This window comes from Carassius auratus, chromosome 14 (assembly GCF_003368295.1).
Source record: "Carassius auratus strain Wakin chromosome 14, ASM336829v1, whole genome shotgun sequence".
Classification (NCBI taxonomy): Eukaryota; Metazoa; Chordata; class Actinopteri; order Cypriniformes; family Cyprinidae; genus Carassius; species Carassius auratus.
Window position 1 is genome coordinate 15,474,623 of NC_039256.1, and position 128,395 is coordinate 15,603,017.

At 37.0% G+C, this 128,395-nt stretch overlaps 6 protein-coding genes and 2 pseudogenes across 10 annotated transcripts; 6 read left to right on the forward strand and 2 right to left on the reverse strand.

Moving 5' to 3' along the window:
* Positions 1–6,377: 6,377 nt before the first annotated feature.
* On the forward strand, positions 6,378–16,213 carry LOC113113783 (translation factor Guf1, mitochondrial-like). The gene is made up of 17 exons (XM_026280265.1): positions 6,378–6,572; positions 6,764–6,875; positions 6,980–7,128; positions 7,210–7,290; positions 7,849–7,926; positions 8,425–8,508; positions 8,615–8,679; positions 9,811–10,014; positions 11,179–11,318; positions 11,423–11,546; positions 11,646–11,778; positions 12,136–12,279; positions 13,032–13,165; positions 13,440–13,541; positions 13,743–13,862; positions 14,636–14,672; positions 14,757–16,213. The coding sequence occupies exons 1-17, from the start codon at positions 6,378–6,380 to the stop codon at positions 14,883–14,885; spliced, it is 2,031 nt and encodes a 676-aa protein (XP_026136050.1). The 3' UTR covers positions 14,886–16,213.
* Positions 15,623–21,155, reverse strand: LOC113113784 (glucosamine-6-phosphate isomerase 2). Its single transcript, XM_026280266.1, has 7 exons — positions 21,026–21,155; positions 20,545–20,707; positions 20,295–20,396; positions 19,727–19,909; positions 18,870–19,054; positions 17,839–18,013; positions 15,623–16,781 (listed from the first exon to the last, which is right to left on the reverse strand). Exons 2-7 carry the CDS (start codon positions 20,666–20,668, stop codon positions 16,717–16,719), a joined length of 834 nt encoding a protein of 277 aa, XP_026136051.1. The 5' UTR covers positions 20,669–20,707; positions 21,026–21,155; the 3' UTR covers positions 15,623–16,716.
* A 2,320-nt stretch (positions 21,156–23,475) lies between these two features.
* Positions 23,476–60,057, forward strand: LOC113113785 (uncharacterized). Of its 2 annotated transcripts, XM_026280267.1 has the most exons (17): positions 23,476–23,708; positions 33,050–33,188; positions 40,310–40,417; positions 42,188–42,348; positions 44,433–44,535; positions 44,654–44,699; positions 46,300–46,404; positions 46,518–46,613; positions 47,098–47,223; positions 49,552–49,671; positions 50,036–50,172; positions 50,254–50,380; positions 51,785–51,877; positions 52,296–52,478; positions 52,640–52,784; positions 53,600–54,604; positions 55,440–60,057. In XM_026280267.1, exons 3-17 carry the CDS (start codon positions 40,314–40,316, stop codon positions 57,890–57,892), a joined length of 5,004 nt encoding a protein of 1,667 aa, XP_026136052.1. In that variant the 5' UTR covers positions 23,476–23,708; positions 33,050–33,188; positions 40,310–40,313; the 3' UTR covers positions 57,893–60,057. The 2 variants fall into 2 exon arrangements, with proteins under 2 accessions (XP_026136052.1, XP_026136053.1); XM_026280268.1 differs by lacking the exons at positions 23,476–23,708; positions 33,050–33,188 and adding an exon at positions 39,336–39,448.
* Positions 60,058–61,091: 1,034 nt separating this feature from the next.
* LOC113113787 (solute carrier family 25 member 51-like) lies at positions 61,092–65,320 on the reverse strand. The gene is made up of 2 exons (XM_026280269.1): positions 65,221–65,320; positions 61,092–63,143 (listed from the first exon to the last, which is right to left on the reverse strand). The coding sequence occupies exon 2, from the start codon at positions 63,070–63,072 to the stop codon at positions 62,170–62,172; it is 903 nt and encodes a 300-aa protein (XP_026136054.1). The 5' UTR covers positions 63,073–63,143; positions 65,221–65,320; the 3' UTR covers positions 61,092–62,169.
* Positions 65,321–65,900: 580 nt separating this feature from the next.
* Positions 65,901–71,043, forward strand: LOC113113304 (centromere protein U-like; annotated as a pseudogene).
* A 6,608-nt stretch (positions 71,044–77,651) lies between these two features.
* LOC113113788 (caspase-7-like) lies at positions 77,652–82,397 on the forward strand. 2 transcript variants are annotated; one of them, XM_026280271.1, is made up of 8 exons: positions 77,652–77,669; positions 78,375–78,399; positions 79,160–79,205; positions 79,663–79,799; positions 79,894–80,022; positions 80,105–80,280; positions 81,552–81,666; positions 81,757–82,397. In XM_026280271.1, the coding sequence occupies exons 3-8, from the start codon at positions 79,165–79,167 to the stop codon at positions 81,984–81,986; spliced, it is 828 nt and encodes a 275-aa protein (XP_026136056.1). In that variant the 5' UTR covers positions 77,652–77,669; positions 78,375–78,399; positions 79,160–79,164; the 3' UTR covers positions 81,987–82,397. The 2 variants fall into 2 exon arrangements, with proteins under 2 accessions (XP_026136056.1, XP_026136055.1); XM_026280270.1 differs by lacking the exon at positions 77,652–77,669 and having other exon boundaries at positions 78,101–78,399.
* A 2,190-nt stretch (positions 82,398–84,587) lies between these two features.
* LOC113113789 (interferon regulatory factor 2) lies at positions 84,588–106,855 on the forward strand. 3 transcript variants are annotated; one of them, XM_026280274.1, is made up of 10 exons: positions 84,588–84,769; positions 84,838–85,027; positions 86,421–86,513; positions 86,691–86,790; positions 91,940–92,113; positions 92,719–92,756; positions 92,878–92,983; positions 95,906–96,061; positions 101,436–101,476; positions 105,775–106,855. In XM_026280274.1, the coding sequence occupies exons 2-10, from the start codon at positions 84,998–85,000 to the stop codon at positions 106,072–106,074; spliced, it is 1,038 nt and encodes a 345-aa protein (XP_026136059.1). In that variant the 5' UTR covers positions 84,588–84,769; positions 84,838–84,997; the 3' UTR covers positions 106,075–106,855. The 3 variants fall into 3 exon arrangements, with proteins under 3 accessions (XP_026136059.1, XP_026136058.1, XP_026136060.1); XM_026280273.1 differs by having other exon boundaries at positions 84,590–84,769; positions 101,433–101,476; XM_026280275.1 differs by lacking the exon at positions 84,838–85,027 and having other exon boundaries at positions 84,590–84,769; positions 101,433–101,476.
* Positions 106,856–110,627: 3,772 nt separating this feature from the next.
* LOC113113790 (ectonucleotide pyrophosphatase/phosphodiesterase family member 6-like) lies at positions 110,628–118,669 on the forward strand (annotated as a pseudogene).
* The last annotated feature ends 9,726 nt before the right edge of the window (positions 118,670–128,395 follow it).

The window sequence follows — 128,395 nt, forward strand, 5'->3', positions numbered from 1 at the left end:
CGACATTCAATCAGTCAGCTAAAACAAAATGTACTGCAGTAATCAAAGAGCATGGGCTGTGTTTGTGCAACATCGGCTGATTACCTCAAGACATGGAAATTCTCTTTAAAAAAGAGAGAAAAAGCTTGTGTCAATGCAAGTTTTGACGCATGCACTTTTTATTTATGTGTGCATGTGTGTCCATCATGCATGCATTACTTTTGTGTGTGCATGTGGATGTGCATGAGGATGTAAGTACTTTCTGGAGATGTGGCCCGAGGCAGACAGACCACTTTGCATCCCATTACTCATGCTGTGGAATGCTGCTCAGGTAATTGGGAGTAAAAGCAGAGAAAAAAGCAAAGCCTTTTTAAGACAACGAGCACCTTTTTAAATTGACTGATTTGATTGCAAATTCAATATGACAAAGCCCCACTTCCCTGGCTTGTTTTGTAATTGCCCCAGGGAACTGCTCCAGAAAGATGGAGGAGAGGCAACAGAAATGAACCAACCTTTAGCTTTACTTTCTTGAATGAATGAGGCAAAAAGATACATATTGGCAGGGAAAAATTTGCTGTATCATGCCGGTAGGGAAGCACATTGTGAAAAGTCGAAAAGAAGAATTGTCTAACGTTTTTAGATAATTAGTTGGCAAAGGTTGTGCAAGAGAGTTGCTTTATCATGGCAAATGAATTTACGTTTACAATTAAACTCTTGGCAGATGCATTTATTTACAAAACCATTTACTAGATGAATCAAATGGTTGCGCTAAAATCTTTTAAGCAGATGGATAAAGTTTCCAATCTGGCAAGAACCTGTTTATACAAACCCATTCAATCCATTTTACAAACTGTGTGTGCTTGGTCAGGCAAATCTTGTTTTTTAATACATAGAAATGTTAGCAGTAGGGATAAGGAATCAAGAAACAGTCCTTATTCCTTCCTGTTGTTGTTTCTTTTAATCTACAGCACAACCAGTGTAGTTCAAACCATTCATTCACAATGAGTCTGTTATTTTTAGTGACTCAAACACTAAAGATTTACTAATGAGACTTACGTAAATGGAGCTGACTGCTTGTTCATGTAGTTAAAGACACACATTATGCATTTTGTCAACTGTTGGCATTTTTTATGAAAAACGAATGAAACCACACTTTTGTGTTTGTTTATCATTATAGTTTTTTTTTTTTTTACTAAAAGTCATTAAAAGTTAATGTAAACAGACATTTTGCAAGTTTATTATTGAAATCAGACACATTCTCTCTGTTTAAATCTAGATTAAAAAAACGCATCTCTTTCGCCAAGCATTCAAATAATTTATCTTATAAATTGTGACTGAAGTTGTATCTGATCAAATGTGCGTTCTTATTCTTTAGCTTGGGTTAAGCTAATTAATTTTACTTCGTTGGAACAGCAGCTGCTAATGATGTCTCTATTTGTTTCTTTTTTTTTTTTTTTTTTTTGCCATGGGATGTACTAGGATTTCCACAAGCTCCAGTCTGGATCCAGAACACCTGAGTAGAGAAGATGCTGACCCTCAGAGGACCTCAGATGATGCTAACCCTGAATCAACAAACAGAACTAACAAATATTGCCACAAGTGTGACGTCATCATATAATAATTGCTGTTAGTAATGTTCATCATCTGGCTGACTACGTCTTGTAAAAATGTTTCTGAAAATTCTGTCATATGTGCACAAACTGACAGTCACCACTTATAAGCTACTACTAAATATTGTAGAAACATTTTTCTGTAAAGTTGCATTGTAATGATTTGTATCGTAAAAAGCGCTATACAAATAAACTTGACTTGAATTGAATTGAAATCATTTGCCAGTTGAATGTACTATTATTTTATTTATTGAGAATAATTAATAATTGAGAATCATTAAAAGGGATCAACACCAGAATAATTTTTTATCATTCATAATTCCCATTCTTCAGGCTTTTGCTGTAGGTGTTTGCAGTAACACTGTATTTTCCAAGGGATGCCTTGGCACTGTTTGCAATGGTATACTATTACAAGAATCCAATGTTACAGAAAACTTTTGACATAAACTGCCAAATGCACCACAAATTAACAGCATGTTTTCTGCAAATTAATAATTTTTGCAAGAATGATGAACAGTGCAAATGCAGTCCTCACAAAAATAAATTATTACCAAACATTGCCACAAATTAATTACACAACTTAGATACAAATAAATAGATTTTACAAGTTGTGATATCTAGGGATTTTGCAAGTTCTAGTATCCAAAAGTCTTAAGTCAGAAATAGAAAATGTGTTTTTGATTATTAGAGGCCGGTGATTCATGCTGCTCATAGCACATTTCTAATTGCTTTAATTGGTCAAGGCTTTTGTAGTGTTTTTGAAAATGCACTAAAGGGTCATTTTTGTGCCCACTGAGTGTGTGACTTGATTTAGATTTTCGAGTGGCTTATTCTGATGCACGGGTCATTACAGCATCCCAGCCTAAAATGCACAACAGAGTAACAGACAAATATCTACCAGTTACCCAAATTTGAAAAATATATTTGTTTTGCTAAGCATACCATTAAGTTAACATTTCATGAATAATCTATAAATTAGAAATATACACTTTTGTACTAATGCTTTAAGAACATTAGATAACTTTGTACATTCTATTAATGTTGCAAGAAATTTTTTTTTCATAACTTTGAGAGAACCTTGCCAGAACATTGACCTCAAAAAAGACAAGTGTGAGGATGTTGTATGAGTTGAAGTAAATGGCATTGAAATTGTATTGTTTTTGTATAAAAGGAGAGGCTGTGTTACGTACTGTGAACAGAATGTAAAATCAACACAATTCGCTCATTGGCTGATGCATTTCATGTCCTCCACTGATCACGTCACAAGCTAAATGTGTAAGGATTCATTGTGCATGACACAACAATGAGACAATCATGTGCTGAGCATTTATCTTTCACAAGTTTGCGTCTGCCGAATGTGCTGTGATTCCAAAGCTTTTGTCTGGCGTCCACCCACTCATTTCTTTACAGCCGCCCCCCAGTCTCTGTGCCAAATGCAGACGGGAGGATTGTCAGCTCCTCTTTTTCTTCACAATTACTCGCCACTGCCACAATCCCACTTTTCCTCTTTAACCTTTGTGTGGCACGATCAGATGGATACTTGAAGCTGGTTTGTATTCAGAGACTGCAGAAATGAAGTGATATTGAAACAAAGAGTTGATTTCAAATGAGGCCATTTGGCATCCAGAGAAAAAACAATTGCAACAAAATGACCTGAATTAACGCCAAAAATAAAACACATGGATTTTCAAGGTGTTTGGACCCTTGGAGCAGGAGGAATTGTTTTCTCTTGTGAAATTGACTTTGTAGAAAGGTTTCTTTTGTAGCTTATGTTTCACAGCCTGACGTTATGGTCCCAAAACAATCTTCATTTTGGCATAGACTTCCTTTTATTTTCTGTGAACTGTTGCAGGTTTCTGCACGGATATATAGATACACTGCTGTGTGCAACATGTATTTAGATTTACATGATTATAATGATCTCTCTCATTGGTTCTCAGATGGATAGAGATGCCCTCTGCATCCTAATGTGTATAATTTCCTGCAAGAGATGGATTATTGCATCCCAAATCATGCTACTATGAAAACAGCAAAAAAAAAAAAAAAAAAAAAAACATTGACTAGCAGTTAAAAGGGGATCTATTTGGATTTTGAATTATTTATGAAATATTTCATCATATTAGAGGAATTTTTTTATGTACTTTTTTCTATCAGTACATGATTTAAACCCTAAGCATATAGTAAGTACATGTAGTTAATTAATAATAATAAGTGTATGAAGTGTGCATCACCAATGATTTGCACATTTTTTATATGTAGTAGTATATATTGCATATTGGGATCCAATGGCTTCTCAAAGCACCTCTGTTTTTTAAACTTCTTATTATTCTGTTAAATCAGTGTCTCGGACGAGGATCAAAATCTCAATGAAAGTGTTCAAAAAGAAATCTCATCTCATTCACTAATTTAACACCAGATTTGGCTTGCCAGATATGATGTGAATCCTCTTTTTTCACGCATTTATTGTAATGGTGCATTTTGAAGTGGCAGCATATTGTTTTCATCTGAAATTCGTGTGTGAGGACCATCATGTGACATGTAGAGCAGCGACCCCACTGTTTGAATCAAATGTTGTGTGATATTTAAATGCTCAGCTCTCCGTGGACCAGCCTCAACAGAACAGACTGATTTCTGAGAGAAATGAGCGAGCGCTAGGCTGGACGTGGGTGGCACAATCACACTAAGGAGAATGCGTGGGTCCAGGGCTTATTCCAGGATCTGATCGGCGCGGCAGAGGAGCACGGTTTTAATGAGTGATACTTTACTAACTGCCATTACAGAGGGACACATTATCACAGGCTAGCAAAGTCATGTTGAACACAGTCATACATCATTATTATGGGGCTGAGGCCTACAGCAAACATCCATCAGGCAGTGTGAGAGGTCAACAGGAAGAGGAAACGTGTTAATGAAGGGCGACTCAACCTGTGCTGCGCTTCCATCACAGTCTGTTCGCTTCCAGCTTTTTCTCTTGTACCTTTACATTTCAAAAGGGACAATTTAGGTACTAATGTGATACCAATATGCATCTTTTAGGTTACATGAGATACAAACTTGAAAGCTTTTTGTACCTTTTTCCTGAAAGTGAAGGGAATTAAATCACACATGATGAATAAAGTGAGCAAACTGATATCCCAAGGAACGTTAAAGGAATAGTTCACACAAAAATGATCATCATTTACTCAGCTCACGTCATTCCAAACCTGTGTATATTTTCTTTCTTATGTTGAACACAAAAGAAGATATTTTGGAGAACCAAATATTTTGGTGCCCACTGACTTCCATAGTAGAGAAAGAAAGAAATACTATGGAAGTCAATGGGGATCATCAGCTGTTTGATTACCAGCATACTTTAAAATATATTTTATGTTAAACATAAGAAAGAAACTCATTTAGGTTTGGAACAACATGAGGGTGAGTAAATGATGACAAATGTTTATTTTTGGGTGAACTATCCCTTTAAATTCAGTGTTGAAATCATATATGCCTCATTTCATTAACTTGACAGAACAATATATCTAAAACAAGCAGTGTTTTTAAAGTGCATCTAAAATGCAGTTTATTTATTGTTCCGCATACTCTCGCACCAAATAAACATGCTAAATGCATAATGCATGCTTCTTACTTCATACATACATTAAACACTCCATGATTAATTCACACACGCATGTAAACACTCCAAAGTGCAATTTCACATTACTACGCTCACAGCTGCAAACACTTTTCGAAGATAACATGAGTAGTGTTCTATAAATATCCTTTATAACAGAATCTGAGCATGTCATAAAATAGCGTTGGTCTACTTTGATGTTGAGAAACTGACAAGTGCAGACTCAAAGCCACAGAAAGGCCTGACAGTGATAAACATCGACCAGTGGCCATCAGCCATCAGAACCAGAAAAACATCTCTCATTTGATTTCTTACTGAAGCAATATTCAGAGGGACCTACTCACTATGAGTGGGCTGTTATGTTGCCATGGTAATGATTTTCCTCCCACTTATTCCAGCTGCATAATACATTGTGTTTACGGTGACACCTTGTGGGCAACAAGAGCAACTACACTTAATGAACATTTTAGATAGATAGATAGATAGATAGATAGATAGATAGATAGATAGATAGATAGATAGATAGATAGATAGATAGATAGATAGATAGATAGATAGATTTATACCGTGTGAGTACATTTAATATGGTATCTAATCAAAATCTATTCTATTCCATTTTATTCTATTCTAATCTATTGTAATGGAATTCAAGTTTTATCAATCAGAAAATTGTAAGTACTTGTTTGAGCTTTCTTCCACAAATCAAATCAAATAAAACTGAATCCAATTTTATTTCATGAAGTAGTGAGAGAATTTTGGAATGACATCAGAAGAGCTAATTTATTATTTTTACGTTTTAGTATAGACCTATTAAAAATACACAATCAAACAACCTTTTATTTTGGGTAGGCTATTTAAAAAAGGTTCCTGGAACATTTGAGTGTAGCTTTTAGTATAAATTGCACTGGCAGTGAACTACATTTCCCATAATTCCAAGTTCTTGCTCCGACGATAACGCTTGATGACGTTTCAGCCAACATGGCGGCTCACAGTAGCTGTCACACTGGAGAACACAGCCTAGTGAAGACTTGACTGTTTCTAAACACTGAGTATATGCTTTCATTGAGGATATTAATCCTCAAATCTTTTTTTCCGAGGGGAGGATATGTTCGATATACAGTTTGAAGCCACAGTAATCTTTCTTTTTTCAGTAATAACATGTTAGTGAGCTGATAGAGATGATGTCTGTATTTAGATCCCACGGGCTTTTTCTGTCCTTTATCAAACGCGTTCCTGATATTAAAATCTGCCGCGTTAGACACAGATCTCAGGGCTGCATGAGCACATGTACAGTGATCAGACACAGATGGATGAAAGGCTCCTGTTGGAACATCGGTCCTGTCAGAGAAGTCAGCTCTAATGCATCTGAGAAGGTCAGTTCTATTGCTTTGACTTGTTTTTGCTGTAAGCAAAATACTATATAACCTATATATTAGCCTAATGTGATTTTACAATAGTGACTACAGCAGTTATTCATTCTCTGATTTTTATAGATAATGATGATTATAATAGTTGATGTGCTTGTTGTAGCTGGATACTGAATCTGAGTCCTTTGCTTTTTCAGGAGAGTCTCGACATGTCAAAGTTTCCAGTGGAGAGGATTCGAAATTTCAGCATTATTGCTCATATTGATCATGGCAAGAGCACTCTAGCTGACAGACTTCTGGAGATCACCGGTGATTTTCTATTTCTCTTTCCTGTGGATTATGTGAGTTTTAAAAAATTGTTGCTCGTAATCTCTTTATTTCGTTGTTTTTGTTATGTTTTTTTGTATGAGCAGGTGCCATTGCAAAGACAGCGAGTAACAAGCAGGTGCTGGATAAACTGCAGGTGGAGAGAGAACGAGGAATCACTGTTAAAGCTCAGACTGCGTCTCTCTTTTACCAGCGTGATGGACAGACATATCTGCTCAATCTCATCGACACACCTGTGAGGATAATAACATTACTGTTAGTCTACTAATGTCTATTTTTTACTATAATTTGAGAGATTGTATTATTTTATATTTAGGGCCATGTTGACTTCAGCTATGAAGTTAAACGTTCCATATCTGCTTGCCAAGGAGTTCTGCTCATTGTAGATGCAAATCAGGTGAATCGTTTCATAAATGACACATTCTGCTTATTAAATGAGTATTAACAGAGTTAAAGGGTCTTTCGTTTTTATTCTAAACCTGCTACCGTTTGTTTTTATGCACATACCAATGTTATTTTTTTGTATTATTTATATACTAATATAGTATTTATTAATATTTTACATGTTTTTAATATATGTTCAGTTTTTATTTTATTTTAGCTTAAGTTTTAGTTATTTTGGCATGTTTTTTTTCTTTTTTATTAATTTTTGCAAGTGTTCGAAGCTGTTTCTATATATATATTTTATTTTATTTTATTTATATATATCATTTTAGTAATTTTCATGCTCTCTCACCTTAAAGTTGTGCTTATTTTATTTCAGTTTCTGTCACCATTGTGACACTTCTAATTTTTAAGTTTATTGTTTAAGTTTACATTAGCTTTTTCAATAAAGAAAATAATTTATAAAAGAACATTACAGCATAAATACTCTATCATTACCAAAAACTTTAGACTTTCATAATTGCATTAAAAGAACAATAACCAATTGCAAGTTTGTTTCTATAATTCAAAGGGAATTCAAGCGCAAACAGTTGCCAATTTCTACCTGGCATTTGAGGCTCAACTCACAATCATCCCTGTGATAAACAAGGTAGATATTACAGACTGAATTTATGATCTTTCCTTTAAATGCAGTGAATTTTATATATGCAAGTTAAAACATGTTTCATCCCAGTGCTTTAAATAAATTATAGAAACGTCTTTATATCCAACTCAAGTTAAGCACAGAGGCAGGACACTGCAGAAGATTTAGGAAAACCTTTTTTTTTTTTATACCTGAATTGTTTTGATCTTGTGATCAGTCCAAATACAACTGTGTGGACCTTTATTAATTGGCTTTCATCTAAATGCTTTATTACAGTTCTCTAGTATGTTTTGAGCTTGTTGCATAACTTATTATGCTATGTTATTACATTCAACTTGATACATCATTACATTTGATCTAGGAATGATTCAATTGTCATTTTAATAGTCACTGATTGTTTTATTTATTTTCAGACTGACATTTTAACTGTTGCTCATCTGAATTGTCAACATTTGGCATTTTAATGTGTGTGTGTGTGTGTGTGTGTGTGTGTTTAATTGACAGATTGATTTGAAAAACGCTGATCCAGAGCGAGTTGAGAAACAGATTGAAAAGGTTTTTGATATTCCCAAGGAAGAGTGTATCAGGGTGAGCTGTATTTAAACATGTTTTTTGTTTGTTTGTTTGTTTGTTTGTTTTATACAGATGTTATGCCAGTTATATTTTTACCTTGGCTTGTGATTGTTTTCTGTAGATCTCTGCAAAATTGGGCACAAACGTGGACCAAGTTCTCCAAGAAGTGGTGCAAAGGATTCCTCCGTGAGTATTATAAGCTGATTCCCTTTTCTCCACAAGAGGTCACTGTGAGAGTGTAAGAGCAGCACATACTGTGTGGGTGTGCTTTGATTGATTGTATTTGACCATGTTTGCATTCATAAGATTCATTGTATCAGACAAAAGGAGGCCAGTGATCCCCAAAGCCCAGATTGCATCTTTCTAAAGAGGATTATGAATCATACGTTACAGTTCACACAATAGAGAGACATGCAGAAAATATTTCGAATCAACTGATGTGTGATGTCAGGAAGAACAGAAGGCTCTATGAGACAGATGTTATCAGAGCAAGAACAGTATTAGTTACTGCATCTCACAAAACCTGTCAAGAATTCACTACAAAAGACAAAAACAAACTTTTTGTTATATATTTGTTAAATTATATATTTGAAGTAATGGAGCCTGTTTTTGTAATATAAAATTGCATTGTGAAATTAATTGCAAAACAGTAAACAGTAATGCGTTAAATACATTTATATTTTGGGTCAGTCAATTGACAAGTCTAATGCTCCGTAATATTGTGAAATATTATTACAATTTATTATAACTTTTCTATGTAAACGTATAGTGCAATTTATTCCTGTGATGCAAAACATGTTTTCCTGCATCTCTACTCTACTCCAGTCTTTATTCACATGATCCTTCAGAAATCATTCTGATTTACTGCTCAAGAAACATTTCTTCTTATTATTAACATTGCAAACAGTTGAGCTGCTTAACATTTTTGTGGCAACTTAATTATCGTTTGAATTGAAATAATATTTGCTACTGTACTGATAAAATTACATTACATGTGAATATTTACAAACTAACTCTGCGCATGAAGATGGGAATGAATCAGGAAGTTTATTTTTGGTAAATCAACATCACCACGTGTCATCATGTGTTTTTCCAATAAACCCGCTCGTCTACATTCTTCATCATCTCACATTTCCTCCATAATGTGTTTTTTATAGCTTCTTTCATAACTTCTTCCTTTTACATACATTGTTGGCAGTGTACATGAGGGACAGTTTTCAAATGTATAAAGTGGTTTTCATTCTTTAAAAGTCTCATGAGAAATGAGTTTGTTTAAACATATTTCTGTACATCATCAGTTTTTCCTCTCTGTTTCAGTCCGACAGCGAGAGTGGAAGATTCATTTAAAGCCCTTGTCTTTGACTCCACTTTCGACCATTACAGAGGAGTAGTGGCCAACATCGCTCTGTTTGGTGGACGTGTGTCCAGAGGAGACAAGATAGTCTCTGCCCACCTGGGGAAGTCATATGAGGTCAATGAGCTGGGCCTTCTGAGACCCGACGAACACCCAACAGAAACACTGTGAGAATCTCATATACACTGTAGGCACAAACAGACCTCACAACTCGTCACGAGAAAACAAAACACAGATACATAAATCAGTTCAATACTAAAACGTTTTTGTATGAACAGACCCATTTCAAAGGCACCACAGTAATCTTAAGAAAAGAGTTTTCAGCCTTCACAACCCAGAGACTCCAGTGTAAAGATGTATTTCTTTATTATAAGTAACCTTCCAGTTGTGTTTTTGCATTTTTTAATAGAATTGTCTACATTTAATGAAATACAATGTTATAATTATTTGATGGTTATTTTGGTTGGATACAATTAATGTAAGAAAATTGTTCCTATTCCAAAACTCTGAAATTGCACTGGAATTAAAATTTTAAACCTAAAAATGATTTCATGATTTTAAAACAGATCAATGAATATTATAAATAACATCTAAAAACAAGAATTAAAAGTTAAAAAAAAGAAAAAAACGATTCATAGGTTCCTGATTAAGTCTTGTTTTCAAATTTAAGAACGTTGTTTTTAGGGGTCCAAAACTCTTAGATTGCACTGAAACTTTGGATTTAAAATGTAATATTAAAGGGGTGAATCAAGGTTTTTTTTTTTTTTTTCTAGGCTTGATTGTGTTTATGGGATGCAGTCTAATGCTTCGTAAAAAAAAAAATTCATATAATTTATCTTTATTCCACACTGCTCTGTCCATTCTCCTTAAATGCACTGATCATTTCCTGCTTTTATGAAGCCCCTCCCTCATAAATATGCAATGAGCTCGGAGTGGTTAGCTGGTCCAGTGTGTTGTGATTGGCTAAACCGCCTCCAGTGCAGTCTAAACGTCCCGCCCCTCAGCTCAGTGGCATGTGCTCCGGTTGTATTGTAAACAATGACATCGTCAATATTGCTTATCAATTTGAGTCTGATAGAGACCCAGAGAATATTAATAAACTAATTTAAGAGGATTTTAATGTGCACCCCTAGTTTTATCTTCCTCTTCTCTAAAGCAGCGCAACATGACCTTGCCCCTTTGTTGCATGTTCCCAGGTGAACTTTCATCTTCATAGCTTTGCAGATATTGTTTATGCTCAAACAGCAACATTACACACTAACTGTTTCAGACAGTCTCAGTTCCACTAATTTAACATTTGACCTTTTGCATTTTCACATTTTTGCTCTCAGGTATGCAGGGCAGGTGGGTTACGTGATCGCAGGGATGAAAGAAGTGAAGGAGGCTCAGATTGGAGACACACTTTACCTCCAAAAACAGCCTGTGGAGCCGCTGCCAGGGTTCAAACCGGCTAAAGCCATGGTCTTTGCAGGTGTGTTCCTAAAACCGTCCTGATGTTTGTGCTAAACTGTGTAAACCAAAGTTTAAGGGGTAGGTTTACAGTGCTGAAAATCTCAAATTGTGTGACACTTTCAGGCATGTATCCCATGGACCAGTCAGAATACACAGCCCTGCGCAGCGCCGTGGAGAAACTGACGCTAAACGACTCAAGTGTGACGGTTCAAAGGGACAGCAGTTTAGCTCTGGGAGCTGGATGGAGGTAAACACACACACACTGTTGTTTTAAGGTTAGTCGCCGAGTCGAGCTTGTATTCTGTCACTTTTTAAATATTTAAAAAGGTTAATTTCTTTGTCTCAGGCTGGGATTTCTGGGCTTGCTGCATATGGAGGTGTTTAACCAGCGTTTAGAGCAGGAGTACAATGCATCTGTCATAGTAACAGCTCCGACTGTACCCTACAAGGCTGTGCTAGCATCTGCCAAACTCATAAAGGTAGGACTCGTTGACAAAATGTGCTAAAAACCAACCAGAACACCTTAGCAACTATATAGCTACATGGTACTGTATATACTATATACCATAAAAACTGCATAGAAACATGCTAAAAACACCTTAGGAACTGATTAGCAACATGCTGGTATATCTTAGAAATTGCATAAGAATGTGTTAAAAACTACCCGGAATACCTTAAAAACAATATAGCAACGCATTGATTTGCACATGCACATTTTTCTTCAGTCTTGTTAACTGTGTGCAGATGGTATGTAGAGATTTATATGAATGAACATGAATGAATGGATGAATGAATGAATGAACAGCAGTTAGCGATAAGCAGTTTTTGATTTGTAGGAACACGGTGAAGAAGTGATCACCATCATCAATCCTGCTCAGTTCCCTGATAAGTCACAGGTCGTGGAGTATCTGGAACCCATGGTGATGGGAACCATCATCGCTCCGGACGACTTCACTGGGAAGATCATGACCCTGTGTCAGGTGGGATTAGATCAATCACCTTTCACATTGACTGCAGTTTAGTTTAGTTTAGTTTACTCAATATAAGTAAAAACTGAACAAAAGTAATCTTGGTTTCTCCTAAGTCGAAGAAAAAGACCAAAGTGACAACATCAGCGACAAATACTTGGGAGCCGTTTACACGACAATGGCGTTTTGGGGACTTTAAACACATATTTTGAAAACGGGTTTCAAAGTGTATGTTTTTGAAAACGGCACCATTATTGTTTCCGTGTTAACAACCAAAACAGGAATCTTTGAAGACGATGACGATTTTAAAAGCAAGCACGAACAAACATACACAACAATGGCGGAGTACATAGTACTTTTTGTTGCTGCTCAAGAGTTTGCTAACGCTTCTTTAGCAAAGTGTGGATTTACTTCACCAATATTACAACCAACAGTGGAGACGCATCATATACATATAATAATATAATCATAAACATATAATCGTCACTTCCCCACAGGTGCTGTTTACTAAAAAGGTGACATCGCCAACTACTGGCATGGCAAACGTAATACAGCGTTTTCAGCCGTTTTCGCAGATATGTTTAAACTTGAATCGTTTTGAGTAACGCTGTTTTGTATACGTGAAACTTTTTAAAAGGGCAAGGGAAAAGCTTTTCCGTTTTTGACTACATCCTTGTTCCTTGTTACATCCCAATTTCTGTGAATGCATATTTTGAGTCTTGCATTTGTAGTGACCCACAATGCAATTCTCTGCCTTTTTGAAGAGCCGCAGGGCCGTTCAGAAGAATATGTTCTACATCGATGACCATCGGGTGATGATGAAGTATACTTTCCCTCTAAATGAAATTGTAATGGACTTTTACGACCAGCTGAAATCCATGTCATCAGGATACGCCAGGTGAGCTCGTTGTGAAAGAATGAATTAGTGCTTATATTAGTAATAAGTCTTGCTTTTATATAGCACATTTCAAAAACTCAACTCTAGGTCACTTTACAAATACACAATACATAATCCATGCAGTACTAACAATACACTGGCAAAACAAATAAGTGTGAGATGTGTTAGGAAACACTAGAAAAAGACTGTAAATAAGTGAGGTATCATTTGTGTTTTGATATTTGGATATGTCACTTTGAGTTTCTGGATGAGCTTGTTTTCCTGTTGTCCATAGCTTTGATTACGAGGATGCTGGTTATGAGGCCGCTGATCTGATTAAAATGGACTTCCTCCTCAATGGGCGGCCAGTGGAAGAACTCGCCACTATCGTTCATAAGCAAGTCTTGATCTTTCATGATACAGTTACAGTTTTTCTTATATTTCAAGAGGTGTTTAGAAGTTCTTTGATAATTTAAAGGCAATTAAATACCCAAATCCCTTTAAAATGCGAATATGGCTATAAAGATATGATTTTCCGTGTTTGCGATGTGATTGCTAAAAAAAAATGACACAAGCTCTGATTCGTCCTTGTGTTCAGAGACAAAGCGTACAGTGCAGGTAAAGCCATATGTGAGAGACTGAAGGAGTCCATCCCCAGACAGATGTTTGAGATTGCAGTGCAAGCAGCCATCGGCAGCAAGATCATCGCTCGAGAAACGTAAGTGTGGACGTGGATAATAACTTCAAACATAAAGTAATATTTGAAAATTTGCTTAAAATGATGTCACCCTCAGGCCATGCAAGATGTATATGAGTTTGTTTCTTCATCAGAACAGATTTGGAGAAATACATTTCCTACTCACCAATGGATCCATTGCAGTGAATGGGTGCCGTCAGAATGAGAGGCCAAACAGCTGCTAAAAACATCACAATAACAGCAGTAATTAACATCTTGTTAAGCTTTGTATTTGTAAAAAAAAAAAACATCTAAGATATAAGTCCAAAATACTGCTTTCTCTAGTGAAAAAGCTACCTTGTCTGAATCAGGAGAGAAATCTGCAAAGATCAAGCACTTTTTATAAGCATAAACCGTTCTAAACAAAAATGTTGGTAGATTTTGAGTAACTTTTTTCACTGGAGGACACGTGATTATGAACTATGCTCTTCTTTATTTTGATAAGAAGAGATGGTTTAAAAGTGGATTTAACACATTAATAATGGATTTCTTACAAATATGCATTCTTCAAAAGAAGATAAATGATGGACTGTGGTTGTGTTGATTATTGTGATATTATTTATCAGCTGTTTGGACTCTCAATCGACGGCACCCATTCACTGCAGAGTGTCCATCGGTTAGCAAGTCATGTAATGCTAAATTTCTTCAAATCTGTTTTGATGAAGAAACAAAAATCTACATTATGAATGGCCTGAGGGTCCATTTTTGCATAAACTTCTCCTTTAATATTCCTAATCTTTGTTTCTCTCTTTTAGAATAAAAGCATATCGAAAGAATGTTCTCGCAAAATGTGTGAGTACCTCTTCTCATACTGAAAAATGTTTCTTCTACCTTTTTAATTAGCTGCTGATTCTTGGTCACATCTGTCTTTCCTAGTACGGTGGTGACATTACACGAAAAATGAAGCTGCTAAAGAAGCAGGCTGAGGGAAAGAAGAAAATGCGCCGCATTGGCAACATCGACGTCCCAAAAGACGCTTTCATCAACGTTCTTAAACGGAAGTAGTTCCCTCAGGAACATTATCATAACAGACATCAAAGCCTGGGGTTGATTTGTGAAGGGGAACATGCCAATGTACAGTATGATGATTGATTTAGAATTGCTATTAAATTTCATATAACTAAGTGATGTTGTTCTGGGAACTTAAAGCAGGTTTGATGAATTCATCTTCATCATGCTGAAACAACATCGCCGTTCTCTCAGGAGCGGATTTAGAGACTGCAAGCTAAGGGTTTTCATTGGAAACGTTTAGACTGAGTGGATGCAGAAGTATTTGGCAGCGCTGTTTTCCTTTGAACACATTTATTTCATTTCCATCACGCTGCAGTGGACGTAAGGCTGGAAGCAGTCTGGGACATTTTCTGAAACATTTTTGAGTGTTTGCAACTATAAGCAGAAATCGGGCGATTCTGACAAGACTATTGCATGTCAATGTCTTATTTCAACCCATAATTAAAAACAAGGTTTTTTACTGTGCATATAGATAACTAACCCTGTTTTTATACTGTTGAAATTAAGCACACCACCTTTCCAACTGCTGGCTTTTCAGAAAGTAAAAGAAGAAGAGTTTGAATAATAACGCTAATTTGGTGCTGCACAAGTTTTGTTCAAAGCACAGCTAGCTAGCTGGCTCAGGGGCCGTGATGTTTGTCAGCAATCACCATTAATCAAATGATTGAGATGGCCAGTCGATCAAATAAATGCGGGCTTTACAGTTCACAGAAGCCAAGTGACAAGTGTTATTTTGAAACACCAAAATCTCAACACAGATTTATTCAGAAAGCAATGAAACAAAACTGTGTTCTATAATACAAGTGAAATGTCCAGACTTGTGTTTTATCCTCTAGTTTTCAGAAATGAAACAGCCTGTATATCACAAAGAACAGTAACAAAAGAGAATACATGGGTACTACACATCATGTGTGAAATTAGTTAACTTGAAAAACATTCACACACTTCTCTACTCAGATGTGCCAATACAAGTCTTTTCGATATATGAATAAGCAAATTGGAAATACACTTTTCCAGAATTTCCCACTGGTTTTACATGCTGCAAGTAACCTGGATTCATTCAAAGGCAAGAAAATGTCAACTGAAATTGTATAAAATTACATGTGCTTAGTAGGAAATTCTGATCACAGATCAGCTTCCTGTTAACTTGTGTTTATCAGCATATAAGACACTCCAAATGATTGGGTATCATAACCCCCGGAGGGTTCATATGTATAGGAAGAGATCCTAAATTTGGAGAGTTTAGGGAAAACTATTTACGTAACATCTAAACAAAAACACCCCCCCCCCACAAAAAAAAAAAACACTTTCAATTTGCCTTGTAGTAAAAAATCCACATTCAAGTCAACTTTAAGTAGCTGTGGGTTAAAGTGTGCTAATAAAAAACTGCCCATCAGTGGAAACAGTATTTCCAGATTAAACTACAGTACAGAAGAACTGATATATTCACTTACTCAGAATGGGTTGTAACAGATGTTTTCTTTCATTAATGTTGTGAAGGAGTGTGATAGTGTTATCTAAAACAGCAAACATCAGCTGAAAGGGTTAAAGTAAGAGTGTTGCTTAGTATAATTTCCCTAAAACATTATCTTTTCTTGTTAATACTGGATGTAAGGTAGTTTGAAAGTGAATTATAAAGGCTAATACAGAGATTAAGTAGGAGTGTGTGAACATGGCACCATAGGAAAGCAGAGTTGTTTGTACAACATCTACCAGTTACACTTTATGACCATTCAGAACTGCTGTGGTCCCTGAGACCAGTTTCCACTCATTCACACTTGATTAGATTTTGAGGCCGTCTTTCCAGACGTCCCGTCTGGCGCGTTCAGTCAATGTAGTCCTTGACGCTGAGCATCGGCTCAACTAGCTGATTGTGGACGTGCATCAGCCCTGCAAGACAGAAGATCCATCAGTATGTTTAGGAAATCCAGCCCAGCCAAAAATATTAAACCCCCAGGAGAGACCAAAGCCCTTAAGACCGGACAGATCGTGTTTCTGAGAAAAGCGCTTGTGATGGACATTCCAGACGGGTTTAGATCTTGAACCTGCCGTCTTTACACAGATATTGACCTTGAGACGGGCCAAGCACTAAAACCAAGATGAGATCATGAAAAACGATGAAAAGCAAACACACAGCTGCTCTACTGGGTTCCTCAGAGGGAATAGGGATGGCTAAAATTGTGTGGTTGCTAAGATTTTTTTATTGTTTTTAAAAGATATCTCTTATTTTCTGCAAGGCTACATTTATTTGATGAAAAACACAGTTAAAGCAGCAATATTGTCAAATATTTTTACAATTTAAAATAAATGTTTTCTATTTGAATATATTTTAAAACGCAATTTATTTCTGTGATACACAACTGAATTTTTAATATCATTTCTTCAGTCTTCAGTGTCACACGGTCATTAAGAATTAATTCTAATATGCTGATTTGCGTGTTTTTTTTATTATTATCATCAATGTTGAAAAAAAACTGCTGATGTTCAAGATTTTTTGATAAACCAATTGTTCAAAGGAAGAGCATGATATAAAACAAATGTGTAACATGGTAAATATTAACGCATCCTTGCTGAATACAAATATTAATATATATATATATATATATATATATATATATATATATATATATATATATATATATATTTTTTTTTTTTTTTTTTTTTTTACAACAAATTTTGAACAATAGCTTGCATATGAAACCTGAGGCCATGAGAATGTAAAACATTTCATGAAGGAACAACAGTAAACGTCAATCAAATTCACACAGAATTTTCAAACATGAATGAACATGTTTCTTACCTTTTTAACGCTTGTTTTAATAAGTAACTATTTAGTCAATTTACCAGTTTTTTGTTCTTCAAAGAATCTGCTTCCACCGAAGAGCAACTTTCTGTCTACGTGAGTCAAAGATTTGCCCATCGGGCAGCAGAGAGCTCAGTCACGTACCTTTGAAATACTTCACAGTTTTGACCCTGAGTTCCAGTGTCGCATCTTCATCGCAAATAAAAATGGTTCGTGGATGCTGTTGGAAGGCAGATACCGTCCACATGTGGTTCACACCTTCCTCGATGGCTTTATACAGGGCAAAGGCCTTATGCGCCCCGGTGATCAGAATCATGACCTGCAGATCCAGGACAAAAAGGCAGCATTGTCTTAAAATGACCACATTCAGAATGGTAGAGACACATGTTGTTCTGAAGGCAAACATGTGTCAGAAAACTAGTTTAACTTTAGAGTAAGACACCAATGTCTATGTCTAATTAAAAAAATCCTAAAACAAAAGAAACTGCATTGCTTCATTACTGTAATAATCATTTAATTAAGTGATTTTTTTGCAGTCTACAATGCGACTTGAAGAGGTTTTAGGAGATGCACGCTGTCTGATATAATAATCTGATGAAGATGATGATAATCAGGTGACCCGAAGGACTTTTTACCCAGCATCCTGTCTGTTAAAGTATTCAGGTATGTTTATGTACTTGTTTGCAATTCTAGCACAATCAGTCTCACATTGAGACACAGACTCCTATTCAATTCAGTGCTGTAACAAAGAGAACATTTGTTACTATATAAAAGATAATTATATTTATCAATTGCAGATGACAAATGCTCCAAACAAAAATGTGTCTGACTGGGACAAAAGGAAGACACTAATATCAGGATGCTTTTGAAATAAAGGATGCTTTTGAAATAAAGGACAAAAGATGTTGTGTCCATTATACATTCAGATTCATGACTTACATTTTAAAGTATTATGACTTTATATTGATGTTGTAAGTAAAATGTTTGCATTGTGATGTTAAATTGATGCCAAACACATTCCCATTTTATTCACTGAAAATAGAATTTCTTTCTTTTTAAGGTGCTTTAAACTATGCAGCTGATCACTTCGTTTTCTTTTCTGAGCTTTATATGCCAGGTTTGTCTTTTTCAGCTGAATGATCTCCTCCTTAGTTTCCTGTATTCTTTATATTTACCTCTCTGGCGTCCATCACTGTTCCTACTCCAACAGTGAGAGTCATGGTGGGCACTTTGGAAAGATCGTTCCCAAAGAAACGAGCATTGGCTACTATGGTGTCTTTGGCCAGGGTCTTCACTCTGGTCCTGGACACAAGACTGGAGCCGGGCTCATTAAAGGCAATGTGCCCATCCGGACCAATGCCTAAAAAAAACATGGAGAAAGATTAATAACAGATGAATGGATGAAAATATGCAATGATTCTGAATATAATAGTAGTTGGGTATGAAAGTAAGTACGGCAAATGAGTGAAAAAGGGCATTAGTTGAAATGTGCAATCTACTGTGTATGTTTTCGTCATGTAACTAACAGTCTAAAGCCTATATCATTTAAACCAGATTTGTTATTGTCAACTAAAACCATAAAAAAAATGATTATATTAATTGAAATAAATCTGCAATCAAATAAAACATAAATATTAGATTAAAAAAAAAAAATTAAAGCCAAATAAAAATGTTGTTTACATTTATAAAAAAAAAGACTAAGTAAAGCAAAGATAAAAATATTAAAATAAATGCTAATTCGATATAAATCATATATAAATAATACTACAATGAAACTGAAACAAATTCTACCAATTATTGCTACAGCAAGCTTAAGAATCAATTCGGTGGCCAACAAACAGACCTTTGATTTTGGAGTTGAATGTGCAATCACCATACAAGCATTACTAAGAAAAAGCATTTGTTATTGCAGCAGTTTAACAGTTTTGTGAGTGCAGATTAAGATATGCATCACAAAGCACTGTTTCTGGTGTCTCTCGCTTTATCTGTGTCTGAAATACCAATTTATTGGGATCGGATTTATTGAATGCACCTCCCACAAACAGCTCAATTCCACCAGCAGCAGTGATCTGCTGCTCAAAGGCTTCACACTCGGCCTGCAGGTCGCTGGCGTTGCCGTCCAGTATATGAGTGTGCTGGGGCTCGATGTCGATGTGCTTAAAGAAGTTATTCCACATGTAGGAGTGATAGCTCTCGGGATGATCCCTGGGCAGACCTGAAGAGGAAGACAAATTTAGAAAGAAATTATGATGCTGCTTTTAATTATTACATTATTTTCTAACATTGCATTCAATTAATGAGAATCATCACTGAGAATAATGGAAATTACAAAAAAGTAAACCAACTAGATTCATTACGATGAGAGTTTGATGGAAAACATGCTTTTTTAGCATGTTTTGAAAATGTCAGTGCAACTATAATGTTTATTAAATGTTTTCTGAACTAGACTAGAAAGGAATGAGGATGAAGGGCTATTTATGCGTTATCCATGCGTCGATTTGCTGCATCGGCAGCTCTAGTTCTGCAGTGTTTTGAGATAGTTTGTGGAGATCTTGTGTACTCAGCACTTTTGTGAGAAGCGATCTGTGCAGTTCACTCACCCACATACTCATCCATGTTAAAGGTCTTCACGTATTTGAAGGACAGGTCTCCATTCTTGTGGTATTCGATCAGCTTTCTATAGCAGCCGAGGGGTGTGCTACCTGCAAATAATCAAATTACATAAAAATCATAATTTTCCTGATATACTGAATTTACAGATTGTGATAAATTTCTGAGAGAAATAGGATATTCGACAAGAAAGATCCTGGGTTTTATACATTGGGAAATGTTTGGTAACTTTTAGTTCACCTGTTGGGAGTCCTAAAGTGAAGTAGCGGTCAGCGGTGGGTTTGAACTGGATGATCCGGTTGCGAATGTACTTTGCAGCCCATTCGCTGGCCAGATCATAGTCGTCCAGAATCACAAGTCTCATGACTTCTCACAGATAACAGGTCACTGCAACCTTAAGACTCTAGAAATAAAGACAGATCAATACTGGATTGACCAACACTGACCAATTCTAATGACCGAGCAAAGCCCGTTCCATTGAGGGGCAAAACAACCAAGATGCACATTTGCTTTAATAAATATGATCGAATAACATCGACAGTGTATAATCATCATGGCAAATATATAACGTTAATCATAAAACTTCATATGTTTGCTTTTGAACTTATATTAATGTCATCATATCCTCTAGCTTTATTTACAACCAGTTGCGTTTTTAAGTGTCTTTGCTTGTCGAATAATGGTTATGGATATATGATGGGTAATAAAATCTTTTACTTACAGTGATAGAGCGCAGGATCTCAGCCGCGTCCGGGTGAATGGAATGGATACAAGTTTTCTTCGAAAACACTGATCATGTGATCGAGTTCCGGTCATGTGCGCTTGACGACACACTTCCGGGTTGTAGCACCTGCCCATATATGGAGACCGACTAGGCTTTTCTTTAATATGAAATAAGCAATGTACAGTATGAAAGAAATTATAATAAGCATTTTGGATATCGTTTAAATTTGAAAATATATGAATTAAGAAACATTAGTGTTTCGTATCGTACTGACGCTGTTGTTTATTTAAATGTATGTTTCATTGGTATGACAAACTGTACAATTTTAGGTAAAATAATAACAATAGTGCAAACATCTATCTATCTATCTATCTATCTATCTATCTATCTATCTATCTATCTATCTATCTATCTATCTATCTATCTATATTTTATATTTTTGTCGAATTTTCCCTACGGTCGTTTAATTTGCTTCTTTTCTACCATGCCTGACCTTGCAGGAGGACCCCACGGAGACAGACGGCTGAGAGAGAGAAGAACAGAAGGCGTGGAGGATTGAGGGATGATAGCGTGCAGAAGTCTGATTCATTCTGGCGAATCGGTTCGTTCGGACATTTCGTTTCAAAAATGGTTCCGTCGATTCGTTTGAGACCACACTGTGAAATGTTTAAAGAAACAGCGGCGGGACGTTTTTGTTTTCTTTTCTTTTTTATCTCTCTCTCTTCGTCTTTATGTGTGATTAAGTAAATATGCATTTATGTTGTTTTGACAGAGTTGTTTTACATACAGTTATATATATATATATGGACAATGACTTTCTCATATTTTCGGCTCTGTCCGCCACTACAATCCAGATGAAATTGTAGTGCTGACTTTTAGCTTTAATTTAAAGGGTTGAACAAAAACATAACATAAAATGCTTAGGAATTTCAACCATTTTTATACACAGTGCCCCCATTTTTTAGGGGCTTGAATGTAATTGGACAAATAAATATAATCATAAATAAAATGTTCATTTTTATTATTTTGTTGCGAATCCTTTGCAGGCAATAACTGCCTTACTAACTGCCTTAAATGTGGAACGCATGGACATCAAAGACTGGGTTTGCTCTTTTGTGATGTTTTGCCAGGCCTGAACTGCAGCTGACTTCAAGTTGTTGTTTGTTTGTGGGTCTTTCTGCCTTTTGTCTTCAGCGGCTGAAATGCTCAATCAGGTTGAGATCTGAAGATTGACTTTGCTGCATTTGACTGAATCTGGGCAGAGAGTATATCCCTGTGCACTTCAGAATTCATCTGGCTGCTTCTGTCTTCTGTCACTTCAACACCAGTAAACCAGTTCCACTGGAAGCCATGCATGCTCATGCCATCACACTGCTCCACCATGTTTCACAGATGATGCTGAATGCTTTAAGACATGACCTGTTCAAAGCCTTCTCCATAGTTTTTTCTTATTGTCATTCTGGTACAAGCTGATCTTTCAGCCGCCCAAAGAATGCTTCTGTGGTATGGGTTTTTTATATGTTTTTAGAAGTCTATTCAGGCCTTGTTTGCACCTTGTGGTGAACCCTCTGTATTTGCTCTCATGAATCTTCTCTTGATTGTAGACTCTGACAGTGACACGTCTACCTCCTGGAGTGTGTTCTTCTCTTGGCTGGATGTTGGGAAAGGGTTTTTCTTTACCATGAAGAGGTTTCTCCGATCATCCACCACTGTTGTCCTTTGTGAATGTCCAGGCCTTTTTCTGTTGCTGAAATCACCAGTGAATACTTTTTTTTTCTGAATGTTGGCTTCTAAACTGTTTATTTGACCACTCCTAGTTCCTGCTATCTCTCTGACAGATCAAAGTGTGCAATTTTTTTTACTCAATTTATTGTATTTAAAGTGTAATGTGTATGATATATAATAATTATTATTATTATTTATTTTATTTTTTGCTAATTGATTAAGCTACCATTTGTATAACCATAGTTTACTACAAATACCATAATTTGTGGTTACCATGGTTCAACTACAGCAAGGTTTTTTCATTTATAATAAAACCATGGTTAATTTTCGTAATGTTATCTGTTTACATTTTTCGGATTTGTTTGGTTGTCTGCATCTCTGTATATACATATTGGACACTATTAGGTTCATGCAATTTTCTTCGTTGGTGGATCCTGAAATTAAAAAGTAAAATAAATCAAATAAATAAATCGGCATATTAATTTACTTGAAAGTGCTGTTAGTTTCTTTGTGTAATTCAGTTCGATTGCAAATTATGTAATTTATTAATTAATTTTTCTATATTTCTTATTAAATATGGCTAAATATCACAAATTGTGAAATGTTCTCTTATAACAGTTGCGATTTACAAACGCGTTGCGAATCGGTTCAACTGAATCAAAATAAAGAACCATTTCAAAACAGCGATTCCTTCGCGAATCGGACCTCGCTGGAAAGGGATGAGGGAGGGGTGGAGTCAGTGGCCGAAGAGAGGCTCTCTGCGTTCAGATGGAGGATTAAGCTGGTCCCTACCCTGACAGCATCCAGCACCGATACACAGCCCAAACATCATCCTACACCTGTGTCCCGTCTGTATCTACCGGGTCCTGCTCCCTTCATCCCGTGCTGGCTCTCCATCGCCGGACCGCACCGGTCCACAGCCCCGGACCGGACCGGTGTCCTTTCAAACCACGAGGTGGGTGCAGCTGTCTCTGTTGTTCTTCTGCTTGTTCATTCACTGGACATGTGTTTGTGGAGCATGTTTAAAGGGTCAAGGGTTGTTACTTTTAGGGTTTGGATTCATTTCTTTTGTGCGCTCACTGCTGTTCGGACGGACGGAGAGCGAGATTCAAATCGGATTAAGATTAAACAGGGGAACCGATAGAAGATTCAACATTTGTTCTACGCTTTCTACATTACCACACATGACGACTTATTTCTCAAATAAATGGCATGAAATGGATTTGAAAAAGAAAAAAATCTGTTTAACACATTGAATCGAGAAAATACAAGCCAGTCTGAGAGGAGCATTGTGGGTTTCGCGTCGGACGTGAAAAATATTTATTAATTTTTCAAAACAATAATTGAATCTGCTTTTAAGTCTGATTGTCATACTAGTCTAATCATGATTGCTTAACGCAGATTAGGGGTTGTGTGTATGGGAGTGCGTTGTAGTGATTCGTAAAAGAATCATTCGTTTGAATCGGTTCCTTGTAATGAATTGGTCTGAAGCGAATCTAATTATCCGATATGGTGGTTTTAATGAATTATGACTATATTATGTAAAAGCCACAAGACACCAAATTAGTGTTTCCTTGTTTGTATGTCAGATTTTAGGCGAACTATGGCTATATTACAAAATAGCTGTCACATTTGTATTTTTAACGATCAGACTTGAGCTTGAATAAACAGCACGTTGCTTATTGAGATAAACGTTAAAAAAGCAAGCAGCTCTGTTACGCTTAATATAAAATTATGTTAAATCCTGTCACTGAATCGTTTTCAATGAACGAATAGTCAGACAGAATCGATTCGCGTTAATGACTCGGACAAGCGCTCATGTCTTTACTATTGTTCAGTGAGCGCAGGTTATTTTGGAGACGCGCTCTTGACGCGGCGCTGCTCTTGCACGCACTGTGGCTTTTGCGTTGCGTCTGGACTATATTTGTCTCAGACTGCACATATGTTGTGGAAATAAACTAAGATTTTCTGTGGAGTTGTAAATCTCGTAGACCATGTGATTATGTCTTCCAGTGGCAGAGGGAGCACTGCTGTTTCTGAATGAGTGAGGTGTGGCATAGGCACCCTCTTCTCTTTCTCTCCCTCGCCTTCTCTGGTTTTTGAGCGCTTGGGAACACCGTATACACCGCGCTAGATTTTATGCTCTATTCCTGTAATATAGCTTTATTTTGCATGCATTTACATGGGGAGTGCATTGTAATTATGTACTCACGCGACCATGTGCGCGCGCACGCCACAGCCAAATGTACTAGACAGAGGATTATGCATTGTGTCAGGAGGAAGTGTAGAGAATAAGGAACATGATTATTTAGTGTAGGAAGTGTAGAGAATAAGGAACATGATTATTTAGTGGTGTGTGTGTGTGATGTACATGCTGAATCTAGAGACAAAACTTTAACTTTAACATACATATTTGTTTTATTATAATTTTATTTTAAGATTGATATCTACTAACAGCTTTCTTATAAAACAAAGTGTTGGGACACAACTGTGAATCTTTTTTTAAATAGGTATATTTTATTATTAATGTGAACTTACATTATATTTAACATGAAGTATTGAGTCATGGTTCGTGGATAAATTAGGGGTGAAAGATACTGGCATTATTTAAATCCATTTACTTTATCTATTTAAAATTACTAAATCAAATAGGTTTGATTTTAAGAATAAATCAAATGAAACTGTACATTTATCTAAAAAACAATGCTATTTTTCATGGTTAGTAAAGTATAATTCAACAATATAACACAATGGCAGTATTGCAATCTTTGATTTGAAGTAAAAAAAAACAGATATTTGAAAATCAACGACAAAAAGACAAAAGAAAAATACATTTTGAAGTAATCAAAAAAATAATATACTACATAAAACTGTATCATTTGGCAATTAAACATGATTTAAAAAAAAGTTGAAATACAGTGACTTGTGGCATCTAGAGAAGGAAATGCCACTGTTTATCTTAAAAAGCAGGTTTCATAGCAGGTTTGTTTTAAAGTTTCACATGTAATGTCATGCAAATTAAATTGCCATTTTTGCTCCCTGAACCATGACTGCTGTTTTCTATTACGGGATATTGTTTCACATTTCAAGAATTAGCATGTGTGTGTGTTTACCTGTTTGGGTTGGAGAAGTTTTCTGCTAGGTGTGTGTGTGTGTGTGTGTGTGTGTCTACGTATTCTCAACAATTTGCGTGGCTTAAGGCTCAGCTGATGACTTGGTGATGAATGGAGAACATATGATGTAGTTCCAGTGCAGAGAAACGGCCTGCTGTACTTACACATCAGGAAATACAGGAAGCTCCTGTGACCCAAATTCACTCTTACTTCATGACACACACACACACACACACACACACACACAAACATGCACAGGTTTTTCTACCTATTATTCACCTCTTTCATGGTCTCTGGCCTTCTCTTATCAACATAATTGGATCATTTGTGTCTAAATGAACATCTAATCTGAACCACTTTTTGTGAAGTACTTACAGTGAGAGTTTGTTTTTAAAGGTTAATAGCCATTTGTGGTGTTTTAGTATCATGTTATTATATTTGTATATTATTTATATTTGTCATATGTATTAATATTGTTAATATATTGAATTTGTTTTGTTGTTGTCTTTTTATTATTATTATCATTTTTAGTTTTTTTTCTTTATATATATATATATATAAAAGCTTTAGTTGTAATTATTTTAGTACGTCAAGTGAACTAAATAAAATGTTGTTTTGAAGTTTCTACCTTAAGGTTTTTTGATATATTGTATTGTATATCCATTAAAATGTATTTTATTTCAAGTAATTGGTTTTTATGGATTTAGTTTTAGTCAATTATAATAACCTACTTTAGTTTACGTCACAGCCTGGGGAAACTATACTTTGCTACATGGCTATTGCTATCAGGAGGTGTTTGTAATTTAGAAGGAGTGGCCTTTTCATTCTAAAGATAATTTAGTTGATTGTGTGTGCATCCTGTCAAACAAGATGTTTTTCTTGCAGAAATTTAATTTAGTGTATTTTTAGCAAAAGCTATAAGACACAGACTAAAAGCAGCCTGACTTTCAGTGTATTTTTGAAATTTCAGGACCAACTTATTTTGTCCCAAGACACAGACCCCCAGAAGTCTCTACATTCTGTAATTACCAGATGCGAGTGCAAATGTCGAAAATTAATCTCCAAATGGTGCCTAGATTTACCAGCATGCTGGGAGCTGAAAGCCCTCGGTCGCCGATGGAATTGAATTGAGAGTTTGCTCAAAAGGTTCTTTCTTTTATTATGCTAATGGCCGGCTCTGACAGGCAGAACGGGGAAGAGAAGGGCGATTTAATTAGAGCTAAAGAGGAAACGTGGAATCATTTTCAACACACACAACAACCTGCTGACTGCACAGACAAAGCAAAGGAAACAGCATTATAATAGGGCTCAACCATTTATTTGGCTGTTAGTTAATGGGTAAAGGATGAAACACATCTGACCTAGTTACAGACTGAAGCTGTGAACTGCAATGTGTCTGCTGCATTTCTTTAGTCCTCAGTGGTGCAGTACCATCCCGGGACCGAACCCTCGTTTTAAAAGCATATGCCACATCTTATCACGTTATTCAGGAATGTGATGCAGCAGAGAACAGTCAATAGAGCTGGACGCGATGCATTACAATTTACTTGCATTTGCGCTATGTGAAATGTTAGAAATCTCTGTGGAATGTCTTAAATTCATTGGCGTTTAGACCTGGAGGGCCTATGGTTAATAGCTTCTTTCTTTGAGTCTCTCAGTGTGCAGAACTACTCATGCACGAACCTACTATTGGAAAGCAGTCAAGAATTATATCAATATGTCCCTCTTAAAGTCTTTTTTCTCTTTCTAAATAAGAACTTGTTTCTAAAATACATGTTTGAATAATGGTTAAATATAAGGGCTAAAAGGAATAGTCATTTACTTCCCTTCTTGTTACTCCAAACGCATTTTTTTTTTTTTTAGGAATCTCTGAACAGCTGTTTCATATACTGTGAACAAGTATATTGGAGTATGTACTCTGACAAACTCCAAAAATGGCAAATAAACCGTAAAAGTCTGAAGTTTAAGTTATCAGAACAGACTCCAAGTTACGTTTACTAAAAGTCTTGCACGTATATTTGTTTTCAGTCTCAAGTTTGAATATATGCAAAACAAATGTAATTTGAGAGCTGGGACAAAGAAAACTTTTCAAAACTACTGTATCATTTTTGCATAGAGTTTGACTGCTTTGCCAGTCGAGGCATTACCTACCTTCAACATAAAAAATGTGGTTGGAATAATATCAGTTTCTGATAAAGTTGAAAGAACATTAATACTGTAAAGGTTAACAAAATACAAGGGCCCAGATTTACTATCAGTTAGCTCCAAGAAACTACTGTCAGGATTTACTTAAGGCACACGGTGGGAAATAAGTTATTTTCGCGACTCACCTTATTAAATATGCATTTGTAAGAATTTCCCTTTCAATCTGTAAATTTATGGGAGGAGAGTATTTAAATGAATCACTTTACACGATTTACTAAGATTTGCGTTCGTCACTTCACTGGTATTTGTGGCATTATTTAACATCCAAAAAATGCATATTTTATAGAACATATCTTACTAATTTAAATTTTTGGGTGAACTAATTCTTGGTTGTAATTTGCGCTGATCTTAGTAGATTGCGCTGGTCATTATGGAAGTGAGATGTTGCGTCTATGTTCTTTTTTTGTTCCTTGTCAGTAAATCACCCACAAAATTTTCCCCTCCCATCAGCGCTTTTATGGAATTGTGCTCTTACACTAATTTGCCCTGTTTAGTAAATCTGGCCCAAGATGTGTAAAATACGTTGAAAGTGTGTGACTCTAAATACAATTCAATATAATTGATGTCATAATATTTATACAAAAAACGAAACTCTTGAAATGTCCGGCAATGGCTTGGACATTCTTTACAATCTCTCATCCTATTTTTCCATGAAATGAGCAATTGATGACAGAATTTTTATTTACATTGACCACTGTAATATTAAACCCAGACACAATACAGATGCAAGTTTAGCTCTTGCTAAGTCCCTCCCATTGTTGGCTGCTGTGGGGCGGCCCATCTTGGCCAAATCTTGCCTTGTCTTTTACTTGTCTTGTTCTCAGTTCAAATTGGATTTGAACATTCAGTGGCAGAGCCCGCAGAATCATCCTCCTGATTCCATGCAATCCTTCAATCCTGCTGAAAGAGAGCGAGGTGGTTGGTGGAGGGGAAAGACAGGACTGTGTCAGCTGAGGGGAAGATGGGTGAAAGTAAGGACAAATGCAATGAAAGAGTGTCGAGATGGACAGAGTGTTTTGGGTTCTGATATAGTTTAATGCAGTTGCAACCTGCAATGGTGTTTTGTTGCTTAGCGGGAGTTGCAGTACTCTTTCTCAAATTCTGTGGGGCTTTCAATAATCAATGCAAAATACAATTAAAGTTTCAAAAATCCAATAGAGAGCATGCATTTTTAAACCACCCAGAAACAAGTTAGCATTGTTAGCAATTCTGGTTCCTTTGTTATTTACATTTAAATCCCTGCCACCGAGATGCTCCAGTCGATTAAAGATCATGGAAAGTAGAACTTAAAACTGTCTTGAGGTGGTTGGATTTATTCACGCATGTTAAAAATATTTATTAAAAGCTTCTTTCTTTTCAGATTCTTATTTACAGCATTATCATAATAGGCTGTATATTAACTTATTGGGAGAAAACTGGTAGTTCTATGTGAAACCAGACATTGACCACCCCCATATAGCCAAAATGGTATGATCATAACACCTCAGCGAATATTCAACTGTAAGATTGGTAGTCGAATCAGGCTTCTCCTAGTCTCAGCCACAGACGTCACTCCCATGGACTGCTGGTTAAACGTCTGATGCATATGGGACACAAAAGTGGAAACACTTCAGGAGTGTCGAAGTCGTCATCGGATTGGTTTAATTTTTGGTTGAATGTCGCATTATTTATTGTTCCACCTGTAAACAAAGATACCGTGCTGCCAAACCCCCTCTCGAAAGAAGATAGTCGGCATGTTTACAACTGTAACGACGAGTGATTATCAGGATCAACTAAATGCTGTATTTTCAAAAGCATGTGAAATATTTAAAGTTCACGGCATAGAATTTTTTAACTATGTCTGAGTGTCCGTTATTGTGGCGACATTTCCATGCCTCGAAACGTGACGCTGAACGAAACGAACTGGGATTGTTTGTTGGACATGTCAGTCAAACGGCCTCATAGGTGGGCCTTGGCCAATGAAAGCTGTCATGTATTCCAGACCTTAGGTCTGAAGGTCTGGCTACGCAAGACTAGACTCCTCCTATCAAAGCAGTGAATCTTCGACTATTCAGGGTCACCCGTACTGCTCACTAGTTACTTTCACAGCCTCATTGTGTTTATAAATGCACTCTTGTATACTATTCTACCTTCAATTTTCAGGGAACAATTTGTCAACTAGCCACACAACTTTAAGTATCATGCATATCTATAAAATAATCTGTGCATTACAAAATTCATGCCAAATTGTCAATGGTTTTTGTTCATGTTCGTTTCCAGCCCTTTTCTTCGACTGCTGTAGGAGCAGTTTAATGAGAGCTGTAAAGGTCAGAGTCACAAGCAAACATCCATTTCTGTCCCAGTCAGATAGGATAGGGGACAAACTTTCCATTGCGCAGACACGATCGCTATCGATTCCCCGGGAACTGTTTGTGTCTGAGCAATCAAATGATCCTGAAGACACCAATACAGTTTGCACATTTCCACCAGTGTATTCTTGGAAAGCAAAGAGATGTTGTTTCTGTGGGGCGATTGAAAAAAGTGTTATGCTATTCAATGGGTTTAAAAATAGCATATTCTTTAGAGAGCCAGGCTGTTGAGGCAAATCTTGCAACATGGTGTTGAGGACCACATGTCAGACTCATGCCAGGTCTTTTTATTTGCCCATTTCTCACTGACTGCTTCTTGACAAATTTGTTGCTGAGCAGGAATTATTTTATTCTGTCCACGAAGAAGAAAACCGCAGATGTTGCACACATGATGGTCTCATTGATTTTTTATAGAGGTATCATTTGTTTCGTATAAAGGTCTAGATGGTCTAACTGTTAATTATTTGTTATTCAAAAGAAGGATATTTCTTCATAATTTGTCGTCTTCTGAAATAGATTTCCATTTCGCAGACATCACTTTGTGTTTTGACTTAATTTCTCCATAAATCAAGAAACATGTTTCTCATATACAGTATAGGTTGCAAATGGCAATTTGCATTAAGAAATGGAAACCTAGTCAGAGTTATTATTGTAGTTTTTTTATATATTCGAAGAAAACAATGAACACAAAATGAACAAAAAAACTGTAAAGAAGATAAAAATAGTGGTTTCATTTTAAAGTAAATAAATAAACAAGATGCAAAACTATAATAATCTTGACAAATGTAATCCAGATGTTATAGCTAATATTAAATAATAATATTTCAGTGTACTTCATGTTTCATTTCAAAATTGAAATTTACTAGCAGTTTCTTAGTGAAAAGCTTTTTGAAGCAACTTTTTCAGTGTTGGCAAATTTGAGTACCGTTTGATACATTGTACAGTAGCTGCATTATTGGAATTCATTTTTCATGAGTCCTGCAGTCGGCATACGAGCTAGTTACCCAGCAGCATGGCATGCTAAAGAGGGCAAGCATTGAAAGGCTGGACCTCAACTCCACAAGGGCTGCAGTACAGGGACATTGAGAAATGGAAATCCCATCCAGGGGTCAAAGTCCTGCAGATGCTATAAGATGAAAGAGCCCAATGTATGTGACACAAACCTAGAGAGACGCAGCCTGAGGACGGCTCTCGTGACTGTTGCATGACTGCCGCCATCGCATGATTTCATGTGCACTGAACTGAAAGTCACAGAGCTACACACTCTGAAATGTTAATAAAGCGTGCTAGATGGACAAGCATTGCACATTACCGCAGTGAGGCTCAGCACAGAAAATAGATTAATCTATCAGGATTAGTGCAGAAATGCAGATTTATTTGCTGATTCTGATGCGGGGCCAGGTGTGCAGTTACACACAGTCAAAAAGTCTGTCTTTTGTATTTCAGATAGTATAGGAGCGTGTGTCTCAATGTTTGCACTGAAATGGCCTAAATGTTGTTGTTTCTTCTTCCCCCAATCAAGAACCATGTTTTCATTTAAATGCACCAATATTACATTATACAATAATAAACAGCATTGCATATAGTTTAACTAAACCATTTTAACATGAAAAATGCCACATGGAATCATTTTGAGCAATAACGTAAATTAATTGTTCATTCAGAGTTTGGAACTGATTCATTGAAGTGTAAAGTTTTAACTGATTATTACGTAACTTTTTTTGGTCAAAAATTATACTAATCAATTTCTGAGGAAGTACATAACCAGCCAGTGTTCAAAACTACTGCCTTACTTTAGCCTGACTCACAACGGTTCGCTTATAATAACGTTTTCTATTAAGAAGAAAATTATGTTTTCTAATTTGAGCATGCTGCACGTCATAACACGTCTGTATGTGTAAACATAAAGAAGTTGTCCTGGCTAGTAGGTTATCCGCGCTGGAGCCGTGCACAACTCAAGCGGGAAAGGTAATTCTGCAAATAACTGCAATTGCAGGTTTCAAACAGAGATGGTGACAAAGAGGCAAAATTTACGGACTGCAGCTTCTCATGCCACTTATTAATCAGAGACACTAACTAACAATACTATCTTAAGTATTTGGCAAAAAAAAACCTAATTAATACATTTTTCAGTGACAGAATCATTATTATTATTCAGGGTGTTGCCCAGTTGTAATCATAATACAAGTATGAACATAAGCTAATATAGTAAGTAATATACCGTATTTTTCGGACTGTAAGTTGCACCTGAGTATAAGTCGCATCAGTACAAAAATACGTCATGACGAGGAAAAAAACATATAAGTCGCACTGGACTATAAGTCGCACTTATTTAGAACCAAGAACCAAGAGAAAACATTACCGTCTACAGCCGCGCTTTGTGTTTTCAGTGTAGGCTACAGGAGCACAGCGCCCTCTTGCGGCTGTAGACGATAATGTTTTCTCTTGGTTTTTTTCTCTCGGTTCATGTCAAATTAATTTTGATAAATAAGTCACACCTGACTATAAGTCGCAGGACCAGCCAAACTACGGAAAAAAAAGTGTGACTTATAGTCCGGAAAATACGGTATGTTACATTGTAGGACATATATTTCCGACTCTAATTATGAATATGCTTGTACCTCTATCAGATCAGTTCTCATTGGTCCTGATGGTCGTGAGGGCCCGTTTCCGCCACCTCTCAACCAGTCCACACAAGAGAGATGTGACATCCAATCACACGCTGAGATTTCTGGATTCTGGAGCTGTTCGGACACAAGCCACACCCAGGTGAGCTACATTTCTTTAAGCTAGTCTGCTGTAAAAGATGCAAGTGTAACAAATGGATGCATCCAGTTGTGACAGAAAGCATATTTTCTATTAGAAACACCCAGGGAGTTATGTATCTGAAGATACTTAGCTTCCATTCGGTCATAGATTCGAGCTGCTGTGGCTTCTATTGTGAATCTGAATGAATGAAAACCATACCTGTTTGATTTTCCGTGCACTACGAAAACAGGTAGTTCATGTTAAAGGAATACTTCATCTAAAAATGGAAAAGTCAGGTATAATTGGCTTTAATGCTTATGATGTTCACATGCTATTTTCCCTACATTGAAAGCAAGCAGGAGGTCACTTTTGCTCCTAAAAGGACATAAATGCACCATAAAAGTAGTGACTAGACTATGACTAGAGTGCTATCTGTTAGCTATGGAACTGGAAATGTAAGTTCCCTGTAAGTTCCCTTATAGCTGCCAATCTGATATAAATAACACTAGAATAACACTGCATGGGATAGGTGAAATCATTGTGACATTAAAGAAATAAGGAAAGTTGGTTGTCATCGCATCAGTTTACATTTAGGTCAGCCTCACAGTGCAGTGGGTCACAGTCACATTGCATGACTGTTGATGGCCAGTGCATTCAACCAGCAATGTGAAGCACTCAAGCAAGTATAATAAATACTAATGGAGAATGTCCTCTAGCAGATTATCATCTAGAGTCATTCCTGCATTGGTGAAGAGCCTCGGATATTTGACCTAGTGACTGAGTACACGGGTTACGGTTACATATTAAAAGTGATTCTTTCTGTAATGGATCCTGCATTTAGAACGGGATGGAGAGGAAGTGTGAGCGAGACATCAAGCGGTCTTCTTTAAGAGCGTGCATGGTGCTTATTATAGGCGTCTGCTTAAGTGCTGGAGGAGATGGGGGTTGGGACAGACATGGGAGGGAAGGAGGGAGGGTGTAGAGTTACTGTAGGCAGCATTAATAGATGCTTTGAGGTGGTTCGGAGCTGAGAGCAGCTTTCCGGTGCGATCTGGACCACACGGTCAGATGCAGTGGAGATCCTGTGGCTGTACGCCTAGTAGCTGTTAGGATGACTTATAGCTCTGATTATAGATGAATAACAGTAAGATGTTGCTTATTGTGAGCATCATGATGTGCCAAGTGCTTTGATGGACAGCGCTACAGCAATTCCAAGACTATGATTTAGCATCATCCATGTCAGTCTCTTTAGTCCAGCAATGAAGTTATAGCGACAAAAACAGATCTTGTGTCAGTTTTATAATGTAGGTTCATTTTTAATGAATGCTATGAATTTGAAAACTTTTGTATAATGCAAAATGGATGATACATGACATGAAATAATCTTTAACAAATCATTAAGGAACCAGAACCATGTCTAAATGTATTTCTGTAAATTCATTTTTGAGGGATGATCGCAAGCAGTCATCGCTTACAAAAATGAAATATTTTCTTTTTTTGTTTCAAAAGAGACATCTTGGCCCTTTTTGGTGATATATTGAAGCAAAGAGACTATCAAAAACCTGGCAACCGACGCTGCTGAAACTGCAGTCATGGGGCCAGACTGTACAAAAGTCAAGTTATGTTTATTGTCATTCTCTTCATTACAGGCCAAGTTTGAGAGAATAAAATATTGCTCTTCCTGAACCATGGCCTATAAAACAAAATAAGATGGCTGACCCTATATGTCAAAAAACAACACGTACATAAATTTTAAACCATTGTATAAAAAAAAAAAAAATAGTACACACTAGTAGTGTGCAGAATAGTGGGAAGTTATTTGAGCATAAGTTTAAAAGACTCTACACTCAATGCCATAGAAGAACCATTTATGATTTCACAAGGAGTCATTCAGTCAAATGTTCTTCAAAGAACCATCTCTTTCTTACCTTTTTATAATCTGGAGAACCTTCTTTCACCACAAAGAAACTTTTGTGAAACAGAAAGGTTCCTCAGATGTCAAAGGTTCTTTATGGAACCATTTAGACAAAAAGGTATTTTTTGTGGCATCGTGAAGCACCTTAGTAAGTGTGTAAGAGCGAGAGTGTAGTAATGCTGCATTAAGACACTATTAATTGAGTTTGAGCGCGACAGCTAGTGATTTTGACTGAACTGTGCAGTATTAGTCAGAGAATGACAGAATGAATTGGGCAGAAATCACTTAGCCTAACAGGAGTGCTGAGTGATTGTGAACGGGAGCAGCTGAGTGCGAGTGTGAGTGTCTAAATCTGAGCTTTTACTGGACCGCCGCAGGCTGATGACTGCAGTGTCATTACAGCAGCTCTCAAAGGAACCAAATGAAATACTGAAGCTGAATGTAGTGTCATAGAGCCTGTCTTCTTTCAGCATGAAGTATTGGCCGAGAAGTGTCTAGTCTTAGCTTTAGATAAACCACTCGAAGCCCTTCTGCTGATGCGTATTATACAAAAAAGTGGTAAGAACAAGTTGAAATTGCCAGTTTGAAAGGTTTGTCTATTAGATATTTGCGAGATACTCTAAAGTTTCATTCGATGCTCTTAGTGGCATGCAAATTATATTTCAAGTTATGTCTGTGAAATAATCTGCAGTTTTCTAGTTATGCTCAACTTTAAACTATTTAAACAAGACTGAACTAAATTGTCTTCTGTAGAGCTGCTTTATATCTGCAATTGAAGTTGTTTCATAATTGATGAATTTTACTAAATTATCACTGTTCCTGTTTATTACTGTGACTTGATTTGAAAAAAGTGTGGGACATTAACCTACACCTTAAAGTCTAACAAGTTCAGTTTACTTAAAAAATGGTGGAAAAATTATTGGCTAAAAGTTAAGAAAGCAGACTCTTCCTGAATAAACTGATATACACTGGAATGTTGACTAATGTTATTTAATATTTAATAAGATTACATCAAATTGTTAACATTGTTATATTTTGTAATGCAAACTTCCTAAATACTATTATCAAAATGGATTTAACCAAGAACACATAAAGAAAAAACTGATTTCCAACATTTCCTCTTGTTTTACAACAACTAGTACGGAAGGCAGTCAAGACAAACTATATTAATATATAATACTGTAGATTCAATTTGGTAGCTTTTTGCTTTGAGAGCTTTCTCCAGTGTGAATATACTATAGGAAGAACCTTTTGCAGTATGACTTTATTAAAAATCAATACACAAGTGTAGATGTTCCACATACAGTAGTCTCGGACAGAAACCGAGAGCTGTGTGTGTTTGATCTGAGTCTTGCAGAAGATGCAAAAATGCAGGTGGAGAGAGAAGAGACCTCGTGTTTTTATGGATGAACAGGAGTTGAAACTGTCACTGCAGACATCTTCATGACTCCACAAGGGCAACGGCTCTTACCTGACTCAGCACACACACACACACACACACATACACACACACACACACACACACACAGCTGCATAAGAAATTCTTTACATAAAACCTTACTGTTTTATTATCTGCAGTCATTTTACTCTCATCCAATTACTTTTGCTGTGAGCTATGAAATATCAATAGTATCTCCTGCTTAACACATAAGTGCAGTGCAGCTGCCCGTCTCGGATCTGCAGATCTGGATCAATCCGGATTAAAACGAGTGACTAAATGACACCCTTGCTAGGTGGGCGTACTAATCCACTAATACCTCACACACACGCACATGTTCAGCGCTCTGATTGCATGCTGGATTAATCCAGTTTGTCACAGTACCACGAAAGCCGCAAATCTAGATGCACTCGAGGAGCCTTGGAGGTCAAGAGGTCATCTGAACTGGGTTTACATGCATTTCCAATTTACAGACAGCATGAAGCAGCATTTGAATATTCAGAATGATTCTTTTTGGAATATACAGTAGGTCAGGGCTTAATTTGATCCATTAGATCGTGGATGTTGTGAATGGAGCATTACACTTATTGTTGCTCATATCATATGTCCTGTAATCCTAACTATTAAACTCAAGTGTGTAACTCACACCACAGCATTTCTGCTCCAGACGTAAATGACTCCTCAACTCACGTGCGAGGAAAAATGTGCTGCTACTTTACTAAGTGATCAGAGTTTTCAAACCAATCAGAACAACTTAGCAGCTGCATAACAACCCAGTAAAAATGCCCCAAAACAATAGAAACTGCAAACTACTCTGTTTAGAGTAATCTGAATGGTGTTTACTAAAAACAATGGAAATTTATTTAGAAGATGAATTGGAAACGTTGATTTCATCTGTTCAATTCTAGTATTCAGGCAGCTTCAAGTAATAGTCGAAGCTGTATTCAAAGGCCAAAAATGCTGGATTTTGATTATTGTTCTGTATACATACCGTATTTTCCGGACTATAAGTCACACTTTTTTTCATAGTTTGGCTGGTCCTGTGACTTATAGTCAGGTGCGACTTATTTATCAAAATGAATTTGACATGAACCGAGAGAAATTAACCAAGAGAAAACATTACCATCTACAGCGGCGAGAGGTCGCTCTATGTTGCTCAGTGCTCCTGTAGTCTACACTGGAAACATAGAGCGTCCTCTTGCCGCTGTAGACGGTAATGTTTTCTCTTGGTTCTTGGTTCTAAATAAATGCGACTTATAGTCAGGCGTCAAGGAAGTCGACCAGAAGTTGAAGTCGGCCGCGTGCCGCCATCTTGTAGCAGAACTTCACTTGCCTCAGCATCCCATTGACTCCCATTCATTTTGGCGTCACTTTGACAGCAAATAACTTTACATCTGAGGCGTAAGTGCTAAAAATAGCTAAAAATGGGCTTCACTTGTCTCAGTTGAGTTCCAATGGGGTCGCTGTGTCCATTTCTTTTACTGTCTATGCTTATAGTCCAGTGCAACTTATATATATGTTTTTTTTCCTCGTCATGACGTATTTTTGGATTGATGCGACTTATACTCAGGTGCGACTTATAGTCCGAAAAATACGTAGCAAATATAAAATGGTCTGATCTGTTCTTTTGTCAGTCATATGAATGAGCTCTTTCTTATTTCTTATTTTGTCTGTGAAGATTGTAAGAATGTGAATATAAATGCATCTAGCTACAGTGTTGTTTTGATATTACAGTAGTTTTATACTGTTAAAGGTTTCAGTTCATTTAAGTCTAAACATTACAAATACACTGTTTTTTTTACTTGATATTTTTTAAAGAATCCTGAAAAGTACCACAGGACCCAAAAACTATTATGTTACAATGTTTCCAACATTGAAAATATATCAGCACATTAGAATGATTTCTGAAGGATCATGGGACACAGAAGAGAATGGAGTAATGATGCTGGAAATTCAGCTTTGCTTGACGGGAATAAATTATATTTTATATTAAAATACAAAACTCTTATTTTAAATTGCAATAATATTTCATAAAATTACAGTTTTTTTCTTCCACTTTTATTTCTTACTGATCCCCAACCTTTAAACGGCAAAGTATACATACATACATATATGGCATTATAATGTATTACTGTTTGATATATTAGTAATTTGTTTTATTTACATTTTTTCTAATTTAAAAAATATATAGAATTATTCCAATTTATTTTATTTAATCCTTATATAAATTAATGATTATTTTTTTACATTTATTTATTTTTAATTTAATTGTTTTAATAGTAATCATTAACAACACTGCCTAGTTACACAAGCTTGATATCACACATTGTTGGATTATGTTGGATTATGAAAAGTGTCAGAACACTAATCTATAAAGTAGCACACTTGTTTATTATTAATTACTGAAATGATAAAACGGTTTGTTTGAAGTGAATCTTGCTGAGCAGGTTATTTAAGTTTTAATGATCAACATATAGCTTAGCTAAAGGATGCTGGCCTTCAGGTTTTGTTGATTAATACTCTTAGTGTTGCTTGTGAATGACACGCATTTCATAGCATTCTTGTAAATGTCATTTCATTATACTGACCAAACCTCATAGACATCAGGATTTAGACTGAATGCAATCTCATAGAGCAAAGGTAAAAGGTCACATGACCCTCTTCAGCATGCAGTGCAACCAGCAAATCAGTGCATAATCAGGCCGATTATTCTGAGCATGATGAAAACTGTGCATATTGATCAGGCGTTCAGAGGGTGGTTTAGAGAAGTTGTGGTTTGTGAGTGATTGAGTAAGTGTGTAAGGACTAGGGCTCCCTTGCATCTGACAGCAGAGATAACACACACTTACAACAGTGTGGGCCTGAAACAGAGAGATGCACGTGTGTTTGTAGCTGCACATGTCCAGAGGAGTGAAAGAAGTCGTGCAGGTATTTAAACAGACTGAATAGGTGCAGTGTGTGTTTCTATCATCTGTAGAAGGCTGATGTTATTATGCATGTGATATCTTGTCTGCTGATTGTCCTCTAAATGCCAGGCCTGGTGTCACCTCATGACTGTGCCGCTGCTATTAGCATATATTAAACCCTGCACACACACAGGACAGAGTGAGAGAGAGTGTGTTGAGAGGAGGATATGAATTAAGAAGGATGGAATAAGCTGCATCTGAAATTGAATTAAATGGATTCGACTCATTTATAGATGTAAAATGGATTGTGAATGCCATTTCATGTTGGCTCTGCAAAAACCATTGATGAGTTTTCTTTCCTGTGTTGATGTATTTCCTTTTGCAACAAGGCTTGTCCCTATTTTTAATACTCAGTAGTCTTTAGAATATATCTCAGAGATGTAACTTGTACTTGTCAGACGCAGGTGGTATAAGAGGGAGGAGCATTCCCATTCCAGAGAGCATTTGATTGGACAAAAAAATTGTAGTGCAAGATGGTGTCAGCAATACTTAGTAGAAGAGCAAGAATCCAACAAAGTGAGAGAAAAGACATTTGTATTGTTACAAAAGAATTCAGTTTCAAATAAATGCTGTTCTTTTGGGCTTTCTATCCCTCTAAAAATCCTGATAAAAGTGTATCAGTAAATAAATGCAGCCTTGGTGAGAATAAGAAACTTCTTTCAAAAACATTAAAAAATCATATTAGGAGTACATTAAAATTATGACTAATAAAGCTAATCAACATGGACAGCATGCCACAAACCATATGCAAAAAAAGTCACTGTATGAGCGTCAACCGTATTCTCTTTCCGCTCATTTCTCTGTCTGTGTCTCTATCTCTCAGTTAGATGGAGGAGCGAGAGAGAAGCAGAAGTCGATCTCCAGGGAGAGTCGGTCGGGTGGAGCAGGTGGTGGGGAAATGGCTGCGCCGTTCTCGAGGCTCTCTCAGCAGGTGGAGTAACCTCACACACACACACACACACACATAATATTAAAATCAGAGCAGAAATGCATTTTTTGAAGGACAGCAAAAGTGAAAACGCCCTTCACATTTGGAGCTCCAGAACATCACAGGCAGATCTAATGATGTTTAGATGTAGCCACGGAAGTCGGTTGACTTAGGATCTGTCCCAGTTGGTGCTCTCAGCCTTTGTAGTCATCTTTTGATGTAGTGCACACTTTGATGCTGCAATGTCACATGGACTGTGAACAACACACAGAGCAACCACCAAACCAGTCCTTCCCAACCATGACGGATCTCCCATGTGTTTAACAGAGACTGTGTGGGTTGAAGCCATCTTTTGGTTTTCTCCAAACCCATACAGATATAGGGAAAGAACACTAGTCAGATCATAGAACCATTTTCCATTAATTAGGGTGAAAGGTTTTATGGTTCCTGTATAAGATATTGGCCTTGGTTTCCAGATGGGCCCTACCATAAATTCCAGCTTTGTGAAGCTCGCAAGATCCAGCGTTTGTTGAGTGGTGTACTTAGAGTTGTTGTTTGTGGGCTCTTTTTCTTCAGAAAACACTTCACTTGATATCTGTATCTGCATAAATGTTTAGATGGCAAATAATTCCTTGTTTTCTCATGAGAACTGCTTTTGAGATTTTCTCGTACTTCCATCTGCTGTAGGCTTGTAGTTCATTTGTCTTTCACCCGCTGGTATAAACACAGTCGTCTCCTGCCATGCAACCACACGTTCATCAGGCAATTATCATCGCCATGTGTTTTAGAGTCTGTCGGCATACAGTGACGTCATTTCATGTGGTTTCAATGTGATATTTTTAGAGAAAATCCTCAGTAGTTTAATTAGCTCTGTAGTTAATTATTTTAGGATTTTCTGTTCAAGAAAATGCTAGTTAGTGTTATCACATTGGAGGATAGATTTTGTACTTTCTGTGATTATATTATTATTATTTTTTAAATATAGGTTAGGTATCCCCCTATTGTTTATTCTCAATTAGCACAGGTTTTATATTTCTTTCTGGAACTGACTGATCATAGGCCTCACCGCTTTGAGCTTAAGCACTTCAATTTTGGAGTGAGTATTGACAAAACGATTTATTTTTCACTCAAATTTACTGATGTGCATAAGCTCAGATCGCGAGGCCTACTGTAAATCAGTTCCAAAAAGAAATACAAAACCAGGGCTGACTAAAAAAAACAAGTTGACTAAAAGATTGAATCCCACATTTGGTGATAATATAGCACCAAATTAAGTAAATTATTTTTTTCACAACACAAGTGTTATAAAATAAAAGCAATAAGCCCCATGAAGCCGTGGTGCTTAGGGGCGTTGTTAGCCACGACGTGGAGTGCCTAAAACCCCCGTAACTGTTATAATTTGCCTGTAAACCACACTTCATGGGGCTCATTGCTTTTATAAAATGCTAATTCCATATACATAGTAAGGTTTCACAGATTAAAACAGAGCAAATAAACCGTTGTGGTTCCAACAAAGTGGTTGCTGAACAACACACAGACGTAAACAAAGGTGTATGTTAGTAGTGTAACTCAAAACAGCTTTGAACGCAGCTCAACCAATCAGAATCTAGGACCTGAAATATCAATTTTATAAGGCTAAATATAAATATTCAAAAATAAAATGTACACTACTGTTCAAAAGTTTGGGATCAGTAAGATTATAATACTTTTATTCACCAAGGCGTCATTAAAATGATCAAAAGTTTGATTCTGTGCTTGCTCTGTCCCTGAAAGGGAGCGTATTTTAGGAGGCAGGAGGTCGCGCTCCGGGGATTCGGGCCAGCAGAACTTCCCTGTGAAGGTGACAGTGGAGGTGATCAGAGACACGGTCCTGGACTCCCATGGATTCACTCTCTCATCACAGCACCCCCTGCTGGTCAGGGACGTCACTCCAGGTACACACACACACAGACACACACACTTCTCGTGGAGTTTGGCTTGGGGGATGCGCTAGAGCAGGTTGTTTTTAAACACAGATTATGATCTTAATTAAGCCGGGTTTGGATACTCTCCTGGCTGTGCTCGAGAAAATGTGCTCAGAGGAAAATAACAACACCTGTTAAGATCTCTTATATTTCTCAGACACCAGTAAGATTAAATGGAGACGTCTGAAAGCACCGTCCTGCTTCTCAGATGTTTATCCTGAAAAAGAACTCTGATTTATCAGCTTCTCCCCTGGACGCTTGTGTCTAGAAATCTCTGCATCAGACTGAATTTCCACCCTCTGTGCTGCTTTGACAGAGATGGTGAAACTGTGAGAAAGGACGTGACACTTGAGCTGGTGTGTGTGAGGAGGCCACCTGCCTCTGTCATTTATTTAATTCATTATGATGCAGGTGCACAAGCTCCTTCACACTCAATATCTGTCTCTCAAACAAAAACACACACTGACACAAGCTAATTTTTTAGCTGAATGTTTATCATCATTACACCAGTTTCACGTGATTCTTAAAAAAAATCATTCTAATAAAGTGATTTGCTGCTCAAGAAACATTATTTATAATATTAATGTTGAAAACAGTTGTGCTGCTTCATATGTTTGTGTGGAAACAATGATAATCACAATGACAATATCAAAATATTACTGCATTAATTTAATGCATCTTGCTGAATATACATATTATTGAAAGATAAATTGTACTGATTAAAAATACTACATAAATACTTTTATATTTATAAAATATTACAAATAGAATAATAGAATAAGAACAAATAGAGAGCACCAGTTAACAAATTAAAAATGTCATTTAGCAGAAATGTATGTAGAGGTTTTTTTTCCTTTTAACTGAAGTCATTACTGTTTTGGAAATGACGTCACAATAATCAAGTTGGCAAGATCGAAGCTTTCCTAAGATTCCAGTTCATAACTGTTTATAACTGATACCAAGTTCAATACAAAGACCTGAACTGTTTTAGTAGCAAGTAATATCAGCAACCCTCTAAACTTTTATATTACGGTACAGAATTGTTTTCTTAGCAACACGCCAACATCAAGCTCTGTCTGAATAAGTTGTGAGTTGATGCTGTCATTCGTTGAATCAATGGCATCCCAGATTTGTACAAATAACTGTCTTCACATTAGGAGATTAACATAATAAAGAATAAAAAATATCAAGAGAAGAACATAGGAAGGCTAGATTGCGTGAGATTGCATGTCAACAACATTGCCCTAGTTACACAGACTCTGCTGAAACTTTCTCTAATGTCTTCTAGCGAGTCTGCTCATGAATCACAAGCGATAAATCCCTGAATGAATGTTTCCCGCCTTTGCAGAGCGTTCTATATCTAAATCAGCCACTTATAAGGGTTCATTCTAGTCGCCTTAGAAGGCAGCTGTGTACAGCAGCACACTGGATCGTGCAACAAAGCTATTATGTGTGCATTCTTACACACACACACACACACACACACACACACAGTCATTCTGCAGTGCTGACTTCTCTCTTTTTGCAGCAGAAACAGCTGATAAAAGACCAGAGGGAGAACCTCACAGCCCTGCAGCACATAATTATGTGAAAGGGGAAGAAGAGAGAGAGATCTGCCAGCCATTGGTGGTTGGTTCTGGCAAGGCAGAGAGCAATCAGGGCCTAAGGGGATGTTGTTGGGGCAGACTGTGTGTGTGTGTGTGTATAGTTTGGCTCAAAGACAAATGAGTGTAAATGGCAGAACAGAGCAGTGCAGAGACAAACAGACTCAGACACTCTATCCACAGAAGCAGCAGATGTGACATGAATAATGAATTAAAAATGCAACTTTCATGACTGTAACTGTAACTTTTACTCATTTATAGAGTTAGTGATTTAAACAAACCCCTAAATCAAGCAGTAAGCTAGCACATAACTTAAATAAATGTGGCTTTTCTTCATTTTATCAGTGATCAGACTTTTTTCCTGTTAGAATATAAAGCAGAATGCATGAAACTAGAGTTGCATTTTAATATATGGCATATGTGTGTGTGTGTGTGTGTGTTTATCTGTAGGAGGCCCAGCAGACGGTCAGCTTTTTCCTGGAGATCAGATCCTAAAACTGAACAATAAAGCCATAGAAGATATTTCGCCTGAAAACGCGGAGCAGATGATTAGGTGACTGCACAGATTAAAGAGACACAGCTAAAATAACTTTACTAAATTAATATTGCTTGCTTGCCCCGCTTGATTTGTTAACAATGCCTTTTTTTCATGTTTTGTGCTCTGCCATCAGGGATTGCCAGGAATCTGTAACCATGACAATCCTCAGAAATATGGCGGTGTGTACTTAAGAGTCTTCTTGCAATTTGTTGATGTTGAGTCAGGTGGTGGTAGGGTTGGGAATCAAGAACTCGTTTTTAATCAAATCTGGGTTTCTTTTCCAGTTGAAACCGATGGGGTTGTTATATTAATGGTTCTTGATTTTCTACAGATTTTCTTTCACCAGCACAAGTCTATTTGAGTCACATCTTTTATATAGCAGCTTCACAGTGATAAACAAAAATCTTTAGTTATGAAACGTCTGAAAGGGTTAGTTCACCCCAAAATTCTGTCATTCATTACTAACCCTCATGTTGTTCCAAACCTATAAGACCTTTTGTGACAAGTCAGCTGCCTCCTCCCTGATTATCATCGGCACCCATCTTAAATTGCCGCCCTTCACCAGGCTCCCGACTGGAGTGGGTGTGTGTGAGAGGAGGGGCGCTGGATAAGTCAGTGCTGGAGGCGTGTGATGGGGCACACCTGATGTGAATGGAGCCTCATCACCGCCGCTGTTTAAAAGCCCAACACGCCTTTCCTCGAGAGACCGGTCTCATTCCCGTGCATGCACACTGGTGTCCAGGAAGGATGCGTTGAGGGATTTCCGCACCTCCAGAGACATGAGCCGTCGGACCCGCGATCCACACCAGAACCTCATCTGTTTACACGGCCGACGGGCCAGGATGCCGGGCCGTCCATCCCCTGCACGCACCACGGCCGACGAGAAGGATGAAGGACGCCTCTTACCTTGACCCTTCCTCCTGAACACTGTCTTACCCACACAAACCCCGCAGCACGACGAGGACACCAGATCCCATTTATTTTGGACACTCTTACCCTTTGGCCACTTTTGTCCCATCTCTTAATTTATTTTCTGTTAATAAAAGCCTCTCCGAGGCACCCACTGTGTCTGTCATTGGCTTCTCCCGTTACACTTTGTTAATCTTAAGAACACAAATAAAAATATTTTAGATGAAATCCGAGAGCTCTCTGATCCCCCATAACCAGCAACCATACTGACACCTTCAAGGCCTAGAAAGGCAGTAAGGACATTAAAAATAGTCCATGTGACATCAGTGGTTCAACATTAATTTTATAAGGCTGGGAGCATACTTTTTATGTGCAAAGAAAACTAAAATTTCTTAAACAATTTCTTCCTCGTCTGTGTCAGTCTTGATGGCTCCTGCATCTGCAGCACCACATGCTTGCATCCTGGTACTCTTGTGAATGCACAAGACTGACATGAAAGAGAAGAAAATGTTGACTACAGTCGTATTTTTGTTTTCTTTGCGCACAAATGTATTACTGTAGCTTCGTAAAATTATGGTTGAACCACTGATGTCACATGGACTATTTTAACAATGTCTTTATTATGTTTCTGGGTCTTGAATGTAGTGTCAGAAAGATCTCGAATTTCATCAAAAGTATCTTAATTTGTGTTCCGAAGCTGAACGAAGGTCTTACGGGTTTGGAACGGCACGAGGGTGAGTAATTAATGACAGAATTTTCATTTTTGGTTGAACTATCCCTTTAAATTTCAGCCATGAGCAATCCTACAGAACACCAGAATGTCATTGTCCAGCTCAGAATATAAAGAAATGTTTGTTTTTTTGCCTTCAGAATCCTAAGTCTTCATTCATAACAGCAGAGAAGAGAGCTCGCCTGAGAAGAAACCCCGTTAAAGTGCGCTTTGCAGAAGAGGTGGTCGTCAACGGACACACTCAGGTAAAGCCATGTGCACTATGTACTATCTGGCCATGAACACAAGCAGAATTGCTTGATAATAGATTTGTTGTTGGTATATTTGTTTTCATCCACGTTTCATTGACTGTTTCCAGGGAAACTCTCTTCTCTTCCTGCCCAACGTTTTGAAGGTGTACCTGGAGAACGGCCAGACCAAAGCCTTCAAATTTAACAAGACCACCACTGTCAAGGTTTTAGATTGCTGTTTTTCTTTTCTATACTCTATATCAACTTTGGCTTTAACTTCTGTACTGTGGGGTCTAGTGATACTGCAGGAAATCTATCAGTTATTGCTTGATCCTACATTTATTTTTGTGAAAAGATGAATATATCTATAGATATTAACCTAAAAAGACCCCTTTTTTCTTTATTTTATAAGACATCTATGTTTGTTTCATTAACCTCCGAAATCCAAAATGACTTTGCGTGGATGTATACACTACAAAATAAAGCTTCATTATTAGTATCTGTGATTTAAGATCCATGAAACCTTTCCATTACACAGAAAGCTCTTTACAGTGGGAAGGGTTCTTTGGATCATTAAACTGTTCTTAACTTGTTTAGGAACTGTTCACTGAAAGGCTCTCTTTTGAACCTCTTCTATGGCATTGCTGCTCAAACCCTATTCTGAAAGCTTTATTTTTGAGAGTGTAATAAAGTTGTCTCTGTGTGCAGGATATCGTGTTGACTCTGAAAGACAAGCTGTCTATTCGGTGTATTGAGCATTTCGCACTGGTGCTGGAACAGCAATATAACATCACCAAACTACTGCTGCTGCATGAGGAGGAGCTCATACAAAAGGTAACACACTAGCTAACGAAAAGTAGCAATGCTTTTAACGTCACTATATAGATTTTCAAGTTAGTAACAGTAGCTCAGCTACATTCAGAATAATGCTAAGCATTAAGAAGCAACTTTTCCAACAATAACCGTAGCAGGACAAATAGTTAAATGTACCATGACACTATATTGTGCACAGGTTAGCATTGATCAAACACAATACACACCTAAAATGCCTCTCTCTCTCAGGTAGCACTGGGAAAACTGATTCATATTTGTCTATTGATTAATGTGGACAGTTCATTTCAATCAGCCAATTCACTGATTCTTCCCATCATCCTTCAGTTTGACATATATTTAAGTCAAGTAGGACTGTGAATCTTTGGGAAGTCAGCGATTTGATTTGAATCGATTCACAATTCATAGGTTTTCGATTTGTTTCATGAATAATTTTTTGCAAATGATTCAATTAAATTCGATTCACAATTAAATTCGATTCGATTCGATTATAACGATTTGATTCTGTATTCTTTAAGTGCATTCACAGGATTATTTAAATGTTTCCCCTAAATTCTTTAAATGCTTAGTCAGGGGGCAAATTACAGTAGCCTTTATGGTTAGAGAACCATAGGTTAGAAAAAAAAAAAGAAAAACATTACATTGTTAAATCCTGGTTTAATGATGCGACATGGCATACGTAAAAATGTATGTAAGCCAAGATTTTAAAAAATTTAGCCTATGTATTATCATTAAATTAAATTAAATTAAAGTTTACTTGTATAGCGCTTTTTACAATACAAATCATTACAAAGCAACTTCAGAAAATCATAATTATTATAATTTTTTTTTTTTTTTTAACAAGGAATTCTCTTCTTTTTTTATTACTTTTAATGAGCTGTAAGAAATCAAATACAATGCTGGACAATAATCAATCATTTGTAATCAGTATTGTTTTCCTAATGGCAATTTTATGTTTGTTTTATATACTGGGCTACATTTAATTAGCAATTATTTTAATTTTCTTCACAGAATAAGGTAGAAAATATACTTTATAGTTTCTGTACTGTAATAAATTATATGTCAATTAGCACCGCATCATTCATAAATTAGATTTATTGTGGTTTTTTTTTAACATTTCATCAGTTCATTCTGCTTTTATTCAGTTTAGCTGCAGATATACCCTGGCACGTCTATGAGAGCAAGATCACTTCTCTTTCAGTGTGAACTTCTTTATCTATAAATTTTCACAAAATAAAATGCTATAGTAGGCTAGCTATTTAACTTTTCCTCTCCATCAGCAAATGATTCTGAGAGAAAATGCACCCGTTGTCTCTTTGCTAAATCTACAAACGCTACTTTCATGCATATGATTATCAGATAAACCTTGCGCTCTTATTTCAAGGTCGTCATTAATGCTTCGGTTATTTTAACAGTTTCCTTCATACATTCGGTTCATCCGCAATTTTTAAACACATTTATCATTCAATGGAACTTCTGCTCTGTTTATGCAATAAATACAGCTTTCGACTGCTCAGGTAACGGTGTCAGTAAGATGCAGAGAGCCACTGACAAACTACAGAAAAGTAAAACTACTTCACTTTAGTATTACTGGCCCTATAGATCGCACGTCAGCTGCGTCAGAGACGAACGTAGCGCGAGAGCAATCGGTGAAGAGTAGAGCGAGTGAAGGACAGATTAGAGGCACGATTCATGAACACTCTTCAAGGTCTCCATTAATTTGTGTGCGTAGTAATTTAATGTGTATATATTTTGAAAGCATTGAATCGCTATAGAAATCGCGATTCATTCGATTCTTAGCGTTTTGAATCGATTACTGAGATCGGTGATTCATGATTCAAAAATCATGTTTCAAGATCGATGCATATGAATCGTCAGGGTTTGTAATCGATGCAACGAGAAAACGAGTGAATCGTCACACCACTAAAGTCAAGTTAAAGTCAACTTACATAATGTGCAAAATGCATTTGATTAAGTAGAAAATGTTCATGGTATGTATACTATTTGAAAACATTTAATATACCAGTATTTTACAATATTTCTAAATGTAATAACAAAATGTGACTTGTACAATTCAAATTATCTTTTTTTCTCTCTCTCAACAATGCAATTTTGACAGTCGTGTGTGACTTATTTCTGTAAAATATGGTTGTTCAGTTGTGAGTGGCTAGCAATTAGGCATAACTAGTTATGTATAAAGATAGGCAAAGATATGTCTAATTTTCTAACATATGTTATTTAACCATATTTAACTGTTAATTTTGTGAAATATACCTACTTACACACACTACAGACACGACTGGAGTTTGTAATAAAGTGCTGCTCTTTCAGGTGGTACAGAAGAAGGATTCACATGACTACAGATGTCTGTTCAGAGTCTGCTTCATTCCAAGAGACCCAGCTGACCTCCAGCAGGATGATCCTGTGGCCTTTGAGTACCTCTTTCAGCAGGTGCCACAATTGAATTATGTACCGCTAAAAATAAAGTGGTGTAGAAATAAAACAAAGCTTTAAAGTGTAATCGGTGTTATTAAGTAAAAGCAAGTAAGGTACTATTACAGTTTATCAGTATTATGAATCAGTTTTTGTTTTATTGCATTTTCATGTTAATTTTATAATTTATAAATTATTTCAGTTTCAGTTATTTTAGCAATCAATTAATTTCAAGAAATATTGCTTTGGCAAATAGCTGAAATATTTTTATTTGTTTAATGTCCATTAATGTTCATTTCATTTCAAGTAAGGAAAATGTTTTATATGGTTTTAGTTTTAGTTAACTGATATAACCCTGGTGTGTGTGTGTGTGTGTGTGTAGAGTGTGGGAGATGTGTTACAGGAACGCTATGCTGTAGAGATGAAATGTAACACAGCGCTGAGACTAGCCGCTTTGTACATGCACGAGAAACTGGCAAGCTGTGGACAGACGACGAGAGCATCTGTTAAGAGCGTTGTGTAAGAGCGCACACCTACACTCAGAAATACTCATGCTACATTAGAAAACAGTCATTTAATAAATGTGCGTGTCTGTGTCAGCAAGGAGTTTGGTTTAGAGAGCTTCATCTCTCCCACTCTGCTGAGGAACATGAGAGAGAAAGACCTACGGAAAGCTCTCAACTACCACATGAAGAAGATCCAGTCACTGCTAGAACCACATCAGAAGGTGTGTGTCTTTTACGTTTTTCAGAAAACGATGTTAAAATCTCCCTATAAACAGAAAATTATATATTTTAAAATATTTTATTATATTTAAAATATTAATTCAATTAATACTAGTTTATAGGTGATCTCTTTGTATTTTGATTTGTTTAGGGAGACTCTATTACTTCAAGGGATACTCCACCCCAGAAATGAAAATGTTGTCATTAATCACTTACCCCCATGTCGTTCTAAACCCGTAAAAGCTTTGTTCATCTTATAAACACAATTTAAGATATTTTAAGATATAATTTTTTTATATTTTAAGAAGAGCATAAGCTTCCTGCATTCAGCTCATGTTCCCCAAAATGGCGCTACGGTGATGTGTAGAGACGCAGAGGAGACAAATTGTTCAATAAAGTTATTGTTTTTGTTTTATTCGCGTACAAAAAGTATTCACGTCATTTCATAATGTAATGGTTGAATCACTGATGTGCAGATGGACTATTCTGATGATGTCTTTCATACTTTTCTGGACATTGACACTGTTATTAACTTAGCAGTTTATGGAATAGTCATAAGCCTCCCGGTTTTCATCCAAAATATCTTAAATTATGTTCCGAAGAGGAACTACCATAATTTTTTGGACTGTAAGTCGCAACGGATTATAAGTCGCATCAGTCCAAAAATATGTCATGACGAGGAAAAAAACGTATATAAGTCACACTGGACTATAAGTCGCATTTATTTAGACCCAAGAACCAAGAGAAAACATTACAATCTACAGCCGCGAGAGGGCGCGCTATGATTTCAGTAGTAAACTACAGGAGCACTGAGCAGCATAGAGCGCCCTCTCACGGCTGGAGACGGTAATATTTTCTCTTGGATCATTTCTCTTGGTTCATGTAAAAATAATTTTGATAAGTCGCACCTGACTATAAGTCGCAGGACCAGCCAAACTATGAAAAAAAGTGTGACTTATAGTCCGGAAAACACGGTAAGCTTTTATGGGTTTGGAACAAACTGGGGGTAAGTGATTAATGACAAAAAATATATATATTTTGGGGTGTAGTATCCCTTTCAGTTGGGCTGCATCATGCAGACCATTTTTTTGCTCATCACAACAACCTCGGAGCTCACAACAGATCTGTCTATAAAGGTTTATAATTTGTCATTGAAAATCAGTTTTCCTGTGGTGAAAATGGTTGGCCTTTTTCCTTGAGGTGAAAAAACTGTTGTGCTCTATTACTGCTGGTTCATCTGTCACACTGTAAATGTGGGATGCAATATTCCATGTTTGGTACTCTGATGATATCCTGCACATGTGTTTTCTATACCAGACACGAATATGCATACTGTGCACTTTAAACCTATTATGCACTGCAGCAGTTGTTTATCTTTTCCATTTCCCTCTCTCTCGCTTTTTCAGGTGATTTCTGTGTCTCAGGCCCGGTTGGCTTATCTGACCCAGATGGCGGAGCTGATTTCATACAGTGGGAGAAGCTACAATGCCACCATGCTGGTGAGAGAGTTGTGTCCATCTGCCACGTTCATCACAAATAGCAAACAAAATCTGCAGGACACTGATATGTTTCGTTTATTTTCCTCTCTTGTCTGGCGGCAACCATTAGTTTTTTCTAGATAATGTTCTGCCTGATTAAAAAAAAATTATATCTTGTTTTTAAGGTTATGAATTTAAGCATGTTATATAAGTTGGCTGTTTTAGGGAGTGAGAGATTTGGATAAAATAGCAGTATCTCTTGCAGTGGCACAAAAATAAACCTTGAAATGACGTAAAGCCCGAGACCAATTCATTATAAAGCACTGACTCATAAGATTCACATGGGACCATTTAAAAAATCCTGCTTATATTCTTTTTAAGTTTATGTATTTCCCCGGTAAGACTGAGTCAGATTGAAGGACATGTGTGTGTGTTACAGTTGCAGGACAGGGAGTCACTAGTGAGTTTGCTGGTGGGAGCGAGATATGGGATCAGCCAAATACTAAACCACCAGCTCAACATGATCTCCACCATCATAGACTTCCACTACATCACCCGAATAGAGGTGCTCTCAGAGTCCGACAGAGTCAGCATGCTCAAGATTTACCTGCAGGACATCCAGGTGTGTACACGTCTACCAACAGATTAAAATAAACACTGCTGAAACTGTACCTTAGGGACACCCAGGTGTGGATAAACACCCAGGCGAGGAAACATGTTTTTTTCTCTCTCTTCTTCTCTTTCTCTCTTCATCTGACAATCTCTTTATCCTGCAACTTCCAGCCAATAGCCCTGTTAATGGAATCGGTAGCAGCTAAAGATCTGGCCTGCCTCCTGGCTGGATACTGCAAACTGCTGGTTGACCCCAATATCAATGTGTTTCGCTGGGGACCCAGACCTAAAATGCGACGCATTCCAGCAGAAGAAGGTAGGAAATTAGGGAAGGTTGTGCTATTACATATGTGGCATAACAACTTTTTTTCTCCTAACACCCTGCCCACACTACAAGTGACTGATGTTGCTCTGTGTAGGGAGAAGTGTTGTTATTAACTAAATCTGTAAAAAAATAATTTTTGTTATATTAAATAAAGCAGAAATAAAATAAACTATAAATAAGGGATGGATTTTTGCTTATGTTGGGCATATATTTCACCACATTGTGGCCGATAGCCGATATATTTTCTTTTGTTTGGAAACAACCCCAAGGGAATCTATCACCATTCAGGCATAAGTAAGCAATCAAGAATGACCACACTGCTGACATGATCTTATCACTAGCACACCCTCAGCACATGTTACTTGTCACACTAGAGTTACTTGTCGGGGAGCTGTTTGGGGTTTGGTGCCTTGCTCAAGGGCACAACACAATGCCGCAAAAATAGAAACCAAGAGACAAAATTTTGCACATTGCATGTTGTGGTTACAAAACATGAAAAAGTACTATGGTGGTATCATTGTACAGTGATGGTGCCAGACTATGGTACTTTGAAATATACTGAAAATTATGTACCTTGTTGTATACATAGTTCTTCCAAGAATATCATGTTACTACTTTGGGACATATTGATTACTCTGTTACAATGCATATGAAATCTATGTTGTGTTGAGATATACAGATTTAATAAAATGCCTTTTTGTAAGATTTGTTATTAGTTGCATTTTTAAGTGCATTAAATCACTTATGAAATAAGTCACTTGTACATTATATTATACTAAATGCTACATAAATTGTGTTTTGTGTAGGGTATATTTATCGGTGTGGGAGCGATTCAGAAGACAGTTCAGAGGATGACTATGCCATGGAGGGACTGCTAGACACCCTGTCAGAGGACACTATGTCTACTCATACAAATGATGGCACAGAGGAAGGAGAGGAAGCTGAGGGGAAAAGTGAAGCAGAGGCAGAAAAGGTTAGAGTGATTGTAACGCATCCCTTTTTAGAAGACGAAGGAGATGAGGTGAGCAAGGGAGAGTCTATTGGAGATGAGGAATATGCCATGATGATGGATTCCCTTTTGGAGACAGGTTGGTACACGGACCCTCGAGTAAATAGCAGCTTCTCCAGTTTGTCTAGTAACTCACTAAATGCACTGGAGGAGAGTATTAAGACAGCCATTGGTGGGCTTGGCCATATGGATGTGTCTCTGGAAGAGAAACCCAGTTCTGATGCCTCAAGTCTGGATGTCCACCACCCTTACCTCTTGGAGGTGCCAGAGCTTTTGGATGAGAGCGGCAGTTCCAACAAACTCAGACGACCTTCAGACCTGACCTACAATAATCACTCAGTTCTGTGCTTCTCTGAGCTCTCTCAAATGTCTGACAGCTTGCCAAGCCCACCTGTGGCCAACGACGATGCTTTGAGTGAGGATGATGGAAGAGGAGACAGTGGAAAAGACGGTGGCATCTCTGCCATGTCAGCAGAATTTGAGGCTGTGTTAGCCTCTTGTACCCCTAACAGCATAAATACTAAATTAGCAGGAGTGAACTTTAAGGCACTCTTCACCCGGATTCACAACCATACAGAATGTAGACAAGAGGGAAAAAGCTTCCCAAAGAAAAAGATAAATGAAACTAAACAACAGGGGCCATCTTCAAAGTTAATAGCACAATCTGTGCTGATGAGAGCTATCTCCTTAAATGTTCCTGAAAAAGCAAAGGACACAAGAGACAGTTGTTCAGATTCTGAAGATGAATTTTTTGATGCCCAAGATCGATTTACCCCTCCCATCACAGAGCAAGGCCTCACAGGTCAGTGAACAATCTATTTTTACAACCAAAATATTTGTGTATTCCATAAAAGAAAGTTCCAGGTTCAATAAAAGAATAAAAGTTAAGCTCTATCAAAAACATTTATAGCATAAAGTCCCATTACCAGAGAAACTTTTTTCGGCAGGACCCCCAAAAAACTAGCTACAATCACTATTACAGTAAAGCACTTGAAATAAAGCAAACATGGCTGTGCACTTTGAGGGTTTAAAAGCAGAAATGTAAATTATTATTATTATTATTATTGTAAAAGCACTTCTTTAAAACCTGTTATTTCATCTGTAACATTTTTGCACTTCTTTTACACAAAATCATATTTCATGTTCTTGTACTTTCTGCATGCATGTTGGAGTAGCTGAGTTTACTGTCTTTAGGTGCTCATGACAAGTTGAAAATATATGATATAAATTTGCACAAGGTTAGTAAGCAATAAGTAAGAAGTTGCACTAGCCTGTTTACTTGCATTGTAAGTGTTTTACTGCAATTTTTGCTTAAAAAAAACTAATGAATTAGTGTTTAAAGGAAATCAACATTGTTACATATGTCGGTGCCGATATATAGTGCTGTTGCACTGAGCGTGACCTGAGTTCAAGAACCGGCTTGCAGACCTTTCCCAATCCTGTATCCCCTCTCTCTCCCACTTTGTTTCCTGTCAGTATATACGGTCCTATCCTAATAAAAGGCAAAAATGCACAGAAATAAATATTTAAAAACAAACACTGTTGCATGTAACGTTTTGAACCTGGAATATTATTTTAAAATGTTTTGATTTTTTCAGCATATGTACACATCTCTCTTACCTCTTACTCTTTTGCAGAGGAAAGCTCAGATTCTGAGAACAAACAACCTTCTTTTAGTGACATTAAGGTTAGCGAGGACAAGAAGAAAACACCAGAATCCAAAGACAGCAAAGAGAAGGACAGCACCACACCAGAGACCCTCAAAAAGAGACCTTCTCTTGCCAACCATTTGACCCCTGCATTTCCTGAGACTAAAAACCCTGAATTGGAGGTCCATCAGCCTCCAATGACTTTTCTCTCGAAACTTACACCTGTGGAACCTAAATCTTTCTCTACTAACCACTCCACCGGACAGAAAGCCCAGCACTGTAATGGAGACATCCCTGGTCGAAATTCACAACTATCATCGCAGCTTCTAGAAATGGAGCCAGACACCATGGAGTTTAAACCAGTCACAGGGCCTGGACCACCATTGTCTTCCTCATTAATAACAGCTGTACGCCAAGCTACCTTTCCCCAGCAAACCTTAGTAGACCCAGAGTCTGTTCAAAATGGTCCGAGATCACAAAATGGAATAACTGACCGGGTTTCAGACAGTCTAGATAAAGAGACTACTCCAAATAATCTGGATCTTGGGAGACCTGATAGTCAACATATCAAGCCAAATCAGAAAGAGCCAACAAATGCCAACGGAACTGAATTTGGGAAAAACACATCAGACAGCAAGAGTCCTTTACAACAACAGTCATCAGACGCTCTTAAAATCAGAAAGTCAGAAAATAAAGTTCCCCAGAGGAACACAAAGCCCCCAATACCTCCCAAGCCATCATTCATTGGTTTACAGACATCCTTGAAGGCAGGTGATGCTCAGTCACAAAAGCCTGAGGAAAAGACAAAAGTTCCCCCCAATGGTCTTTCTCTACACCCCTGGACTCAGAGAAATGGTACCAGTACCTCCTCACTCTCTACACTGAGTAAGGGTATTTCTCTAAGTCATGAGAACTTAAGAACTGAACTAAAGGCTGAAAGCTCTACAGTCAAACCTACAAGTGCTTCAACCACTCCTACCCCATCTCCATCTCCCTTACCTTCTCCTTCAGTTCACTCTATAAATATTGTTCCTGAAGATCAAACTGGAACTACCTTCCCCAGCAGAACAGGCTTATCGGGACGTCTGTCTGCAACAGCCTTGCGGGGGAAAATTCAAGATATGCCCTGGTACCTAACCCGCTCCCAAGAGATCCTGGGGACAGTAGCACTCAGCAACACTATTTCATCAACCGGCAATATAGCAACCATTGCAACAGATGTGAATCATGATTCCAAGAAGGTATCTCCCAAAGCCACTTCAGTGCCATCTTTGATTGACTGGAAAGAGAAAGATGCTGAAGTAGTTATTGTGAAGCTAAAAGATGGACCCGAGGAAGTGACCTCAACTCCTGTTATAGACACTAACGGAAAACCTCCAACATTGTCAAACCATCCTGATCTGAGGCAGAAATCTTCCACAGAAGCTACCGAGTTGCACAGGCATTTTGGGACCTGCAAGTCCGAACAGCCTCAGTCACACAAAGGTTACCCTTCAGAGATTCAACTTGACAATGCGTCCTCTCTATCCTCATCAAGTCCTTCCCATCGTGATGCATGTGGCTGCCATACAGTCTATGCTAACTGTTTCAGTGGAGATACAGAGGACAACTGCAGCTTTGATGATAATCTGACTGTTTACGAGTTCTCCCGTCGAAACCGCATAAGTAAACCACCACAACCCACCCCGGTTCCCACCCCTGCAACCCTCTCGTGTCCCTCACCAAATGTTCTCTCCCTACTCAGAGATTCCCCTCGTCCCCTATCTTCATCGTCAGAACTCAGTCCACTCCTGGTCCCACCCAGAGCTCTGGAATCTCTGCATCTAGACTTTAGACCAATGAATAATCCGCTTAATTTTTTGCAAGGCCACCGTTATGTTACTGGTAACAAAGGTGCAGGCCTTAAAGACGGATATGCTTGTTTGCAGCGAGATATTGATGAACTACTTATGGTTTTGAAAAAAGGGCCTTCTGCAGTATACCCTCCAACCCACAAGGGGGAATGCGAAAATGGCAATGTGAATGGGAATTTGTTTTCAGAGACAGAGAGATGCCTGGTTCAGGCGGAGGCACGGAAATTGGCATCAGGATGTCAGAGAGCCACACGGGTTGGATGGGCACCTGATGATGCTCTTCTGTCCCTTGGAAACAGCTTTGGAGCTCTAGTGCAACTTACCTCAACCTGCATGCGAGTTCCTTGTGCGGACTGCGGAGGCTGTCATGGGGATATTGATGCAGATGAGGCCCTAAGGAAGCTTGAGGAGATTGTGGACCTGTATAAGGAATTTGTAGGAGCTGTAGAGACGACTAGAGAGGGCGAAGGTGTCAGGCTCTTAGCCAAGCAGTGTACTGTTCTCATTTCAACCGTCTTCTCACTAACACAGTTGTTTCGGACACGGACACCAGACATAGACAATGGAAATGTACCTCTGAACTTTTGAATTTTTCCTTCCGGCACCCTCTTAAGGGATTGTAGAGTGCGAGCATAGAATTGTACTTAAAGTAGCTATGACTTTCTGGCATCTAAAAACTGATTGTGTGCTGGCACACAAGAATAATAGTAAGTGCCGTGAACGTACACACAGTTAGCATCCTAACATGTCAGAACTGTTATGTGTTAACCTGTTTGTCTTGCCAAGTCTCCCTATAAACGTACTGGAATTATGCATTCAGACATACAGTAGCTATTTTCTAAAGTTTCTTTAATTCCCGATGTATGTATAGTCTGTAGTATGTATTTATTTTTTTTGCATACAGTATATGCGCACCGTGGTTTCTTACCTACTATACCTGCATTTAGTTTTTTTGGGTAAATGTGAATCCCTACCTCTTGCTCTAATAACTGAGATAAAGTGTTATGAAATTTCACCTGTTTTCATGTTTAGTTTAGTCATGCTGCTCTAACAGATTGAAGGAACAAAGTGAAAAGACACTCCACTAACCCCAAACAATAGATGCTGGGACTAAGAAGCTCAAAAATTTATGCAGTAATTTTTCACCGGACTATCCAAAGGATTTTCATTTAATTTTGTCTATGATAATTTTCCAGCTGTAGAATGAGAGTTGATGGCAATGGAAGTGCGGCAGTTTGGATTTTTTTTTACCTGTATGTTGGCGTGTCAAGTTTGGCTTTTGATGTTAGTTTTTATATTGGCCTATCAGCTGACTGTTAACCACAGAGATCGGTCTGTCCAAAAACACAATAGCACAATTGGGGTATGTTTACACAACAACGATGTCACCACTTTACTGTAGCATCCTGTAAAACTGATCCCAATGATAGCCAAACCACACAATTTGTCACTCATCTGTAATTTTCGACTATGCAAGCATCACAATTTATACCCAATTTTTCTTACATTTTATACATATTAATACATGCAGAATTTTCTATTTGTTATGACCCACTAATATCTTGCTTTAGAGCACATCCCTGACAAGCCTAGGCCTTATATTTTATCTTGGAAGATTGTTGTGAAATTTGTTGGACTGCATTATTTTGCGAATGCACCATATATTTATTTTGCCTACTGTTTATTCAAACAAAAGGTTCAGTTGGAAATATTTTTTCTTCCTCTTTTGTAAGTGGTGAACTGCACCATATTATGTATACATTAAATACTCAAGTGTAAATTATCTTTGAGTAATGCCAGAAACATACTCCATGCAAGTATGTGAACGCTTCTAGTGAAACCAGCTCGATTTCATTGTGTAATACATAATGCAGTGCCTGTTGCCTCCTTGAGAGTTTGTTTGGAACTGCACAATTGAAATGCCTCACTCAAGCCTTCAAATCTGCATTTCTGATCTAAGAATTCCAATTTTGGATTTGGCTGTCATATTCACAAAAATATGATTGAGGAGATTATCAAAGACTACACTTGGAACTTCGAGTAATTGAGTCTTGATTATTCATTTGGCCTTTGTTGCTGATCTCAGACCAGTACTTTGTGGTATTACAGCCAAGGATGAAAATTCTCACTGGCTGTTTCTAGAAAAGGTTTCAAAAGGCAACTTGCACCCAGAATACATTAAAAAAAAAAATGTATTGCCCAGATCACATTACAAATTCATGACATCATCCTTGATCAGTTCTAAGTAACTTGACTTTAGAGAAGTGCTTCCAGATGGCAAGAATATCACCCATATTGGACACATCCCTCCCAACAAACACACTGCCAGATCGTGGTTAAGTCAGAAAGATAGTTTGCATCAAGAGGAAAGTCATGAGAAGGAAAGAGACAAATATCTGTATCTTATTCAGTCTTTTCACAGGAACAATTTTCATATCATACTATCAGAGAGCAAACATATTTCTGTATTAAAATCTTCTTGTCAAATGAAGGATGACAAAGACTGCCATTGCATTTGTACCAACTCTGAAGTCGGTACTGCTCGTAAAGACCTTATGTATTGAGACATGTTGTATGCAGATTATTGTGTTTCAAAGTGCACCAAATAAAATATGAATTGTGGCTTTACGTGAATATTGAGGCAAACACCTGAATGAAATGAGAAGAGACGATTGAGAGTATGTTTTGCATCCCCTCTACTGTGTTCATGATAATAAAGGTTTGATTTCAAATGACAAATGTTATGGAACTAATGCAGCTTTTGTGTTGTGTGGCTTTATCATTTTCCTTTAGGCAAAATATAATTTGGGGTTGAAATATGACCTGAACATGTTCTTAACAGATTTTGTGAGATTTGATTTAGATATTTTTGGGCTATTCTCAAAAGCTGTGACATCTGTCATTTTGCAATGGCTTGTCTTTTCTAACAGTCTAATTTCTAGTTTAGCACTCCTACTAAAGCACTAAATTGTCAGTCAAACTGTATTTGCTTTTTAATTCGCAGGAGATTACAGATTAGGCCTGTGATTAAACTCAAACCGAAATCTTTCACAGTTCAAACAGAGGGAATGATGGGATTGTGCCGGAGCTGTCTGCTGGAAGACACGCTCACTATAATCTGTGGCTTTTCAACAGAGGGAGTGACTACATTTCTATCTGTAGTAACTGAAAGATGTTTTTGTAGACTTTTCTCTTTTTAATTGTAAATGTCATAGGAAACATATTTTCCCACATTGTGCTGTGTTAAATATAACTCTGACCATTTTTTTATTTTAACCTAGAACAAGCTAAGCAACCATATATCATTAACCCTGTTAATCTAGAGGCCAATTTTGCACTACTTAAATTCACTAAAGAAAACATAAAAATCTATTCACGTTTTTTAATTGCTTGCAATTTGTATGAAAAGAAGGAATCAAAATGTTTTAAAATTTAATAACACGTCCAGTCAGCTACCTCCATCAACATCTAATCATTTAGGACATTTTTCCAAAACAATCCCTGGGATTTACTTACAGCTCAGAGAAGGAAAAGCCACCCACATGGTGCCCTAAGATGGTGCTGCCACACGGCTCTAAAAGCATCTGTCCTTGAATGCCATTTCACCCCATGTGATGGGATGTTTCCGTGTCTTCCTCTGTCCCCTGGAGGTTAACTCTGTCTGAGCAGAATGGAGGGAAGTGCAATTGAGCCCATTATGTCAGCCACGGTTAAGTACAGGGCTTTAAAGTGTGTAGATGCTGAATGGCTCGAAGAGAAAGAAAAAATTGCATTCAGAAAAACATGCAAAAGTGGGACAGAAAGGTTCCCAATTCTAATGCTCAGATTTCTTTATACAATTGCAACTGCAATTGGGTAATATTCAGTGCAATGATATACATAATACATAATATAATCTGTAAAGCTACTTTCAAATATGTGTACAAAACATCGACACCCGAAATGCAATAAGAGGAATTACTAGTTTACTTTCCACCCACAACAATGTGAAAATGTCATTCATGTCACAAAACACTTGTTACATAAAAACTGCATTTCATGAAAATGATCACACATCTTTGAATACATCAGGACTTTTTCTGATTGGCAAAAAATACTAACACCATGGGCTTGTACAGACATCTTTCGCTTTGTGTGGTCCACAAGTCTCACCCATTTACGATCCCTCGGTCAACCTGCACGAAACACTTACGGTGATACATGGCTTGTCATGCTCCAGTCCAAAGTTTGTGCATCAGATTTTTTAACAAAACAACAGAAAAGAAGTAGCAATGTACTGTCAGTAGTACAACACTGTGCTTTCTCCATCCTTGTCCCACAGACCCCCAAAAAGTGAGTAAAAGAGCCACTACTAAACTGATACAAGAGCCAAAGCACGTGGCCATACATTTCACAACACTTATAGTAGCCGAGTGATATGGATGGACTTTATGTAGTTATCAGCACAAGTATACTTTCCATCCACAATTCTACAGATCATTACATGTTACAGGGACAATTCACCTAAAACCCATTTACTCACCCTCATACCATTCCAAACCTGCTTGACTTACTTTCTTCTGTGGAACGCGAAAGAAGATATTCAGAAGAACAGTTTTGAGTCCCATTAATTTCCATTGTATTTTTTGTCCATACTATGGCAGTCAATGAGACCGAAAACCATTCGATTACTAAGATTCTTCAAAATATCTTCATACAGGTTTGAAATGACATGGGGTGAGTCAATTATACATTTTTGGGTGAACTATCTCTTTAAGTGCAGACGTTAAGGAGCTGGCATTGTCCAGACCTCTTTTAAAGAGGTAAAAACTAAACTAAATTTGGCTTGCTTCGGACAAAGTGCACTCCATCATCCACCCCAGTCTTCAGAAAACTTTCAGGAGAAGCTCATAGGTTGCATTGATGATCCCCCATGACAGAAGAGATCGATGGTAGTTGAGCGTCGCTCCGCGGAAGAGCAGCACGATGCTGCCGCCTCGTTCCCGCCACACCGTCATCAGCACTTGATGGCAAGGAACAAACTCGCCCCCAACTTGAGCCTGAGCTCGAGATTTGACCACATTCAGGGGGTAGAACATGATACCCAGCGCCGCCCCCAGCAGCCCGCCACACACAAAGTCATTGGCCATGTGACCCATACGGGTTCGGGCATCAGGTAGCCGCTGCTTAATTGGCCCACGCAAGCCAAAAAACAAAACGTTACTAGGCCCGTTTCGCAACAAAATCGGGACCAGCCCGCGGTAGCACTCTCTCACACCGTAATCCCGCAGGAGAGTTCGGAAGGTGTGGGCGGTGTTGTTGAAACGCCCGTTGTGCCTGTGATCCTGAAGCAGAGTTTGCACCCTTTCAAACGGCGTAAGGGCGGCCTCAGCCGTCCCGGCCAGCACGGCAGCAGCGCTCCGTATAACAAGCTCCGGTGCACCACTTCTGTGAGCGTGACGCAAAAGCAATCGGGAAAAATCCTCATACAGGCCAAACATGATGGCCACGGTGGTGGACTTCTGCAGTAGTGGAGGCAGAAGCCCTCGGTAGAGATGTCTCAACCCTTCCCTCTGCAACTGCCGGACGGCCTCGGTCGCTCGCACCCCATGAAGCTGCTGCCGGAACAACACTTTCTGAATAGGAAAGGTCACGATGATGTTGGTGAACGCAGCAAGCGAGCCGCACACATAGTGTTTTCCCCGACTGCCCAGATTGGCCCCTATTAGCGCGTGGCCACCTTTACTTTGCCGGGCCGTATCCGGGTCCATAGTAGTAACCACCCCCATAGAAAACTAAGCATTGGACTGGTCTGTCAGCAGAAGTGATCCAGGTAAACACCCATCAATAGCATTTTAAGCTGTAGGAAAGAGAAAATAAAGCATAAGAACAGTCAAAAAAACATATCTTGAAGAGCTGATCCAATCCAAACGTGTTATACTGGCCAGTGGTTGCAGGTAAAAGCCTAATCTTTGAAACCGTTTTGCGTAAATTACTGCTGAGATAAGACACGTTACCTAACCGCAGATCAAGTGACCCAAACAGAAAGAGGACAGGAGGACATCAGGCTACTTATCAACTTAAAACTTAACCTTTATATTGTTTGTAATATGGTAAGATAAAAAAAAAAAAAATGATGATAAATGATGTGCATTATCCTTTGAAGGTAAGAAAAAACATTGTTTATGTTTATGCACTGGTAAAATTTGAGTTGATTTTGCTTTTATAATGTTCTTTTTTATATATATTGAAATAAAAAGAGAAATCTAGAATCCTTTCTGTAAAAACTAATTACGTCAACAAATTTTAGATTTTGATCCTGGCTTTATCCAATGTTTAGATTTCTGTTCTGGAAATGTATGCAAATTAGTGCATAATTAATTACATAATGCCTCATTTGCATATGTTAAACACTTTAGAAAACTTGCAACCCTAAACACTTATCTTAATGTACCGTGAATAATCAACTAGGAAAGTATGGTGATATATATTTGTTGCATTTTTCCCCAAACTTATTTACTCACCCCCCTGTCAATCCAAATTTGTGTGATTTCATTCATGTGCAAGACAAAAGGAGACGTTTTGAAAAATGTTCACGCTGATCTTTACTATTCAATGCAAGTATTTAACATGGAGACAAGATATGTTGTGCAAGCTTTTATGTTGTCACATCTGTCGTAATCAAATGCTTCAGTTTGAAAATACAGTAGAAGGTTTTGAAAGAATGTAATATCTATAATTACTTTACGAGTCTTGATATATAGTGCACATATTGTCATATAAGGTGTTTTATTGTGCTTTTTGGCGCTTGATAGCCCCTGTTTGCTGTGTGCTTTTGTTGTTGCCGTACATGAAAGAGCAGTGTCACTTTACTAAACATCTCCTGCTGTGTTTCAGGAAGAAAGATGGATCTGAAATGACTTGAGGCTGAGTTATAGCAGTAAACATTGCTTAAAAGCCATGAGAATAATGCATAGACAGTAATCCAATAGCAGACTGGATGCAACTACAACTCATGTGCAAGACTTCTCCAAAAATAAAACGGCACATGTGGTGGTGAGGGAAGAGCTATAGGGACTTCTGAAGGTCATGAAATAACCTGCTGCAATCATAATAAGACTTAAACTGTCCACCATCATATATCAGACTAAAACGCTACCCGATCATGACCCCACAGTGACGACAGGACGAGGTCAGCCAGCTGGACAGATGCCCTAACTTCACTACTCATTAAACACTTACACAGGTAGCTTTTAAGAACGACACAACAGTTATAAAGGACTTTAAGCATGTGTGGCTGAAATGTCCTTGATAGGATCTGACTTATGTGATCATCTCTTTCCAGAGTATTTGAGAGCTTGATTCGTTTGTATACGTACATATGACATCTGCATGTATGCTACATACACCTTGTTTAAAATCTGCTGTCATGTGTGCAGATGAAATGTTTCGTTTCCATAACATTCCTTTATTAATCATAACGTGCTGGATAGAGCTAGCAGGCTACCGCTAGCACTACAGTGCCAAAAACATTGTATAGACAAAATCCACACCAGTAACTTCATGTACATGAGTCTTACCTCCTGTGAAACCAATATAAGTGTAAATACAAAAAACATATACAATATTTTCTGTATACAAACTACTTATGTTGCTCTTTTTGACTACAGCATGTCCTAACAGTAATAAGTAAGAGTCAATAACTTTCAAACATCACTTTAATAAACATAAATGACTTGTATGTTATGATTTAATTGCTTAAATGTGTTAATCTGTTATTAGTGTTACAAGAACACACTCCTACGGGAAGCTAATGCTAATATTGTGACAGCACAAGTTCAGATGTTTACACCGCGAATTTATTTACTAAAGGTGTTTATGTTTGTGATTATATAAATCTGCGCAGTTCGTAGAGCTAAATGTATGTAATTAACTACCTTCTGGTCGCGGTCCGGGGGCTGGTTGGGTCAGTGAGGCGGTACCGACTCAGAGCTTCTTTAGTTTTTTTAGTGTTTCCACTTCAGACTGACAGAGGGATGGACCGGAAGTGGTTACGAAAGAATCGCTTCTAGTGTTTCCACTCGCGTGGCGTTTGAACGTTAATCACTACTGCAGTATATAAACCATAATACACAACAGGGGAAAGTTTTATTCATTTATTTTAGCTTACACAAAATAATATAATAAAGAGAATATTAGAATGGACTCAGATTCACAAACTACAGATTTGTGATGATTGTAAACAGGCATCGTAGATTACAGTTTACACATAATAAAGTGCAGCACCAGAACAGCAGAGGACAGTCGGAAGAGAAAGACGCTCTTCGCTTTGTGTGCTTTCCACGAAACAGTGAAGGAATCTTCCTTAGACGATTGTAGGGTTAATATAAATAGTATATTTTATTCCGTTAAACAAATAATATGTGGAACGTGAAATACTTTGTCTTAATTTAATTTTAGTATGTTATATATACAAATTAATTGTAAAATCTGCTCTCTACTTTAAAAAAAATAAATTGCACACCAAAGTTGATAAATTTCCCCGTGTCTGAAATGGTATAGTTCAAGCGTTCAAACATTCGCGGTAAAATTATTATTACTGTCAGACTCTGGATAATTTTTTTTAAACTTTGTGATTAACGCTAGGCTGTTGTTTTTGTTTTTTATTGTAAGTGAGTATTTTATCTATCATTATATGTAATTAAATTAATGCGAAGATGAGTAGGATGACGAGAACTCTGAAAGCTCTTCAGCGCGAGCTGAAGCTGAGTGTTTAATTGTTGTCAGCTGTTTAATGTTTCTTATCCAACGTTATATTTAATCAAGTAATTCCTGAAAAATAAAATTTATACCACCAATATTTATATTAGGTAATAACAAATATGTTGGTGTTACTATTATTTATGATATAAAATATAGCTAGCATCCATATGTCATGCAACTTTGTACATTTATTATTTTATACGTATTTATGTTTGTATTTTTGTTTTAATTTTAATTATTGAAATATGTAACTTTAGTTTTAATGTCACAACTACTTATAAGTTATAAGAAGTTGTTTTGGTTGTTATGATGGTATAATAGGACATATTAATGATGGCAAATTAAATATTAGACATGTTTTGTTTTTTGATAAGTTGTTCCTGAAACATCATATTAATATCAGCAATATTAATGTTATGTGATAACAAATGAACTCTTTTTGTTGTTGTTACTATATAATATAGTATTTAATATAACTTAATAATATGACACCCATCATATTTGTATATGTTTTGTTATATCATACTTTTTTATATTTTGACTTAATAATTCCTAAAGAATGTCATTTTGAAAACAAATATACTTTTATTATGGGATAATATTTTATTGTTGTTTATAATATGAGTAATATTAAGCATTAAATTATATGTGTAATTTGATACATGTAATAAACGTATAGTATTGACCTGAGACTGAAGTTATAGTATATATATATATATATATATATATATATATATATATATATATATGTTTATATGTGTGTGTACCATATACTGTACATGTACTTACTGTACATTCAGTAATATGCACTTAAAGGTTTGGGCAGAATTTGTTGTTAACTTCTGTCATTTCTTAGAATGCAAAACAGAGCAGTAATGATGCAGTGGAGTCCTCACAGCCCCTGGACATTTCATCCATTGAGAGAGCCAGTTTCTTTCAAGGAGATCAGTATTCTCCTCATGGTATGACAATCCTGTAATAATACTGTAAACTGCAATACTGTCGTTTGGAAGAAAAAGCAAAAACAAGTTTTTATATTTATGGCATAAAAAGCAAGTGGTCATCACTTTTTGAAAACAAAGCCTGAAAGTAACTCTTCTAAATAGGCTATAAAGTCCAGAAAGTGACTTTATTTGGTTCTTGGTGTCTTTTGCAGGGAACCCCCTTCACAGTACCGTTTTGGAAGAAGATCTCAGTCCTGGACCAGAACAGAACCAAAAGTCTGCTCCAGAGACGATTGGTCGACCACGAGCTGGGAAGTGTGCTCTCGGTGTAATGGACACTGATAAGACCACAGTTACTCAGGCTAAGAAAATAAGCAAAGCTGTTTCCGAGGCATTGAATAACAAAGCTTCATCCAAAGAGAACCAGGAACCACATCAAGTCAAGTCAAGTCAAGTCTGCTTTATTGTCAATTCTTCCACATGTACAGTACATACATACAGAGAATCGAGACTGCGTTACTCTCAGACCTGTCAGACAACAAATAAAGGAGAAAAATCAGTAGTAAGGTAGAGTGTGGTCCTGTGAGATCATCGGGTTTCAGAGGCATTTCTGGTACGCAGCTGTGGTTATGCATCAGTATATTAATGTAAAGGCTTTCTGTGTTTTTACTTTTACAGAAGAGGTAAAGGCAGACCTTTGCCAACCATATCAGAAGGCAGAGAGGATGCAGACAAGAAAAGAACATCAATCCCCACAAGCTACACAGCCAATGTGAGAGTTTAAAGGAATAGTTCACCCAAAAATGTAAATGTTCTCGCTCTCAAGCCTTCCAGGATGTAGATGAGTTTGTTTCTTAATCAGAACAGATTTGGAGAAATGTAGCATTACAGATCACGCAGCAGTGTGAAATAAATGCACAAATGCTTAAAGGAACCCCGGAGTATGACATAAGTGGAAACCCGCCATGAATCAAACATCAAAAAGCCCCAGATCAGACTGCTTTTTGATGAGAATTATTTTCCTGATAGTTTAATACATAAAATAGCCTGTATATATTAGAATATCTAACATATCCAATATTATTCACACAAATATTTAGTTTAAAGGACCTTGAAAACCCATTTAAGTTTTCATTATTCATAAAAGCACACTTTAATGACTCTTAAAAACATTTTAGCTGTTTAGACTTCTTAAACTGTTGTGAATCATGGCAGATATGTAAAGTAATTTATTTCGAATGCATGTTTTTTTCACCCTCATTTTTCCAGGAAGCAGTCAAAGGTCGGAGGTCAGTAAAAGAATCCTCTTTGACCCTAGCAGCGGCTCAGAGACAGCAGAGATCACCGCCATCCTCAGAGGATCTGACAGACGAGGAGGAAAGTTTTGTATGTCTCATTTCTTCATTTATCAGTATCTACATGTGTGATATATGAAATATGGCCATTTAATTCAGTTTGTCCTTTACAGCACCCAAGCATGGAGAAGTCTAAGAGAAGAGCGTCCAGTCAGCGGCAAAGTGGCCAGAAACAAAAAAGGAAATCTTCATCTTCATCGGGTACTAAACAAGACAGTTGTTTTAAATGTTTATTTTTTGGTTTTTTAAATCAATGAATGCTTTAATAGTGTGCAGTGAAGCTTGTCTTGGTTCTTGCAGTATTTTTCATTTTCGTATTCAAAAAACATAGGTTGCATAAACCAACCAAACAGCACAGAAATGACATTAAATTATATTGCAAAACTAAAAAAAACACACAAAAAAATACATTGGCCAAATGCAAAAATGTAAGGGATTTGAGAAGTCCAACTGATCTTGATGTGGTGCTCGATAGTTTCCAGGAGTTTGTCACTCAGTATAAGTAAGTGTGAATTACACTTATCAAAGTCAATTGCTAAAATATTTGACTCTGGTTTCTGCAGGGAGACTATAAACTCTGAAGCAGTCAAATGCTCCATTGATGCTGTCGGTCGCTCATTTGAGGAGCAGCTCTCAGAGATAGCGAGACTGTTTTTTAGACATTTTCACGTAAAATAAATGGAAATGTTGCTGAAGTCATAATTATAAAAAATGTATTTATTCATAGATCACAGCAACAAAGGAGCTCAAGAATGTGAGAAGATGATTTGTAAAGGATCATATGACACTGAAGGCTGGAGGCTGAGAATTCAGCTTTGCCATCAAATAAATAAATTACATTTTAAAATATATTAAAATAGAAAATTGTTATTTTGAATGAGTTTTTCCAAATTTTGGACTGGAAATGTTGAATAGCAGAGTTGCTTTGCAGACATTAACCGTATTGTTCTCTCTTTCAGATCAACAGCACTATTAATCAGAAGGGGACCAGACTTGTGGAAGCCAATAATGAGCTCATAAAGTAAGCACTGACAGTAAACATACAGTAACTGATGTTAATTTTGAGATCCGTTATTGTAAAGGGACCATATAAAGGAGAACTGGATTTTTAGACCATTATATAAACGTTACTTGTTCGAATCATAGTAATGAATTTATAACTATAAAATTTAAATGAGTTCCTTGTCTCAGGGGAAAGACAAAGCTGAGAAACCTTCAGAAAGATCATGATGAGATGGAACAGAGACTCAAAGCTCTGAGAGAAGGTTCCTCTTTGCTCACACACCTGCAGGAGCTCAACAGAAAGTACATGAAGCACTGCACAGCTCATCCGGATGAGGTGGAAACGGTGAGGGACTCTGCAATCAGTTGATTTGGTGTTGATCTTTCATTCCTATTGAGCTCTGTAAGACAAGGCAGGTTTATTTATATAGCACATTTCATACACAGTTCTAATTCAAAGTGCTTGTGTACATAAAATGACTCTACAAGCAAATCATTTCGGCATATTGTATGGCATTGGTGGGATTTATTGTTCTTTGGTCCATTTCTCATTTCATTTCTGTATCTTGTCTGACAGTATGGCCCATCCTGTATGCCTGCCATGTTGATGGAAGCCAGGTGCATCATGGGAACCGAGCACCAGCTAAAGACTGTTAATGACCATCTTCAGCAGGTCTTCGATGAAACTGAAAATTAATAACTACACACACTGTACAGCTCAACAAATAAACCATTATAATCGAATGGTACATTATCAAAGCCATCATTAACAAGTGTTGGGAGCCAACCCGGCGTCCAAGGCTCAGACGATACTGTACTGCGCACTACAAGAGAACATCGAGCGGACAATACTTTTCTCACAGTCAGCTGGTGCAAGTCAAACCCGAGGCCAGAGACAATGGAATCGCCAAAAAACTGTTGGACATTATTGAGAAGTTATGTGGCATGGCTTCAATACACTGCTGTGAGAACATTATTGGTATTTTTTCTTTTGGTAGAGTTCTCTGCAGACAAAGTCATATTTACAAACAGGAATCCTGAAATTCGAAATGAAAAAGCCCCTGAAAAAAACACTGAGATCATTTCTAGTCTAAAGCATCGTCTCAATATGATTCTCTTATGAGACAAGCTCATGCGGGCATTAGTGGACAAAGGGTCTAAGTGACTAAGCACCATTTCAAACCTTACCACCATGAAATTCACCATGATTAATAAAAATAAAGTAATCGTGATGCTTCAGTAATAGTGAAAAGACCTGATGTCAAATGTATTTTCATAACAACAGTATTAAAGATAATAGAATAGCTTGTATACAATATACAGCATAAATTCCTAAAACTAATAAACATTGGGATAAATTGTACATATGCCATTCATTGATGTCACGGGTGAGCTCTGTTCTTACCGGCCCTGAAATAGATCAAATATGGAAAACAAACCATTAGAGGATAAGAAATGGATGTGAGAGGCTAGATGCATCTGTTTTTTTATGGATCTCTGCTTTTTTCAGGGCTGTCTATATTGGAAGTTGTCAACGTAGCATTACATTTTGTAATATCAAGCATATGGACTTCACACCACTAACTCTGTAAAGTCACTGTTTAAGGGCCAGATTTCACGTTTATGGAATTGTGTTCTTCTGTTAATTTGCCCTGTTTAGTAAATCTGGACCTAGGACTGATAATAAACTTCTTAAACCAACTAAGGACATTATTGTTCACTCCTCTATTGATCAGTGTAATATTAAATTAAATGTATGCATTTAGCAGATGCTTTTATCCAAAGCGACATACAGTGCATTCAGGCTATCAATTTTTACATGTGTTCCCAGGGAATCGAACCCCCAACCTTGCGCTTGCTTGCTTGCTAGTGCAGTGCTCTACCAGTTGAGCTACAGGAACACATATATGTCTTATAATATATATAATGTTTCTTAACAGTTCTTTAATCTCTATCACCCTGGTTGAATTAGTTGATATTCAGCCTTTAAATCCTCTAATCACTACTTTTCCAAACTTTGAAATGGTTGGAATTTACTTTATTTTAAGTACAGTTAAGTCTTTGAATTCAACTACCAGCATATTAGATCCACTTCCCCGTTCAGTTATTAAGAACTGTCTCGCATCATTCTGTCCTCACATGGTTTCAGTTGTAAATTTATCACAGAGTTGTGGAATTGTTCCTCCAGCATTAAAATTAGGCCCAACACTGAACCCTGAAAAACTCCCTGCCAAACAGGCACGGTATTGGATTTATGATTAACAAGTTAACAAACTGGGCACAACTGGAAAGACACAGCAAATTATGCAGCCTGTCCAACAGAACAGAGTGGCACTATATCAAAAGCAGCAGAAGTTTAACATGACCAAGATACTGCATGTGATGTAACCAAACACAGCTTTAGACCCAAAAGCAGAACAGCCTAAATATGCAAATAAAATTAATTTATTGCCAAAGCCAAGGAACACAATCCATCTCTCATTTGCTGTTGAAGATCGGGGTGCAGGAAACTAAACAGGCCATAAATTTGTTGGTAGATCTGAGAAACTAGTTTGTTGAATGGGTGTGGATGGTGGAATGAGGTCTAAAACTGGAGAAACAGAATTAGAACTTGGACATAACACCCGATCTAAAGACACAGAGAGGTCTTAGCACAGAACCACATTAGCAGACTGAACAATCTGGCAGCAAATACCTCAAGAAACAAGGCTTAAATACTGGAGGCAGATGAGTTGATTGGCAGCAGGTGATTCACATTCAGCAATCAGCCACAGAGAGGAGCGCATAGCCATGCCCCGGTACACACTGACTCATTGAAACACAAACAAAATGGAAAAACACAGCTGGCCAAAAATCCAAATCCCTGACAGCAAGTATCAGAGTCACAACACGCTCCAGTAGTTTAGCTAGAAATGGTAGGTTAGAAAAAGGTCTATAATTAGACAAACCAAAAACAACAACAACAAAAAACCAGGCTTCTGGTTTAATTGCAGCTATTTTTATATATGCCTTGGCTTGGGCAGAGTATCAGAAAATATGGTCTTTGATATCACTGCTATGCAGATGACACTCAGATTTACATCACCAGTAGCCCTGATGTCCATTGCATGTTAAGTATGTGTCTAGAAGAGACCAGGAACTGGAAACAGAATAACTTCCTGAAGCTGAATGGCTCCCAAACTGATTTGATACTGATTTGTATCGGCGACTAAGTAAGGCTAATCAAATTAGGTACTGTAGGTTGTTGATTCCAGCATGGTATTTCTTATTTCACAGGTGGGGAATCTTGATACGTTACATTTGATGCACTTATAAAACACATTCATAAAACTGTTTTTTTACCATCTTAAGAACCTTGCATTCTCAACATCGCTGATACAAAAAGAGGGTTATACACACCTTCATTATGACTAAGCTGGATTATTGTAATACCTTGTTCTCTTTCCTTCCAGCTGAATCTCTAACCAGGCTACAGTATGTCCAAAATTCTGCTGCTTGTGTGCTTTCTTGAACTGCTCCCAGGGTGTGATGTAGTGTTATATGCATTTATGGTGTAATTGCATATTGACTCCACTAGAGGGCTACCTTGGGTTGACTTAGTGGGGGTTACGGTGTTAGACGAGTTAGACAGTGGTTTTGCATGAGCGGGTTAGCAGCAGAAGCTGCTTGTGTTCTATAATAAATATGTGGTTCTGAGTTATAACTCTCTGTGTACGTAGTCTACTGGATACACTGCAACAGAAGAAACACTACATGGTGTCAGAAGTGGGATTTTCATGAACCCGAGCCTGCGTTCGACAGCACTGAGACTTGACGAAGATAGTGAGCTCATCCTGACTTAAGTGAGTCTGCCATAGTAAAAAAAAAAAATTCCAACAAACATGGATCAGTTCAGATTACCACCTCCATTAGTCCTGTCGGGGAATACAGGTGAAAACTGGAGAAGATGGATACAGCGGTTCAACATTTACATGACTGCTACTGGTTCAGATTCAAAAAGTGAAAAGGTAAAAATTGCAATTCTCCTTCATGCTTTAGGAGAGGAGGCCTTAGAAGTATACAATTCACTGTCTATAGAGCCAGATGGGGAGAATGAAACAATGCAAGATATAGTAACTGCACTGGAGAAGTATTGCCTACCCAGAAAGAATGTTGTTTTCGAAAGGCACCAATTCTGGGCCTACCCCATGCCTGATTCGATTACCATCGATAAGTATGTCACAGAACTAAAACAAAAGAGTAAGGACTGTGAATTTGGCTCAACAGAATCTGACATGATAAGAGACAAGATTGTGTTCAGTATCAGTGAGCAACATTTAAAGGAGAGGCTCTTAAGAGAAACAAACCTGACTCTTGAAAAAAGTGTGGATATTTGCAGAGCGGCAGAGGCAGCTAAAACACAGATTGAAGCAATGGGAGAGCTGAATAAAATTGTTCATGCCATTAAAAAGAAGACAAAAGATGCAAAACAGAACAAGAGATATGAAAGAACATCATCTCAACAGCACAAAGCAGTTTCATTCACCTGCAAAAAGTGTGGAAAATCTCACCTCCCACGACAGTGTCCAGCCTTTGGCGCAACATGTCATGCCTGTGGAAAACGGAATCACTTTGCCTCAGTGTGCATGTCTGAACAAAAAGACACAATGCCTAAACACAATAGAAATGTCACTGTTGATTCATTATTCATCGGGTCAGTTGAACTAAAAGAGACCCATGGCTCTGTACAGAACGCATGGTACACGGATGTAATCATTGGAAATGTGACAGTGAAGTTCACTCGTCCATTCCAATACTTGGTAAGGAAGCATGTGAACAGATGCAACTGCTAAAAAGAGTTGAGACTGTTGTAATCAAGCGATCTAACTCCAAAGAGGAATTGATAGCACAACATCCAACAGTTTTTGAAGGGCTCGGTCAGTTTCCGGGTGAACATCATATTCATGTTGATCCAAAAGCAATCCCGGTCATACATGGCTGCAGGAAAATTCCCTTAGCAGTGCTGGGCAAACTGAAAGACACACTGGGTCAGCTGTTACAAGCAGACGTCATAGCGCCAGTCACCCAGCCCACTCCTTGGGTCAACAGCCTTGTAGTCACTGAAAAAAAGAATGGGTCATTACGAGTATGCTTGGATCCTCGTGATCTAAATAAAGCTGTTCTTCGTCAACACTTCTTTATTCCAACAACTGAAGATGTCCTGTGCAAGCTTGCTGAAAAGAAAATTTTCTCCATCTTTGATGAAAAGGACAGATATTGGCAAGTCAAACTTGACACGGAATCCTCCCTACTATGCACATTCGACACGCCATGGGGAAGATACAGATTCAAACGTCTACCATTTGGTATCAAGTCTGCTAGTGAAGTTTTTCAGCAGTACAATAATGAAGTGTTCGGAGACATAAGTGGTGTACACATTGTAGCTGATAATATGATTGTCGCAGCTGCCACAGAACAAGAACATGATGTTACTGTTGCTAAAATTATGGAGAGAGCAAAAAAGCACAATGTGAAATTCAACCCCTACAAGATTCAGTTCAAGGTGAACAATGTACATTTCATGGGCCATGTGATAACTCCACAGGGTGTGAAAGCAGATGACGGCAAGATACAGGCAGTAGTAAGCATTCCAGCACCCATGGACAGACAAGCACTGCAGTGTCTTTTGGGTATGATAAGATATCTTGCACCGTTTATTCCAGGTGAGGCATCACTCACAGCTCCTCTCAGACAGCTGTTGAGAAAGAACATAGCATTCCAGTGGCAACCAGAACATGACAAGGCACTGTCTGCACTCAAAACAGCACTGACAAACACACCAGTTCTCAGGTACTATGACCCCAACACAGCACTCACCATACAAACAGATGCATCCAAAGACGGCTTAGGATCATGTCTTTTGCAGGAGGGGCAACCAATAGCATATGCGTCCAGGTCTTTAACAGATACAGAAAAGAACTACGCCCAGATTGAAAAGGAGCTACTGGCGATTGTCTTTTCGACCAAAAAGTTCCATCAGTATGTGTACGGACGCAGTGTGAATGTCCAGACTGACCACAAGCCATTGGAGGCTATCTTCAAGAAGCCATTGAGCAAAGCTCCAGCGAGACTCCAGCGCATGCTCTTACAGCTACAGAAGTATGACCTCATTGTCCAATACACACCTGGTAAGGACATGTTAATTGCTGATACACTGTCACGTGCTGTCGCTGAAGGCCAACACACATGTGCAGAAGATCTCAGTGATGAAAGGGTCATATATTCACTTGAAGCAACAGAGGCTCTCAGTGAAGAAATGCTGAAGCAGCTTAAAGATGCTACTGCAAGAGATAGTACACTCCAGTTGCTTGTGAAAACTCAAAAGACAGGATGGCCAACACATAGAAAGACACTCAGTCCCTCGATTCATCAGTTCTGGCCTGTCAGACACACTGTGGCTATGCAAGATGGCATATTACTGGTAGCAGGTAGAATCTTGATTCCTGAGTCAATGAGAACAGAGATGTTGCAGAAACTACATATCTCACATCAAGGAATGCAGCGCACAAAAGCACATGCCAGACAACTTCTGTATAGGCCTGGAATGACCAAACACATAAAGCAGATGATTGAAATGTGTCCAACGTGCCAGCAGTTTCAGCCCAGGAACCAGAAAGAGCCACTCATCTTTCATGAAATCCCAGAGCTCCCCTGGTTAAAAGTAGCTGCTGACATCTTTGAAATCAGAGGTCAGTCATTTTTACTGATTGTCGATTATTTGTCAAAATTTCCTGAGGTGATGAACATCAGAGACAAGACTGCGCACACAGTAATTGAAACGATGAAAGCAGTGTATGCAAGGCATGGCATTCCAAAAGAGCTAGTGTGCAATCATGTACCCTTTGCTAGCTATGAAATGAAGACGTTTGCTGCGGAGTGGGGCATTAAGTTGACACACTCAAGTCCGGCCTATCCTCAGTCAAATGGGATGGCGGAAAGAACAATCAAAACGGTCAAACAAGTCCTAAAGAAGCTGAACAATCAGGAGTGGACCATCACCTTGCTCTCCTCTCACTGAGAAATACTCCTATCACTGGTACGTCCTACTCACCAGCTCAGGTTCTGATGGGAAGAGTTCTAAGGAGCACCTTACCAGTGTCCAGTGAAGTCCTGCGCCCAACTACTCCCAAAGGTGTTCATCAGGCGCTCCAAACCCTGCAAAAGAAGCAAGCGTGTCACTACAATGTGGGGGCAAAAAGTCTTCCAGAACTGCATGCGGGAAATACTGTGCACATTGAAACAGACAGAGGGTGGCAACCGGGTCTTATTGTTTCAAAACGAGATGAACCAAGATCCTATAATGTTGTCAATGAAGCAGGACGACAGTTTCACCGCAACAGGCGCCACCTGAGGAAAACAATTCACAAGCCTACAGAAACATTTAATCCAGAAGTTGAGACCCATGACGATACACACTCTCACATCCCAGAGGCACATGAAGTGACAGATCAGCCTGTACAGTGTGTGCCAGAGCAATCTGTATGTAACAGCAGCACCACAACCACCAAGAGTGGTCGGGTTGTAAAAGTTCCTGTGAGGTTTCAGGACTACTGTATGAATTGACTGTATATTTACCTAGTAATTAAGGTGAAGCATTTTTAAGCTCTGAACTGCTTAATATGCAAGATGTTTGCTATAAGTAAGAAAGAAAATGTTCCTGTTACGAGAACTTTAAGATCTATATCCAGAGTTCATATCCTGTTTATTGCTTGTATTGTTTTCTGTGAAAAGGGAGGATGTGATGTAGTGTTATATGCATTATGGTGTAATTGCATATTGACTCCACTAGAGGGCTACCTTGGGTTGATTTAGTGGGGGTTACGGTGTTAGACGAGTTAGACAGTGGTTTTGCATGAGCGGGTTAGCAGCAGGAGCTGCTTGTGTTCTATAATAAATATGTGGTTCTGAGTTATAACTCTCTGTGTACGTAGTCTACTGGATACACTGCAACAGAAGAAACACTACACCGGGAACACATTACAACCGGTGCTTCCAGTTGCACTGGCTTCCTATTAACGCTATAAGATTGATTCTGAAGTTCTAATGTGAACATATGACTGCACGGGATGTGTCTTTGTATCTTATTAGTCCTTATATTCCACCACACCCCATCTGTTCTGCCAACTCTCTTTTACTCTGTCAGCCTTCATTTAAATTTAAGATATATGGGGGAAAGAGCTTTTTCATTAAAAGCCCTCAAGCTGGAATGCACTTCCTTCTACCATCAGAAACTCTTCAACTTTGGAACACTTTAAAATTCTCGTAAAGACACATTTATTTAAGGTTGGTTTTAATTAACTGTTGTTTTGTTCTTGTTATTTTAGTTTTATTGACTGGATGCACTTTGGGTTTAAGAAAAGTGCATTACAAATAAACTGCATTATTACTTTATGTGCACATTTAGGCTTCCAAGCATCTTTTGAGCATTTCAAGCATCCAGGGCTATTAAAACAGAAACAACAAAAAAGCTATCTTCATCAATTGAACAAAAATAAGCAAATTAGATTTCTGAAGGTTCATGTAAAAATAATTACAAACGTGAACGCAGAATCAGCCAATCAGTATTTTCTGTTCGAGCAGAATACGTAAATTTAGATTTAGATAAAGCTCAAAAATCCGCTATAAGAATTACTTTCGGAATGACTTCTATAATATTGTACTGTACTTTTAGAGACTGTTGTGTTTACTGCGCATGCGTTTTCGTGGGTGGAGCCAGTCTCACGGAACTATTAGGATTTAATGCTTGGTTCTTTGGTTCATATTTATGAGTAGGATTTCGCTATTGAAAAGACGTTAAAAATATTAATTAATATTTACAATCTAAAATTTGTCTTAGAGGACGTTAAAAATATCACTCCATTAATATTTACAATATAAATTTGTCTACGTTCTACCCTCCCTCCCTGTTAAAGAGAAACTTTCTTTGGGTTTGTACTAGTTAAAAACTTTCCGGATCATCAAACTATTTGTATGTCATTTCTTTTTCAGAAGGAAAACACCTGACAACACAACTGTAAGTTATTTACCTTAGTCACACTACTGATCACCTTAATTACATTTATATATATATATATATATATATATATATATATATATATATATATATATATATATATATATATATATATATATATATTGTTTCAGAATGAAATGTGCTTTTAAAAAAACGAATGACAAATGGATTTAGATTAAAAAAATAATAAGAAATCAGAAGTGACTGTAAATGCCACTAGAGACTCAATGGATTAAGTTTTTCTAAAATTAGGTTTTGTCTCATTAAGGTGGCTGTGATAGTCTAAGACAAAAATTCATAATACAAAGTTACCATAAATCCAGATATTTGTGATCATTGTGGATGTTCAACATGCAGAGACTAAGAAAGAAACAAACAAGTTATCTTTATATGAACTTGTTACACCTGTTGTTTTAAAGGTCAGGCTTTATGGGAAGTGCGTTTGAAAACACATATTGTATGGTCATTTCCTTACAAGAATACAGTAGTCATCCTAAAGTATTGTATGTCATTTTTATGAATAGTTGTAGTAACATAAGTGTGTGTGAGTGTACAAAATCAGTGACTTGCATAGAAACTTGCAAAAAAAAAAAAAAAAAAAAAAATATATATATATATATATATAATTTCCTCATGTTATGTTACTTGGAATTGCTAGAGAATGTGTTGATTTGACATAATAGTCTATAACATTTATTAAAATTGCTGGAAATGTGAAGCATTATGTATCAGTAGATCTGTTTCTTTTGTTTCCCTTTAGTGACCATGTCGGACTCTGTGGATGCCAGACAAGTGAATGCCAAAGAGTATGTGTGATTTAAATGAAAACTGAACTGATCTGAACTGCAGAAATGCAGAAAAACAGGCATACGAAAGGAATAGTTCAGCCAAAACCAAAACTTTGATAGATGAGTTTGTTTCTTCATCTGAACAGATTTTAAATTGCTCACTAATGTTTCTATGTAGTGAATCCGTTGGTGAGCAAGTGATGTAAAGCACTTTTTTTTTTATTTTTTTTTTACATCCGTTCTGATGAAGAAACCTGTATACATCTGAAATGGCCTGAGGGTGAAATACATTTTCAGCTAATTTTCTTTTGTGAGTGAATAATCAAAATTAGTCAAAAATAAGGAAAAATCTCATTGTGAAGTTAATGAAAGTAACTGCTAACTAACCACTTTTTATTTACCACTTCCTATAGTGTCAGTAAATCATTTCCAAAGTAATTGTGAACGCATCATAAAAGTCTCTTTGTTTGCACAGGGGTTCAAATGTCACAGATGCTGGAATTGATCAGACGGATGCCAAACCACATTCAGATGTTTTTCAATACAATATGAACTATCCCAGTCTGGGACAATGTATCGTCATCAACAACAAGAATTTCCAGAGAAATACAGGTACGAGCTGGGACTAGCCCTGATGAGTTGAACAGGTTAGTAGTAATGTCCTGATACTTTTTTGATTAATCCTTTTTTTCCCCTTTTTGAACAGGATTGGGAGTTCGTAACGGGACAGACGAGGATGCAAAGAATGTGTTTCAGGCCTTCTCAAATCTGGGCTTCAAAACGAAAATTTACAATGATCAGACTGTGTCACAGATGAGAAATTTGTTAACTAAAGGTATGTTGATTGAGTCTGAATAGTGATTGGTTACAATAATTGAATTGATCAGTCATAAACTCGTATATTCTTTCATCCTCAGTGTCTAAAGAAGATCACAGTAAATCAGCCATGTTTGCGTGTGTGTTGCTGAGTCATGGAGAAGATGATAGGATATTTGGCACAGATGACTGTATTGAGCTGAAGGAACTGTTTGCACTCTTCAGAGGAGACCGCTGCAGATCACTGGTGGGGAAACCCAAGCTTTTCTTCATTCAGGTGAGCCGATTGATAATATAGAAGTCTTTTATTGTTCAGAATTGTGTTATTTTACTTTTTACTACCACTGATTTACTTCATTTTAATTTGTATTAGTTTATATATGTATGTATGTGTGTGTGTGTGTACATTATATATTTATAACACTACGGGCCATTGAATGTTTGAACCTGAACTGGTTTCTGAACGTTCTGAGGTATGCAGTTATTTTCTGGGAAACACGGCAAACGTAGTTCAAGGCAGCTCATCATCATCATTGGTTTGATCATCAAGAAACATGCAAATCAGTGCAGTCGTTTTACAATAAACCAAATGACCCACAGGCTGACAAAGTTTGGGCAGCAGAAGTGACGAGCATTTATCATGCCGTACATCACACACATTCATATCGCTCTACTGCAGTAACAAGTTAGCCCCAGTCATTTTTCCAGATTCTGAAATAGTTAAGAAAAAATCTGTAGAAACCTTGGGTGATATTTTGGGACAGGTAGTGTCTTAATCTTTTAGTCGGTGGGTTTAAAAAGAAATTTAGGCAATGTATTACAGAATGCTTGAAATGTCTACTTTTAAAATAAAATATTCAAACCAAAATAAATAGGCTACTCTCTGATTATGTAATCCATATGAAATGTGCATTTCTCTCTGGTGTTCATGGCGTGTCCGCATCGTCAGCTTCATCTTAGCAGCGACACAGAAAACACCAGTTTATTACTAAACAATGAAATGAGTCCTTGCTAATTTAAACACATTCATAATCATTACTTTAACCGGTTCTTTGTGGCAAGCCTTAAGTGTGCGGTCATAACGCTTATTATGCTGTAGGCTATAGTCTATTTAAGTAATTAAAATAATATAAAGGGGCGACGCATTTGCTACTTGTAAAAAATGCGGGTCAGGAAGCGGGTCATGTACTATATTTTCTTTTTCTTTTTTGCGGACCGAGTTGCGGGCGGGTTAGTTGAAAACATCGTCAGGTGCGGGTTATTTATACATTGACTGGCGCATCACTTGTGCTCAGGACACGTGTCAGAATAAATAAATAAATATATATATATATATATATATATATATATATATATATATAGATAGATAGATAGATAGATAGATAGATAGATAGATAGATAGATAGATAGATAGATAGATATTAGAACCTGCTTTAATGGTTCACAATTTCCATTTGCAATTGTGACAATGACATGCAGTGATGCAAATGATATGACATCAATAGCTTCTTACACAGATGCTTGAGTGTCTGTCCTGTGTGTCTCCAGGCTTGCAGAGGCACAGGTCTGGATGATGGCATCGAGTGCGACAGTGTAGGTGGAGAGGAGGCACAGAGGATTCCTATAGAGGCAGACTTTTTGTATGTCTACTCCACTGTACCAGGTAACTAATATTTGAAGAAACTTTCTTGAGAACCAAAGAAAATGCACAGATATAAATGCCCTTACTTCTTTCTTTTCTGTCTGTTCTCAGGTTATTACTCTTGGAGGAACAATGCTAATGGTTCCTGGTTCATCTCCTCACTGTGTGAGATGCTGTCAAAATACGGCAAGCAGCTGGAGATCATGCAGATCATGACACGTGTCAACCACAAGGTGGCGCTGGACTTTAAATCCTCCTGCAATGATCCAAGGATGACTAACAAGAAACAAATCCCATGTATTATGTCTATGCTGACCAAAGAAGTCTGTTTCCCTAAATAATTAATGTGTATTTAACTGATTATGTTGCAGTGGGGTACAAACACTTTTAAATCATTATTTTAATAATTATTATGTAGTCGTTTAAAGCACTGCAGACTGCAGTCAAAACAGGAAGGGATATAAAGGAAATTTTAAGGGAAATACTGGATTTTAATACACAATTTTTTGATCATGGGTATTTGAAATTATCTATATTTTCTTAATCCTGGTGTGTAAAATGTTACAGTGCTGGGTTTGACACAGACAGCTCTTTTATGATTTTTTTGGCTGTCACTCATCATTTGTGCATTGCTTGGTTCGTCTGCGAGGTTCACGGTTCTCAGTTTCATCATCAGTTATCATCAGAAGTTCTGAACATAAATAATAGCACAATTTGTATTATGATAAATAAACATTTTAGTTTGCTATTAAGCTTGTGTGCTTTGTGTAATTTGTGTTGAGAATGTAGTTTATTCAGAATGTTTACACAAAAAAAACTTGACAACTTTTATCAAAGAATCTTGAAAATTATTTCCACAAAAATATTAAGCAATGACAGTATTAATATTGATAATAATAAAAGTTTCTCACTTAATCAGCATGAGGTTATTCACACCGAATGATTTGATTTATTTAAGAGAAGTGAAGCAATAAAAACTATTAAAGCAAATATTTTAAAACATTTTTTTTTAAACTAAAATTGATAAGTGTCCAAATTCTCAAAGAGTTACTTTAGGATCATTGAGATGCTATTATAGTTTTTATTTATTGGCATTTTTTATTTTATTTTATTGGTTTTTAATATGTCTATATAGTTTTTTTTTTTGTTTTTTTTTATATTTTATTTTAGATTTATTTTATTACATTATTAAAATTATGACATTTTGAAATGCTGCATTGGCAACTAGATAAAATAAAAGTACTTTTTAATATTATATTTTATTTCAGTTAACCTTTATTTTTTATTTACTTTTCAAGGAATTAACGTTTAGTTTTAGTGAATTATAATAATATATGGTAATATTGATAAATAAGAGACTTGTAGCACGAGATCACACCAGTATTAACCACAAGGTGGTGTTCTGTTCTTAGATCCCAGCCAAGTGCTTAAAAACAAGCTGTGTTCCTGAGAAATGAGACAGAAAGCAGAACAACTCCCTGAAACTTTATCTTATTTCTGTTTCAGTCTTGTTTCTCAATCATCTGTCAAGCTGTTTCCTTTTCGTGTTTGTTTAATTAAAAACTATTTCTATACAGGGGAAATTCATGGATGATTTTAGAAAAGCTTTAGGGTAGTTTTGCAATTATGGGACTCTAGTACACGTAAAAAAGTATATCTGAGTCCAGTGTATTATTAAAATATGCTTTGTGTTGTTAGAGTCTGTGTGTTGCATCTCTTTTATACAGTCTATGGTTGCATCATACGCTGGGAGTTGCAGGGCTTGGCAGCATAGATAAGATAATGAGTCTCTCTCTCTCTCTCTCTCTCTCTCTCTGTGTGTGTGTGTGTGTGTTTGTGGAAAGACACAGTGAGGATAGGATTGCACAGCTATAATGCTTTTAACAACTTGCATTGCTTCTCTCATCTCTACAGTTCAATATCTTTCTGTAAATGTCATTCCAGCTGTAGTCATGGACACAACTATTATGCACATCAGTAGTGCACTCAATAAAAACATACAATAGATTAATGCATTTTTTAGTCAGATGCATACAGCTATGCATTATGCACAACACCTGCATATAAATATATGTGATGTACCTTAACACAAAAGAACTCTCAGAAACTTGGTAATTTTCTAATCACACACAACCAGCAGCACTAAAGCGCGATACATATTTGCATGTGGCAGCTTAAGTTTCTTTTCTGCCTGCTTCGCCTTTAAGAAGCAATAACGAAACAACGAGGAAGTGAAAATGAAATCGAGTTTCGCATTTCAGTCTGCAGCCAATGAGCAAACCAGCGCAAAATCTACTATGGCGAAGGTTTAGCTAATGAATATTTAGTAGGTTCGGAGACGTTGCTCGGCGTAAAGTCTCCGGTATTTTATTGTTTTACATGAAGTATTGCGAAATAAACTACACACACAATCAAAGCTGTGAGAGGGAAGAATAATAAAATAAGGTACAAGTGATGTTAATGAAAATAGCTAATTATGATATACGATAAAACACCAACAATAAAATATTATTGTATGATATTATATATATATATATATATATAATCCATGTGTGAAGACATTGTGAAGCACAAGTTTTTTTTTTTTTTTTTTTAATGCAAATGGATTTGAGTTAATTGTATTTAGGCTGTCATTTGGAACAGAAAACGGATTCTTCATTCTACTCAAAAAGAGATCGTTCATTGAAATCCACCCACATTTCTGCTTGTCAGCCAATCAGTGCTCGAGCTTCTCGCTGCGCTATTAATATTCATTAGCTAGGCCTTCCCCATTCAAGGCGTTACTACTCTGACTGCCTCCCACTTTTACTAATATTCACACGCCCACCTACGAAGTTGTCTGTGTGCCAGCTAATCAGCTCGCGAACGTCTTGCCACGTCGTTAATATTAATGATCCAAACCCTGGCCGTAGTAGGATTTGTAAACACGCAGTCAGCTCACTCGCACGCGCGCACGCTGGGGATTTCCACCCAAGCGCTTGTTTCCTTCACTTGTTTTGCTTTCGATCTGAAGAGCGAAATCAATCCCATTTGACTTTTTGTTTTGTTATCGAGAACTACAAATTGTCAAGACTCTTCATACACTCTTTGCTTTTATCCCTGGAGTGATTTCTACGCGTCGCAGGTAATAAATGACATTTCCGGATGTATTTCTAGGGCTCATGTGTATATAAGTGGATGTTTATGCTGTAGGCCACGGAGTGTTGCTGGGCTGAGCGTTAAATCGAAAGTCAAGGGGTGTTTGGATCCAATGGGAATCAAGGAATGTTTATTTTCACTTTTGAGTTGACTTGACAGCACTATCATACTTATTTGGGGAGGTTGAAGTCAACTGACTTAGTGTACTGCAAGAATGATTGGGACACCGCAATGTAACTCCACCGTAAGTACTGAGTAGAACTAATGAATAACGTGTTCTTCATGTCAAATTATGTTATTTAGACGTTTGTACGGACATGTGGATATTATTATTGCTGTTATTGACTTACATGGACACGTACTGGGTGTAACATGGGCACTGTAATGGAAAGTGTCTGTCATAAACTGGTGCACCAGTGTCTGAATCCGAATTTAGTCTGATAAGATGATAAATATAGCTTCATAATCTTATTACATGATTTTGTGTTAATATAGCGCATTAACAAACTGAAGTTAATAGTTTTTATATTATCTTTAGTATTATTAGTATTTTTGGTCAAGTTCAAATCATGATGCTCTATTAAATTCAGGCTTAACAGTGTTATAATGTACACTATGAAATACTAACTTGCCTACGAATAGTTAATGAGAAAGTTGAATAGTTGGTACAAATAGTTTAGATGAGAAATGTCTTCGAAAAACGTGTTGCTTTGCTATAATCTATTAATGTCTAAAAATACACAAACAAATGTCCACACTTAAATATTATATAATAATATTACATATTCAATATGAACATACATACATAGATACATATATGTATGTATGTGTGTGTGTGTGTGTGTATTATACATACATACATACACACACACACACATATATATATATATATATATATATATATATATATATATATACACTATTGTGTTTACTGAATACTTCAACACTATTATGGTAACTTTTTGGGGGCTCATAATTGTGTCTGTCTGTGCTGTAGTATGCAGTGTAATGCTTGTATGTTGTTGTTCTGTGTTTTGATTGCCTATGTTCGCTCTCATTTCCTAATGGACCATAAAGGCTCAAAGGTCTAAGCAACAAACTGATGATTTTAAAGTGCAAGTTTTCGTTGTGATTAACTATAAACCTTTATATGAGCTCACATTGGTTAATCGCTAACTTGTGATTTGAGGTTTGTGAAATGAAAATGGATCAAGAGACATCTTTCTGTGTCTGTCATGTTGCATGATTGATATTACAGGTCTGACCACATGTACTCTTTGTTAGATAAACTTTCTTGCTCACCACACACACACACACACACACACACACACACACACGCGCACACACACACACAAACATCCTCTATGTGTTGTCATTCACGTCTTGACTCACGGTCCTGACTCTTGCTTTCACAAAAGCCCAAATACGAATCATAACCCATAATCATTTTGATTGCATCAACTTTCGGTAAATTGTGAATCAGATGGTCTCCGCTGGAGGTTCGTTTTTAGAAATAGGGTTAAAGTTTGTCATCGTGCTTCCTGGATATTCATAGAGGAATGAACAACCTGTTGAAGGAGGAAAGGTTGCTGTCAAACTTTGACACATTCCAGATCTCTCTCTCTCTCTTTCTCTAGGCCAGCATGCCGGTGGAGAGAATGCGTATGAGACCATGGTTGGAAGAGCAGATAAACTCTTGTAAAATACCGGGCCTCAAATGGGTCAACAAGGTACTGTGACTGTGGTTGTTGAAACTTGTCTTTTTGCAGAATTGTTTTCACTTGCCATGAGCAAGAGGCTATTGTTTGTGAAATATTCTGCCGTATAAATGTGAGTTGGTGCACAAATGAAGTGCATTTTAGGTGTGTCTTGGCTTGTGACATGTTTTGCATGTTCTTTGCCTGCAGGAGAAGAGAATATTCCAGATTCCATGGATGCATGCTGCGCGACACGGCTGGGACGTGGAGAAAGATGCGCCGCTCTTCCGAAACTGGGCCATCCATACAGGTGCAGTGAGCATGCAAACGGTCATGTGTGCCCTTAAATGCACATACAGTATACATGCTGTACAAACAGAACGTTCATAATGTTGGGATGCAGTTGTGAATATTCAAACTAGATCTAGACCAGACTAGATTCAAACTAGGTTTAATTGTAAATCTGTTGAAGTTGACTTCACTTCGGAACATTTATTCAGAGATTTGTGCTGCACAATGTCTTTGCACATGGACAAGTGTGACATCATATACCACTGTAAATAAATACAATTTAAATTCACGTCTCACACACTTCAGTGGCTGAGAACCGCTGATCTAAAGGAGCTGTTGACATGCTCCATTATGGTTGCTAGGGTTTCTAGATGGATTTTAGGGTGTTCTCGGTAGTCACTAGGTGGTGTTATGGGTTGGTTGGTCGCTAGGGTGTTCTGAGTGGTTTGCTTATTTTGGTATTCTGGGTTCGGTGGTTGGTAGGGTGGTTACTTTTTGGTTCCTAGGCTGTCCTGGGTAGTCACTAGGGTTTTACTGGTTGGTTGCTAGGGTGTTCTCTGTGGCTGCTGGGCATTTGCTAGTTGGTTGCTAGGGTGTTTAGGGTGGTTGATAGGATTTTGCTAGTTGGTTGCAGGGATGTTTTGAGTTGTTTTTGGGATTTAGCTAGTTGTTGCTAGGGTGTTTTGAGTGGATGTTAGGATTTAGCTAGTTGTTGCTAAGTTGTTTTGAGTGGTTGTTAGTAGTGATCGACCGATGTATCGGTTTACCGATATTTTTCCCGATATTTAAGCATTTTTCCATAATCGGGTATCGGTTTTGTAATATCGGATTCGCCGATTTACGGCGCCATCTTGTGGCCGTTTTGAGATTTCCGCCATTGCAGCCCGGGTGTCTGAGGAGATCAGTCAACAACAACTCAGTGGACAGGTAAATATATGTTCTACTTGGTTTGCTTTAATTAATCAACTTTATTTAACATAACAAACATGCACAAATGAGATCTGAGACATAAATTCCTGATATAGTTAATTTATGCAGCTTGTTTCTAAACAATTGAGACGAACTCATTGAGTCACGTAGTGTAATTCATCATGTCCTGCCCCAATAAAGACGTATCTTTACATGAATTAAATAAAACAGACATGAATGAGTGCATGTTGAAAATAAAAGCGTTGAATTTAATTCTCTATCTGTTGTATTTGCTCAGCATTAGTCTAGAAGAGAAAGTTCGTTCATATTAGCAACTGACGGATGATCTGGAGGCTTAAGCACGGCGACTGAATGAAACTTTTGACAAGATTATCTTGTTTAAACACCCTAGATTATATTATCATTTACTACATAACAATTATTTCGCTAATACACATATAAATATAGCCTACCGTTTTGTGGAAATTAATTATTATCTCCATGCGCGATTGCGGTTGATTAAGTTATAGTCAAACAGCACTTTGTCAGTTGGCATTTCATGATTTAACGTTAGATTAAATTTAGATCATAAAATGCCAACTGACAAGTGCTGTTTAACTTCATATAGTCTCGGGAAAAAAAGTTCGTTCATATTGCTCAGCACCTGACTGGGTTGATGATCAGGAAGCCTCAAGCAATGCCACTGAATGAAACTTTTGACAAGATTATCTTGTTTAAACACCCTAGATTATATTATCATTTACTACATAACAATTATTTCGCTAATACACATATACATATACCGCTTTGTGGAAATTAATTATTTATTATCTCCATGCGCGATCGCGGTTGATTAAATTATAGTCAAACAGCACTTTGTCAGTTGGCATTTCATGATCTAACGTTAGATTGAATCTAGATCATAAAATGCCAACTGACAAGTGCTGTTTAACTTTATATAGTCTCGGGAAAAAAAGTTCGTTCATATTGCTCAGCACCTGACTGGGTTGATGATCAGGAAGCCTCAAGCATGGCCACTGCATGACATTTTTGAAGGAAGCAGGCTTACAGGGCAGAATGCTGAAAGACTCTGTTTTCTACACTAAAACCTAGTTCTGCTTAACTGGGAGTAAATGGCTATGCACTCCTAAATAGCCCTCCCGCCCCCACCAATATGTTAGAATCATTTTTGTGCTTTATTTATTTACCTGTTTTTATTTTTTTACCTCATCAAAGCTTTTATTTTAAAACAAAGACACTTAGTAACAGTGCGCTTAAATTTTTTGGACTCAGACCCCTCTATTTATTTGTGTATAAATATAATGTTTTTTTTTTTGTATGCAAGGGGGGAGTGATTGTTATAAATAAAATGTTTTTTTCAGCTCATTTGTGTTGTAATAATTGTCAGAAACAGAAGTATAACAGTAAATAAATATCGGTTCTGCATATCGGTTATCGGGTACATAAACATACAAATAATCGGTATCGGTATCGGTTATAAAAAACCAATATCGGTCGATCACTAGTTGTTAGGATTTTGCTAGTTGTTGCTAAGGTGTTTTGAGTGGATGTTAGGATTTAGCTAGGTGGTTGCTAGGGTGTTTTGAGTGGTTGTTAGGATTTAGCTAGGTGGTTGCTAGGGTGTTTTTGAGTGGTTGTTAGGATTTAGCTAGTTGTTGCTAAGGTGTTTTGAGTGGATGTTAGGATTTAGCTAGTTGTTGCTAGTGTGTTTTGAGTGGATGTTAGGATTTAGCTAGTTGTTGCTAAGGTGTTTTGAGTGGTTGTTAGGATTTTGGTAGTTGTTGCTAAGCTGTTTTGAGTGGTTGTTAGGATTTTGGTAGTTGTTTCTAGGGAGTTTTGAGTGGTTGTTAGGATTTAGCTAGGTGGTTTCTAGGGAGTTTTGAGTGGTTGTTAGGATTTAGCTAGTTGTTGCTAGTGTGTTTTGAGTGGATGTTAGGATTTAGCTAGTTGTTGCTAAGGTGTTTTGAGTGGTTGTTAGGATTTAGCTAGTTGTTGCTAAGTTGTTTTGAGTGGTTGTTAGGATTTAGCTAGTTGTTGCTAAGGTGTTTTGAGTGGATGTTAGGATTTAGCTAGTTGTTGCTAGTGTGTTTTGAGTGGATGTTAGGATTTAGCTAGTTGTTGCTAAGGTGTTTTGAGTGGATGTTAGGATTTAGCTAGTTGTTGCTAGTGTGTTTTGAGTGGATGTTAGGATTTAGCTAGTTGTTGCTAAGGTGTTTTGAGTGGATGTTAGGATTTAGCTAGTTGTTGCTAAGGTGTTTTGAGTGGTTGTTAAGATTTAGCTAGTTGTTGCTAGTGTGTTTTGAGTGGATGTTAGGATTTAGCTAGTTGTTGCTAAGGTGTTTTGAGTGGATGTTAGGATTTAGCTAGTTGTTGCTAAGGTGTTTTGAGTGGATGTTAGGATTTAACTAGTTGTTGCTAAGGTGTTTTGAGTGGTTGTTAGGATTTAGCTAGTTGTTGCTAGTGTGTTTTGAGTGGATGTTAGGATTTAGCTAGTTGTTGCTAAGGTGTTTTGAGTGGATGTTAGGATTTAGCTAGTTGTTGCTAAGGTGTTTTGAGTGGATGTTAGGATTTAGCTAGTTGTTGATAGGGTGTTTTGAGTGGTTGTTAGGATTTTGGTAGGTGGTTGCTAGTGTGTTTTGAGTGGATGTTAGGATTTAGCTAGTTGTTGCTAAGGTGTTTTGAGTGGATGTTAGGATTTAGCTAGTTGTTGCTAAGGTGTTTTGAGTGGATGTTAGGATTTAGCTAGTTGTTGCTAAGGTGTTTTGAGTGGATGTTAGGATTTAACTAGTTGTTGCTAAGGTGTTTTGAGTGGTTGTTAGGATTTAGCTAGTTGTTGCTAGTGTGTTTTGAGTGGATGTTAGGATTTAGCTAGTTGTTGCTAAGGTGTTTTGAGTGGATGTTAGGATTTAGCTAGTTGTTGCTAAGGTGTTTTGAGTGGATGTTAGGATTTAGCTAGTTGTTTCTAGGGAGTTTTGAGTGGTTGTTAGGATTTTGGTAGGTGGTTGCTAAGGTGTTTAAGGTGGATGTTAGGATTTAGCTAGTTGTTGCTAGGGTGTTTTCAGTGGATGTTAGGATTTAGCTTGTTGTTGATAGGGTGTTTTGAGTGGTTGTTAGGATTTAGCTAGGTGGTTGCTAGGGTGTTTTGAGTGGTTGTTAGGATTTAGCTAGGTGGTTGCTAGGGTGTTTTGAGTGGTTGTTAGGATTTTGGTAGTTGTTTCTAGGGAGTTTTGAGTGGTTGTTAGGATTTTGGTAGGTGGTTGCTAAGATGTTTAAGGTGGATGTTAGGATTTAGCTAGTTGTTGCTAGGGTTTTTTCAGTGGATGTTAGGATTTAGCTTGTTGTTGATAGGGTGTTTTGAGTGGTTGTTAGGATTTAGCTAGGTGGTTGCTAGGGTGTTTTGAGTGGTTGTTAGGATTTAGCTAGGTGGTTGCTAGGGTGTTTTGAGTGGTTGTTAGGATTTAGCTAGTTGTTGCTAAGGTGTTTTGAGTGGATGTTAGGATTTAGCTAGTTGTTGCTAGTGTGTTTTGAGTGGATGTTAGGATTTAGCTAGTTGTTGCTAAGGTGTTTTGAGTGGTTGTTAGGATTTTGGTAGTTGTTGCTAAGCTGTTTTGAGTGGTTGTTAGGATTTTGGTAGTTGTTTCTAGGGAGTTTTGAGTGGTTGTTAGGATTAGGTAGGTGGTTGCTAAGGTGTTTAAGGTGGATGTTAGGATTTTGGTAGTTGTTTCTAGGGAGTTTTGAGTGGTTGTTAGGATTTAGCTAGGTGGTTGCTAAGGTGTTTAAGGTGGATGTTAGGATTTAGCTAGTTGTTGCTAGGGTGTTTTCAGTGGATGTTAGGATTTTTGTAGTTGTTTCTAGGGTGTTTTGAGTGGTTGTTAGGATTTAGCTAGTTGTTGCTAAGGTGTTTTGAGTGGTTGTTAGGATTTTGCTAGTTGTTGCTAGGGTGTTTTGAGTGGTTGTTAGGATTTTGCTAGTTGTTGCTAAGGTGTTTTGAGTGGTTGTTAGGATTTTGCTAGTTGTTGCTAAGGTGTTTTGAGTGGTTGTTAGGATTTTGCTAGTTGTTGCTAGGGTGTTTTGAGTGGTTGTTTCTGTTAAACATCAAAAGTCCAGTGAAGTGTCTCCATGATACTCCTAGAGTTTGAGTTTCATCATAAGTTTACAGCTAGTGATACAATACAATATCAATACAATATAAAGTGGTAGTGAACTGCCATTCTGCATTATCCACTGGCATTGTTTAGGGAAATATCAACCAGGTGACAAACCGGACCCCAAAACATGGAAGGCAAACTTCCGCTGTGCGATGAACTCCCTGCCTGACATCGAGGAGGTGAAAGACAAAAGCATCAAAAAGGGAACAAATGCCTTCAGGGTGTACAAGATGCTGTCATCGTCCGAACGGCATTCAAAGAGAGGTCAGTCACTCACGCATCAGCACTGACACCCTTCATGATGTGCATTTAAAGACATTTCTGTTATGTTTGTTCAGTCACACCTAAGAATGGGATGATCCCACCTAGTCTGCCTGTTATGTTTTTGGGTCAATCTCACAGAAGCTGACATAAGGAAAATATTTTTGCCATATTTCACAGAAAAATATTAGAAAGAAATAATTTAACGCTTGAATAACTGAGAAATAAATACATAGTAAGTTTGTATTCATATGCATATACAAGTTTCAAATATGCAGTTTGTTAATAAAGATAAAGTTTTCGCAGATGTGAGCTCCAGGATGTCAGCAGACGTTCAGCGTTCATGACCCTTCTGAGAGCTGCCTTACTTTTTGTGTGTGTGTGTGTGTGTGTGTGTGTGTGTATTTTATTGACCATACTTGTGGGGACCGAGGGTCTTATACTTTAATATAAGACAAATGTCCCAATACTTTAACAACCCACGAGTGAAACAGTTGAACCTAGAAATCTTCTTGACAGGTTTTGTGACATCTGCCGTTTTCATATTTTCTGAAGTGTTATTTATTTGCGTTCACTGATCTGGATTTGTGTGTCTGTGTTTCTCAAAGGAAAAAAGAGAGGGATTGAAAAAGAAGAAAAGATAAAGGTATGGACTTTCACGCTTGTGTATATTCTGTTGCTGTTAGAAATGCTCCAATCAAAAAAGGTTATGAGATACATCTGACACAGATGTGAATGTAATGTGTTTGTGTGTGTGTTAACTGCAGGCAGTGCGACCATGCCCTGCACCTTCGAGTTGGGAAAACAGTAACGGCTCTTCGTCGTGTAAAACCCCAGTCACAATCAAACAGGAGGCAGATTACTCCGGTACAGGTAGGTAGTTCTTCCTGCTCCACCCTGCACACCTGTGCTCAGGTCACATGAGTATATTCAGGTGGAACCTGTTCTTCACAATCTAGCAAGAAAGGACTTACGACCTGAAATGCTATCTGCTCTATGATTAGTTTTTATCTGTATGTTTTCTCTCAGTGGCACATTTTGTTTCTCTGTTCACCAAAATAGAAAAAATTGTGAGTCATCTATTAAGGCCCTGATATACTTGAAATTGAAATTGAAATTGAAATTGAAATTGAAGAATGAACTGATATGATGTAATTTCGAACAAAATCAGGCCGAAGTGAAGTTCTGAGCTGGTACAAATATATCTGCACCTGTAAGATCGAGAAAGTATTTAATTCTTAGAAAGAAATAGCAACAAAGCTTGGCGTTAACGCCAACACCCCAGACAAGTTTTCTAAAGCCATGAAAAGAATGAAAGGAAAGAGTGGACATATAAGGTGGCAAGAAACCAAATACATGTGGGTACATGCTGCTGCTGTTTTTTCAATAAGCAAATTTAAAAGGTATGCAATATATGAAATGCCAAAAACCTTTGTTTTAATCCAAATTAAACCATGACATTACATGCAATATAAAAAGGAGTAATAATTTACCCAGTTTAATAAAATTAACACTAACACTAATAAAATAAAGTGCTAATCATACTAAAGTTTTTAGAATATGAGCCATTCACACTTCCCGTAAAGGACTGAATATGGAAAATGGAAAGGTTATTTTGTATTACAAATATTGTACTTGATTCTGAATTGCTGTTAATTATTATTCGTACTTTTTTTTTTACCCGAAACAAAGACTGAAATCGTTTGAAGTATATCTGAGTTTTATTGTCAGACTAAACATAATCTGGCAGATCTGTTTATTCAACTTTTTACATAACTGCTATCCAAGGGAGTATTAATTATTTTATTAATAATAATACATACTATTATTATATATTATTATTATTATTATTATTATTAATAATAATAAAAATACCAATAATAGTATATAATTATAGTGATAGTAATCATTATTTATTATTATTATTAATAATAATAATAAAATAATAATAATAATAATAATAATAATAATAATAATAATGCAATACCCAAATATTTGAAAAGGTATTTGATACAAAATAATTATAAATTAATAATTACAGAAAATACACTTCAAGCTATTGTTGTATAAACTACTGGTATCTTTTGTTAGGTTTCATGTTTTTTTTTTTTTTAAGCTTGTATTTAAAAAAAAATATTAATTTGAATAATAATTAGTGTTTGTTATAAATATATTACTCATATATTATTACCATCCGGCACAAGTCATGCTTTTTAAATGAAAACTTAAAACAACCCTAAAATATTGAATGGTTTGTTGTGTATTTATTATTTGTAATTATTATTAATAAGAATTATAATAATTATTATATTTTATATATGCAGCAAATAGTCAATGAATATTTGATTAAAATATATAATTTATTATTATTATTAGAATACATTTGTCTTATGTATTATCCATTTAAATTCTGTTCAGCCAGAGAATATGTCCTGCTTTTTAAAAGAAATAAAACCATTAAAATATTATGAACACTTTGTATGTATTAAATATTCATTCTTATGATTTTCTTTTGGTTATATTATTATTACAAATTAAGCTGTTAAAAGATCTCTCAAGTTTATTTTAGGATCCTCTTCAAAAAAGCATGACTTGTGGTTTGAGAGAATATGTAAGAGTCTTTGAAGCACAACAGCAGTTTTTTCTGTGTTCCTCAGCCACTTATTGCAAATACCCAGAATTCTTCAGGCTTCGCTCAAAAACAACCTGAGTTTATTTTGCTGTGCCTCTCCTATCCTAATTTAACACATGCATCACTTCACAGCTGTTTGACTTTCTCTCACATTGCTCTGCCTTCACAAATCTCCAAAATCAAAACCTTTATAGACGTTATCTACTCATGACACTGAATTTGATCAATAGAGTAAGTTTTGTTCCTCATACCAGCAGCCGTGTTATAACACCTACACATGTAAACCCAGTGAGTCACAGTGCTGTCGGTTTGAGTTAGAAAAAGCCTTTTGATTTGCCTACTATTGAATTGTATGAATGGCTGGCGTTAAATGAACAGTTAGTGACATAATGAAGGAATGGTTTTGTCAAAGGTTGTGTCATTGGAGATTGTGGAGGTCAAATTATGGGTTATATTTCTCCCCATAAAAAAAAGGAAATTATATTTGCTTTAAAGAAAAAATAAGAAAACTATATAAATTCATGCAACTTTTCCCCACCAAATTCCCATACTGTAATAATAATAATTTAATTTATATTAATGAAAATTGACAACAGGATAAATCAACATGAATTTAATTAAGTACAACAACTGCTACCACAACATACAAATACATATGTAATATAGGCATGTTCTTGACAGATTTAAGTGCGAGTCTTTTACATTTGGGATGGGATATGATCCCACTGCACCTATCATTCTGTTGTGGACCTGTTTATCCAGATCTCCTTGTTCCTGTGTTTGTTTATTCACGTCCACTGTTCTCTGTTTCCCTTTCAATCTCACTAACGCACTCGGTCGGGGTAAAAGGTAAGCTTTGCCTGTGTTTGCTTTGTTAGTCATGTGGGATCTGTGATGCACATGGACTTGGCAAAGCAAAATCAACTGCAACGTAATTGATTTACAAAATGCCTTACAGCTGGTTAATTTGTTTTTAACCTTGTTTCCAGTGCATCATTTTATTACAGAGTCATGGGAAATAGAGTTCAGCTTCATGGACCGGAGGGATTGCGTCCAGAGTGAAAAATGACACAGATCTGGCTCAGGCCTCTTTAAGACACACGTTCACTTCCCACTTCACTGTTCTCCATATTCACTCTCTCTTCCCTGTTCTCCTTCCTCAGAGGCTGGTGGGAGGAGCCCAGGGGATGACCACCTGATCATCAACGATCTGCCAGACGTGTGTCAGACCATTGAGGTGGTGACGGAGAATGAGGAGCAGGCCGTGACATCCAGTGACCTGTACCCCTTACAGATCTCCCCCGTCTCCTCGTATGGAGGTTGGCTTGACAAATACTTCCATACTTTAGCCATGACTATATTCACAGTGCAGCATTGCTTTGAGATCCTTGCTGGTTTTGCACTCATCCAGTTACAAAGATGTCGGTTTGAATTTGTCCTAGGCCGGTTCCATTTGCTGAAATATTTTGACTTTTTGATTAATATAAATGTCCAGTCCTCCAAACCATCCTGTTGTTTGCCTTTCAGTGACCAGTTGAAACCGATACAGGCGGTAGATTTGATCTTGTGTGTTCAAACAAACAAGCATGACATAACCTCTTTTTTCAGTGTAGTTTTTCTTACTTGATGTATTTTGTTTTTGTATCTTATCTTAAATATCTTTTTGCATCTAGATACATTTAATTAGAAAATGAAAATTTCTTAAAATATTAAGTCTTGTTTTCTAAAAAAAAAATTAAAATTAATTTAGGCTGTAAACATATTTTAAAAAAATATCTGTCAATTGGAAAAATAATCTTGTTTTTACTTTGAATAAAGCTTATTTTTCTTTTTCCACATTGACAGATATTTGTTCTCGTTTCAGGCAATAACTCACTTAATTTAGATTATAATTTTTTTATTTACTTTTTTTTCTGAAAATAGGACTTGATTGATTGATTTTGATTTAGGAACTTTGGATACTTGTTCTGGAAAACAAGACAAAAATAATGATTAAGATTGTTTATTGCAGTGTAGATAAGGTCTCTTTTTTAGGTACTACACTACAAAAAAGATTTTCGTATTTTTGTTTTACTGTTAAACTATCAATTTTTTTTTATTCTATGCATTTAATTGAGAAGCAAAATTACATAAGATAAGAAATGTGTTTTTTGAATCAGTTCTCAAATTAATTGAGCTTAAACAAAATTCCTGCGAGTTGGGTCAGGAAAATATGGAAGTCCATTTGCGCCACTGATGTAAAAATGTAAACAAGGAGTTGCAACATTTTATCTGACAATTCTGGCTTTTTTTCTAAGAATTGCATGATACTAACATGCAGTTATATATTTTTTTTTTTCACACTTGGGAGTTCACAATTGTGCCTATTTCTGGTACTAATGAGTTTGATGAAAATCTGATAAAAAAGCCAGAATTGCAAGTTTGAGAAACGCGAGATGTAAACTGGCAATTGTGAGGAAAAAAGGCAAAATTGTGAAGAAACCACCCCCCCCCCACACACACACACACAATTAGCTTTTTTTGTTTGTTTTTATTCAGTGGAGGAAAGAAAAATTCCCTTAGAATTAAGTTCAGTTTTCTTTCCCCTTTTCTTAACCTTCATTTAAAATTATTTTGGAGAACAAGACCTAATATCTTAATTCATTTTGTTTCTCAAAGTATCCTGATTTAAGAATGTTTAGATGTTTGTACTGGAAAAAGTGAGATCTTGCAGTGTATCTGTTGTTCTTATTTGAAAAGAAAGCGTTCATTTCAGATCAAATTGAAAACATCACTTCTAAAGCATTTAATTTTTTAGCTTGAAACATGCTTTGAGGCATTGAGATCTGTGTAGGCTGCGTATGTTGCTTGTGTTGTACAATGTCCATTAGAGTTAAGGCTCAAGGACATGCTGTCTGTGTCACGTCGGCTGTACCTCTGTTCTATAACTAAGCTCTGGCCGGATGGAGTTAATATATAACGGTGAGGCGCGAACACAGTTCACTCTCTCACCTGCATGTGCTCGTCTTCAGAAAGTTAAAGTGTGCCTTCAGTATGTTCTAATTAAAGCATGGCACAGTTCTGCACTTAGCCTATAGCCTATATAGCTAATAGCCTATATTGCTACAATGGACTAGTTTGTCCAAAAGTTATTTTATATATGTTTTATGTATGTTATAATTGAAGCATGGCACAGTTAAACACTTATATTGCTGTAATGGACAAGTTTTATCCAAAATTATTTTAGAGCAAGATTTGCAGCTGCAATGCTAAGGTGTTCATTGTAGTACTGTATTTAGTGCACTGCGGCGTGCGTTCAAAGTGTTTGAAGTAGATTGTTAACACATTGCACATTGCGGTTGCCAGAGTATTCTGATTGGTTGCTAGGTAGTTTGCGTATTGCTCTACAAATATCATATAAGACTGAGTTGGCAATACTACTCTCACTACTTAGCGTGTTCTGGGTTGTTGGCAGGACCAGTGTTTTTCTTTTTTAAGCATTATTTCGTCACTAATGTATGGAAAAAAAATATATTTTTTGTGCACACGATTTACTAAGTCGTTTCCTCAATGTACTAAAACGTGATTACTATTGTGTTCCTTCGATTTACTATTGCGTTCCCTCGATTTGCTAAATTGGGCGCACGACATTGGGGCATACATTGAGGGAACAAATTAGTAAATAGTGCACACAATTTATAAATGGAGTGAACAAAATATTAAATCGAGGGAACGCAATAGTAATCGTGCGCATGTTTTAGTACATTGAGGGAACAAATTAGTAAATCGTGCGCACAATTTAGCCTATTAAATTTTCCTGTATGTGATGTGCGGGGCTCCGTACTAATGTAGTATTATTTATTGATATTTTAAATATAATTTTTATATTTTAAGTTTTTTATTGGGTTTTTGTATGTAATTTCTGCAGAGCCAATTCTCATTATTAACTAGTTGTTTATTACTATTGTTTATCACTATTAAGTTAACTAGTTAGTTTATTAGTATATTGGCTGTTTATTAGTACTTATAAAAGCATATATTCTGTATGACCATATTCTACATCCCCAATCCTACCCAACACCTAAACTTACCAACTTTCCTTACTAACTATTAATAAGCATCAAATTAGAAACTTAATGAGACAAAAGTCATTGTTAATGTTTTTTTTAGCTGGAATTGGACCTTAAAAAGGGAAAAGGGAAGTCGTGGCCTAATGGTTAGAGAGTTGGACTCCCAATCGAAGGGTTGTAGGTTCTAGTCTCGGGCCGGACAGAATTGTGGGTGGGGGTAGTGCATGTACAGTTCTCTCTCCACCTTCAATACCACGACTTAGGTGCCCTTGAGCAAGGCATCGAACCCCCAACTGCTCCCCGGGCGCCGCAGCATAAATGGCTGCCCACTGCTCCTGGTGTGTGCTCACAGTATGTGTGTGTGTTCACTGCTCTGTGTGTGTGCATTTCGGATGGGTTAAATGCAGAGCACAAATTCTGAGTATGGGTCACCATACTTGGCTGAATGTCACTTCACTTTCACTTTTCACTTTCACTAAAATAAAGTGTGACTAAATTAGTTCCCTTGTTTTAGTTCAGTTAAAACGAGAGAATAAAGTAGTAAAATGTAGCCACAATTGAATAAAACTAGGGAACGAATAAGTACAGTGAGTCATGATTTATTTAAACCAGAAAACAAATGAGTATGTGTCCACATTTTACTAAAAGGAAGCATATGACAGAATATATTTATTGTACGTTTTCTATGTAGTTCTGTAAGTTTCTCTGTAGTTTCTATATAGTTTTTTAATTTATTTTTAATTCAGTTTTAGTATTAACACATTTCAGTACTTCAACTTAAACATATTTTAAGTTATTTGCCAAAGCAACAATTTGTATATTCCATTTTTCTTGTATTTTATATTTTCTTATTTAAAAATTATTATAGTTTTTATTTTAGTTAACAATAACAACACTGTCCAAAATGTTATGTGGCTTGTAAGATAAAATGTTGAGGACGTTGAAGATCTAGCAGTGAATAGTTACTTACTTTACGATAATTAAACCATTTTGGAGAATTAGCTTGTTCTAATACCATCTCTGGGTTAAGCAAGTAATTCTAAATAAGTTTGTTGTAATGTTTTTTAAGTGAATTGCTATGATGTAGCTAGGTATTCTAGCAGGAGTCTATAATATAATTTTTATTGTAAGTCTATGAGAATTTCTTGTACGTTTTATTGGCTTCGAAGCAAAAACGTGTCTAAACCGTCTAATTGCATGAATCATTCATTGGTGTTTAGTTAGGGTAACCATATGCTCCGTTCATACGGGACACGTCCCAGCCAGGATTTTAATATTGCCTAAAATATCCAGGTTTTGGCAATTTGTACTATGCAGGTTGTGTAACATTCATGAGAGCTATAAAGAGCAGAGCAGACGGCTCCTTATGCTTTCGAATCGCTTTCACGTGTTTGTTCGTTCATTTGACTTGAAGCATTGTGGCGCACTTTGTTGTTTTTTTTATTTGTGTGTAGTTACGCTTCAAGTCAATCGAACAAACAAACACATGTGCATATTTGCATCGCTTTGATCATTCCCTCTAGATCACACGCAGCCCCACGATTGGTCGATTATGTATATTTTGGTCATATGTACCCTATGTTTAGTAGAGTTGAATGCTAAAGCATAATACACAGGGTTAGAAGTTTATTCAAATCCTTATAACAAACTGTTAAAACGAGTAACAGTGAATTCAGTTATTTGGGACATTTTTCTCCCAGTCATCTCAATGGCCAAAGTGTCCCAATTTACCAGAATTCCCCCTAGTTATAATTCTTATCTTAGCAAACACCACTAATTATTTGTTTCTGACTATGGCAGAGGCCTGCTCTGAAACACTGCTTCTGATAAGAAGCCATCCAGCTCGCTGCTAAAAGTGTGAACACTGCTAGATCCAAGATTACAGCTAGAACGTTTTTGCATTTGTCTATAAGTGTTCCCGTTTCATTCAGTTCCCTCTGGGAGCTAGTTACAACTAAGGAATGCAAATTACTTCCTAGAGTAGAAAAAAACTACTCCTATATATCCTTTATCTGCGGTGTTGTCTGTCTCTTAATATAGTCTGCTCATTGGCTGCATGTGGAGTACTGAGATGAACTCTTGCCATTGTTGAAATTGTGGGGCTTGGCTTATGAAAACTTGTTTTAGTAGCGTGAAATTTACCGTACAGTAGCACTTGTCAGTGTGTTTGTACACGGACGGGAATGTTGACTCATGTCCTGTTGTTCCGTGTTTTCCAATCAACAATCCTTTTTTTCTCAGAAGTCCCTGGGGCTGAAAGCATGTGGTTTATGGCATGAAATGTCATGCTTAAGTGTTGAGTTATTCATAGTAAACACAAACGCAATGCCAAAGCAAACTAGCTGCTGTCTCCTTATATTTCTGATTGATATAGTCTTATCTAAGCAGCTCTCTGTGCAATTTAAAATGTATTTCCTCATCTAAAAAATGTGAAATGACTGGCCCTGAGGATATCTTTCAGTTGTTAATTGGTGCAATCAGTTGAAACTTCTTACGGTTAAATTATTCAAGATGTAAAGATAATTTTTTTTTTAAATCTGATGATCTTTGCATTGTTTGATCCACCCATACACGGTAACCTGTCTGTCAGGAAATCCCTGATGAATCAGTCTGACCACTTTGCTTTCTCTCTATCTTCCAGCAGAGAGCGATACAGACAGCGCCAGTGAGGAAGACTCCAAAGAGGTAAGTGCAAAATCCGACAGGTTTAAACACAAAAGTAGATTGTTATTGTGTTCACATCTGAAATTATTGCAGACTGCAGTTTCTGAGGGATAGTGGCCAAAATGAATAACCTGAAAGAAGAGTTCTTTTAATGGGTGTGTCCAAGCAATACCCAGAATCCTTTTGTGTACGTCTGTTTATTGCAGTGGCTTTAGCGGTGTGAGGAACTGAATTGTGCTTCTCGTACAGACGCTAAAGGGCAAATATGCACTATGAAACAACAAATTACTTGATTACACAATGTTAGAATAGTTCACTTGGAAATTGAAATCCAAAATGAGTTTGTTACTTTATCAGAACAGATTTGAAGAAATGTAGCATTACATCACTCGTTCACCAGTGGATCCTTTGCAGTGAATGGGTGCCGTCAGAATCCAAACAGCTGATAAAACGCAACACAAAATCACAATAATCCACAAGTAATCCATCCAGTCCATCAACTAACATCTTGTGTCCTATATTCATAACATTGTTTTTATCAAGTGAAAAAGATGTCTCCTCTGAATCAGGAGCGAAATATGCCCAGATAAAGCACATTTTGCACAGGAGTGAAACAGTCCAAAACAGCAATAAACAAATGTGGCAGTGGATTTTGATGAGAGAGAACAACAAAAGATGGACTTTTTAACCTGAGGAAGCGTTGTCATGGATTATGGACTTATTTTTTTAATTGTATTTTTGAATCAATGATTTAAGGTTAAACACCTTAGTAATGGATTTATTTCTTACAAACAAGCAGCTTTTCACTTTCACTTAATACAGTAGACTCATTGTGCGGATTACTTGGGATCATTGCAATGTTTTTATCAGCTGTTTGAACTCTCATTCTGGTGGCACCCATTCACTGCAGAGGATCCATTGGCAAGCAAGAGATGTAATGCTACGTTTCTCCAAATCTGTTCTGATGAAGATACTAACTCATCTACATCTTTGGTGGCTTGAGCGAGAGTAAATTTGAAGTCAATTTTTCATTTTTGGGGGAACTGTTCCTTTAAAAGTAGTATGTGTTGCATTCTCAGCCACAAGAGGCACTGTCATATAAACTGCTTGCACCTGTGCTGACTTTCAGGTCAAATATGGCAAATGCAACAGTTTGAGGAGAATCTTGCTGAGCGAGTTACTCTTTATATGTTTATAGCAGCTGCCTGAATAGCAACATTCAGTTTAGTGGCTCAGACATTTAAAGGAAGCTCTTTTGTACAGAGGTTTGTTACTGACATAACACAGATATGCTGGTTAACATGCATGCAGTGCCAAAAATGTGCTTTTGCATGCATGCACAGAGTCCGTTTCTAGAAGAGCGTTGATCCGGAGCATGTGAAGGTATTTTTTTTGTGCATTTGAATTTTGCAGAGCAAGTTTTCACAGGCTATTTCTCACTCCGCGACTCTGAGGGCCAAATATATCAAACGCTGTCAGTGCTTGTGTGCAAGTGTTTTCACAGCCCATTGCAGTAGTAAGATTACAGACTCAAATTTCCTTGATAGTCTAACACGTCTAAGTACTCGCTCACTTTGGCTTTTTTTGCACGATCAGTCCGGCCTGTGATTGCCTCTAGAGATGTCACAGCTGTTTTTGAGTAAACTAGTATCGGGGGCCATTTCCTGAGCTCAAAGTTTTGCATTTAGTCTTGTACAAGCGTGCCAGATTAGATAAATCAACTGTAGCATACAAACTGATACACAGAATATGAAGAAGCATTTTTACTTTAATAAGGAAATGTACGGTACTTGAACATGCTTTGCTACTCGCTACTCAAATAATGATGTAATTATCATCCTACAGTACAGTTAATTAGGTCAAAGTTTGTATATGCATGAGTCATAATACTTCGGTCAGTTTTGTTTTCTGGAAAAGGGAGACTACATTTCAAATGGCTTTTTCTGCTAAAAGACAAGATTTAAGCCACAGACTTAAAAAAGACTAGAAGCTATAAAACTCAATTTGATTTTACAATAACAGGTCTTGTGATTTATTGTTTCATGCCTGAAAGCTTGTGGCTTTTCCAAGTTCCCGTTTACTAACGCACAGTCTCTATCCACACATGTAAGTTCCAGCATGCATCTGGGTAAAGCTTACATGGTACTCCTCAACCCCCTGTTTTCAGTTCCTTTACCTCAGAACTCTGATGCAAAACAAGACGGGAGGAAAAAAAGAGAAAGAGCAAGCAGTGACGTGACGCTTCTCGCTGATTCCGGCAAATGTGCTGCGGCTTGTTAGAAAACTATTGAAATAGAAAAGCAGAGTCTCTGATTCACCCATAGAGTTACTCTAGGCCAGAAGACGGCTGTCAGTGCTGACGGCTGATTCAAATGTCATTTAGGCTTCGAGGGAGGGGAATTTTGCTTCATGGCAGGATATAAACACCCTGAAAAGTCTCTCATAAATTTAACATTGTAAATACCGAAGGCTTTAAATTAGATTGTACCTTTTAGACATGCTTTTTTTTCGTAGATTATTATACCATCAAATAAATACAAATTTCAATTAAAAAAATAAATAAACCGTAATAATTAAAGATAAATAAAACAACTTAATATAGTATTTACGATATGTTGTCATGCAAGAATAAAGTTACTAAATTTGTCCAAGAGCAATGAATGTTTTTATATTGTTTTTAATCCAAAATGACTGTATATTTTATTTTATATGAATTTTCTATATTTCACATATTTTATATTATTGTTATATTATATATATTGAGCAGATTTTTCTTTGGACATAAATAATATTTTCACATAAAAATAGTACCATTGTCTCTCTCTTTTTCTTTTTCCTTTTTTTTTCTGCAGTATTTTAAATGTAAGAATTTCTGTTTGAGTTTAACGTTAGATTCTTTAAGGTCCTTTTTGTGAAAAATTTGCCCTCACGTGGTGCCAGGAAGCTAGCAGATCCTGCAGTCGGACGATAGCCAGTCTGCCGTCGTAATTCTGTCAGTAAAACAATAGAAGCTATTAATAATCATTCATTTTAAGTGCTGTTAGACGGACTGTTTTATGTGCCGGTTATCAGTCTGAACACAGTTGAGATGTATGAAGCACATGTCTTACAGGCAGCACATCATTTTCTAGAGAGAACAATCAAAAGCATGAAAGTTGAGTGTCAAAGAGGAAATGCAACTGATGGCGGTGAGCCGTGTGCTGTGTGTGGTGGGGCCCCTGGAGACGTGGGCGAGAGCGCTCTCATGCAATTCGGGATTATCATAATTTGAACACAAGGAAGTGTGTGTGTTTTATGACATGGCTTCAGGTTGTAATTCATGAAAATATATGGTTAGTTCCTGGTAGAAAATTGACAGATTGCAAGTGCAAACTATAACCTGTGCTCTTGAGGAAGACACATAACATCAGCAGAGATTACCAGACTTTTTGTCATGTTTATTTTCATATTCAGGATTTTCTGATGTTGGTTAAAAATGGGATGACATGCAGGTCAATCTTTTTTTTTTTATGTGCTTTATTTTTATTTTTTTAACTACAAAAACATTCATTTTATTTTCAAATTTGTGTTATTTAAATAATGATTGAGAGGGTCAGGAAGGGATTTCTTTAAAGAAAATCCTTTAAAAAATGGCAAACAAATAAATAATAAACAAATGTAAATAAATGAATAAGAACATTTGATTAAAACAAATATCAACTAGTTTAACGTAATAATAATAATAAAAGAATTAAAATAATTTATTAAAATGAATAAATAAAAATGTGATTAAGTGTGATAAAGTTAAATGAAATAAATAAATAATAAATACAATTTAAATAAATATAATTATAATTAAAATAGATTAAAATAAATATTATATATACCCTCATCGATAACTATCTTTTTTTTTTAAAGCCTTATTTTTATAATGTAGAATTATTTATATTATAGTAATACTATCTAAATCTATTCAGGGCCTGAATTTCATTTTTGAAAATGGGGGGAATTTCCCTCTTATAGGTGACTCTTGTGAGAGGGGATTTTTTATTTTATTTTTATTTTTTTTGAGGGGTGGAGGGGAGCATTTTTTTAGACATTTCCAAATATATATATATTTATCTCACCTAAATGTTAGATCATGCAGTGTATCTTTGTTTTCACACTCGTGCAATTGTTGCACAATAGCTTACACACAGCACAACACAGTTGCTCAAGCAAGTGGCAAAACAATTAAACTACTTTTCTAACGTCATCACAAACATTCTACATTAAAACTTACCACTGACAGAAACACTGTCACTGTCTAATCACTGATGTGGCTTTGTTCTGCCCTGCAGCGTATCCAGGCCGCTCTATTTGGACATGAAGACAAGAAGGTGAGGATGGCGCTGCCTGGCATGTCCACTTTCATTTCTGCCGACAAGACCAACTTCAAGATAACCACTGTCCGAGAACCCGCATCTTCACCCTTGCACGCCCCCTTCACTGGTGGGCCGACCTGGAGCCTGTTAAACACCCCTTTGCCTTCGTCCTCCCACAGCCCCGGACCCTCCAGCCAGCTGTCGGCCCACGAGAAGCGTGCCAGTGTCATCATGAAAACCTCAGACGTGTCCAAATCCTCCGTCAAGACTTGCTGATCAAACTTGCACGTGACGTCCAGCCGGACTCGTCGAGAACACTATCATTGCCTTTGATAAAGGACCTACGAGCTCACAGGACAGCAATGGACCACCCTATGGGAGGTTGACCCAATGCTCCCTGGCAGGAAGTGACACGTGAGCTGAAATTCAGGGAGTTTTTGAGTGCAGTGACGTGTATCCGTAAGCTGCTGTAGTGACCCGCAAGCCATTGTGAATGTGTATATAGTGGGATCATTGCCTAATTGCCTTTAGTCGCCCGAGCACCTTATGGATGAGCACTGGCTGCCATAATCAGTGACTTTTGTAGCTCGCAATCAAGGATAGACATTTTACAATAAATGGCATAATCTTAACTTATCTAAAGACCTTCATTGTGAGCGAATCCATTTTTATACCTTAGGTATCTTTATGCAATGGATAGTACATACCATTATACATTATGAACCCTGTGATGTAAGAAATCCTGTGTGAATTTGTGTCAGTTTGTGGTTTTTATGACGAAACGAAGCACTTGTTTTATGATTTTCTTTTTTATTGAGAAAGATGTAAGTTAGAACCTTTTAAAGTGTCTCTTTCTTCTGTATATGTGAATGTAAAGATCTAATGTATATGTTCTGCTTGTCTTGTGTCTACATATGTTCATTTGAGTCCCAGATAATGTGTGCAAGGATCTTTATACACATTCAAGGGCTTCTTTAATGATTTCCACAAGATTTTGGTGTATAACAATCATGTGATCATAGGAATAAATGATAGACACTGTTTGTGTCCGATTGCAGTTGGTTCTGTGTCATCTGTACTTACAAAACTGAACAATCACACTCTATTTTTATATTTCAGCGCTTCACAGTGAGTCATTTTCCATGGTTTCAGTCAAAATCTGCTTTTGTTTAGTTTAAATGTTGGAAAGCAACTTATTTCCCCCCCTTCGTTTCTCTCGTTTAATCTCTAGCTCTCTTTTTCCTATCTAGGGATTTAATATGGTGATACATCTTTCCACTTTCAGATATTTGTAACTGAAACGTGCGAGACTTCCGGTCTCATTCTTCCTGTTATTTTACCTGTACATCACAGCAATTCTGCTGGATCCAAATTACTTTAAATTCGTTATCATAATCATAAACACACTAATTTGTAGCGCAAATAGTATGAGGCCTACAGTTTACTGCTCTTTGTCATTGCTCTAGTTATTTATATAGCATCTGTTTAACCGAACGTCTCGCACATTTACATAAAATAGCTTCTTCCTTGTAGCAAAATAAGGTGAACACAACAAGCCTGACCTGGCTAATAAACCAGACAAAATTGCGATCGTAGGGCAAATAACCATGTCCATGTAGATGATAAACAGAAACATCAGCTCCCTCTTGTGTCACATTTACCAACAATCTTATATATTACTAATACTAATCATTTTTTAACCATAGACAAAGTTAAACGAATCTGCCACATAAACAACATTTTACATTGAACTGGATTCTCAGCATGAATGAAAACATGAATTCTGGGGCCCGTTCTTCGTACGTCGCTAACTCAGTTAGCTGGATTTGAATGTTGACGATTTGGCGTGATCTTGGATCATTTGGTTCTTCGAAGCTCATCCCGGAGCTGCTGTCATAGCAACAGGTCCGTTATCTTAAACCTGCTCGGGAGCAGCTTATTTCATGTAAACAGGATTAGATCGCTTCTTTTCAACCAGAACTGATACTCAAAATATGCCTGCTACCACCGCTACTTTATTACAAGAGTATCGTACTGATCCAGGGACAATAATTATAAATGATAATCATTAAAAAAATTATTTAAAAATAATATAAAAATGTTGTGTAGTCCATAACAGCCTACTATAGACAGCCAGTTTTACTCACTGAAATATTATTTGTCATAAAATAATTACTTCATAATTGTTTTAGAGTCTTACACATGCTATACAGATAATAGAGTCGTGCATTATTTTGAGTGATGACTGCTGAAGAGTGATGAAGAGTGGCTTGATGGAGCGCAGGAGATGCAGATAACATGATATTGACCCTTAAGAAACTTTCATTAATGCTGTCACGTAACAAATCTGTCCCAATATAAAATGAAATGAATAGATAATTTCTACATTGAAATAAAAATGTAAAGACTGCACAACTATAAACTGCGAATCTAAATAATTGGGAATCATGAAAAAAATTATAATAAAATGAAAACATGTATGTATTATCTGTTTCATGTATCTATTATAACATTTATGTAGTTTTGTTTGCTTGGCTGTTTCCTTATAAAAGTCCAGAAATTTGTCAAGTTTTTCGTCAGGTGTCGTTTTAAATTATATGATGTCATTACATTGCCGTCTTGCCACCAGCCAATCGCTGCACTGCTGATCATGGTTTCGAGTATCGATACATATCCCCATTTTAAGACAACACACAGACGCGCAATTATCTCAGATAACTCAATCCAGCGATACTAATCATACACAACAGGTGTGTTCGAAGAACCCAATTAGCCGGATCATGATTAGCACGATGATATTATCTTGTATGTGTTATTTGATCTCGGATGTAATAAGCGACGTACGAAGAACAGGCCCCTGATCTGTCAACCAACTCTGTAGGAATGTTTTTTTTTTTACCTGTCATATTGCTTCAGTTGTTGATTTTGCTTTAGTGCTTGACATTTGCAAGAGAATGTGATCACATGCAAAACGACTAGTGCTTTATCTAAAACTCATTATTATTAAAATTTGCCATAAACAACTGCCAATGAAGAAAGGAGCTAAACCTCACATAAGACATACTGAAGCGTTTGGTATATTAAACTTGTGCATCTTCACATAACTGATTCTCTGGCACATCACACACACACACGTCTTGTCAAACTACTTTCATGAACCATGACAATTTTCAACAAAGTGTCCCCTTCAGAATAGTACAACAACCACTGATCTATAGGCCTATGTAATATCTCTTTTATAGATCAGTGACTGTGATAAGTATATGTTGTGCAATGCTTCTTATTTAGCTGTTTTTAACACAACTCTTGCTCATGTTGTGTACAGTGATCTGGCCTGTGTGTGTGTGTGTGTGTGTGTGAAGGAGTAAACTCTGTCTTTTTGAGTGCAGTTGCTGTAAGAAGAATGAAGAAATTGCACCTGGGTTGCTGTGACATCAACAAAGCAGAGATACGATCACTGTAGCAAACAAATTTCTGAACATTATTGCAAAATGATGATGCATTGGGACAGAGTTCTGGCTCTATCTACTGAATCCATCTCTGCAGAGTTCAGTGTCACTAATCATCTGAATGAACTGCAGCAGAGGTTTGTTGGACCATTTATTTTGGGTTGGTATTTGTTGTTTTTTTGTGGACTTGAGTTTGAGCATAAAATTGAGGTTATTACACAGCCTAGTGGCAGAGGAAGGGCAATTCGGTTCGTTTCTATATAATCGTTGTTTTCTTTATCTATTTAGCAAACAAAGTGGACCAGTTGAACCATCAGCCAGGATTTTTGGCATGATGCTCTGCTAACGTGTGAAATGGAGTAGCAGATTTAATGTCTAAAAACATGAATTAATTAAACAAAAGTGGAAAAATAACGGGCTAATTTAGTGTCAACAGTGAGAGCTCAAGCTGAATTATTGGCTTTTAGTTGGACTAACGTTTTGAAAAGGATTTTAAGGTTTTGTCTGAGCTTAAAACCACGTCAGCTGCTTTAAAACCTTGCAGGAATTCGCAGACAAAAATGACTGGAAGTGAATGAAGATAAAGAGCTTGTTCGTAATGGAGGGGTCAAGTGTTCGCCTTAAATTGAGTTGCATAATCGTCGGAGATATGACGTAACCGGACTTCTGAGTTTTGTAATTAATTTTGTAATTAAGATGCTTGACAAATTTAAGATATTTTGTAAACAACCGATGTTTTTGAGATCCCTTCTGAAAATAATGAAATTAATAAACCAGCACAGAATGTGTAATTGTTTTACTGGTTATAAAGGGGACTGTACTGGTTTTAATGGAAACTGATCCCCGTGGGTGTCTATGTTGGTAATTTATCGCCCTCTATTGATGGCTTGTTGTTAAAACCATTAAATCCTAAAGGAATATTTCCCAAAACACACTACCATTGTGAATGGTTTTAATGGTTAATAGCTGATGGTTTGTAATGGTATTAGGCTATTTTGTTGCTATTTTTTTCAGCAGGAATGTTGTTAATGGCTCTGAACGTAGTGCCACATTAATTTCTTTTCTAACTTTTGCCTGAAGTTAATTATTCAAATTGTTGATTATTAAAAAATTTTTTACTAGCCTATTAGCCAAAAATTAAAAAGAAAATTATGAATAGGCCTAGCTATTAACACACACACACACACACACACACACACATATATATATAGAGAGAGAGAGAGAGAGAGAGAGAGAGACTGTTAATAGCTATTTTGAAATATATATATATATATATATATATATATATATATATATATATATATATATATGAAAAAATTATTGTTTGTTAATAATCTTTTTTATCTATTTTTTTATTTATTTAAAGGGGAGACCGGCTCTATTTTTTGCCCCCACATTTTTTTTTCTAGAATGCTGTCTATCTGTCCCTGCAGTGGAAGTGTCCGCACACGCCCATTGAGACGGAGAGTTTTTCATGAATCAGCTCTCCATCAGTCAGTTCAGTTCAGTTCTGTTCTGCTCCTCAGAAGCGGAGCATCATGACTCGAGCTGCACTCAACATCCTCACCGTTATCATTCTCCTTCTGCCCCGATGCTGCGACGCAAACCGCAAACTCCTGGTGTTTCTGATCGATGGCTTCCGTTATGATTACATGGACGATTTACAAAACTTGGCTGGATTTAGAGAAATCGTGGAAAACGGTGTTAAAGTGGATTACCTGACTCCAGATTTCCCTAGTCTGTCCTATCCCAACTACTACTCTCTAATGACAGGTGAATTTATATATATAATTTTGTGGACTTTGAGTTTTTGAGTTTTTGACTTTGAGTTTGAGCATAAATTTGAGGTTTTTACACAGCCTAGTGGCAGAGGAAGGACAATTCGGTTTGTTTCTATGTAATGGTTGTTTTATTTATTTATCTAGCAAACGATTTCCCTAGTCTGTCCTATCCCAACTACTACTCTCTAATGACAGGTGAGTTTATATATATATATATATATATATATATATATATATATATATATATATATATATATATATATATATTTATGCAGTCTTAGCTACTTCCAAGTGTATTTACTTTGAAGCAATTCATAGATTAATAGTTTAGGTCTTTTTGAACATTGATTTTCTCTGTTATGATGTAACAATAGTGGAATGTAATATGTTATGAACTCCTGGAGCTCTAAATGATTTCCATAGGCCTGTGAAGATTACACATACTCAAAAAAAAAAAAAAATGTGTGTGTGTGTGTGTGTGTGTATTTTTTTTTTGGTTGTCTGGTACAGTTTAATATGGTCTTTACCACATAATGCATTTCCTTGTGTGAAATTGCATGCAGCATGCTGTATACAAAAACAGTTCAAAAAGAGTATAAAGGTCATTAAAAGTACCCTTGATGTAGAACAATAGAGATCTGTTAGATCTGAGATGTGCTTGTACATAATTGTTTGAATAGGGCTATTGATCACAGAGGCCAGGCACTAATGATGAATCCTTCATCCACAATGACAACAGAAAAACAGCTCGCTCTCAGCTCTATCTATTTATTGGTATACAAGCAAATGAAAATATCTGACAAAATACTTACATATTGCACATAATATAACAGTTTTTTTTATGTGTTGGTGTCCATTATGCACTATTTATGTTGTTGATTCAATAAAAAATGAAATATAGAAAATATTATCAAGAGTTATGAATATTTAAGTGAGTATATTCATATTTAATCATTATTATTTGTAGAGACATTTAAAATTGCACAAGGATTTCTGATCGTGTCCACTCAGTTGACTCAGTGAATGGTGTTGCTGAATCACATGGATGGTGATACAGTGTGTGTTGGACTTCAGTAACAAAGGCCATGCAGAGCTGAGCTCCAGCACATGCACTTTGAGCCAGCATCCACCAATCACAGCAACTCAGAGCCAACGCTTTACCGCTCTGCTGATGGCAGTTGTTTTGTTTGGGCACATTCCCCTCTCCACAAAGCTTCAGAAGACAACTGGGCTCGAGCTTTGACAAAGAAATCAGACAATGAGAGCAAAGCTGGGACACCGTGAGGGACGTCCACAGTGCAAACTGTCTTAGAAAAACTGTTATTAATACCATTAAACAAACATTACTACCTTTATAGATTTTAATGCATTTAGTTGTCCTTTAAAAAGATTGGTTCGTCTTTTCCAAGCCGTCAAATATCCCAGAAACTAAACGGCAGTTAAATTATATATGAACATTTGCATGGGCGAGCACTTTAAAATGAAATGTGCTTGCCCATGCAAAAATCGTCACTGTTATAGAGTAGATGCTCTGGGTGGTTGCCAAGGCCTTGCTATGCAGTTGATAGTGTTTGAGTGTTTGCTAAATTTGGTCTATTTTTTTTAGTGTGTGTTAATCAAATATTTTTATCTTTACAACATCCCTTAGAACAGTCATATCACAGTTCTCCTTAAAGGAATAGTTCACCAAAAAAATTACAATTTGCTGACAGTTTGCTCACCCGCAGACCAGCCAACATAAAGATGAGTTTGTTTCTATATCAGAACACATTTGGATATATATTTATTTATCATTACATCACTTGCTCACCTCACCAATGGATCCTCTGCAGTGAATGGGTGCCGTCAGAATGAGAGTCCAAACAGCTGAAAAAAACATCACATTAGTCCACAAGTAATCCACGCCACTCTAGTACATCAATTAATATTTGTTAATATTGATTTGTTTAGAGCTTGTAAACAGTTTGATCTGTGCATATTTCTATCTGGGTTCAGACTAGATTACGTTTTCAACGAATAAAGAAATGTTATGGATAGAGAACTGGTATTTTACGCAACTTTTCACTTCACAAAACGTTAACTGATGGACTGTAGTCATGTGGATTACTTTGTGATGTTTTTATCAGCTGTTTGGACTCTCATTCTGACGGCACCCATTCACTGCAGTGGATCCAATGGTGAACAAGTCATGTAATGCTAAATTTATCCAAATCTGTTCCCATGGCATACATCTCTTGCATAGGGGGTGAATCTATTCTCAACAAATTTTCAATCAACAATTCCTTAGCTGTATGATTTGAGGAATCATTCATGTCTTTCACATAAATGGTGCAGAATGTGTTACACACTCAAATGTAATACTAAAAGGTATAATAAGTGGCAAAATATTTTTTGAGCAGCATGCATGTTGCCTGGGAATCAAACCCACTATCTTTATGCACTGCTGACACAAGGCTCTACTACTGGGAAACAGGAAAATAACATCGGCTTCGTCACTAAAAGCATTAGATAGTCCAACTTCAACATTAAGACCTGCTTGAGTCCCTATACTCATCATATTCACATATTTGAAAGATAGCGTCTGATGAGAGACAGTATGTTTGGCTGTTGTTGGATGATATGAATCTTCTGCTGTGAATGCAGCATGCTAAAACTCAACAGGCTGCCTCATTCCAACTCCAACTTCATCAGAAAAATCTAAGCAAACAGCTAAGGAGCACTATGTTGAACTTACATAGAAATGATTTTTTCTAAAGCTTTATTTGAAATCTTCTTCATTGTGTGCCTTCATCTCCATAGAGAATGAATTACACGATTGGACACGTGATCCGTTGTTGTTGCAGGGTATCTATCCACAGATACTGAAACAAATGCTATGTGGAGCCTCCGCAGCTCAAAAAGAGCAACATATGAGCAATGCAATTTAATGAATGGAGCTCTTTAATCAACTGAACCTGATCCAAATCCACCCTCGTCTGTGAATATTCATTCTGCACTCCTCCTTATGTTCCAGGACGCTACTGCGAGGTGCACCAGATGACTGGAAATTACATGTGGGATAAAGACACCATGAAAGAGTTCCTGATTGGAACGAATCCGGACAGCCGTCTGCCCATGTGGTGGGATGGATCAGAGCCGCTGTGGGTCACCATGCAGAAACTAGGGAAGAGAGTCTACATGTACTACTGGCCAGGTCAGTGGATGTCATACTGCTTTATCTGTACTGGCAGAGTAAAGTATAAATAAAGGGATTTTTATATCCACGCACTGCGGTCACACAGAGCCTCCCTCTATGCCAGACTCATTTGAAGTGTCATTTTAAAAGGACAAGCTACTCCAACTGCTACTTGACATTAAAATAGCATGCAAGGTTTCCAAGTGGAGTGTTCAAACTTTCAAAAGGCTTTTCAAATGCATAGTGATGCAGGTCACATGGTCTAAAGTCTGTTTCTGTCCATTTAGGTTGTGAAGTGACGATTCGTGGAGTCCGACCTACATTCTGTGAGGAATATGTGTACAACCCTTCAGAGAAGAACCTGATCGACTCCATGGAGAGCGCTCTGAATATGTTGAAGTAAGACCAAAAGCCCAAGACATCCTTTTACACAGATAATGCTGTTGCCTTTTCTGCCTAGATGAAGCCAGGCATGCTAATTTATCTTAAATTAAAATGAATGATATGTTTCAAACAGAAGCGATAAAGCAGACATGGCTGGTATTTATTACGAGAAGATTGATGTGGAAGGACATCACTTTGGGCCACATTCTCCGGAAATACAGCGCGCCATTCGCTCACTGGACCAGGCTTTCCAGACCCTCAACCAGAAAATCAAGGTATTTTTACATGAGTGAAAGAAAGAGAGAGAGAACAGTACTTGCTGTCTGTTCTACCTGGCCATCTAAAACACATTACTGTATGCATTTGTTATTTTTTTGTCAGGAAAAGAATATGAGAGACGATATAAACGTGGTCCTGTTCTCTGATCACGGCATGACAGAGCTCCAGTGGATGGAGAAAGTCATTGAACTGGACAGCTACATTGACATGACGCACATCATTAAAATGATGGACAGGGGGCCAGTGGTCAGTCTGTGGCCCAAACAGGACAAGTTTGAAGAGGTGAACTCAGTCTGTCTCTGTTCTCTTTTCATCTGCATGTTTTCCATGAGACTTGTGTTTACAGCAAGGCCTCAGCACCAAAAAAACAACCCTCTTATTTTAAATCTGCTGTTTTGAAAGGAAAATACACTTGGTGTCAGACTTTGTCAATGTGAAAAGGCAGTGGTGTATTTTGACCTGCTGTCTTTAACTGAAGTGATATTTCTGAATGTAAAGTATGCTTATACTTTGATGAACTGGCTTCTGTGTGTGTGTGTGTGTGTGTGTGTGTATGTGCAAATCGAGGGAACGAATTAGTAAATCGTGTGCACTATTTATAAATCGAGGAACGAATTAGTAAATCGTGTGCTCTATTTATAAATCAAGGGAACGAATAAGTAAATCGTGTGTACTATTTATAAATCGAGGGAACGAATTAGTAAATCGTGTGCACTGTTATATATATCGAGGGAACAAATGAGTAAATTGTGTGCACTGTTTATAAATTGAGGGAACAAATAAGTAAATAGTGTGCACTGTTTATGAATCTAGGGAACGAATTAGTAAATCGTGCGCACTATTTATAAATCGAGGGAACGAATTAGTAAATCGTGCGCACTATTTATAAATCGAGGGAACGAATTAGTAAATCGTGCGCACTATTTATAAATCGAGGGAAAGAATTAGTCAGTCGTGCGCACTATTTATAAATCTAGGGAACTAATTAGTAAATTGTGTGCACTATTTATAAATCGAGGGAACGAATTAGTAAATCATGTGCACTATTTATAAATCGATGAAATAATTAGTTAATCATGTGCACTATATATAAATCTAAGGAAAGAATTAGTAAATCGTGTGCACTATTTAAAAATTGAGGGAATTAATTAGTAAATCATGTGCACTATTTATAAATCGATGGAAAGAATTAGTAAATTGTGTGCACTATTTATAAATTGATGGAAAGAATTAGTCAATCGTGTGCACTATTTATAAATTGAGGGAACAAATTAGTAAATCGTGCGCACTATTTATAAATCGAGGGAACGAATTAGTATATTGAGGGAATGCAATAGTAATCGTGTGCACGTTGAGTACATTGAGGGAACGAATTTGGTAAATTGTGCACACGATTTAGCCTACTATTTTTTTCCCTGCATGTCATGTGCGGGGCTTCATAGAAAGTAATGGCAAATCCCAGACCGATTCCACTATAAGAACGGGAGGTTCGTCTCAACGCTGACGCTCATTGCAGAGCCTGGATGGTTTATCACAGAGGTCAGGGAGGTCATTCTCTACACAGTCTGTCCTGAATGTGCTCATGGCTGTTTGTGGGGTTGTTTTATGATTATAGCAATCTAACCAAATCTAGATATAGATGCAATAGTTTTATTTATTTATTTAGTCTACCTGCCTTATCTGCACTATTGAAACTTATTGTAGCGTATCATACAGCAATTTTCTCGATTCGTCATAGCAGGGTGTGGAAAATTCCCCACATGTCCTTGTGATCTATTTAATATGTTGCTTTGTACTTTCCCAATAAGACCGATGCCAGGAATCGCTTCAGTCATGATTCAGTCTTGCATATAAAACCAAAAAACAACAGTATTCCTCTTGTGTGCTTGCCTGCTATAGCACAGATTATCTCAGTGATGCGTCATTAGCTGACCACAAAAACATACTCTGAGGATAAAACACCAAGACATCAGTCTAATTCCAACATTGCAGGCTGAACGCTAACCTCTGCACTTCCTGCCTGTTTTCACAGAATAAAGCCAAGCTGCCCTTCTGGAAAAACGGCACAGAGGAGGCGGAGGGCTGGCAACACGGATGGCACGGTTATGATAATGAGTTTATGGACATGAGGGGGTTCTTTTTGGCACAGGGACCAGGTAAAGTTCAGCAGACCTCACTATTACTCTGCATATTTATGTATATTTGAAATACATACATGTATATGTTTATAATTTATATTTGAAACTTATTTTAAAATCTAAGCTTTATTTTTACATGTACAGTACATTTCAATTTGTAGAGTATCATAGAATTATTATTATTTTGATTCATTTTAAAGTAAAATATATATATACATATACAGGGGTGCATATAGGTTTTTCAGCCCTTTTTTAAATAAACAAAATAATAAATGGAGTTTGATAATTATATAATTATATCTTTAAATAAAAAAAAAAAATTAATTCAATAAAAATGTTTTGATAGCACCTGGTGGCTGTTGGTGTATAAAGCCATAAAAAATCTCTCAGGAACCTCTTTTTTTATATCAACTTCAAATTTGGACAAGGCTTTCATTTTATAGCAATTTTGGATTAAAAATATTTAGGAAAATATTCCTTTTATATAAAATAAAATAAAAATGGTACATTGCATTTTCTTAACAGTGAATTTAAACTTCTTAAACTGTTTGATACTTTAATATTTTGAAATGATTCCACTTTTGCAATAATCTGCAGATTGCCTTCTTAAAAAAAAGGGTCCAACCTTATGTCTGTATTCCAAATCGTCTAATGGTTAGAGAATCGGACTTGTAACCCAAAGGTCGCAGGTATATATATATATAGATATAGATATAGATATAGATAGATAGATAGATAGACAGACAAAAATATATAATATTTGATAAAACATGTTTTAACTTCACATTAATGAAAGAATAACCGTATGAAAAAAAAAAAAACTTATCATGGTTTCCACAAAAAAAAAAAAAAAAAAAATCTGTATTATTCAGTATTTAATTAAAACAGTTATACAAATTGTGGATTTGTTTTTATTTTGTTTATTTATTTATTTTTTTCAGACTTCAAGACGAACTTTCGCGCTGGTCCCATCCGAACAGTGGATGTGTATAATGTTTTGTGCAAGACGCTGGGGATCGAGCCCCTGCCCAACAACGGCTCGTGGTCTCGTGTGGAGTGTATGATGAGGAGCTCGGCTGGCGCTGTACGAGCCGCTCTTATCTACAGCTGTCTGCTGCCGCTGATGCTGCTGCCGCTCTAGAGGATTCCCCCAATGCTTTCACTGCGGGAGCGCACAGATCAAACACATATTTTATGCCTTTGGGTGTGCCATGATGTCGGATAAGTGCCAAGAAAAACATTTTTAGGCTATAAGCTTTTTGCTGCACTTCCTCTATTTTTGAGTTGTAAATATCATTCATTGATGATGAAGTAGAAGAAATGATGTTGGTGTTAGATTAACCAATTTGCACTTTCTCCCTGAAAGATTTATATTTTAGTTTTTTTTATCATTTTGTTAGTGGTCTCCATCTGTTTTCTGTTGTTTTGTGAGTGGTCTATTTGCATCTACTCACACAGGGCAGTTTTTGGATTACTGTAAATTACTTGACTATTTGGCTAGTATCACATCTCTGTCAATATATATACTGTTTTAAATGCAAGGCATTATTTTATTCTATTGTTATTATTTGTTTAATTTCTACTGTAGATTATATAACTATAGATTCTCCATCTCTTTAGTACATGGTTTGCACTAATTTATTTCTAAATAAATAAAAAATGTATTTCCTCAATAAAATTAAGGTTATTCCTTCTAAACTCAAATGCTTTTGTTATTTTGTAACTCCATTTGTTCATAAATAATATTGATATTGTAAGACACGGGGGACTTTTATTCTATATATATTGCTTTCACAGCAGCGTTCGACCTCGGGACTCTAATCTCGGGACGCGATCTGTTGGTCTGGCTGTGAACTACACTGAGCTGACGTGTTCACAATTTTATTCTCCATACAGTTCAATTTTAAACTTTCCCGATTTACGTTTATTAGTAAGATAATTCTAATGAATTTTAATGTATTTTGGCGTTTTTAGTTCAGCAAGACCTTTGTAATAATGCTTTAAAATCATAAAAAATATTTTAAAAGACTAAACTATTAATAAGACAGACAAGTAAATGAGTAAAACTTTGACACGTTTCATGCAACATAAAAAAGTCTTGTTTTTCCAGTTGACCAGGTAAAGAGTAATGTTTAAGATGAACATTAGGTGGCGCAAAAAGACCATTTGTTTGCAAACAAGCCACTGTAAGACTCGCATTCCTTATTCCTCATTTTCCCAACAAAACAAAAATAAGCAACCGGACACACAAAGTATGTTATAATCAGTCTGGGTCATATATTTTTCAAAAGATTTAATGAATTTCACTGTTCTTTGAACTTATTGTTTTTGATATGGCCTACTCGAGGCTCCGTTAGTCGCCATGTCGTTTTCCTACTACGGGAAAGACTTGTTCTTATGAATATTAATCAGATTAATACTGAAGTTGCTTGGTAACCTTCCGCCAGCTTTCAATCACATGATTAATAATTATTCATGAGGCAAATCTCATTCGCTCATTCGCTGGGCGACTAACACCTACGCGCTACCGTCTGCTTTTCGACCAATCAATATGGGCGATTAAGCGAACGTCACGTTACGTAATTAATATTCATAAGCAACCGCTTCTCCATAGTAGAACAACTCGCTTATTCGCCACTCGAAAGACAGCTGAGGATCTAAGCAGAGCTAAGCCCGCTTGTCAAACCGACGGATTGAGAAGAAGTTTTAATGTTTTTCGCCACATTTTCGATCAATTGCCATATATAATGAAATTACCGGCAAATTAACACTTAGTATTTACATCGTTATTTCACGTCTGAGGCTTCGAAGTTGAATTCATCGCGTGATGCCTCTCCGTTGTTTGTACAGGCGTCAATGGACCCGACCGCGTCTCGAGATGTTAGGATGAGCTCGTGTGGACATCTGCTTGGTTGTTTCTAACTTGACGTCCTTTGGGTCCACTTGATGTTCCTTCTGCATTTGTGGAGGATTTGAATTAGCAGCCATCTAAGCTGTCCCAGATCAAGCCATTGTTTCTGACTGATCATCGTTTCTATTGCACTGCTGTCATTGAACTGCTCAGATGCAACAGTTGCATGTGTATTTCTTGTATTCAGTGGCTCAGACGCCCGGATCGTCTGCGCTGCCCTCTGAATTGAAGGCACACTTTGTGATGAGTGGAGTTTGGGCTGGGAACTCGAGGGGCATGCAGCCTGTCTGTTGTTGTGCGCACGTGAGGACATGTCACTTTCAGCAGCAGCAGCATCATGCATCCTGATGGCCGAAGCAGCATCAGCATCAGCAGCAGCAGGTCGGATGTCCTCATGCCCAGCAGCGCTGTCTTCCCGTTTCTGGTCGTCGGCATCGCGGCGGCGGTACTGCTCTTCCAGCTCGGCTCTGGAGGACTCACTCTCACCTCGTTTTTCCTCAAACTCTTTCTTTATGTGTCCTTCGCGTTGTTGTGTTTCCTGCTGGGGAGTCTCGGGCTGCTGGTGAAGAAAAGCCCCGTGAAGATCAGCAGGTTTGACACCACACGGAGACAGTCATCGAAGCTCGTGGATTTATTCAATAAGTTAATGGTAAGGCTGATACACATCACATCATCCACACAAATACACCCAAACAATAATTCACACTGCCACTGTGATTGTTTCAAAGAATGTGACGGTGTCTGATGCTGATGACAGTGTTTACATATAAATATGCAGGTTTTTTAAACCAGGGAAATGTGACAAAATTAAGGGTAACAGGGAATTGAATTATATATGTGATTTTGGGGTAAATTTATGTAATACATTCAACAAAAGGAACAAATAACGTGTATATATTTGTTTAAACTAATATTTTATATGAATATTTATATTCCTGTTATTCTTTTGTGGTAGATGTAATACATATGATAAAGTACATAAACCTATGTATTGAAGTTTACATTACATTATCTATCTATCTATCTATCTATCTATCTATCTATCTATCTATCTATCTATCTATCTATCTATCCATACACGCACATTAAAAACACGTATTTAATATACGTTTGTTTCATTTAAAAGTAAATGTATAGTCATATGTCAAAAATTTATAATTGAAATAAATAGACTTGGTAAGATTCACTCACACTGTAAAAAAAAACAAACAAGAACACAAACATTCGACTGTAAAGACTCAATATACACAAAAGTAAATATTACACAATTTATTGACAAATACATTGAAAACTCCAGTTCTCACAAATCAGCCAGACTTTATTATCTGGTTCTTGTTGTTGTGATTGCGTTGTTAATCTCAAACTGATATCATAAAAGTACTTTATTGGCTTGTACTGTATAGTCCACATAGGATCAATGCCAGGACTTGTAACCCATGTAACTGGTACTAAAAGTGTCCTTCAACTGGGTCTTTAAATCGATAGTCTTCCTCTCTCTGTAGGGCCGGTTCTGTGTTCCTCTGCTGGATTCAGCCCAGACCAGGAGGGTTGTGGTGTCTCTCAATGTAGATAAAGCCCTTAAAGAAGGTGAGTAGTCCCCGACAGTCTCTAGTGGATCAAAGCCATTCAGTTTTCACCCTTTTGAACTGTTTTCTTCTTATTTGTGAATGCAGTGTTAGCCTGTGACATCAGCGTGTAAACAGGAAATAGTTATCCAGTGTAAGCGGCACCCTTTGATGGGACTCATAATAAATAGTCCTTGTTTGATCAGTGATTACTATGAAATTATTTCTGTGTTGTATCGTTCTGATGCTGAGGATGCTGTTATTAACTGAAGCATCTTACAGATCCTCCATCTGTAACTGCACTCTCTAAAGGGACACGTTTCATGTTGAAATCTTTCATTGATGGGGATCGTTTTAATAGGCCAAAGAGGACGTGAAGTGTGTCAGCTTGTCAAAGAGAGATCGAGAGAGAGAGATGATGGGATCCGGCAGTCCACAAAAGCGTTTGTCTTTGCTGATAATGAAATCCTTGTCTGCTGTCTTCCCCGTTTAAAACTGCAGGACATCACGGCTTAGATGAAAACAGGTGTGAAATTAAAGGGCGTCTGGCTATTTTTAGACTAATATGTGTTTTGCGCATGCAGCCAAGGAAAATAGGCTGCCAGTTTATATTATTTCGTAAAGGTGCAAAATGCTTAGCATCTGCCAGATCCTCCAATCGTTGTGTATGGTTTTCTCTGACCTACATTCGGTTGAATAATTTAACAAAATATGTACGCAACAGAAAATCTGTTCGAGAAATGTTTATTTATTTGCATCGAAATGAACACTCTGGGATTATTTTCTCACTTTCATGCCGTTTGAAGCCTGTTAGACGTTCGTTCTTTTGTGGAAACACAAATGGAGATGTTTAGAAGAATGTTCAGCTGCTCTTTTCTGAATTGTAACATCAAGCTCCAAAACGGAAAGAAATAAAAGTGCCATGAAACTCCAAACTGACTTAAGGCTTACGGAAGGTTTTATTTGGCATATGAAATACTAGCCGAAAAAAATCTCACATTTTGAAATAGAACTGTTTATTTACATTAAAAATTTTGGCTATTATGGCTTATGTAGCTCATCTACAGGTAGTAGATATGAGAATATGAAGCTCATACTCGAGAAGGAAAAAGATCCCAATTTTTTTTAGGCCCAGACTGAGCGAAATATGCAATTTGGTGCAAATGCTGAAAAACAACAACAACTAAATCTATATATTTCTTCGTCCTTTTGTTGATATTCAGTATACCTTGAATTTGCCTTCTGTTTGCACCAAGTTTGATGTCTGTGGACCCATTTGTTTTCGTGGCCCTCAACCGAATGCAACATACCAAGTTTAAAAACCGAATGAGATTTGGGAGCTGCTGTGGAGGGAAAGATTTGCAGTTTATAGTACAATGTCAGTCTGTTCCTCTCACAAAGCTGTTATATAACAGCAGAAGATTTGGAATAAAGTGCACAAGGTTTTTGAATACTATGTAGTTACCATGTGCTTTCATTGTTTACACCGCTCTTTTCCGTACAGAATATCTCCTTTTGTGTTTCATGGAAAAAAGATGTGATCAGAGTGAGTAAATGATGGCTGTTTTTTTTTTGGTTGAGCTATACCTATGGTCTCTTGAACATGAAATCCATCAGCTCGGCACACAACAGCGTCAGAGATTTTCACCTTTGATCTCGTGTCAGTCACAAGACTGCCTCTGTGTTCCAGCACTCAGACTGGCTGCATTTCTTTGGCTTGTTTAGAGTTTAAGAGTCCAGAAGCAGAACACAGAACATCTGAGGTTTCCTGCAGCAGTCTCAAAAGTTGGCCGATTACGGACTTAAAATGTCTGAATGTCACTAATGTGCAAGATATTTTCTCTTTTATGACATCACCTTTTGTCATAATCTTTTACTCATGTTTTAGTCATTTCAAATTGGATATATGAAGTCGGTTCAGAATGTTCATTCCAAAAAATGAAAATTAGCTGAAAATTACTCAGCCCCAGGCCATCAAAGATGTAGATGAGTTTGTTTCTTCATTGGAAGAGATTTGTAGAAATGTAGCATTACATCACTTGCTCACCAATGGATCCTCTGCAGTGAATGGGTGCCATCAGAATGAGTCCAAACAGCTGATAAAAAGATCACAATAATCCACAACATGACTCCAGTCCATCAATGTCTTGTGAAAAGCTGCATGTTTGTAAGAAACCTGAACAATACTTGGACATGAACACAATAGAAGTTAAAGGAAAATTCCCGCAATAGTAGAAAAACAGACCTGTGTGTTTGTCCAGCAAATTTTCATTTTGGTGTTAACTATTAATTTAAGTGTTTTCGTGCTCGTTCTTTAAAATAAATGGCCCCCAAAAATATAAAAAGGCATTAGATATAATAATCATATTAATAATAAAACTGTTGAATAATTAATGCAGAGACATTCACATATTTAAGTATGTCTTGAAGGTCCATCTGTGGCCTCTATATATATATATATATATATATATATATATATATATATATATATAATATATATATATATATATATATATATATATATATATATATATATATATATATATATATATATATATATATATATATATATATATATATATATATAGTGGCAGCTCCAGCGTACAAGTCGTCATTATTTGGACAGTCGTGGGTCAGAAGGGTTGTAATCTCTCTCTCTTTGTCTGTAGTGTTGCTGTTTTATTTTGGATAGGCTTGAGAAAACAATCTCTGTCTCTGACCGTGCAGTTTTTCCCTGTCTCTCACTCTCTGTCTGTCTGCTGGAGCGTGTGGGTGGAATAACATTATAGCAGAAACCACTAACTGCATCTATCATACATGTCTTTCACCTCAGTACACACACAAACACACACACACATTTGTTTTTCTGTTATGTTGGAAACTTTCCATGGACCTCTATTGTTTACATACTCAGTTTGTTTTCTATTTTTTACATAACCCTCACACAAAACATGTTTTTTATGTTAAGACCTTTTGTTTGTTTTTTAAACCGTTTTGTAGGTTATTTTCGGGTTATTCATATGGACCCAATGTTTTGTCAGTCTTTTCATACCTCCACGATGCTTTTGTCTGCGTTCTGAAAGCTCTCAGAGAGCACACTTCATCTGATGAATTCGATTACAAAAGTGCTGTGAAATGTGCTGTGGTGCTTCATATTACATAAGCATTTTTTTAAGAGTCACTTGCTGTATTTAGTTACATTGTGAAATATGGCTACATGAACAGAAACACTTTCTGTATATAATTACTCATTCTCTATGAATACTTTTTTATTTTTATATATATATATATATTATTAGGGCTGCACAGTTAATTGAATTTGTAATTTTAAGAAGAAACCAATCCGATGTTTAGTTTCCACAAGAAGTATCAGCAGCGGTCCATATTTTCACATAAGATTAATCCCAACTTTAGTTGTTTAGTTCTGAATATGGACATGGGCATGCACTCTGTGTTTTTCCTTGCTGCCAGCAAACAGCATCACATGCATAATTGCATATGTCCAGTAATATGTTTACCATTATAAGTCTGTTTCTGATACATATAAATGTCACACTCTTTCTGGCCCGTGTTTCTAACGCCTCTGACTGATCACATGACCAGGAACAGCTGCTGGTGCATGACAGCTAATAGCGTTAACATGAATGAGGAATTCAGCCTCAGTCTCCTAATGAATTGTGCGGGGGGAACGGGATCCATGATTATAATATTGAGCTTGCTTACACGGTTTGATCCCTTTAATTCTCGGTACACTGGAGACCCTGTTACCAACACAGAGCTGACACACAGCGCTGGTCAACACCGGACACTAGTGTGGGTCTCTGTCACAGAGAGTCCTTCATCCAGACTGATGGGTCTGTGTTTCACTCTCATACACATGCACTCTCTTCTGCTGCTCGCAAATTGAATGACAAGTCCACATATTTTGAATATATTTAATATAATATATCATTGCAGATAGTAAAGGCCAATTCTGCAGCTGTACTCTTCGTTGAGAAACATTGAGGAGGGTGTAACTAGGTCTTGCCTTCGCACAAAGTTGATGATGTTCCATCACTGATATGGTCTTCTGATCGGGTTTCTCTGCATGGACAAATGCACATGGACCATTAGCTGCTTTAAACACATTACTGACCCAGGATCAGCTGTCATTGATGATGTAAATCGGTTTTCATGATGCACACTTCCTGTAGATCAGCCTGATGGGTCAGAGATGGAGAATAGAAGACTTTAATGACTAATTCCTGTAGAAGATTTCTGGACCATATATTATACAATATATATTATAATAATGATTACATCCTGCACATACTATATATTGCAGAAATAGTAGTATGCAGTTTCCTTTATAACTTCATATCTGTGTTAGATATGTTGGGTATGTGAAATCATAGTTTTGTAGGCATGTTTTGGTGATTATAGTCTCTTTTGAATACGTCTGCAGTGCAAACGTTGTTATCCGACTCCCTTCTGGGTGTTTTTACGCACCGATGACAAAATCCCATCAGCACCAATGTCACACACCATAAATAAGCAGTGAATGCAGTTGTTTGGCATCCAGTGTGACTTCTCTGTGCTGTCAGAATCTAAAAAAGGACCAAAATAACCAAAGAAAAGCAATCAGAGGGAAGCATTATATGTGTGGTAGTTTGTGGTTTTCTGGACCACGATGATTTAAGCTTTAAATAATTCAGAAAGCTTTCTCTTGTGTTGTGTTTATGTATTCAGCTGGTGTTTTTAGCAAAACTTTGCTTCCTGTAAACAACCTGAATGACTCGACTCTCATTTAGCCACCCTTGAATTTTTTTTGGGGAGGGTTTAGTTCACGGTTGCTTAGTCCATGATCAGCCAAACCACAGTAGGAGTCTTATGATAGACCTTATTATTGAGTCTAAAACAGAGAATTTCCTGTAAAAGGAGAGGGTTATACTCGCGTTTAAAGGTCAGCTGCTGCATGTTTTCATTGAATTTTCATCGATTTATAACTAATATAATTTTTCTTTCTTAAAGGTCTGTGACGTGTGGATGTGAGACTAGAATGATAACTAATGTTTTACATTTTGCATATGGCCCTGGTCCTTCATTAAGGAGAAAATCTCAGCATATATGTCTCATTCATTATGTGAAAAAACAGACAATTTTGTATCATTATTCAGTGAAGATCACTAGTTTTGGTAAGTTAGTAAGGTTAAATTCATATTTTTATTTATCAAGAATGTGTTAAATTTATCAAAAAGTGACCGCAAATACATTGTATAATATGAATATTATAATATAAAAACAAACTTTCTATTCATCAAAGAATCGTGGAAAAAAAAAATATCACTGTTTCCACAAAAATATCAAGCAGCACAACTGTATTTCAACATTGATAATCATAAGAAATGTTTCCTGAGCAGCAAATCAGGATATTAAAATGATTTCTGAAGGATCATGTGACACTGAAGTTGTAGGGAGATGATCATGAAAATTCTGCTTTGCATCACAGCAATAAATAAATTAATTGTAAAAATATATTCAAATGAAAACAGTTACAGTATTTAAAATTATAATAATATTTCACCATTTTACTGTATTTTTGATCAAATAAACGAAGCCTTCGTAAGCATACAAGGCTCTGTTGCATTTCTGCCAGCCTGATGCATTTCTCTTATGATTAATTCCTGGATAAAGGGGTTCTGGGGGATTGGGGGTGTTGTTTTTTGTGTGAAAAGCCTAGATAATCTGTATGTGCCTGTCTCGCTCCACTCTCTTCTTTGAATATGAGTGTGTAACGGTGAGAAGTGGGCATCTGCTCTCTTCGAGGTTGTGGCTGTGAAGGCTTGTACATCACACCAAATGAATAATGTTCACTGAAGCGGTTTCTGATCATTCATTCTGACTCCCTCCCTCCTGTACTCTGAGCACAGCTGGGTTTCACATCTATGAATCGAGTAAATTAGATGCCATTTCATTTTCATTAGTGATGTTTGCCAGAGCAAGGCTCACTTTAACCATTTGCATCTGCAAAGTGCAAATCCTGTCATCATTTACTCACCCTCCCTTTCAAACCTGTTGGATGGTCTTTACTTCTGCAGGTTGAAAAAAGAGACATTTTGAATTAAGTTCTAGTCATGCACATGTAATTCAGTCTTCCCCCTAAAAGCAAAGGACAAATCAGTTGAGTCTGAATCAATTAGTTTGGTTCACAAAACGGAGCGAATGATTCCAAAACGGAATGATCTTGAGTTCAGTGATTGGCTCGGATGGTTACAGCTCATTGGAGGAATATTATGACTGAATCAACAACGTAATAAAGAGTTCTTGCTTTGTTTCTGTCGTGTCACTTAATAAGCAGAAGATGCCTGAAGGGAACTGCACTGGAGCAGTTTCAGCAGCACTTCCTGATGCTCAGCTGGGGAAAGTCAGCACATTTTATGAGGTCACTGTGGCTATAAATAGTGCTGCCTCAGCTGGAAGGAAAAATGCCTGCAAACCAAGTTTTCAATAACTGCTGCAAAAGGGGTGTCACTGAAGCTTGTTCAGCTGTAGATCTGCTTATTTTGACTGTGTGAGTGGTTACGGTGGCCGTTGGATTCTCTCGTCATTAGAGTCTGTTGCAGTTGCCTGCAATCAGTGCTAGTGCCATTGCATTCATGCCATCTGCCACCTGCTGTTGTGTGTGTTTTCCTTTACGTTTCTTTACTTTTCGAAAGTCAATATTATGCAAAAAAATCAGTATATTCTTCATTCGTTGTAGTCCATCTATCTATGAAATTAAAGTAGATAAAAATAAGATTTTAATAGTTTTTTGCATTTAGCATTAATAGTTGATGAAAAAGTTCAAAATTATGACAGTTCTATTTCGATCCAGCTGTCTGCATTTGTTGATTTATCTGTTGACAGGACAAATCAGATTCTCCATTTAAATACAAT

What these genes read in the sequence shown, in the direction of transcription:
- LOC113113784 (XM_026280266.1), bottom strand. Translation starts at nt 20,668, where the DNA reads ATGAGACTTGTGATTCTGGACGACTATGATCTGGCCAGCGAATGGGCT. An exon ending in CACTTTAGGACTCCCAACAG is followed by an intron (nt 20,397 to 20,544) that starts GTGAACTAAAAG and finishes GATTATTTGCAG; the next exon opens with GTAGCACACCCCTCGGCTGC. An exon ending in TAACATGGATGAGTATGTGG is followed by an intron (nt 19,910 to 20,294) that starts GTGAGTGAACTG and finishes CTTCCTCTTCAG; the next exon opens with GTCTGCCCAGGGATCATCCC.
- LOC113113787 (XM_026280269.1), bottom strand. Translation starts at nt 63,072, where the DNA reads ATGGGGGTGGTTACTACTATGGACCCGGATACGGCCCGGCAAAGTAAA.
- LOC113113783 (XM_026280265.1), top strand. Translation starts at nt 6,378, where the DNA reads ATGATGTCTGTATTTAGATCCCACGGGCTTTTTCTGTCCTTTATCAAA. An exon ending in TCATCCCTGTGATAAACAAG is followed by an intron (nt 7,927 to 8,424) that starts GTAGATATTACA and finishes TTTAATTGACAG; the next exon opens with ATTGATTTGAAAAACGCTGA. An exon ending in TAAAGCCATGGTCTTTGCAG is followed by an intron (nt 11,319 to 11,422) that starts GTGTGTTCCTAA and finishes TGACACTTTCAG; the next exon opens with GCATGTATCCCATGGACCAG.
- LOC113113785 (XM_026280267.1), top strand. Translation starts at nt 40,314, where the DNA reads ATGGAGGAGCGAGAGAGAAGCAGAAGTCGATCTCCAGGGAGAGTCGGT. An exon ending in TTGAGTACCTCTTTCAGCAG is followed by an intron (nt 49,672 to 50,035) that starts GTGCCACAATTG and finishes GTGTGTGTGTAG; the next exon opens with AGTGTGGGAGATGTGTTACA. An exon ending in TTTACCTGCAGGACATCCAG is followed by an intron (nt 52,479 to 52,639) that starts GTGTGTACACGT and finishes TGCAACTTCCAG; the next exon opens with CCAATAGCCCTGTTAATGGA.
- LOC113113788 (XM_026280271.1), top strand. Translation starts at nt 79,165, where the DNA reads ATGTCGGACTCTGTGGATGCCAGACAAGTGAATGCCAAAGA. An exon ending in AGACAAGTGAATGCCAAAGA is followed by an intron (nt 79,206 to 79,662) that starts GTATGTGTGATT and finishes TTGTTTGCACAG; the next exon opens with GGGTTCAAATGTCACAGATG. An exon ending in GAGAAATTTGTTAACTAAAG is followed by an intron (nt 80,023 to 80,104) that starts GTATGTTGATTG and finishes TTTCATCCTCAG; the next exon opens with TGTCTAAAGAAGATCACAGT.
- LOC113113789 (XM_026280273.1), top strand. Translation starts at nt 84,998, where the DNA reads ATGATTGGGACACCGCAATGTAACTCCACC. An exon ending in CACCGCAATGTAACTCCACC is followed by an intron (nt 85,028 to 86,420) that starts GTAAGTACTGAG and finishes CTCTTTCTCTAG; the next exon opens with GCCAGCATGCCGGTGGAGAG. An exon ending in GCCTCAAATGGGTCAACAAG is followed by an intron (nt 86,514 to 86,690) that starts GTACTGTGACTG and finishes CTTTGCCTGCAG; the next exon opens with GAGAAGAGAATATTCCAGAT.